General features: G+C 36.8%; 4 protein-coding genes across 12 annotated transcripts in view; 2 read left to right on the forward strand and 2 right to left on the reverse strand.

Annotated features, from left to right (window-relative positions):
• Window positions 1-1,445: 1,445 nt before the first annotated feature.
• Window positions 1,446-46,276, forward strand: slc4a7 (solute carrier family 4 member 7). Of its 8 annotated transcripts, none has more exons than XM_084089314.1 (26): window positions 8,352-8,541; window positions 14,230-14,311; window positions 18,818-18,961; window positions 19,098-19,236; window positions 21,282-21,442; window positions 21,528-21,677; window positions 22,935-23,333; window positions 25,678-25,793; window positions 31,405-31,562; window positions 31,725-31,812; window positions 32,979-33,125; window positions 33,316-33,419; window positions 34,245-34,419; window positions 34,587-34,720; window positions 35,504-35,749; window positions 35,863-35,968; window positions 36,418-36,579; window positions 36,660-36,773; window positions 37,690-37,851; window positions 37,926-38,177; window positions 38,903-38,971; window positions 39,082-39,255; window positions 39,598-39,729; window positions 39,914-40,005; window positions 43,217-43,324; window positions 44,278-46,276. In XM_084089314.1, exons 1-26 carry the CDS (start codon window positions 8,479-8,481, stop codon window positions 44,357-44,359), a joined length of 3,759 nt encoding a protein of 1,252 aa, XP_083945440.1. In that variant the 5' UTR covers window positions 8,352-8,478; the 3' UTR covers window positions 44,360-46,276. The 8 variants fall into 8 exon arrangements, with proteins under 8 accessions (XP_083945444.1, XP_083945439.1, XP_083945442.1 ...); XM_084089319.1 differs by having other exon boundaries at window positions 21,528-21,716; window positions 44,278-46,267; XM_084089318.1 differs by lacking the exons at window positions 8,352-8,541; window positions 22,935-23,333 and adding an exon at window positions 1,446-1,586 and having other exon boundaries at window positions 21,528-21,716.
• A 1,563-nt stretch (window positions 46,277-47,839) lies between these two features.
• On the reverse strand, window positions 47,840-58,664 carry dpy19l1l (dpy-19-like 1, like (H. sapiens)). Its single transcript, XM_084089851.1, has 22 exons — window positions 58,295-58,664; window positions 57,797-57,821; window positions 57,632-57,719; window positions 56,365-56,502; window positions 56,151-56,271; window positions 55,666-55,759; window positions 55,438-55,495; window positions 55,238-55,329; window positions 54,840-54,939; window positions 54,146-54,223; window positions 53,967-54,053; window positions 53,359-53,418; window positions 53,180-53,260; window positions 52,929-53,030; window positions 52,776-52,847; window positions 52,474-52,544; window positions 51,488-51,512; window positions 51,255-51,374; window positions 50,921-51,095; window positions 50,718-50,817; window positions 50,479-50,604; window positions 47,840-49,023 (listed from the first exon to the last, which is right to left on the reverse strand). Exons 1-22 carry the CDS (start codon window positions 58,500-58,502, stop codon window positions 48,852-48,854), a joined length of 2,193 nt encoding a protein of 730 aa, XP_083945977.1. The 5' UTR covers window positions 58,503-58,664; the 3' UTR covers window positions 47,840-48,851.
• A 65,096-nt stretch (window positions 58,665-123,760) lies between these two features.
• On the forward strand, window positions 123,761-133,112 carry tbx20 (T-box transcription factor 20). Of its 2 annotated transcripts, none has more exons than XM_084089022.1 (8): window positions 123,761-124,157; window positions 125,228-125,468; window positions 125,725-125,889; window positions 126,249-126,357; window positions 126,965-127,123; window positions 127,404-127,480; window positions 129,515-129,627; window positions 130,555-133,112. In XM_084089022.1, exons 1-8 carry the CDS (start codon window positions 124,031-124,033, stop codon window positions 130,893-130,895), a joined length of 1,332 nt encoding a protein of 443 aa, XP_083945148.1. In that variant the 5' UTR covers window positions 123,761-124,030; the 3' UTR covers window positions 130,896-133,112. The 2 variants fall into 2 exon arrangements, with proteins under 2 accessions (XP_083945148.1, XP_083945147.1); XM_084089021.1 differs by having other exon boundaries at window positions 123,830-124,157; window positions 127,404-127,479; window positions 129,511-129,627.
• A 4,720-nt stretch (window positions 133,113-137,832) lies between these two features.
• herpud2 (HERPUD family member 2) overlaps window positions 137,833-144,179 on the reverse strand; it is a 7,335-nt gene continuing 988 nt past the window's right edge. The window contains exons 2-9 of the mRNA XM_084089657.1: window positions 143,917-144,179; window positions 143,493-143,570; window positions 142,216-142,317; window positions 141,958-142,097; window positions 141,749-141,874; window positions 140,480-140,803; window positions 140,257-140,359; window positions 137,833-138,454 (exon numbers count right to left, since the gene is read on the reverse strand). The exon at window positions 143,917-144,179 is cut by the window's right edge and continues 109 nt beyond it. Of these exons, the coding sequence (XP_083945783.1) occupies window positions 138,278-138,454; window positions 140,257-140,359; window positions 140,480-140,803; window positions 141,749-141,874; window positions 141,958-142,097; window positions 142,216-142,317; window positions 143,493-143,570; window positions 143,917-144,063 (1,197 nt within the window). The 5' untranslated portion in view covers window positions 144,064-144,179 and the 3' untranslated portion in view covers window positions 137,833-138,277. The remainder of the gene's footprint in view (window positions 138,455-140,256; window positions 140,360-140,479; window positions 140,804-141,748; window positions 141,875-141,957; window positions 142,098-142,215; window positions 142,318-143,492; window positions 143,571-143,916) is intronic.

The raw sequence follows: 144,179 nt of genomic DNA on the forward strand, positions 1-144,179 counted from the left end.
ACAGTACAGGAAACTGCCTTTATTTGTATTATGTTGATCATTATATTTAAATAGTTAAATGCTGGAATAGAAACACAAAATAAAGTCATGTGACATTATGTTTAGAGTCTAATTTAGGCCTCTATCCATCTACTGTAGTCCAGATCAAAGGATAATACATGCGGAGAAGTTATGAACCACAAGGGGGCATCCCTGTACAAAGATAGACATTTTCGAGCAATAACTATTGCAATCTCTGCTTGGTTCCAATTACCTGAAGTAACTGGTTTAAAAAATAAAATAAACATTAATCTAGACAATATCGGTCATAATGTGAAAAAATAAAAATCCTGTTATATAAAAAATGTCTTGTTACTGATTGTCATTAATGCCAAAGTAACACAAATAAAGTCTTTTTCATCTTTTATGACTCAGAATGTTAATTAATTTAATTTTAATAAAAATTTTAAATAAAACAAATTTATGTAATCTTTGCCCCCCGGTATAACTCCATCAATAAAAATAAATAAAATGAAAAAAATGTTTTAATGCAAATGCTTTGTATTGTTTCAGTCCTCATTTGCCACTACACAGCACAGTTTAAATGAACATTTTTGACAAAAAACAAAAGTAACCAGTTACAGCTGTGATGTGCAATATGACGGACCTCCAGTAGGCATTAAAAATGTCTTCAGATGAAGGATCTAAACAAAACTGAAGGATGATACAACAGAAAAATAGCGACAATAAGTACTGTAAAAACTACAATGAATGATACATTTTGGGTCTTGAAACAGTTTGTGTATAACAGATGGGTCATTGGCTTAAAAAAAAGTTTGTGAAATCCTGAGTTAGAACTCCTAAAATTTAAATGTATTTAAATATAATTTAAAAAATATAATAAATATGTTCCTTACAATAGGCTACATGTTATTTGTCATCCAATCTATTGTTGTAAAACAACTCAGTCAAGCAGGGGGACAACTACCAATGAAATTTAAATTATGATTTCATTAGCATTATGCAATAATGTTTACATTTTTTTATTATAAACTCACTATGGTTTGGCTGGGAGTCAGGGTGGGGGTCAAGGGTCTGTAAAGGTTTACCCCTGCTGTACAACCAATCCCTACTCATGCTGTTGAGAGGTTGGATAGTTTTACCAAGACATTCCTTTTTGTTTTCCCATTAGGCCTAATAATAACACCATAATACTTCTTTCAAATCATCATGCTCATCCTCACCGCGAGTTCTTTCTCTTCCCTAATGGATTTATTTGTAGACCACCCAATAGCCAATAAATCCCTCCCCTTCTCATTAATATTCATATTCCAGCGTCGTTCCGACGATGTTATTGGCTAAGAAAAAAGCCGGTCGTGTGAGAGTGAACGGATGAAACAACCTGTCAATCTCAACAAGGGCGGGATCTGCCAAGCCCCGATATATGTAAAAATACCATTCACACGCTCTCAGTGGCTGTGACACGAGAGAAGGGGCATTTCGAAATATCATATTCAAATCAGTCTCCGGCGAGGGACGGAAGAAGTGTACAGTTTGAACAAATGGAGGAAGATAGCAATGAACAGATGAAACCACTCTTAACCACAGTAAGCATAAAGTTATTTGTTGTTGTCTCTTTAGAGTTGAGAGTTTGGATGCCTAGAGCGTTTCTGAGCGCGTTTCTTTCAAAGAAAGAAAAGGGTCGTGGATGAGGGTAATGGATGGTGGGGTTGGTTTAAAGCATCACTTTCTCTTGGTTGTTAACGACCCATGATCATCCGTATTGTCTTAGTGGACGTGAAAGGTGTTTGTTTTGAGATTGTATTGGTGTGGAAATGTACTCTCATTGTTTTGGGGTGATCACGCTGCTGCCAGGAAGTGTCGTTCAGATCATTGCGTCACAATAACGGTGAGACGAGCGCTTTAGACTGTGAATATTTCTCTCTCTCTCTCTCTCTCTCTCTCTCTCTCTCTCTCTCTCTCTCAGATAAAAATAATTTAAAGTATTTATAAACATACATAAACACATACACGTTATAGCTTTTGTTGTGTTTTATTTTCTTCCTTCAAAAGAATGTCCTCGTCTTTTTGTGCTACATTTTGAAAATACTGTATAGCAACATACAAGCAGTAATGAGTGTTTATTCTCTCTCATATACATTTATTTTTTAGCTGAGTATGATCTGCTGTTTAAAGAACAGAAAATTTCCTCTGGTTGTATGTCACTGTCACATTTCCCTTTTATAGTGATGTACTATTCCAGAACAAAAAGTCATAATCACATAATCCTTTCAGAATATGAACACTTAAGATTGAAGTCCACTCATTTTTATCACTTGTTATGTTTGTCAAGATAGGACTATTATAAAATGTCAACCTAGTTAACATGAATTTGTATAGTAAACAATTGATAACTCTCTCTCTCTCTCTCCTTCTGCTGTTACTGCTTACATGAATGAGTAAGTGTGTGCACTTCTCCTCCTCCCCCCCCTCTCAAATTGAAATTCAAAATGTGCTTTATTGACATGACAATTGTTACAATGTATTGCCAAAGCATTTCTAATGTTTACAGTGAATCTAGAACAGGCATAAGACATACATGTACAAATACATACATTAAAAAGAATAGTAAATTGAACAATTCCTAATTCCTCAAAAGCTTAATTTCCATGTAGTCATAATGACTTTAGTATATTTCCTTCGCTTAACAAATTATTTGTCATCAATGGATAAAATACTAACAGCCTAGATACACTTTCAATTCATGTGTATATTTAAATAAGGTCAGTACTACATCACTTATTTAAAGTAACAGTAACAACTATTAAGTAAAGAAACAGTATGAATATTGCTCACTTAATATAGTTAAAGGGATACTACACCTAAAAATTCAAATTAGCCCATGATTTACTCACCCTCAAATCATCCTAGGTGTATATAACATTCTTCTTTCAGATTTAGACGAATACAATCGGAGTTATATTAAAAAATATCCTGGCTCTTCCAAGCTTTATAATGGTAGTGAATGGCTGTTTCTGTTTTGAAGTCCATAAAAGTGCATCTATCCATCATAAAAGTTCGCTTAATAAAGGCCTTCTGAAGCAAAGCGATGCGTTTGTGTAAGAAAAATATCCATATTTAAAACTTTACAAACTGTAGCCTGATTGCTAACTTCCGCTAACTGTCGTTCAAGCGCTCATACGAGACTGGCGTTCCAGCGTGTGTCGTAGGACGCTCTGGTGAGAATATGCGTGACCGGTGTTTTGCTCTAACCTCTGCGCTTGCCACTGTAATTTATGCTACGCCTGCGTCATACGCTGGAACGCCAGTCTCTCGTGAACGCGCGCGTACGATAGTTAGCGGAAGTTGGAGATGACGGTTTGTAAAATTTTAAATATGGATATTTTTCTTACTCAAACGCTTCGCTTTATTAACCGCCCGGAGCCGTGTGGAGCACTTTTATCATGAAAAGATGCACTTTTATGGACTTCAAAACAGAAACAGCCATTCACTGCCATTATAAAGCTTGGAAGAGCCAGGAATTGTTTTCAATATAACTCTGATTGTATTCGTCTGAAAGAAGAATCTCATATACACCTAGAATAACTTGAAGATGAGTAAACCATGGGCTAATTTTAATTTTTTGGTGAACTATCCCTTTAAGTGTAAGTATATTAGCTCATATAAGTAAATACATACAATGCTTGTAAATTAAGCAGTGACATAAGCAGTGGCACTAAATTGCAGTAAGCAGTGGCTGAGAGTTTATTTGAATTGACATTTAAATGGGCAGTGTGAATATTGTTACATTTTGTTTTATCTTTTCAAAGTGTGTAAAGCATAACATAAGGGCTTATGTTTTCATATAAACAGTAACCAGTGGGCCCTCGCTACACTGATTTTTTTTATTTACAGTTTTACTCTGTCTCAGTCTCTGACTTGCTACCATCATTCTCATGTGTTTTCCCCTCAATTGTCAGTCTCATGTTGGTGCAGGTATGTTGTCTGTATTATGTAATGATGATTAAGGGTTCAAATAACAAATCTGAGTTTGACTGGAATCCAGATAAGGAAATGCTTCTACGTTATCGCGTAAGTATGTATGTTGTTTAGATGTCGTTAAACAAAGTTAGCATTCTATTTATCGGAACGTTTTGGAAGTTCCTGTTATGTAACAAAGAGCCTTGTTTTAATTTCCTCCTGTTGCTTAGTTCACTACTACTCATCACTCAGGTGTCTTCAGGACAATGATGCTCCTCTTCCGTGACTCTATCGGGAAGATTTCATGGTTCGTTGAGTTTGTGGTAATGTTACCGCACTGGTTCAGAATGGAAGATTAGACAGGAAGTTTGTCATTGTTCTCTGGCTGGAGGATCAGCAGCTCACGGGGCAGCTGGGACCCCTCAGACAATGCTGTTGAAAAAGCCACAGAGGGCACAGCCGTAAGCTCAGCAGGTTTAGAGTATCTGGGGACTGTAGGATGAGGCTCTGTGACCTGTCAGTGTACAGTAGTCAACACGAGCAACAATGTTAACTTAGCTAATTCACAAGTCTTTCTGGTTCCATTTGTTTACATATGTTGAGAGTGATATCTCAGAATTAATCAGACGTAATGTTGGTACAGTACAATGGTCTACATGTGCGTTAGGCCTAGAGAGACTCTGGAAACATTTTATTTTGAGGGAGAATCTGTAACAGAATACTGAAGTTTTTAATTTTGGATCACAAATATTTATTAAATGACAAAAATATTTCATAAATGAGCGCAGAATGGGTGAGATTTTTCATATAGATTCTCTATAGAATCTCTAATCACAGTCAGCATTTCTTTAGAAGTGGGTTTTGTTGTTTCACATTTTTGTGCCGTAAAAGATTTTGTTAATCTTAGATGAGGGTTTGAGAGTGTTCAGCAGTGCAAAGTCTGTTTGCCAGTGCCTAGTATTAGTTTAGTCCAGTTTATGTTTTTCAAAGCGTATATGAGAAAAGTATGGTAAAACTTTACAATAAGGTTCAATTTGTTAACATTAGTTAACTATATTAGTTAACATGAACAATGAAAAGTACTTCTAAAGCATTTGTTAATATTAGTAGGCTAAATGTTAATTTCTACAATTACTAATACATCATTGAAATCAAAAGTTGTCTTTGTTAATATTATTAACTAATATTAACAAAGATTAATAAATAATACTGTAACAAATGTATTGCTCATTGTTAATTTATGTATAAACTAATGGAACCTTATTGTAAAGTGTTATCAAAATTAATAATTGTATATGTTACTTCAGTAGTTTATTCACAAATCGCTGCAATAGATTTAAAATGCTTAGTTTGATGTAACGGGCCAGACCACAACCAAATAAAGAAAACATGTCCCTGTCCCCATGCAAAGCTCACTGGTATACACCTGAAATATCACAAATGTACAAATCACAATAAAATGTATATCACAACAGCTTGCGATAACTGAATGATTTTAATACAATACCACTGTGTCTACATTGGACGAAAGCGACACAACGCAACGAAAGACAATAGAATTTGCCAGAATTTGTGATTATAATGGCTGTGTCCGAAAGCTTATAAATGCTGCTTTCGGAGGATGCATTACAAGCTATGAAGGCTTCAAGGCACGTCAGAATCTAATGTTAGCTTCACTTCCTGTCTCCTGAGATACCTTCATCTGATCGATTTTTGAAGGTATCATAGATGTATCCTTCACTGCCTTTGATATCCCACAATCCTGTGTGTTCCATTCTGTGGCAGTTGAGCTAAAAAATAAAGATGGCATCTGAAAGTCACGTTTGGTTGTCAGTTTGTGTGCAAAAGTAAGTTTTTGACAAACATTTTCCACTTTTGATCTAATTTCTACTTTCTAGTGATAAAATTACTATTGTAGTAATTATGGTGCGTTTAAGTCATCTCGTATAGATCGTATTTACGAGTTGAACGCACTTGAACGCCACCACAATGTCGTAAATACCAGTAGGGAGCTCGGGATTTTCTCTAAGCTCCGATCTTTACGAGTTGGGGGCGTGTCAGTGATAAACATGGCGGAATACACGGTATTTAGCTTTGATATTGTCAGGCTTTTCTATTAACAGCTCAGTTAGCTAATCGCCAACACAGAATATGATAGTATTATAATATAACAATGCAACATGTAACGATGTGTTGGCAGTGGCTTCATAAATTAATTAAAAACATAAAAATACAAAGTACACCTGATGCACATTTCTTTGTTCTTCATTTTCTAGAACAAGAGTTTAAGAACCATACTGTATTTTTGTGTAATTAATTAAGAGAAAGTACTCCGCCATTTTGCTCCGACGAAAGTGACTTGAACGCACATGCCGTTATAAGCACGACTTCCCACCTCGTACGTACGAACTTCCCAGGAGGACTTGAACGCACCATTAAATATTCACTTAGTTATAACCAAAGCTCTCTCTATTTTGTTATAGATCATTAAACTATTACATTGCTACAGAAGTCTGTCTGAAATCAGTTTCGTGAGGTACATTCGTGCACAAACGCTGCCTGTGAAGTCATTGCCTGACAGGGCAGCGAGGCAACAAGTCAGCTGTCTAAGCTTTTGAACGCAGCCAATCAGTGATGCTGTCTACGCTCGACAAATCCCTGACAGTAAACCGATGCCTCGTTCTATTTCTGACATACTCCAAGCACTCGCGCTACTTCTGAAATGAAGGACGGATGGATTTGGAATATTCGCTTTGTAGACAGTGTGGTGTAGACAGCCTCAAGTTGTTGCGGCGCAGAGAAAGATCCCAAATTCAGTTCTCTTCCTCAGCTTATATGGCCGAATATGTCAAAATGCCCGCCTTGGCTAGTATTCACGTAAACACTGTCAGTTATGTCTTAAATGAACGTAAACAGATGGAAAATAAATTGGATGCGTTTCCAAAGGATCCGTGCATCGGGTCTTGTGACAGCAGCCTAATAATCCTGCCGCATGTCATTTAATGTTAATCAAACCAGAAAAGACGAAGAGAAAATCACTCACTGCTCTTGACTGAATAACTTTTGTAACTTTAATAATCAGTGTATATTTATTTAATACATACTGTGAAGGCTAAGCAGTGCTTTATTTTTACATTCGATCATTTAATTTCTGTTGTAGTTCTTGCTTGAATGCTACTGTTAAATAAACCTAATGTAGGCCTACCTAAAAAAAAAAAAAAAAAAATCAAATGTGGGGATGTAATTGATTAACTTTTGCAAATACTCAGCACATCAGTATACAATATTTGCTTATTAATCAGTGAATTCTTGAAGCATGCACTTATATGATTTGTCTGAAAGAAAATTCTTAGAAACTAATGTAACAGTGGTTCCTCCTAGAATAGAATGGGCCTTTATTTTATTATTCTTCAATTAATTCCCCAATCATTCATTCAGACTGCACAGCTTTAATTACAGGCATTAACAGCTTCACTGGCTGAATGGCACGACTTCCCACAAAGGTTACTCTGTTGTCAGGGGCAACACGTATGCATTCTTCCTCTTCATGAGCGTAGTATCAGTGTGCGCATACCAGTGGCTTAGTAGCATTGCGTCTGTGTGATAGCAACATTTGTTCTCTTTAACACATTTGATATCACAACTTTTACTAGACTTTTCTCTGACACCTTTATATTGCAGGAACTCTTTGGTCCAACTGTACATTTGTGGGTTAACTAAAAACTCTCCCTTTACTTGTATATCATCATAGTCATCATAGGTTCTCACAAAATGTTAACTAATAACTGATTTATAGAATGTAAAGAAATTATAGAAATGAAGTCTCTGTGCTATGATTTATGATTCTTATAATAATCAAAAAGGTGTGGACGCGGTAAATAAGAGATTGATTGTGCTTCACAGGATTATATTGATTATATTGTAATCATATAATAGCCTATATTGCTTTGTGCCCTTTAACACCTCAGGGCAATGGCATTCTGTCCTTGCTTCCCAGCGCTCAGGCCATGTATAGCTCCAGTGCTCGTGGAAAAACACATGCACGCTCACAACAACACACCCTCACACACTGAAACGGCTCTCGGATATAAATATCGCCGCTTGTTTAGGTCTTTGCAACCAGGAGTGAGACCCGTCCGACGTCAGCATAAGAACTGTGCACTGGCAGAGTCTTGCAGGATTCTCTCCTACTTCTGCTTCCTAGTCAGAGTGACAGATCTTGGTAGAAGCAGACTGCCATTTTTTAGGAAGTGCGTGGAGACTTCCTCTTCCACAGATCGTGATTGTAGCTTGTCATTCCTTTTTGCTTTTAAGTAGCCTAAACATTTTAAAACTTCAGGTTGATCTTTTGATCTCTGGTTTTAACATTTATTTAGGGGACCATATTTATGAGCTACATGAATGATCAGTATCTCCGGACCTGATCGTCTGCATCATTGAAGCTTTTGTGGTCTTAAGTGCAGTTTGATTTTCTCCAAGTGACAAAGTTTTAAAGTTCCTCCCCAGGGTCTGTGAAAAATGCAGGACTTCTGGGGAGATGTTGTGAATTTGAGGACCACCAGAGGAGCTACGATATTCTCGGTATGTTTTTCTTTGACTCACTGTATCTGACCTAATGCAGTTTTTTTTGGAGCTTGGCATATAACTCAGATTCTGCGTAGCTCATCAAATATGCTTTGGCTTAGTGCTTGCTCTGTGGGTTCTGTTTCAAAATATTGCCTTGAGAACACAGCATAGTGTGTTTAGTAGAGCTGCACGATTAATTGTTAAAAGATCGCAATCTCATTCCTTAATGACAATTCGCCTGTCTATTAAACATCTAATCTGCGTCGGCACTGCCGATGAGCTAGAGACAGCAGTTGTCAAACCGCTTCACAAACAGTCTTCGCCCACAGTATCGTTATTTCTGTTACAAAGAAGGTTTATAAAAAAAGTTTATAATTCAAATACAAACACTGAAGTCTTCGGAAGCAATCAAAATAGAGAATTGAATCATTCATTCTGGAGATTTGTTCAAAACAATTCTGATTCATCAAGTAATGAAAACAAGTGAAGTCTTGATGAGTGAGTCATTAGCCGCTTTCCGACCGGTGGAACCTTTTCACAGTTCCTAACTATTGGCTAAAGTACCCGTATGTTCCTGCGGTGCGAACACGCCGACTAGGAACGACTTTAGTTCTAGGAACTCCATTTGGAGGAACTAATTTAGCTCCTACTTCAGAGTAGGCCAGTAGGGTCTAAAACAGCACTATAGGAACTACCCGTGACGTTAGTGTACGCTGATGACCGAACGCACGCAAAACACCAGAACCTGCCATTTTTAAAACAGCTATATGTAAACACACAGATTATAGCCTATATATTTACTCCAGAAACTAGATACAAACATGGAAAACAGTGATAGATGGGTCTCTAAACCTTTATGCTGAAGAGAAAATCCAACACAACTTTGAGGGGACCAAGCCAAACATGATTATGTTTATCTGCCCAGCTAGCAACACTGGACATCAACCACACGACATAGGCTAATAACTTTTTTTTCATATACTGTCTACTTTCTATAACAATTCTATCTAATAACATGTTAGACAGATCGCTAACTAATGAACACAGAGAATGCGAGCATTGTTTGCACTGGCGTTCTCAGCGCCGTCAAAATAAAGGTCCGTCGCTCCGTCAGAATAAAAGTCACCGTGCTTGCGTCACTCCCTTACCCCTCCTACCAGTTCCTATGGCCACTTGGCCAGTGCGAACGCAAACAGCAAAACTGAGTTTGGGGGAGAGTAGTTCATAGAACTGTTTAGAAGTGGAAAGTTCCTATAACTAAGTTCCCGTAACTACTTGGTCGGAAAGCGGCTATTGAATCATTCACTCAAGCCGCTATTTTAAAACAGTTCATTCAGATTCATTAAACAGTTAAAAATAGACAGCAGCAATTAACATTTTGTCAGAACCTATATTAAATTACATGTTATTTTGTTTAGTTGTCTGTTCAGAATCGTGGGAGGATCATGATCTCTATTTAAAAAAAAACGTGATTCTCAATTTATCCAAAATCGTGTTTAGTTTGACATTTAATTTACATGAGATTGAAATTTGGTGGCATTCTGATGAAAAAGGGCAAAGTGTGTCACTGGTCTCAAGACACCTTGCCTATCACGTGTTGTTATGGTAAATTCGTTTTGCCCTTTGGGATGATATCTGATGCCATGGCACTCAGGAATGCTTGGCTCGGTCCGTGCTGAGACAGAGCCACCTTGGGTTTTTTATACAAGGGTCTGTACTGGAATGTACAGGAAGAAAACACGCATATCACAGCATAATATAGTCTAGCAAATGTTGAGACACTTTGATTCCAGTAATATCAATGTGTATCCCCATGATTGTGTCAGAAATGTGTTTTGTGTGTGTATAAACCACGTTCTTCAGGCTAAAATCTATGAATACTGCGCATTTGTACCAATCCAATGTCACAGTTTTGGGGTCTAAACGCTCTATCCCTTGCCAAATGCATACAACAAACAGTGCTAATATAATCTTGTCCCTGCTATAATTTCAATAAATTTACAAGTCACATCAGGCATCAATAATTATAAATGTAGAGGTGAGATGATTGTTTAGACTACTTCAATTCAGAAAACACTGAATATCCATTTTTTTATGTGTACATTAGGGATGTGATGGTGAGGATATTTTCTCACCGGTAAATCGGCGTGTGACAACACCGGTAATAGTAATACCGGTATCACTGGCGGGGGGATTTTTAAATCGCTAATTTAAAGGCAAAAGTAAAATGCGTGCATCCACACGTGTCCACGGGCACAGAGCGATCAGAACAGAGTGAGCGTTTTTCCATAGGAATGAACTGAAAACGCTCACTCCGTTCTTCTCGCTCTGCGCCCGTGGACATTTTAGTTTCACTTTCAAATTAGCTATCCTGGAAATCCAGACCTAAATCTGAAAGATTAATGGTCTGACATCGACTAATGAAAATCGGCCAGCTCGAGGGGCGGCACCAAGCATGCACTGCACGCAATTGGATAACACTACGACCAATCACAACAAGCCTCATACGCTTGGCTACCAGCGGAGCTAACTGGTAGATTAGACTCTTGCCGTATCCGGTCGGCAAAACAGCAAAAATGCCCTTCTTGCAAAGGAACGATTCGAGCGGCGTCTTCTGTTCCTCTTTTAGATAAAAAGCCAAGTCTAACTCGTTCATTGTAGCGGCCAAAGCCGTTTCAAACAACTGGTGTTCATCCATAGACATCTTGCAATGTTTACTAATGACTTCGACGTCACAGCTCTGTCGTCATCTGTTTAGCTCGCCTCTGGCCCGCCTATATCAGATAACCCGATGTGATTGGTGCAGCTCGGATACAAGGGCATATTTAATGAGCATCATTACTCGACACCAGAGTAAACTCGCTGAGCAAATTCAACTTGTGCTCTCGCGAGAACTGGATTTCCAGGGTACAAATTAGCACCAATTCGGGGCAGATTGCTTGAATGGTGAGTTCATTAGCCTATTATTCTTAATGAAAAACACAACAACAAAACTTACTCACTTAAATAGATGCTTTTACATTTCACTTTGACACCAAATATTCCGCAATCTGACTCTTTGCTGCGACTCTTGTTCGGCTCACGATTTACTAAGCAGACACGTTCAGTTTAATAGTGTCTGTTGTCTAACTGAACTAAATGATTTTATATAATTTTTACATTTTTTTAAAATCAAATTATGGGTAGCCGTGCCGCGGTGGTCAAGTGATGTAACCGTATTGCTTCTATCGTAGCAAGCCTAGTGTACATTATTGAATGTACTAACCCTAGACCTTTTTCTGAGAACTGTTCTGCTGATAGGTATTTTAACCTCATTGATGATTCAGGACATGTGGCAGCCCTGGCACTATTGTATCACACTGTCTCATGTCTCAAGCTTTCTCACATTGGGATGGCCAATGTATTATGCAATTGTTGGTTGGTTATGGCAGAATTTATTTTTACATTGTGCTCTTTTGAATGAGCTCAGAAAAATTTGCCCTGAAATAGTTTCGTGGTAAGAATAGCTGTGAATTTGATCTGACCATAGTTACATCATCCTTGTCATGCAGCTGCCCAGAGGACGTAGTTGTGTCTATTGTTTATTTTAAAGTTCTAATATGCAGGTTGATTAGTAAGGTTGATTTCATTTATTCTTAGATTTTAGTTTATATATGTTTAATGTATTTTATGTATGTGTGTATGTATGTATATGTATGTATGTATATATACTAATCAACCTGCATATTAGAACTTTCAAATAAACAATATTATATTTATAACATTATAATATTATATAATATATAATATAATATTATATTTATATATTAAATATATATTTAAGTGATGTCACAGAAAAGGAAGAGGTTACTTTGTTTTCTCACAGATCTATGCAGCGTTCTGTCTGGAGACTTGGCAAGTGCAGCAGCAATGGTTGGGAATTGTGGGAATTGGGGGTATTATCTGGGGAATTGAAAAAAATATGCAGTAGAGGGACTCATGCATAGTCCTGAGAATACCCTGGGTCGCATCTGGAAAAATGTCACATAATCACCATCTCCAACACACCAGCTCCTTCTACAGCGACCACCAAAATGTTCTCATAGTCATGCAGGGATCTCTTGGGAAATTCTGGACAATGTCTAGTGTGCACTCTTGTGTCCCCCAAGCATACTTTAGGATCCTTTCTAGGCTGCAAGTGGAACATTTTTCTCATTTTACAATTGTGCCTGTAAATTGCGGCTTTGTCCTGATAATAGAGAAAATGGAGTTAACTTGGTTTGGGCCCAATTTAAGCTCATTGTCTTTGTAAAAAAGTGAGTGGGCAGCATGTAACAATTCTAGCCACTCATTTACATGGTCACCAAATGTGACTCAACCTTTTAAACCAATGTGGTTGGAAAATATTGTGCAGTAGACGTATTATAGCCTGGAAGTGGACATGTGCAGCATGCATTTAAAGAAGTTTAGTCTAAGCCCGGACTTAGACAAATTGATACTTAGTTGAAGCGCCTGTGTCCTAGTCCCTCATGATGGAGCATCGATAAGCAAGGGTGGAGAAACCATTATCATTTTTTGGGACATATCCCCATCACTTTTTAGGAGACAATAATTATTTTTCAAAGACTAATGCCTTAATGTGTTCCCACCACTTTTCAGATCTTCCCTGCTTCCCTGCACAAAAGACAGGTGCCATCTGACAGCAGCTGTTAGTTGATAATATGGTCTTAAAGCACGTCTTATTTTAGAGACGTGTTATTATGGCCACAGGTTAAAACTTTTTTTTTTTTTTTACTTTCTGATGAAATTGTTAGTGGTGACTGATGCCAATACATCATATTTTGATATTTAAGTGTTCATTTACTGATGAGTAGAACAATTTTTGATACAATACGAACATGATCATGAATAATTGAATAAACTATATAATATAAATATGTATATATTTATATATCTATATCTATCTATATCTATCTATATCTATCATCTATATATATATATATATATATATATATATATATATATATATATATATATATATATATATAAAATATATATGTGTGTGTGTGTGTGTGTATATATGTGTGTATATATATATATATATATATATATATATATATATATATATATATATATATATATATATATATAATATATGTATATATATATATATATATATATATATATATATATATATATAATATATGTATATGTGTGTATGTATGTGTATAGAAATAAAAATATTTAATGTATTTGGCTACAATTTATGTCGTTAGCTAAAAAATGTGGGATGAGTTACATGACAAAGTTTAATATTTTAGGTAAGGAGTTTTTTCCGATCCCAAAATCTTAGTATGAGCAATATTAATTGTGATAGTTGCTTTAGTCACTATTTATCTTAATATTTCTGTGGACATGCCGTGCGTATTTCAGTTTTTAGTTACTATGTTCTTTTTGACTGAGGTAGCAGTGCTGTCCACATGCTTTGGTTCATGTGACACAAAATGAACTCTAGTTGTTTATTTTGTGACCTATTTCCTTCAGTTTTGTGCCAAGGAGAGCATTGCCAAAAACATAGTCTTCAGCCCAATTACGTTATAAACTCTTAACTATTGCACAATTCTCAGTTACAATAACTGGAATGGCTGCCCTACGTGTTGCCATGGATTGATTGTTGACTCTGTTGTTACACACATTCATCCACCTTTATCTCTCTCTATTCAGGGCAATGATGAGGAAGCTGTTGTTGATCAGGGAAAAACCAGCTCTACCATCCACACAAACTTTGAAAAAGAGGAGCTTGAAAGTAAGTCACTCCCTCCTTTCACATAACCCCCTCCTTTATTTTCTCCTCAAAATCATATGCTTTGTTTATCCTCAAGCATACCATCTGGTCTTTTGGCACATGGAGGTCTACAGTGAATAATATCTGTGGTTCTTTCACATGTGTTACTTTTGGGAGTGTTTTAAAGCACAATGATTAAAACCATCAACACCCCTCAACCTCATTTCACTCTTTGGCTGAGTTCAATGAGGTTTTTGACCTTAAATGTGTCTTAAACCGCCCCCCTTCCCCTCTGAAGGCTTTCTCATGGGCCATCGGCATGTTTCCAGGTGATCTGATCCTGCTATCAGCCTTCTGCCTGTGTTCTGGAAGCTTGTACATGTTGGAAAGGAGGCACTAGGTGTTTGATAACAGCACTTTGTCAGATCGTGAGTAAGGCAAGGAATGTCTAGAACCCTCAGGAACTCAGTCTTAAAGTGACTCGTACATAGTGTGAGGGAACATATGACCTACATCTGGCTCTTACAATTATGGCATTCATAGTCTGGGAATTGATTCCCTTACTATGACGCCAGTGAATGAAACAAAGCTGTAAGTAGTGGCGGACCGATATGTACTGATATATATGCATTAATAATCCAATTCAAGATTGAAAAACACAATTTGTAATACTGATTATATACATAAACAGACCAATTTAATGTTGACAAATGTTTTCTTTGTTATCGTTAAATTTGATTATTTATGTATTATTATTATTTATATGTTTAGGTATTAAATTAAATGTTAGGTATTATTTATGTATTTATGCATTTACATTACAGTTCAAAAGTTTGGGTTTGTAAGATTTTTTCATATTTTTGAAAGAAGTCTCTTATGCTCGCCAAAGCTGCATTTCTTTGACTAAAATACAGTAAAAACAGTCATATTTTGAAATATTAATTTTAAATAAATCGTTTCTATTTTAATACATTTTAACATATAATTTATTCCTTTTAAAAGTAGCATGTATAGGCTGTGCTGTGCTGGCCTCCCGCTCACTTTAATAGCATTACGATGGATTAGACAATTGCTCAAGATGTAATTAATTAAACTGGGCCTGCTCGGGTCATGCATTTGTGTCCTCCAGCATTAACTGCACTCTGTATTTCTTATGTAAAACACCATCTTGCACTGAACATTCCTGTTTGTTCTCTTTCACTTTCTTGTTGAAAGCTAATGTGGTTTTTAAGGGAAGTAACAGGAAATCCTTTGCATATTATTCAGTGTAATGATTTTAAAAAGCATAGTTCTTGCATTTCTTATGTAGCAGATTTTAAGTTCTTTAGCACAATGTTTAATCTGCTCTTTTCCATACAGTGAAAGTAAATGGTGACCTCAGCTGTCAGCAAGATTTTCAAACCAATATTTTATAAATATTTTCAATATTTCTATTAAATGATTCTCTACACAAAGCTATTATGCGGCTGCAGAAAAGTTAGAATATAGTGCATAAATCATATAACTACTTTCATTGTCGTTTTTGGCGCTTGATAACTACAGTTCCCATTTACATCCATTGTATGGAAAAGAGCATAAGCATTCTGCCTAACACGAGGATGAGTAAATGAATACAGACTCTTTTTTTTTATTTTTTATATTGCTTTAATTTATAGACCTCAGGCAGGATTCTTTTGTTATCTTTGTTCGTGCCGTTCTGCCAGACACATGTAATGATGTAATCGTAACAGACGTAGGTCAATGATTCATGTCATTTTGGTGCCAATTTTAGCTCTTCAGCTTCATGCTCTTTGATATCTTTATCATTTTCTGTGCTTTCCCTGCCGACTGAGTGCCTTGGCTGATTATTGTAATTAGTAAGGACCAGGATGGGTTTTCACCAGAGGTGGACGAAGTACACAACTTCCTTACTTGAGTAAAAGTATAGATACTACTGGTCAAATATTACTCTGTTACAAGTAAAAGTTGTAAAGACCTATTTTTACTTAAGTAAAAGTACAGAAGTACTCGTTTTTAAAAATACTTAAGTATCAAAAGTAAAAAGTAAATGTCAATGCATTGTTTTATTATTGTTGCATTGTTGTATGTAATACTTAAAGTACCGTATGCCTCTGAATCTACGCCTGCCTACCTACCATCATCTCAATATCAAATTTATTTCTAGAACACAGTTCCAGTAGTGGGATTGAATGTGAGATTGAATAAGTGCACTCAATAACGTCCACAATGGTTTCGGACACGCAAATGGCTGTTCCCTCAAATACTGCCCTATTTAAAGTTTTTTGGCTTTTAGTATGAATATGTTAACCTTACTGTTATCTATAAGCTAGTGTGCTCCAAAAAAGTGACAAAAGTCGCATTTAGAAGACCAAACCCAACGTTGAAAATGAAAATCAGGTTTATGTCAGAATCCAATGTCAGTTTGACGTTGATCTCCAACGTTGAACAGACGTTGTATTGTGGCTGAAAATGAAAATCGGGTTGACGTCAGAAACCAACATCAGTCGGGTTCTGACGTCAACCCGACTTTTATTTTCAATCAATATCCAACGTCAATCTGACGTCGGGTTCTGATGTCAATCAGATGCAGGGTTCTGACGTCAACCCGACTTTCATTTCCAACCAAAATGCAACCCCTGCAACCAAAATCATGCCCTGACTGATGTTACTTTCTACTCAAGGACCTTGACAGAATTGTAGTGGAGTAAAAAGTACGTTATTTGTCTTTCAAATGTAGTGAAGTTAAAGTAAAAAGTTTCCAGAAAAAATAATACTCAAGTAAAGTACAGATACTCAAAAAGTGTACTTAAGTACAGTACTCAAGTAAATGTACTTTGTTACTGTCCACCTCTGGTTTTCACAGGCGTGCAGCTCTGCACAGGGCTGTTGTTTTGTAGCTGATGTTTAGGGGAGTGTCGAGATAATGTGGGAGGAAGGTTTAGTATTGGTCGTCCCACCTCCACCCCCCTTTCCATATTACTTGCCGTTGAATGTGTTGCTTTGTATCCACACCGTTATTTTCTTCTCCATCTAAATAGGGCACTGGTTTGCATGTAATCTGACTAAAACCATCTAATTGCCATTAGAGGCTTAATTTAGATTTAATGATGTGCTTTGGAGACCTTTGACCCAGTGTGTATGGAAGTCAGTGACTCTGTTTACTTCAAGTTGGGGAGTGCATGCTTTGAAGGATTGATGCACATGAGATAAGTGATTTGCAGTGCCTCTATGTGTCTGAAAAATTTGCAAGATGTTTTCATGAGCTGTTGTGGCTGACAAAGTGTGTAATCGAGTTTCAGCCTCCCATGCATTCTCCGTGTAGACAAGCGTGTGAAACTGGTGTAGACACAGCAGGCGTTTGCACAGACCACACATGTTCACACACCCTGACACTATGAGCGCTCTCTGCACAAAACCGGGCTGAATGAAGTTAGGTTCAAATTTCTTGGGGGTTTTTTTCCTTTTCTTTTTGACATCATTCTTGTGACGCATGCAGCTTCTGCTTCCCAGAAATCTTCCTTCAACACAAAAACTCAAGGATGGGTGGCAGACTTAACTTTTAAGCTTTCCTTAAAGCACGCCAGAGACAGTTAAGATGTTATTTATGTCTTTTTTTTTAAAGCACACCGGGTTTCTTGCACAGTTTGTTCACAGTGTCATATTTAGTTTAGGAGGGTTGCTCTGCAGAAGTTTGGGATATTTGTACTGGAACATCGGAGCATTTGTCTCATTTTATTCAAGGGGTTTGGTTTTAAAAATACCGGCCTCCATGATGCTAGAGTTTTCTTGGTGGATATACAGGTACCATATTGATTATCCACCGATATAAGAGTTTTTTTCTCTGTATTGAATGATATGGGATAATGTGAATGTTTATTCTGGGCATATATATTTGGGCATAACTAACTCCACAAACAAACCAAACCCTAACTGTAAATTAATATTACTCAGTACTTATTTGAGTAAGTATAATGTAACTATGTCACCTTAAAATAACATGCAATCAAAGTTTAGGTTTTGAGAACAATTATAATTTAATAACACTTTTAAATGTAATATTTAACAAATCTCAAAATGAATATTCAGTTTTCATACTGTATATTAGACTATTGTGATGCTTAAATTTGCTTGTCGCATTTCAAATTCTATATCGAAGTTTTAGGGTTTTATTTTTAAGGTTTTTTTTAGACAACTTGCTATGTCTTTACACACACCAGTAAGTGCTAATATAAACCTGTGCTTATTATTAGTGGATGGAGTCCATGTGTTTTGGGTAGATCTTGTGCATCATTGTGCATTTGTTTGCAGTTTGTCGGGAACATTTTTGTTTTTGCGCATTTAAATGTGGTTCAGGAAGGGCTTACTTCTGAGATAAGCAATTCAGACAATGAATAATTCAGCTTGTGTGTCTGGAACATTGTTTGTACGTTGTATTTGGTGTCTTCTTTTTCTTGTCCTTTTACGGACTTTAAAAGGGACTCCTCACATGCAGTACAGGACAGGTGGATAAAGTCTTTCTCTTTATAGGTCACAGGGCAGTTTATGTGGGTGTACATGTACCTTTAGGAAGACAAAGCAGACGTAGACATCGGCATCGTGGTCATAAGCACCATCGGAAAAGGAAGGACAGAGGGTCTGAGCGAGAGGACGGGAGAGAATCACCAACGTACGGTAAGAATAACAGTCTAGAATGTCTCAGTGCAGCTAGTTTAAATGAAGGAATGGTAATAATTTCCTGTTTATTCCTGTGTATTTTGTCTAAGTATCTTGACTCATTGGCATTGGTCTCTCTTACTCATGGCTGCAGACACTCCCTCACAGAGGGTCCAGTTTATCCTTGGCACTGAGGATGATGATGAGGAGCACATTCCTCATGACCTCTTCACTGAGCTCGACGAGCTGTCCTTCCGTGACGGAAATGCTTACGAGTGGAAAGAGACAGCCAGGTGAGGACACAAAATGAAGACTGAGAGTGCATGTGTGTATTGGGTGTTCTTGTGTGTACTGGTTTATTGTAAACTACTATAATACATACACATATATATATGTATGTATGTATATATATGTGTATGTATATATATATATATATATATATATATATATATATATATATATATATATATATATATATTGGCCAAAATGATTAATTAGCTGATAATTATGGCGATTTAACACTGACTAAATTAAATAAATAAATATATAACGTAGGGCTGTTTTCGACTAAGGATTTTCATAGTCGAATCTGATTCGTTAGATTTTGCCGTAGTCGACTGATAGTCAAACCTTTTTTTTTTTCTTTTTTTTTTTTTAGATAGCAGCTAGATTTTTTCCATTTCAAACAAAAGAGCTAAAAAAAGAAAGAAAAGAAAAACATGGTGTGTAACAAATACCTTTTATTCATTTAAAGCCAGATGAACAAAACATATCACATATATCATAACATTTCATAAACATGAGGAGCAATATGAGAGAGAAATTTGGTGATCGTTGTTTAGGTACATTAAACCACGTAAAGCTTTTTCACGCCCATGAGAACCGTGTGGAGTCAACTCACAGCCGCTCCGCTGCCCTGCTGAAAATGTGAAGCAGAAACGCTTAATATCAGATAACGTCCATAATAATTGGATTCTGGGTTCGATTTTTTTGACCATTTTCAGTGGTTATGAGGAGCAATATGAGAGGGAAATTTGGTAATCATTGTTTAGGTACATTAAACCACGTAAAGCTTTTTTCACGTTAGGACTTAGCCTATATATAAAGCCCATGAGAACCGTATGGAGTCAACCCACAGCCGCTCTGCAGCCCTGCTGAAAATGTGAAGCAGATTTTTGAATACATTTTTATTTATTTACATTAGTAAGCTACAGGACATCGTCTTTCAAAACATGACCTGCGCGAAAGCGGAAAATATTTTTTTGTACCCAGCCCTTCTGAAAATGCGAATGCGTCTCTGTCCCCAGCACATTTCAAACCAAACTGATGCCCATGTATTCGACTATGAGGTTCATAGTCGAATCAGACCTCTCCGAATCGAATCGTCGAATCCTCGACTATTAGAAGTCAGCCCTAATATAAAGTTATTAAATGCATCATGAAATGTAAGCATAAATAAATAAGGCATGAAATACACTTTTAGACTAATTTATTGATTTTATTTGATTGAACATTTAATTATGAATTGTTATTTTGTGATTATTTGATTTGTTTTATATTGTCTGCTTCATTTTATTTCAATGTGTATTTCATTTCGTAATTCATTAAGTTTTCAATTTTACGGTGTATTTCAGGTGGTTTCATCATGTTTCATCAAAATTATGTATTTCATGCCTTATTTATTTGTTTCTAAAAATTTTTTTATTTGTTTATTGCAGCATATAATTTCATTATATATTTATTTAATTTAGTCACTACATCATAAAGGGCCATTTTGAAATTATTTGCATTGGCTGATTAACAGAACAAAAGTGTACCAGTTCCAAAATGTTCTCAATGGATAATGTGCTTCTTTTTTTCTTTTTTTTGAAGCAAATTGGGTATGAATATGATATAAAACACATGTAACTTTTGTAAAACACATGTAACATTTTTAATCCTTATTATATTAACCAGTTGCCACTCTTTTCTCTAGACATGGACTTCAGCTTTGGTCTTAAAAATATAATGGTATCATTGGCCCCAAAAAGTATTTGGACACGTTTTAAAATGTCGGAAAGTCATTGTATTTAATAACCAACTATCAAACCAAGTGGCATATATTCTGCTAACAACATAAAGCTAGACCTTTTATCAGAGCATTTTTCGTTTCCATTTTCACAAAGACTTTAGAAGGACTTAAAAAGATAGTTTTGTATGATGTCATTTCCTCTCAAGTTCACCACAGATGTACTGTAGTTCATCACATAAACTATGGACAACCTGAACATTTGTCCACCAGAATGTGTCAAAATACTTGTCTTAATACATGGTCAACATCAAATCCTATTTGTTGCAGGTGGTTGAAGTTTGAGGAGGATGTAGAGGATGGAGGAGATCGCTGGAGTAAGCCTTATGTCGCCACACTTTCCCTGCACAGCCTGTTTGAGTTACGGAGCTGCATTCTCAATGGCACTGTCATGCTGGACATGAGAGCAAACACCATTGAGGAGATAGCAGGTAACATTTGGCTGTTAGATAAACCCTTATATCTCAGCATGAACACAATGAACGTCTAAAAAAATGAAGGTCTCTCTGCTCCCAGACATGGTATTGGACAACATGGTGGCGTCCGAGCAGCTGGATGAGAGTTTGAGGGAGAAGGTGCGTGAAGCCATGATGAAGAGGCATCACCACCAGAATGAGAAGAAGCTCAGCAATCGCATCCCGCTCGTACGCTCCTTCGCCGACATAGGCAAGAAACATTCAGACCCGCATTTGCTTGAGAGGAATGGTGAGACCTTTTGCTGTGCTTGACTTTCTTTCTAATATTAATTAGATTCTCTTAAATCCACTGCTTATTGATCTTTTGTTCCCACTCAAAAACAAGAAATTAAGGAAAGTAGGGGTGCATAGGGTCCTTGTGCCTGTGGCCAGCTGTTGTTAAAGACGTCCGGCTGGGAGTGTATGTGACTAGATGTTCCGTTTCTTCGGTGCTAAAAGCATTGGATTTGAATGTGAAGTGCATGGTGCATTTCACTGACTGATTTCAGGTCATCATTGTGTGCTGTGTTGGTTGCATTTCCTGTCTTTACTCACACTAAAAACTTTATATCAATGAAGAGCTCAAGTTTGGGGTCGGTAGGATTTTTTAAAATATATTTTAAAATAAGAATTCTCATGCTCCACCATGGCTGCATTTCTTTCAATAAACAATATAGTAAAAACAGTAATATTACGAAATATTCTTCATTTTTTATTATGAAAAATGCTTTTACTTTTTAACAATTTAAATTAAAATATTAATTTCTTAATATAATTTTTTAAAATGTTACTGACCCCAAACTTTTGAACAGTAGCTTACATACAAATGGTGATTAATATACGTTGAGCAGAACTCCAAAAATCTATTTTTAAATCATCATTTGGATTCAGTCATTCAGACAGACCTACTGAACTGAAAGTGCTGCATGTTTGTTTCACGGCACATTTGGAACTAGCTTCAAACCCAGCTCACAGTTTTTAGTTTTTTTTAAAGAAAATAATATTTTGCTCCTTTTTTTGCTTCATAACTTGTATAGCAAAATATTATATTGATTAAATATAGTATTGGTATTAGTTGAGAGTGTTGCATTACAAAAATGGTCTCTGTTCTGAAATGCTACTTGAGTGCTGCTTCTGTGAAACAGGCCTAGCTCTGATTCTCAGAGTTGAATGTGGGTTCTGTGATAGCAAACTACAAGCTAGCCTGATTTATTAAAATGTTGACGATCAGCGTGTGATGGTCATGTGATGGTTCTGGGTGTTGAATCGTGACTGATTTGCACTTTCCGTTCTTGCCGCCATCTCACGTCCTCACTTCACTCTAACCTTCCCAACTCCCTCATCTCAACATTTTTGCTTTTAATTTATTCATCAATGTTATTTTATTCCGTCCGCAGTCTGTTTACTTTGTTTTCCTCTCTTCATACTTTTCCTCATCCTTTTTGACCTCCTGCACTGGTCCCATCAGGGGAGGGTCTCTCTGCCTCCCGTCTGTCCCTCCTTAGACGTACCTACTCCACCTCCACTCCCCCCAGCTCGCGCCGTCCCTCCAGAGACTCCCGCAGTTCCCGTTCCTCCATCATTTTCAACCTGCTTCTGCCCAGCGCCAACTCCACCCCTTCTGCCACCCCTCAAAACACCCCCCCTACCGCCCACCGCGCTTCATCATCTCTCCGCTCCCCAGGACCCTCTCAGCAGGGGCCTGAGCTGCTGGTGGCTCGGGGAGAGAGAGAGGACATTCCAGAGGTCGTGGTGTTCCCGCCCGAGGAGGAGGAGGAACCGCAGTCACTGTCTCTCGCCACTCAGGATGAGAAGGTGGTTCATGACCCGAACAGGCTGGCACAGCAATTGTCCCTACCGCAGTCAGGCAAATATCCAGCCCATCAGCATGATGTGTCTCCTGCATGATACACTTGCTCAGCCTCACACTCTTTTTAGATTTGTCATGAGTGTTTGAGTCCAGAAAACTAATTACATTAAATACGAAATGAATGTGCTACACTGTGTCCTAAGTAGCAATGTGCAGTTTGAGTATTCTGTTTTTCGATTATGGCACATACACTACTGTTAAAAACGTTTTTATTTATTTTATTTTATTCAGTAAGATTTTTTTAAAAGAAATTAATACTTGTATTCAGCATGGCTGCATTATATTGATCAAATGTTTTTTTATTTTTATCTTTCTATTCATTAAAGAATACTGAAAAAAGTATCATGCTTGCAGCTTTGCACAAAAATATTAAGCAGCACAACTGTTTTCAACATTGATGATGATGATAATAATAATAAGAAATGTTTCTTGAGCAGCAAATCGGCATATTAGAATGATTTCTGAAGGATCATGTGACAGTAACAATGATTCAGCTTTGCCATCTCTTAAATTATATTTTAAACCATAATAAAAAACAGTTATTTTAAATTGTAATATTTCACAATATTACTGTTGATTCTTCTCATTTGATCAAATAAATGCAGACTTTGTGAGCTTAAGAGACACAAATCTTACTGACCCCAAACTTTTGAAAAGTTAAAATATATATATAAAAATTAATGTATAATATAAAATGAATAATGTAAATGTAAACCTGAAATCTCTCACCAACATCTCGCTAAATTCAAACTTCAGCAGGAAAGTGTACGTGTGCGTGTGTGTGTGTGTTTATACATTAATAAAGCTTGCATTTTAACCATAAAATATATTATTATATAAATATATTAACATAAAATATTTAAAATCTATATTTTCATTAATTATAAACCCAAATCTGCAGTCATACATTAAAATCAATTGTATTAGTCAGTAAAAACAATCTGATTATGTAATACACGCTACTTTCAACACAATACCTCCAACACTCTCTCACATTCTCTCCTGTCTCTTTCTGACCTGTCTCAGTCCCACTTTTCCCTCTCTCACCCTAAGTATTTGAATGTCTTCTTGTGTCACACCGTGTCCCCACAGGTTTTTCTTGAGTTTCACCATGTCCAGTCAATCAGATATTTTAAAAAGTGCTTGACTACCCATATGAGACATTTAAACTTGGTACCCTGTTTTATCTTTCCCTGAGAATGCAGATTTGTATACAGAACATCCAGTAGCAGCATCTGCAATGCTCATGTGTTCTCTTTGATGTTTTATATAGTTTTTTTTTTTAGACCAGACTTTTCTGGTGTATGAAGTACAGTGGTCTCAAAAAGTGTTTATATTTGCACCTCTGACATATTTATTTTTTATTATTAATACCACTGTCTGGGTTTGTTAAAAGTCTTCCACAATCGATGAGGGCACAGGGTTCTGTTCTAGCTATTGGAGCATATGCACACAAGAAACCAGATCAATAAAACGAATCACCACAAATTAAGAAAACTATAAAGGGTGGTAGTACCTCACAGTTGCTAATAAATGATGTCATGCTGAGGAGCAGAGAGCTTCCCGTGACACTTTAGGTCATTGGCCTCTTGGAATACACTTCAAGTGTAAACTGAGCCTGTTGAAATGGGAGTGGGTGATGTCATGGAGTTGCTCCATGTTGTACATTGCTGCATTCATGTTGGCAGAATGTGCAGCTCGCGTGCTCGCAAACCTCTGTTCTGAGTGCCTGACCAGGCCCTAGCAAGGAGGCAGTGACATTAAACAATTGCAGTGGCTGATTTCCATTCCATGTGTTTACAGGGAAGACCATAGAAGGAGGGTAATTTTGCTCCCTTTATTTTTAAGTTAGCATGACGTCAAGCGGAAGGCTCAGATAGCAGGAGAGTTTGTTTCCATGAAATGTCACCCCAGGCCTACAGTTTTACTGTGCCTCTTTATGGATATTGGGAGATGTTTTCGATCGTTGTGTGAAGCTAAAATTCTCACAGAAGCCAGGAACAGTTCATGGTGACCTCATTTAATGATTTAGCCTTAATGCTCTCCTCAAATGAACTCATCCTGTCATTCCATAAAAAAGGTTTGATTTCTATCCAACAAAATCTGTGGGTTGGAAAATCTGAATGATCACTTTCTAAATGTTTAAAATTCAACCTTACAGCATAGCATCCACGAGCGTACACACTGCTGTGTGATGTTATTCAGAAAGCATGTGACTTGCTCTGCATGTCCACACACTAGACCACACAATAAGTGTGCAGTTAACCTTTCCTGCATATTAAAGCTCAACACACATATAACACTGTCCTCCACCTCTTTCCTTTTTTTTTCATCCCAACAGGTCTCCTTGCATCCCCCCAGTCGGCCCCGGGGAACCTGGAGAACAGTAAGCCCAGTGAAAGCCGTATGAATGGCGGTGGTGGCAGCCGGGAAAACAGCACTGTGGACTTTAGCAAGGTGAGCTTCCTCTGCAACACATCCTGTTGTAAATGTTGTGGATAGGCATCACTTAAAGGAATAGTTCAACAATGACATTTGTGTCATTTATTTTCTCATCATTTTTCTCTCTTGGCTTTGGAACATAATAGAAGGTCTTGGACAGGAACGTTCATGCTATTTTCCATGCTACTAAAGTGCACAGTGACCAGGGGCTGCCAAGCTCCCCAAAAAAACAACAACCTAAAAACACAGTATTTATATTACACTACCAAAAATAATTTTCAAATGATCATGAGACCTACATTATTTCTAGTTCATCTACCTATTGTCATTTAACTCTTATAAAAGAAACTTGACTGTGGCATGTATAATTTCTTAATCCCAGTGATTCATAGTAAGCCCGTTTGTGAAATAACTGTTGGATAAGAAGGATTGTTTTACTTGTTTTAATATTTAAAAGCACTGTGAATAATGCTTTGTATAATTTGAAGCACTTTTGGACTTTCAACTCTTTCCCCACCATTGACGGAATTTTCGGACTTTCCGTTTTTCACTGTTATATGGTAGGGCGCGCTATTATACATATTGCGTATATGTACACGTATACGTTGATTATCCTGATCAAAACACAAGCGAAAAAGAAACTGAAACAAGCAATATTATGTAATCTTATGCATATGTAAAATAACGTGATCACCAACATTTAAGAGCATATAAATCAAAACTGCCTAATGTTACTGAATGAAATGTCGACCCAGGATGAGGTATCGGACTGTACAAGCATTAGGGGTGTTGTTGGTCTAGATCTACTCCATCAATGTTTTGATCATCGTTCTGAATCCGATCTGGTTGTAGTATTTGACTAGCCTGGTAAAAGATTAATGGTCTGGCGTCGACTAATGAAAATCGCCCAGCTCGAGGGGCGGCACCAAGCATGCATTTGAAAATGTCACTACACGCAATTGGATAACACTACGACCAATCACAACAATAAACCCCATACGCTTAGCTACCAGCGGAGCTAACTGGTAGATTAGACTCTTGCCGTATCCGGTCGGCAAAACAGCAAAAACATCCTTCTTGCAAAGGAACGATTCGAGCGGCGTCTTCTGTTCCTCTTTTAGATAAAAAGCCAAGTCTAACTCGTTCATTGTAGCGGCCAAAGCCGTTTCAAACAACTGGTGTTCATCCATAGACATCTTGCAATGTTTACTAATGACTTCGACGTCACAGCTCTGTCGTCATCTCTTTAGCTCGCCTCTGGCCCGCCTATATCAGATAACCCGATGTGATTGGTGCAGCTCAGATCGAGGGGCATATTTAATGAGCATCATTACTCGACACCAGAGTAAACTCGCTGAGCAAATTCAACTTGTGCTCTCGCGAGAACTCTGGATTACCAGGGTAGTATTTGACAGTTGTACTATAAAATTGTTATTATTTTTTATTAAATACTCTATTTTTTTATTTAAAATACAATCGTTTTATTACAGTTGTAATAATATATTTATTTTGTTTATTTTTATTTTTTAATATTTTATTAATTTTAATTAATAATAAAATAATTGTATTATTTTAATAATAATTGAATCGCAATATATTTTGCAACCCTACAAACAAGCACAGCAAACCTGGAGCTCTTAAAAACGCATTTTAAATCACAATTTAAATAGCTTTTTTTATCAGAGAATTTTTTCAGCCCTAGGTTTTTTGTTATCAGTCTCAGAGAATGTATATCAGATATAGGCCATTATCTTTTTTATCTGAATCCAAAATTCCAGGGATTGTTTTCGGCCAGGGATTGTTTTCACCACCAACACTTTTGTTCAAATGTCACAATGTAATTCAGGCTTTTCACGGAGGTTGTAAGTGAAGGATGGAGGTACAATTTGTTTGGACAATGGTGCAAAAAAGATTTTTGAAGTGGACCCCAGGGCAAAATTTTGATAGCATTTTTTTAAATGCATCAGATTACCTGTTTAATTAATGGAAGGGGATAGTTCTGAACATAAGTCTCATGGCAAGATGGCAGGTATATTCAGAACACTGAACACTCTCCATGTCTGTCTGGTTGGTATCAGGACAGCCAATCCTCTTTTCACTGTAGTTGCAGCTCTCTGGGAAGGGGCAGCAAAAGGCCTACAGTAAGTCTCTCATCATTATAACTGTCTTCCAGTGTGTCGTCATCGAGTGCTTCATGAGGTTGTGTTTGTGGCTCTGATCTTCTGTGATGTGTTCTTGAGTGGTTAACCATGTTTTGATTACTGTATTGTGTGTCGTGATAAGTGATGTTTGAAGTGTCTTGCGAAAAGGAACAATGTTTCTGTTTTAATGTTGCAGTACTTCACAATGGAAAATGCCTTAATATGGTCATTTTATTAGCAATATTCTTGTGGGATGTTAACACAGGTTAGTTTTGGGGTGAGTCCAAAATAGCGGTCAACTGATGTGTGTGTGTTTTTATTTAATTCTTTATATGATATTATTGTAAAGTGTTACCATAATATTATATGTTTTAATTTGTTAACATTAGTTAATGCATTAGGTATAAGGCAGTGAAAAACTATTGTTAACTGTTCATTGTTAATTTATATTCTTTTTTCGTAATACATAGATTAATGCATGCTGTAAAACCTAGAATAATAAGTGCTGTAAAAGTATTTATTTTATGATACCGAATGCATTTGCTAATGTTAAGAATTTAAAGCTTATTTTAAAGTGTCTTTAGTATTCTGTTATGTTGCAAATGAGTTGATACTTATTTTACTACATATTTATTTACTACATATATATATTTTTTTAAATGTTCATTATCATTGAGACTATTGATGCTGTATTGTATTGCAGCTATTGTTGCCAGTAAGGGTGGCAAAGAGAGGCTCTACTTGAAGTTGCTGTTGAAACATAGTGAAGTATTGGTTTAAACAAATTCTCACGGTCATAGTTTCATTATGACAGCTTTGTTTCAAAATAACACAGAAACCCTAGACTGAAATGCTATTGAAACCTGTTTTTTAACGAATGTTCACCTGTCTTGGAAGAAGTTAGACAATGTTTTTTGGGTGTTAAAAGTACCTGGGTTGTTCAATAACTTATTTTCATTCTGCAATTGATCCTCAACTTCAGATGATGTCCTATTTTGTTAGGAGTTAGGTGACATCTTCCCATGTATACTGATCCTGGTTAGAAAAACGTGACTCGCTAAGAGAAAAAACATTTCTCCAGACTGAACTGGTCTACATTCTGCTGTCCTGTGGATTGTGAAATATCACTTTTCTCTCACATGTCAGTGGTTTGGTATAGTAGCTGGTTGTGTAATTGTTGCTTTTGTTCATTGTCAATGGTTCATCATAGAATTGTTTCTCAAGATTTATTTTTGTGCGTTTCATAGTGTATGTGAAGTGTCATTGATAATAACCATGTTAAACTGGCTTAGCCAGAGTTTGGCAGAAATTTAGTTCCTGAAGTCTTGAAACCTTTTAATTACTGCATGATTACCGGAAATAAAGAACCACATCACTAGACTAAACTAGTTTGATTTCCGGGTCTGGTTTTTGTAATACTGTGGAATGTGGTTTAAAAGCCCAAAGTATACTTTAGTTTCCGCGTACATTGCGCGTGATGCAAATTATGTCACCAGAATAGTACATATGTACTGTACGTGCAGATTGCACATGTGCATTGAATTTGTTTTGCACTAATCAGTTGTTCCATAAGTTGGCAACACTGACCCGGGCCATTTTTCACAGTAGAAAACTAAATGAAAGAGACGGAACAACAAAACAATACCAGAGACTGCAACAACAATAGACGCCCAGATTGACAAGCGATTGTGTGAGGGTGTTATGAGATAGCCGCAAAATACAAAGACATTTGTATTGGTTATAACTTCTGGAGAAAAATAGCAGAGACACTGGACAAATATGAAACATTCTTGAGTGCATGTGTCAACTGCCTGCGTAGTAATGCATTCAAAATGTAAAAATATACAATCTACTTGACTTTACTGCAAAAATATGCATTCTTGCAGTTCAGGAGGTCATGCCGTGACGTATCGATCTTTTACTGGTCACACGTCTTCATGTGATATGAATTCGCATCAATTTGCAAGCAAGTTTTCCAAAATTGAACTTTGAAATGCTGTGAAATGCAAAATTTTCCATTGAATATGGTCTTATTATTGGGAGATATGACGGTTTGTGGCTCTACCATTAGAGAAAGTGTAACGGCTAACTTGGATCATGTGTGCCTTCATAACCAATCATATTACATCCTTGACGTCTTTGAATTTTGTTCAGAGTTGTGCGACAGTCGATCACTGTTTGTGAATACCACAGAAATAAATGAGAAGTGCCGTGTACTAAATCATACCTGTTGCGCAATTGTCTGCTCTTATAAAACAGCTTTTTTGCTGTAAACTCTAAAAATAGACCAATACAAAATTAACGTTTAAGACCAGACATGTTGAAGATTAGCAAATGGGCCGTCGATTCATTAAATGATAAACTGTTTTCCCACAAAAGCAGTTTATTCAGCGCAGTAAAGCCTCTTCTCCATTGACATCCATTAAAAAAAATGGATCGAATTCAAAAATTCACATCACGTGAGGTTGTGTGACCAGTAGAATATTAATACGTCACGGCATGACCAATTTGCTGAATTAAAAGAAGATTTTTTGCAGTAAAGCTGTAGATTGTTTATTTTTACATTTTGAATGTATTACTATTTGTTATATTTTGAATTCATGTTTGTAAAAGAGATGCTGCAGAGCACGACGTCATACCACGACCGTTGCAGTGTTCAAGGAATTTTGCATGCTCAAAGTCTAGTGTGACCGCGGCTTTAACAGGCGTTACACTTTTTTTGCTAACCTTGCAGGCTTGCCTTCAAGTGGCTTTGTTTTCGCATGAGCATGCGTTTCAGGTCTGACGCATTCGCATGCGTATGAATGGAAGTCAGTTGAACAAAATATGTAGTGTGACGGCATCCCTGTATACTTTGGGCTTTATGCTGCCTTCACATGCTTTCATAAAATTTCCTACTTCCCTCTTCTGAAGTTGTGATTATGAGCTTGTTGCGTTCAAGTGCTTTGTTGTTGGAAAGAACGGGAATCATAGAGGAGACCAGGTTTATTTTTGCCTGTTTAATGGGAAAATCGTATTACAGCCAAATTATATATTTAGCATCTCATTCATTGACAAACATATACATATTCTAATAGGCTGTTTTCACTGTGTATAAAACATACAATGAGCTTCAAATGATTATTCATATATGTAAAAATGCACTAGTTTAACGACAAGACAAGGCGATGTAGAATACCAGTCACAGCAGAAATCATTCTCCCCTCGGCCATGTTTAAAGTTTATGGCACGGCCAGCTCGGGGAATTGGGCATCAAAATTATCCCCAAGATTCTCAGTGGTAAATACGATTTGGGAGGTCGTTCATGTGCAATTTTTAACTAGGAAACTCGTAATTACGATAATCCCGATAGCATCTGAAGGCAGCATTACTCCAACTGCACACTCCCAGCAAACCAATACTCCATTCTTGAGGTTCATGAAGAAACACACAAACGTCTAAGGTCAGCATTATGTACCTGATCTTTACATTTTTGTGCTCTTAAGGTGGACATGAATTTCATGAAGAAAATTCCTCCAGGCGCTGAGGCTTCGAATGTTTTGGTGGGGGAAGTTGATTTCCTTGAGCGTCCAATCATTGCCTTCATCCGTCTCTCACCTGCTGTTCTTCTCACTGGACTGACCGAAGTTCCTGTTCCAACAAGGTAGCGCTCAAGCACCCATGAAAACATAACTTGCATTTACATAAATGCACACAAATAACACCCCAGGGAGACTTCAGTAGGTTTCTTCTTATGGTATGTATGTGAAGCCTTTTATGTAGTCTTTTCTTGCAGTTTTATTTATTTCCTCAACTTTATTTACAGGTTTCTCTTCTTGCTGTTGGGACCTTTCGGTAAAGGGGGCCAATACCATGAGATTGGCAGGTCTATAGCTACTTTAATGACAGATGAGGTGAGGCTTTTCCCTTGAACAATGCTGTATGTCTTAGTCTGTGTTCCTGTAGCTCAAACAGTAGAGCATGTCCCTAGCAACGTCAAGGTAATGGGTTCAATTCACAGAGAATTCATGACCTGAAAAAAATGTATACCTTGATTACAATGCAAGTCACCTTGATTAAAAGCATCTGTAAAATGCATAAATGTAAATATAATTTTATTTGAATGAATACAGTGCTGTGAGAGATAAAGTACACCCCATTCAATAATAAGTTGTATTGTTTTAAGTTTATAGGGCATGTCTAATTTTTTACAACCTTTGCATCTTGCAAATTAGGATTATGTTGTAATTACCGTAACGATTCTGAACTACAAAGCCTTCACGTGCTGCCCACAAGTATATGGCTCCGACCTTAGCTGAACAATTGATGACAAGTTACACTACAGTTCAGCATATTGGACAGACTTTTGAACCTCACAGCCTCGATTTCATTCATGTCAGATTAAATATGGCATCTACCCTGACAAAGGTCCATAAAGATCAGGATAAGCTAACCCTGCTTTAAGCCTTCAGTAGCATTTTATTTGTGTTCAGAAAAACCTCTGTTCAGAGTAAGTAAAAAAAAAAAAACTTTTATTCAGCAAGGATGCATTAAATTGGTCAAAAGTGACCGTAAAGACATAGTTACAAAAGATTTCTATTTCAGATAAACTATGGTTCTTTTAACTTTTTATACATCAAATAATTGATCATGCTTTCCTCAAAAATATTAAACAGCACCACTGTTTTCAACATTGACAATAATAAGAAATGCTTCTTGAGCACCAGAACAGCATATTCGAATGATTTCTAAAGGATCGTGTGTCACTGAATACTGGAGTAATGATGCTGAAAATTCAGCTTTGCCATCACAACAATACATTACACTTTAGAATATGTGTGAAAAGTGACATTTCACAATACTGTTTTTACTATACTTTTGATCAAATTATTGAAGCGTTGGTGAGCTAAAGAGACTTTCAAAAAACATTAAACCCCAAACTTTTGATCTGTAGATCTGTATGAGATGATTTTGAATTATGCTCAGACTGTCTTTACTCATAATCACAAATTTAAGATTGCAGCAGTTCCATTTACGTCTGCATAATTGCATGCTCTTGCCTTCTCTAACACCATGACAGATCTTTCATGATGTAGCGTACAAAGCCAAAGACAGGAATGACCTTCTGTCTGGCATAGATGAGTTCTTGGACCAGGTGACAGTGCTGCCTCCAGGAGAATGGGACCCCACGATACGAATCGAGCCGCCTAAGAGCGTCCCGTCTCAGGTAATCATCGCCTGAGAGATATGGAGTTGGGGCTGTTGTAGAGTAATGGTTATGGCTCAGAGGTGGTAACCAGAAGGTTGTTGGTTTAATCTCAGCAAGAAGCCAGCCATGAGCCACAGGGTTAACAGGGTGATGTTGTTGCTCTTTTTTTAGCCTCTTTCATTTTGTTGTTTCATTTTCATGGCTGCAGGAGAAGAGAAAGATGCCTTCCATGCCTAATGGCTCTGCTCCACTATCAGAGATAATCAATGAAGAGGAACACCACACTGGACCTGAACTCAAGAGGACAGGACGGTCAGAGCTAGTACAACCTCCATCACTTATATACTGCACACTCTTTTACACACATCACCCATATTATAAGTTGGTCACTTTTAGTATGTTTTTGGATTCATATGAGGCTTAACCTATATATCAAAAAGGAGAGATTCTGTTATGTATGGCTGATGGGTTTATATAAATGACGTACTTAGATGTGTTGTGCTCTTACATTAAGCCATTAAGGCATCTGGACTTTAAGGACATGCGAATGAATGCTTGTCAAAGCTGAACCCTGCTGATCACAGTGTTAGAGAGAGAGAGAGAGAGAGAGGGTAATGTTGGATTTACTTAAGTCTCTTTTGATGAAGGAGGACCTTATTATAAACGCATTAAGTGGAGGGGGGTAAAAATGTTTTTATGGTGCAAATTATCTAAGCCTTTCATGTCGGAGGTATTGAATAAAGGCAGTAGATTTAACAGTGGCGCCCCTCTGATGTGCAGCTTAAGTGGCCGGCCGGAGACGGTTGTGTAAGAGTGCCGTTCATTAAGATGTGTTTTAAGAGCCCCAAAGCGCTCTGAAAATACAGCACACCCAAACAGCCATTAGAACAAAATGAGAAATAATATAATTTTCAAATGCATTTCCTAATTTTATTTCCTTTAATGTAGTGACTCCACTGTCATTACCAACAGTAATGCTTATTTTCTATTTTATTATAATGAAGTGTGTATGTTTACTTTTAAATAACAACACTATTATTATTGTTGTTTGTTGACATCTTCAAATTATTATTTATTTTACTCACTGCTTTTGTAAATATGACCTGGTTGAATTTTTTTGTCATTCAATTGTCACAGGGTATTCGGGGGTCTGGTGCTAGATGTGAGGCGGAAAGCTCCGTTTTACTGGAGAGATGTGAAGGACGCTATCAGCCTGCAGTGTTTGGCTTCCATCCTTTTCCTCTATTGCGCCTGCATGTCCCCCGTCATCACCTTCGGAGGCCTTCTGGGTGAAGCCACCAAAAACAACATAGTGAGTCAGACTTGTAGACTTGGAAAGATCAATGGAGGATTAAAGCTCTGAGAGTAGCCCTTTCCTGTGCCTTAAATATTTAATTTCTACTTCCACAGAATGCTGTTTTCTTTGCTTGAAACTCTCCCACAGTTTGATGACAATCCTTTTGTCTGCGTTTGTTTTAGAGTGCCATTGAGTCTCTGTTTGGAGCTTCACTGACCGGTGTGGCCTTCTCTCTGTTTTCTGGTCAGCCTCTCACTATCCTGGGCAGCACTGGGCCAGTTCTAGTTTTTGAGAAAATTCTTTTTAAGTTCTGCAGGTGAGAGAGACTCACTTTCAATAGAGTGTCACTCCTTTCTCCTTATTCTGTACCTCAGGCATTATTCTCAAATGATTGACTGTTTATATTTATGTATGCATGTATGTATGCATGTATGTGTCTGTGTGTGTTTATTTATTTATTTTATGTTTGTTTATAAGATATAGATTTTTATTGCAGTATTACATTCTATTAATTCAGTTCAAACGGTTCATCTTAATGAATCAATTCAGTTTATATCGCTGACAAACTCGTGATTTAATGAAATTTCAGCACTCGGATGTTTATATGAAATATCAGCACTAACCGTTTGTACAAATGATTGGCTTGTAACAAACTATTGTATAAAAAAGTTTTAAATTAAGTGTGACTTGTCACAGTGCAGTCATTGCTTGGCATTTCATCAACTATCCATTAAAAAAGTTTTAGTAAAGAGTAAATACTACTCAGTCTGTTCAGATGTCAGAGATTGTTTTCTCTTAGGATAGGCTGATTTTTAAACCATACATACCATGGCGCCATCTACTGGTGCAGAAAAGAGTTGGCGCGGCGCTCTGGAGATACAAAACACATTTAAGTTCAGCATAGCCTCATTTTAATCCTACTTGTTTAATCCTACTATTTGAAGTGTTTAAATATGCGTAATTTGTTTGGCTTGGTTCTATATTGAAGTGAAGAAAAACACATTGAATAATCCAGACAGTAGAAGATATTTATATTTCTTCATTTAGCAGATGCCTTTACAAAGAGCAACATATAACATGTCTATTTGTCTCTCTACAGTGACTACAATCTGTCGTACCTCCCTCTGCGCACTAGCATTGGCCTGTGGACGGCCTTCTTGTGCCTTGTGCTGGTTGCCACAGACGCCAGCTCTCTGGTGTGCTATATAACAAGATTCACAGAGGAAGCCTTCGCTGCTCTCATCTGCATCATTTTCATCTATGAGGCCTTGGAGAAACTCTTCCAACTGGGGGATATGTACCCTATCAACATGCATGACAATTTGGACAACCTCACATTTTACACGTAAGGAAGTATTTAACTTGGTGTATAAATAAACCATATATTCAGAGGCTAGAAAATAAACTTAAAAATAAACTTGGCCCGTTAATTCTAATTATTTCATATTTTTCCCTCAGATGTCAGTGTTCACCTCCAGCCAATACCACAGAGGAGATGGTACAGGCATGGAATCAGTCAGGGTTTACTCCTGAGACCATTAACTGGAGTGAGCTTAATGTGAAAGTAAGCATTTCATATTTTCAGACTACTCTTGAAGTGTCTTTTAACATGAAATACTATTAACGGCATTTACACATTTATTTAACATTTTAATTTTTTCATTGTTTTCTGTCCAATTTCAAAAGACATCAGAAAAGGTGTCCAGTTGCCAGATTCTCGTTTATTAGTAAATGATGACTAAACTACTTCTTAACAGCATATTTATTTCTAAATCAGATCTATATGGAACCTTTAATAAAAGTAAAATAATTTTCATTTTTTGTTCAATAGAATTTCTTGATCATCGAAGCTTGACCTTTTTGAAATATCACCTAAAAAGGAAACACTATATGCATTAATATTTCATTTAATAAAAAACAATTAATTTTTAAAAGCATTTGTATCCGTATCTAAATAAATAACATCTTTAATTATTATTTGTTGTAATTGTCATTTTCTCCCTCTCTTTAAAGGATTGCAAGGTACTCCATGGCGAGTTTGTGGGTCCTGCTTGTGGATATAAAGGCCCGTACATCCCTGATGTATTGTTCTGGTCAGTCATTCTCTTCTTCACCACTTTCTTCCTGTCATCCTTCCTCAAGCAGTTCAAGACCAAGCGATATTTCCCCACTAAGGTCAGTAGAGTCATTCCTCCACCTGACCATGTGCTGATACAGTGTCATTTACCCTAACATTTAGTTTCCATCCTCTACAGGTTCGCTCTTCCATCAGTGACTTTGCAGTTTTTCTAACCATCATGATTATGGCCTTGGTTGATTACTTGGTGGGCATCCCCTCTCCTAAACTACATGTCCCAGATAGATTTGAGGTACTATGAATGGTATTTTCTATTATTTTTTATTTTTTTGTTCATCGTAATCTGATGAGTCGTTAAACTCAATGCAAGAAAACATGTTTGGCTGGTTTTAGGGTTTTTGGACTTTTGACCTTTGTTTCCACTCCCCCAAATTTGCTCCATGTTTATTTTACTAAGAAAAGTTGGAATCAATATTTCTCAGAGAAGTTACTTGCTTTATATCTCCAAAAAAGAGTTGCAATGAGTGTATCATCATCTGAATGGTCAAATTTGTTGTAAGCAGCCCAAAACAAACAGAAAACACACTTAGCAGGGTGTAGTTGACTCTAAAACCACCCCAGCTGTTTCTGTTGTCTGTTATCATGCTGGGCTTTGACTATTGATTTAACCTCTCTTGTCCTGTTTTTCTATAAAGCCTGCCAAGACCAAATACATTAACATTGCCATATTCAATAACATGCTAAAACTTACTATTCTGAGAGTTATCATGATTTCCACAAAAAATAATAACCAGCTGTTAATCAGTTTTCAACATTGATAAAGAAGTTTCCTGAGCACCAATATAAAAAATAATAAAATAAAAGCACTTAAAACTAAAATCAATCATTTTAAATGTTACAAGTGAATTTAGGCATCACAACATGATGTACTGTATGAAAAACTAAAATTCATTTAGATATCTGAAAAAGATTTAACTCTGTTTTTAAATTATTAGTGCTTTTAAAAATTGACTATTTGAGCATTAAATCACGACAAAGGTGATCTAGATGTAAAAATATGAGAAAGGAGCATGTACACTAATAAATAACCAATAAATAAAACCGTTTCTAATGTAGGCTGATAGCCGAAATGGCACAACAATTGTGCACCCCTAATAAATCACATTTTGTGTTTATCATAAAAAGAGTGTTTTTTTTCTGTCCCGTAGCCCACCTCTAAGAATCGGGGCTGGCTGATCTCACCTCTGGGTGATAACCCCACATGGACGTTGATAGCAGCAGCCATCCCTGCCCTCCTGTGCACCATCCTCATCTTCATGGATCAGCAGATCACCGCTGTCATCATCAACCGTAAAGAACACAAGCTCAAGGTCAGTTGAACACCTAATCCAGCCTATCAGAGCACTGCAGCGGTGCTGGTGCTCATGGTTCTGTTCTGCTGCAGAAAGGCTGTGGGTATCATCTTGACCTTTTGGTGGTGGCCATGATGCTCGGCGTGTGTTCTGTGATGGGCTTGCCCTGGTTCGTCGCTGCCACTGTCCTCTCCATCTCTCACGTCAACAGCCTGAAGGTGGAGTCGGAGTGTTCGGCCCCTGGAGAGCAGCCCAAGTTCCTGGGCATCCGTGAGCAGAGGGTTACTGGGCTCATGATCTTTGTGCTTATGGGTCTCTCTGTCTTTATGACATCTATTCTAAAGGTACGCTTAGTTTATAGTGCAGAATTTTTTTTTATGAAATGTATGCAAGTCTACTGTATCATATTTGATGCATAAAAATGTAAGGCCTCTAAATTATCAACATGATCAAAACTTTGCTGAAAAACCTGTTGTACACAATCTACTACATGCCTTCTGTCGTCTGATTGATAGCTTTTAGTATAATTCTAAAAAGGTCCTCCTTCAGGTCATAGTACATTTGTCCTTTTGCTGTGAAATCTTTAATATTTCAAGATGAACACTTGCTGAACTGAAGCAATTTAGGTTTACTTGATTAATATCCATACATCACTTTTTGGAAAAATCATGTTAAAATATATTAAGTTTTATGCAAGTTGTCTGCTACAGTATACTGTTATAAAGATCTCAATGATTTACATTATAAGCTGTCAGAATTTCATCTTACTTTTTGGCCATATAAATATCAGCAACTGCAACAAATTGCTTATTTTTGCACAGTTTGGGCCTCTAAATAAAATTGAGGTGTTATTTTCCACGTTCTCCTAAATCATACTGTATGAGCCTTAAAAACCTGATATATCGAATATGATACTCTATAAAAACATATGGTATTTGCATATTTTAAATATTTATTTGTTTTAATATTTTGTTTAAATTTTCATTTAAACAAAAAATCTGACTATTATTTATGTCAGGCTTTACAGGGTTAATGGTATTTTTTCCCTTTTTTTCTAATTTCTTTATAGTTTATACCAATGCCTGTGTTGTATGGAGTGTTCCTCTACATGGGTGTGTCCTCACTCAAAGGCATACAGGTTAGTGCACTTTTCTATTCACAATACAGGATTGATTCTTTTTCATAAAGGCAGCTCAATCTAAGACTGATGAATTTGTGGTCATGTTGTTTGTATTCATTGCGCTGCAGTTCTTTGACCGTATTAAGCTGTTTGGGATGCCTGCAAAGCACCAGCCTGACCTGATCTACCTGAGATACGTGCCGCTGTGGAAGGTTCACATATTCACAATAGTTCAGCTCACCTGCCTGGTGCTGCTGTGGGTCATCAAAGCGACTGCTGCCGCGGTGGTCTTCCCTATGATGGTAAATATATAATCTCACCCACTCATAGGTACCCTTTACACCTGGCATTAACATGCAATTAGGCTAAAAAAGATCAAATACACAAAAGGCATTTACACTTTAATTCCAATGCATCTCAGATTTGATTGGATCATGCTTTTCCACACAAAATTTAAAAAAGCTCATAAGTAAAAAAATGTCAGAGTGTCAGCCCAAAATTGGATTCGGTCTCTGCATGCTCGTAGATTGCATTTTGAAATGGTGAAAAAATGATTTTTTTTTGTTAATCTTCATTCAGATTGCACTGCTCATCATCCATTGTTGGCATTTTTTTTACTCAGTTCTTGTATTCATCTTCTGTAGGTTCTTGCTCTGGTATTTGTGCGGAAGCTTCTAGATTTCTGCTTTACGAAGAGGGAGCTTAGCTGGTTGGATGACCTAATGCCAGAAAGCAAGAAGAAAAAGGAAGATGACAAAAAGAAAAAAGCAAAAGAGGTATTTGATCAGTACTTTGACTGAAAATTTAAAGATGGCTCTCCTGTACCTCTTCATATGCATTTAACATCAATGTGATGCTTTGTTTTACTTCTGATGATAAGCAGGTTCAGAATATTTCTGAAGCTCCATCTTAATAGATTTTTTTACTAAGCACCTTTCTTGTCTAAATGTGTCTGCCCAGGAAGCACAGCGCATGATGGAGGCAGGAAGAATAGAGATCCCCTTTGATGGTAGTGGTCACCTGGGAATCCCCGTGAAGGCCCTTAAAGTCAGGTTGGTGACGGTTCATAAGTCACATACTTAAAAATTTCACGGGATCTCTTTTATACTGCAGCATTATAAGGCATTTCTTTGTATGGGTTTCTCTTAAGCTGGTTAAATTTAATCTGTGTTGGCCTCATTCAGTAAGTTTTGACCTGTTTCTTTTGAGACAGATCTGACAGTGTAGCCTCCGGCGCCTCATATGAGGAACACACGAGCGGAGTGGTTGGTCTTTTGCTTATACGCAGGCCTGTTTGTGTTCTGGTTCCTGCATACTCCCTCTTTACAGGGGCAAATTCCAATCTGCGTTTTTGCACCCTTGAAAGGCACTTTGGGAAGGGGGCGCCATTGGAAGGGGTGTTACAAACTGAATCCCTTCATGTAGGGCCCTTCCACAAGTCTGTTAGCGAAGGGAACATTCGAAGGTCACCTAAAGGAAGTATGGTCATGTGACCCAGGGTGACGAATCCTCATGATCCTCAAGTGGGAGAGTTTGAGTTAACATGTATAAACAGAGTTATTCAAGCTGTTTTGTGTGATGTATTACACACATTTTTGTCAATTTTAAGTTTAAATAAGTTTCATAGGTAAGAAATGTGTTTAATAGTAGATGCGTTAGGTAAATGTGACTACATGCAGGGCCCGAAGAAGAGAAGTGCCCTGTTCCCTCCAAAGTCCCCACTTCAAAGGCTCTCCCTTCCGGAGTGTGTAGGGCATAGGATGCTTTCTTCCGATTGGAATTTGCCCCAGTTCACAATGTTAATCATCACTTATATTTGATTAACACAGAGTATTTTGCACATCACCGTGTGAGTGCATGGTTACGAGTCTAAATCTTCTTCTGACAGCTTTGCATTGGTTAACAGTGGTGGGAAACTACACACAAACCTCATTCAACTCATCCTTTAACAATGCAGAACAGCTTCAGATGATGATTGTTGCTTATGATTTACCTTGAATGCTCAGTAATCGACATTCCATGTGTAAACCAGTGCTTAATAATATCTAAACAAATTAGGCAGGCCACTGACGGGCTCATTGACAGACCACTGTTTGACTTTGACCAATACACTTGTTAGACTTCACTAACAGGTTTCAAGAGCATTTTACTCCATGTCGGAAGGGTTAACTCTATTTAAATAATTATTAGAGGCATTCAAATTAGAGCAGAGACTTTCATTAAACATTCAAATGACAGTTGAAGTCAAGTTATGTAAATTTACTCTCAAGGCCAAAGTAATCCACATTGTTACACATGGCTCTCTAGATTTCTTGATACTGACTGGCCAATTGTGCAATTATGTGGTAAGATATTTTATGATTAATCATTATTAAAATTATATTCATATGAAATTTGTGTTCAAAGTTAAACCAGAGGTTTCCTCCACGATGATTAAACACAATTTAGACATACTGTACACTACCATTCAAATGTTTGGGTTCAGTAAGATTTTTTTTTTTTTTTTTTTAAAGAAATTAATACTTTTTTTTTGCAAGTATCAAAAGTGACAAATCTGTTGTAACATTATGGCTGCGTCCGAAAACTTAGGCAGCTGACTTGTTGAAACTGATTTCGGACAGACTTCTGAGGCAGCGTAACGGTTTAATAGGATTGTGGGATATCAAAGGCAGTGAAGGATACATCTATGCTGCCTTCAAAAGGTATCTCAGGAGACAGGAAGTGAAGCTAACATTGAATTCTGACGTGCCTTGAAGCCTTCATAGCTTGGAATGCATCCTCCGAAAGCAGCATTTATAAGATTTTGGACGCAGCATATAAATGGCTTTACTATTTCAAATAAATGCTGTTCTTTTGAATTTTCTATTCATCAAAGAATCCTAAAATGTATCATGGTTTCCACAACAATATTAAGCAGCACAACTGTTTCCAACATTAATAATAATAAGAAATGTTTCTTGAGCAGCAAATCAGCATATTAGTATGATTTCTGAGTAATGATGCTAAAAATTCAGCTTTTCCGTCACAGGAATAAATTACATTTAAAAATATATTCAAATAGTAAAACAGTAATTTTGTGAAATATTGCAATTTAAAATAACGGTTTTCTGCGTTTTTGATAAATAAATGTACACTTGGTGAGAATAAGATACTTCTTTCTAATAAAAACTTACTGACAACAAATTTTTAAATGGTAGTGTAGTTTGGTATTATTAAACCACTAGTTGCACTTTAGGTTGCCCTGTGAATGTGATTTTGCTTTCAAAGTCCAAAAAACTTTGAAAGTGTGTTTTTGTTTTGTTTGTTTTTTTAAGTAGTAGTTTGGGAAGGTTGTCCATTTTGTCTCAGATCTGCTTAGTTTCCTTTTCATAGTTACTTTATCTAATCTAGATGCAATAGACGGGCCTTACAGAAGAAAAACAATTCCAAGAGGTTGATGTTTAGTTTTTAGCAAGGGAGCAAATAAATCTTTGTAATTCTGCTGGTAGAGATGACTAAAATGACATATTGCTTATGAACAGGGGTGCACATCATATTTTTTAACACTTAACGTACATTTAAGACTTAATTTAACTCATTTAACTGTGCTTGCAAGGATACTCGACAAAATGGGCATTTTGGCATAATTGTCTGTTTTTGTCTGTTCAAGCGCTGTCTGAAGCGGCTTTCTGTGGGCACGAGTGTGTGTCACACAGACAGGAGATTCACAGACGCGTGTTCCAGTAATTAAATGGTGAATGGTTTTAAAGCATTTGCTTAAATTAGAGCATGATCATATATTGTAATGTTAGCCAAAGGATGATGAAAAAACGGATACTGCGTTAATTGCGTAAAATATTTTTGTTAAACTGAAAAAAATGTATCGTGTGCGTTAGCGCATTAATTTTGACAGCACTAATAATTAATGAACACGCTTGTTATCATCATGATTGTCAGAGATGGAGAAAAGTCCTACTCCATTAAGTAAACCCTAAAAATGTTGGTACTCAAAAGTGCTTCCCTCCACGTTTTCTGCTATGCATCTGCTCACCAGTTATGTGCACCCCTGCTTATGAACATCATTACGACACCATTCAATGCTCACCTCTGAAATGACATGAAGGGTCTGTGCTGGGAGGGTTTGTCTTTTGTACATCTGATGTTTTGTTTCATGCTTTATTAATCAAATGGCCATCAAGCACAGTGCTGGTGAACCGAAAGAGATAAGAGTGTGATGAAGTGTGTCCGACCAGCCGTAAGTGCTCTGATGTGTCTTCTCTGCAGCATTGACCCCTCTGTGGTTAACATATCTGATGAGATGGCCAAAACTGCTGTGTGGAAAGCTGTTGCCATGAGCTCTGACAGTGCCAAAGTATTGAAACATAGTGCCAGGTAGCCTTTCCTAACCTCTGACCTCATCCCTGTTTTAAACACTTCTCACTTCACAATACTCTGCTTCCTCTCATTGCTTCAGTGCACAGCCTGTTTCCTTGTCTAGATGTAAATGCTGTAGACCTGTACATTTTAAACAGTAAAGGCCTGTTCATCAATTTTTCATTTTAATGCATATCATTGCATTTGATTCAGTGCAAATACTTAGGTAATGATGGGTTTATAAATAATGTAAGTATTTTTTGTTAAGGAATAAAAAAATACATTTTGCCTCATTTGTAAAAAGAAAAATGTTTATACAAAAAAATAATATTTATATATATATGTTTATAAAAGTTATTAAGCCTTATTAGTTGTCAAGCCTTATTTTGATATTTTTTCCAATAATTTTTAAATAAACAAAGAAATGTTGTTATATTTGTATTCAATTAGATGTATAATTTATTTCTATATATATATATATATATATATATATATATATATATATATATATATATATATATATATATATACATATACACACACATACAAATGTATAATAATATATTGTTTACTGCAATTCTGAATATATATATATATATATATATATATATATATATATATATACATACATACATACATACATACATACATACATACATACATACATACATACATACATACATACATATATATATTTCACACACACATACAACTTTAGACTTTTATACGTTTCGATTAGACGCATTTGTTTTCATGTGACCAGGCCTTTATCTATTGTTTAAAAAGTATGCGTATGTGAAAAGTTTGTGTGCTGGATATGCTTTTGCACATTTCTGATGTATGACATAATTTTTGTGCTTCATCTAATGTGAGACTGTATGTTGCTAGTATGGTGGTGTGATAACATTTAGGAAAATTGTGCTGGGCGACTTTTATTGCAAATGTTCCTTCATCTTTTCTCTCTGTTACAGTGAAGAGAAGACGGCTTGCATTAAGATCAATGTGGAAGACGAGCAGGGGGATAAATGTGTGGATGAAGAGACGTCAATATGAGAGAGCTCACTGCGGACACCCTGCAGGGCCCTTCCCAGAGTCCTCTAGTTTGGAACAGTGTTGCTCTGTTCTGTGAGCCCTACCAACCTGTCTAAGCCAAGCCAAAGTTAGACGTGCCCGATAGAAGGGCTGAGAAATGAGTTCCAGGTATATTTATCTAAGTTTCTATTTTTAACCACACCAACAAACCCTTTTTTATTTTGTACAATTTGTTTTTAATATGAATAAAGCACCAATTTTTCAGACAGGTTATGTTATGAAGAACCCAGGCCTCTTTGGTTTCATATTTGATTTTGATTTTATTATTTAATTTTTCTCAAGATAGATATAAAGACAAAGTCTTTTAGAATTAGTTTTACACTCAAAAATCCTGTTTTTCATGGTACCGCGGTTTTCAAGTCATCGCTTTAAGATGATTTTCTTTTCAGCACATTAAAATGCTGTTTGTTGCAGAGTGCTGCTATTTAAAAGAAACAAACGCACATATGAGAAAATGTCTCATTGAGACCAAAGGTAGTGACATTCAGCTGCATGACTGACCTTCCAAACTGTTTTTGGAAGAAAAAAAAAAAAACGTGAAAAGCGAACACTTTAAAATGTCACACGAAGGACATAATAAACCTGAATGCAAAGTAAATTATTATTATTGTACTTTAATTGTAAAAATGTCATTCCCACTGACGGTCTGACAGAATGCTTGATGATTTATGTACACATACTATATTAAAACGGAACAGTTGATAGCACAGAATAAGAATAAACTAAACGAACGATTATATTCATTCTTGCGGTCACTCTGAAAATGAATAGCAGGTCAGGACGATTAAAACTAGATTGTGTTATAGAGCCAAGCAATATCAGTTTTGCCCCCATTTTTTTTCATGTTTACATTGTTTCTTTTTTAGTGTTATGAAATAGAATTTTGTATTGTTAGTACTTTTGATTTGTACAATGTGTTAATCAACTAATTTATTAACGGTCATTTAATGGTCAAGTATGCGTAGGCGATGGGGCAGAAGGACTGCTGCAGTGTTGTTGGCCTGTCATTTCTTTCCTCTTCTGTTAGTGCTGTTAATGTGCACTTTAGGTAGGCTTGCCATCACCACAACAACTTACTTAATCTAGAGCAGTCTCAGGAAACTTCTTTTTTGCACTCTTTCCCCACACTACTTCAAATCCTCAGTGTTTCAAGATCGCATGTCCTCCTTAAGCTTTTTATTTGATGAGAAATGTCTTTTAATTTGAACACTGGACAAAAAAAGTGCAGCCTCTGCCCCCCCCCCCCCCCCCCCCCCCCCCCAACTCATTTTTAAAAGCTACAGATGTTGAAGACCCTTTTTTGCAATATTTATGATACTCCAACAGAGCAATTGCCATTTATTTTATGTTGTTTTTATGTATTCTTTCAAGTTGCCAAGTGTAGTTGATTTGAAATGAGTAGTTTACTTGCAGTACTGAACTAGCTTACTGTCCACATGCTTACACAGCACTTCATAAATCCCACAATGAAAATGAAATACCTCTGACTACTACATGTGAAGGCTCTCTATGATTGTTTTTAAATCAGTAGGTTGTACACTTTTATTCTTGCAGTAATAAGTTACTTGCTAAATTTGATCAGTTAATGTGGGAGTAATATTGAATATCTGGAAGATTATGTTGTCATACACCATTAGTATCTTACTGTATAAGCCTCACAGTAGGACTCTGAACAAGTATTGCTGCCGTGGTGTTCTGAGCTTCTGTCTGCACAATGTATAATGTACTATTTCAGTTCAGACTGATATTTCCCTTGTGAACTGGCCAAATCAAGATTTAAATAGGAGATACATTGCATTTGTACAATATACAAACAACGGGAGAGAGTTGTCTTTTGTAATGAAGTTGTTTATTAAAGCAATAACTGTTTCTGTTGTCTTTAATCTACTGTGTGTTCATTATTTTTTCTATATTTCCCTGAATAGTCTTAATGATACTCTTACACGATGTAACTTACTAAAAAAAAAGTTATTCAAATGGGAGTGAAAAAAACTCTTTAATCTTTCAAACTATCTGTTTTATAATTTCATAAAACTATAATGATTTATAAGCTATTTCAGAGCTATCCCCACTGCACAATGTGACGTCGGAGTGACATCTTTTCTATGTAATTTTTGGACGTCCAATTTCGGCACACTGAAGGGGTTGTTTTGTAACGCCAGGCATCGTCTTTTTCCGACGTCTACTGCACGTCTAATGTTGATGTCCATGGGACCTCCGTGTAAGGGTTATTTATAGTCCAAATGTGGTCGTTTGAGGACGTCTTTTCAACATCAAATTTAGACTAATTTTAGACGTTTTTATACAACTTCTATGACTGTAGTCCCATGTTTCAAAAGGTTGGAGAACATGTTTTCTCTACCATGTATTTACATTAAGGCATTTGGCAGACGCTTTTATCCAAAGTGACTTGCATTGCATTACACATTTACATTCCTATCAGTTCTTGCTTTCCCTGGGAATCGAACCCCCATGATCTTGGCGTTGCAAGCGCCAATGCTCTACTGTTTGAGCTACAGCATTACACCTTTGTATGCGTCTCCAGTTATCACCTGCTGCTGAGACAATCAAATGGAGTTTTTGAAAAATGATCTTAAATAATTATAAATAATCTGTATTCATATGTATTAATCATGTTAACAACGTTGATATTTGTAAATACATTTTTTTTACATATTAATCGTAAAATTCCTGCACCTGTCATAGACGTCCAAATGACGCCCAAAAAAATTACCCAGTTCAAATGTCAAATGTTTAACGTCAATATTATGACATCCAAGTTGGGTCATGGTTGGATGTCAAAATAGCGGACCTAGTTTGGACGTCGAATAAATGTCCAGAATTGGTCATGGACTGACGGACCCAATATAGACATGATTAGCACGTCTATCTGATGTCCAATGTTTAGTGGGTCAGGACGGATTTCGCAGGAAATTGCATTAATACCTGTTTCGTCGGTTCGTCACATCATATCCATACACGGAGAAAAGAAGTTCCGGCTGTGGGTAGCATGAAGCCAAAAGTTTGCCACAGCGAACGAGAAAAAATTACCAAAACCCTCATGAATCTCCGGTTAATTATATATATATACAAACACACACACACACACATATATATATATATATATATATATATGCCTCAAACCATTTTCATGTGTGCAGATTGGAGCAGAGCCGAAGCAAAACCCAAACAGTGATCTTCCACAAGAAATACGTAGTTTTATTTTCAGTTAAGTAGTGTAGCTTTAAAGACCCCTTTTCATATAAGTTTAATAAAATGTAAGACTTTGCCAAATATATGTCTGCTCTTGATAGCAATTTACAAACAAAAAGAACTGTGGACTGCTTCACCAGCTGAATTAACTGGCCACATTGTCCAATCCAGTTGATTAAAACAAATACTTAATGCCTTAATATTTACACAAACAACAAAGACCCAATGAATGATTAAAATAACAAAACATTTAATTAGTGAAATACAAAATGTCTAGTACCTCACATTAGATTTAAAAAAAACACAAGAACATGAATTCTTTGACAGTTCACATGCACATCAAATGAAATGTAAAGGACACTTGAATTACAACAGAAAATATGCTATAAATTGATACCTTTAATAACTCCATGGCAGTGATTACAGTCCCTCAGCTTGATTTTAAAGGACTATTATTATTCTGTGACATCAAAAAAGACAATCGAGACAAAAACTGTTGCCATTTCCTGACAATTGCATTTCACTGGCAGATGGGAAATGAGAATTCTGAACACTGGTAAACCTCAGTACAGAGAGAGAAAATGAGACTCACATGATCCAAATGAAAATTCAGCTGAGCTTGACAACATTTTTAAACCATGAGATAAAAATACTATTTCAGAAGATAACTTCTCTAATAACACTGACCAAAGAGTAACAAGCATTTTATCTACAACAGATGACAAATAAAACTGAGTTGGTAGACTTAAAAAAAATAAAACTATAGATTATCATAATCCTCCCTTAAACTATATATATTTTTTTGTAAAATATATATATATAAATGTAAAATTTTCAAACTTTCCACAAAAAGGGTTTTACGAAACTTCACAGGTTAAAAATCCTAAAAGGAGTAAAATAAAAAGTGAAATGATTTAGGTCAAGTGAAACAATATTCTGGACCATATGCAACCAGCAGCACCATGGATGGCAAAAATCACAGACATCCAGACAAAATAAATACATTTCAACAAGCATGAGCACAGATGGTTATGGGCAGATTTAATACTGATGGACTCTCGGCGGTGAATCACCTGATTCACCAGTTTAAACATTTCACACAGTTGATCAAAACAAAACGGACACCAAAGTGGCAGAAGCAGGTCTCAAAAACAGATCTGACTTTTACAAAAATAATCATTGCTGTGTATATACACACGTATCAAAGACACAAAACAGTACCGTTGAGGGAAATCTGCTGTTATCTCATATCTCTCACTGTTTTGGGAACTCGAAGGACTTTGTAAATGTTGTTGTGAAAGACGGTGGAGAAGTGAGGACGAGAATCCCTCGACATTAGAGTGCAAAGTGGCACTTTTCCTGCATTTTGGCTGTCCTCCACATCCCAGATCTCAGGCATGCTGCAGCCGGGCCTGGAGATGAAGAAAAAACACGTGTGAGATACAAGAAATTATGGAAGCTTGATTATGCCATGAAAAAAAAAAAGGTAAAGATAATTCTCCTCACAAATGCGAGTTTATATATCAAAATTTTGACAGAGAAACAAGTTGCGACTTCCGACTTCGTTTTTCAGAGTTGCGACTTCCGACTTCGTTTTTTCAGAGTTGCGACTTCGTTTTTTTCGGAGTTGCGACTTCCGACTTTTTCGGAGTTGCGACTTCCGACTTCGTTTTTTCGGAGTTGCGACTTCCGACTTCGTTTTTTCGGAGTTGCGACTTCCGACTTCGTTTTTTCAGACTTCATCACAATTATTTATTTATTTTTATTCCCTGTCGGAAATATACGGAGCCCCACACATGACATGCGGACAAAAATGTATAATTACTTTCCACAACTTAATTGGTTCTCTTGTTTTAGTAAATTGTAGCCACTTTGCATTAATTTGTTCCCTTGTTTTGATTAAACTAAAACAAGGGAACAAATTACACTGGTACATAGTACCATTTGTCCTAAACATGACACAAGCTTATATTAAGGGATTCAAAATAACTGGTACAAGTTTAAAGCAGCTTGCCCTGTCAGAAGCTCTGACTACTGTTGCTGACTGACAGATAAATACTTGCGCTGTTTAATGCGTTTGAGATGTGGTGCTTTCCTCAGTGCTTAACTTACATTTCACAGGTATATTCTCCATCTGTAAATGTTAGAAAGTCAAACAAATATGTCCATTTCACTGTCAGGAGAGGACGAGCCTTCTGCAAGTGACTCTCTGCTAAAATTCAAGCTTCCGTGAATGAGCGCCAAACAGACGGAGCACAATAGAATAGTAGTGCAATAATTCTGACTAAAATACACATATTGCTAAAATATTTGTTGTTGGAAACAATAAATGTGCCATGTGTGGAATTTTAAACCTTCAAGTATATTTTTATGAAAATGACCATTATAATGGGGTAATCAAATGCAGGCTAATATAATTAGTTTGTGCTTTTGTTTTTATTTTCATTTTTAGTTTAACCTTTAGTCAATTTAAAAACAAAAGCATTATTTTTGTTTTTAGATTGTAATGTTACAATGTTAGAATGTAATGTGATTTTAACCACCTTTTTGCACATAATATATTGCATAGCCTACATTGCATTCACTATATTTGTTTCCATATCCTTCAATATCAACATTGTTTGTAGGATATCATTGAGTAGGATGTGAAATAATTTTTTTAATAAATACAGATTTTCTTTATCCAAATAGAAAAATGTAGAAAGTACCGAGATATATATCGTATATACAGAGATATGATTTTTTTGGCCATATCGCCCAGCCCTACGATATACATATACATCTTTTTTCCCACATGTGTGGGGCTCCGTAGAAACAAGCTTCCATAAGAAATGATCAAACTCAGTGGTAGTAATTGAAAGTATTACTTGGAGCGTCTGGTGCACCATGAGTCCTCTAAGATGAAATAGTCCACCTGCAGCTTTAATAAGTTTCGCTTTACTTCCTCAGCTGGCTTTCGGCTGTACATGGAGTACACCATCTTTGTTCTTTCTCTGAATAATGACAAGATGAAATCAAACACTTTACACAGAACAATCTCATAAGAATATAATAATTGGACAAGTACTTAAATAGAGAGACAAAATGTATGTTAAATCATGTCTACCTCAATCCTGCATCTTCATAGTGTGGGTGATTCACTATGGCTCTGCCTGTGGACAGTTTCACACTTGCCATGGTGGGCATAGCACCAGCAAACACAGCATCTACAGGAACATTGCATGGATGCAGGAGTCAGAAATTGTTCATTAAATGAGTGGTTTCATTTTGCACAGTTAAAAGTGAATCCAAAAGACAGGAGTTTCTCACTAGGGCTTGTGTTGTCCTTGATCCACTCCAGGAGCTCTTCTTGAGGGAAGTTACTGAATTCTCCTATGATGCCCCATTGATTCTGCAGGTTGGCGAATCCTTGAACTGCCATGATGGACAATATTCCCACGACTGTCATCTGAAGTTTAAACTTCTCTCCTACCCAGCCAAACAGCTGCAGATGAAGAGCCAAAGAAACCAAAACATTAGTGAGTCCAACAGCATCTTAGATTTTAAGGCTTTTGCTCAAATCAGCTTTGTTGCATTCTGAATATTTTGGAGTGCGTTGGTGAAGAAAAGAACGTTTCTAATAGAGCGTGAATGGTTGGGTCACCTGTCTGGAGCAGATTAAACAGGACATGATGCACATGTGAGGAGTGAGGAAGAGCTTCAGTCTCATGATGAGCACAGCCAGCACTGCAAACGCCACCAGCTGCAGACTGTGGTACACCAGCTAGAAAAACAATGGACACAACCATGACAAGAGAAATACAGATTCTGGATATCAACTAGTACTCCATGAGTCACTATATTTTTTGTATATCATTTTGGTAAAAGCTCTCTTACCACTCCTTTCGCCAACACCTGGGCCCTGCAAGAGAGAGAAAAAAAAATATTGAAGGGCAAAGTCCAATGTAAAACAAAAACGTTTGAAATAAATTAATTTTATTTTTATTTTTTTAAGGTGAGGTGACAGTAAAGACATTTATAATGCTACAAAAGATTTCTATTTCAAATAAATGCTGTTCTTTATAACTTGCTATTCATCAAATAATCCTAATAAACTGTATCAAAATTTCCACAAAAATATGAAGCAGCACAACTGTTTTTAACATTATTAATAAAAATAAATATTTGTTGAACATCAAATCAGTCTATTATGTAATGATGCAGAACATTCAGCTTTGCCATAACAGAAATAAATTATATCTTAAAACAGAAAACAGTTGCTGTAAACTGCAGTATTTCACAATATTACTGTTTTGTTTTTATCAGATTAATGCAGCATTGGTGAGCAGCATAAATAACTTTTTTTCAAAACATTTGCATGTTTAAATTATTACTATTCAGGATCTCTGTGTGGAGCTCACTGGCTGTTGTCAGACTCCGTGTGCATACAAAGATCTCACTGGATTACAATAATTAATTGCAAAAGGAATGTTTGGAAATGTAAACTGATATTTCCTATTGACACACTACAGCAAAAGATATAAATAACTGGCGTAAAACCATTTTTTTGGTGAAGATACTAACGTGTCTTAACAATATATATATATATATATATATATATATATATATATATATATATATATATATAATGTATGTATGTATGTATGTATATGTATATATGTATATGTATATATGAATATATGTATATATATATATATATATATATATATATATATATATATATATATAATTTCTTTCCCCCTTTTCTATCACATTTCCCCCCATTTTTTCTGTTCACCATTTATGTCCAAAACAATCATGCCAATAAAGTACTGTAGAATGCATAGAATACTAGAATAGAATACAAAACATAGAATACTTACTGCTCTGTTTCATCATCCTCTGACTTTTCTGCCTTCTCATTTTTGAGGAAAATGAGAACATCCTGCACAGTCTGTCCTCAGGAAGCAAAAAGAGGAAGCATATGAAGGGAGTATTAGTACATAAATAACTATGTACGTTCCCCTCTATAAAAGGCTAAACTCTAAACTAACTGATAAACTCAAGATAACTGACGGAAAACCATAAACTTAGAAGAATATTGGGGCAAACAGATAAAAGCAGGGCACACATAACAAAACTTAGGAGAGGGAAACCACCCATTATCTAAGAGAAAACAACTCACCCTTCCAGCAATAAAACCCACTATCAGCATGTTAACTGGAAGCAGCATGGTTTTGATGTAACGGATGACAGTCTGAAAACACAGGAAATGAGCTTGTGAAAAAAAGCTTTAAGGGACTGCAAGAAAATAGATTGTCCTGATCACGTCGCCCACCTCTACTTCAATGAAGTCAAACTCAGCTGCACACGTGTACATCATCGTGTCAAAGTCTTTGTAGCTTGTGAACTTGGATTTGATAAGACTGCTGATGTGGGCCTATTAAAAAAAAAAAGAAAAAGAAGAATTTTTTTAAAAAGTCAAAAGCCCTGAGAACTGTTTAAAGAACCCCTCAGGCTAAAGCTAACTGATGTTCACAGCAAGAGAAAACAGCATATGGTTCACAGCACTGCTCTCATTTGACTCACATCATCTGATGCCCCAAAGATCACAGAGAGCATGAATTTCAGGATGACAGTGGAGACCACCCATGCAAGACACTGCATGACCTAACAAAAACAACACAATTGTTTTTGGTTAGTCAATTTTTTTCGTTAGTCAGGCACATTTTTATTGATGCATCAGCATACACTGGATGTGCTCTTACCCATGTGAAGATTCCAGGTTTGAACGTACCAATCAAACGGTCCCTCAGTGCAATAACCCCCTGAAACGAAAGAAGACCAACCAGTAAAGCTGATGTTTCTTTCATAAACTGTAAAAAAAATATGGACGTAGTGTCCGTGACGTCACCCGTAGGTTTCTAAAGAGCATTTTTGAAGTCTAAAGTGGGCCAAAATGAGCTACATAGACCACTTTTTGCACCAGGCTGTTTTACAATCTCTTTATGAACTTTTTGAAGTGGTAGTTGTGTAGCTGTCAATGGAGGGACAGAAATCGCTCAGATTTCATATAAAAGATCTTTATTTGTGTTCCGAAGATGAGCGAAAGTCTTGTGGGTTTGGAACGACATGAGGGTGAGTAAATGACAGAATTTTCATTTTCATTTTTGGGTGAAACTAACCCTTTAATCATGGGTATTTATTGAGTCAGGCTATGGCACTATTTGCCTAGCATGTTCTCTGGAGGACAACATACATATCAGCAATCATTTCACAATCATATCAGCTGCTGGTGTCCTTAGAAACCATCTATCCAGAGCAAGTAGCAAATGGATGTGAATACAGTAATGAGACCTCACACTGTCCAATTTACCCAGATAGAAACCAGTGAAGAGGCGTAGAAGGACGTCAGCAGCATCGAGTTCCCGAACATTAGCAGAAAACAGATGGCCAAGGAGATCTGTAAGGAGCAGTCAGTTCATCAGTGAATCAGAAAGACAACATGAGCAATATTGTGGCTCCATCAATTAAGTCTAGATTACTTTACATTACCATGTGTGTCACTAAGATGGACTGCATTTTCGTCGGACTCAGATATCCCAGGATATATGAAGCAAAAAGGGATGCAACCTGTGAAACACACAAACATTCTTGTCATAGCATCCTTTGCTATCTTGCTGCAAAACAATTTTCTCATAAAGGTTTAAATTTAAAACGCGATATTCCTGAGGCATGCAATCATGTTAGACTTACCTACAGTCAGTTTTCTTCAGACAAAAATATGATTACAAATTAGTCTGACTCTGGAAGTGAACTGTATACATTTCTTTTTAGGACATACACTCCTGTTCAAAAAGTTGGGATGAGGAAGGTATTTCTTTTGAAAGAAAGAAATGAATACTTTTATTCAGCAAGAATGCATTAAATTGATCAAATGTAAAAACATTTATAATGTTACTAAAAAGCTTGCTAAAAAAATGTTTGATCAGCCTAAAAACATAAAAAAGCATACCAACCCCAAACCTTTGAAAGGTAGTGTATGTCTATTATTTCAGGGACACTTTTATCCAGTGTAAAAGTCAAATGTAATTGTGTTCAATTTCAGCGGGACATTCAAGGATGAAAGGTTGCAGAAACTAAATGTTACATTTGGCTGCTTGCCTGTACTCCCTTCAAATATCAACATTCAGACACTAAGCATTTAGTTTGGCATGCTTACGATCTAGTCATTTCTTCAATCACTTACCTGGGTAAGTAAGACAAATTGAGCAAACTGCCACGGCAGCATGAAGAAAACATTGGAGATTCCCAGAGCCATCATGGTATGCTTGCTTGGGTTCCTTGTCCTTCCAAAAATCGAAAAATTTCCAATAAGAATAGATCTTAATTGTTTAGAATAATTCAAATCTGTCCTTATAATGATGAATAAAGTACACATCAACACAAACGCAGCATTAAATTACATGGGATTTAAGTAAAAGTAGATGGGTTAGAGGAAAAACACACAAAGATTGCTTAAATGTCTTAGGTGACTATACAAAATCTACAAGATCTTAAGCCATCTCAAAGTACAAATATAAAGAGTGAACGTGAGCATGAAAGATTTAATATGAAGTAGGAATACATAGGAATAAAGCAAGTTACCGGAGGATGCATGTGAGCAGAAGCATCTGCAGAACCAGGAAGGGGTAAGAGAAGCTCTCTCTCAGAGGTGGCGTCCACATGACCCGAGTACTCTGGGATTCAAGGGTTCAACACAGAGATGAAAGCTCTAAATACTGTACTAGGAGACTGTAGTGAAATAAAACACTATCCACACATGCTTAAGAAAACATCAGCTTTACCTCTCCATGGTTAAAGAAGAAACACAGAACTGTAACAGTGCCACCCAGTCGACTGCCACTATAACAGCCAAAATAGAAAGTGCATGTTTTTAGTTTTTGAAACAACACAGTTAGGATCAACCATATGGAATCAAAACGGAACTTCTTAAAGATCCACTTTCTTCTGAATCGATTGAAGGACTCTCCTCTGACTGAGGTGTTTAATCTGGGTCATCTAGGCTCTATTACCTTAGATATGTTCCATAAATAAAGAACAGACTCATCATCGCCCCATTTAACAGGAACACAAAGGTGACATAGAAGTATGCAGGGTCTCCCAGACCTGTGGAAAAGCCACTCAAGTAAGTAAAATATCTGCAAAATGAAGAACACAGTCAGTCACACATTCAATGAAATGGCACCTTCTGCCTTCACTTTTTCTTGCACATCCAAAAACACTTTAAAAATAAACCTCTTTGTGATGAGTGTGAAAAATTAGGAAGTGAAAAATTAGCAAGTGCAAAAATAGGCTTAAGACATTTCTAAAGCGTGCATTTTAATTGTAACTACAAACAAGGAAACTTTCCAAGGACAGTAAGACAAATTAGAAGGTGGTTGTAATAATAAATAAAGTTATCCCCATTTCATAGTGTTATTTACAATGTACTCTACTTCAAAAGCTCAAATATTTAACAACAAGTAGATGTTTAGGTCAAACAAGGCTTCTCAAATACCTTCACAACTCTCCACTGGGTCCAGACCCTCCCCTCTGTTGATGGTCCAACACATCTTGGTAGGGAACCCAAAGAAATCCATTGTGCTGGTGTATGCTCTGTACCAGCTGGCTAAGAGCACCTGCAGTACAAGAGAAAGTTCATTTCAAAGCTCAAGCAAAAACTGTGGCATGAAGACATTTCACTGACATTCAGAAGATGGCAATCATCTTACCTCAGGGTACAAGTTGAACCTCTTTAGAGTGTTTATCACCAGAGGGTATTCAGTGAGCCGGTCATTCATGATCATGTAAAGACCATCCATGAAGGAAGTAGCCTCAATGATGGTCTTGAAATATGAGTAATACAGTCCCTATAAAGGTGAAAAGTGTAACGTATACACACACACTGAGGTTGAACAATGAAACTGAAACACTGGCCAGTATAGCGTTGGGGGTTTCATGCCTATATATGCGAAGCCTGGTGGCCAACCTTTGCTGATATTACACATTGGTCCATGTCTCTGTGGCTCAACTGTGACCGGGACAGCAAGTCTTTGTGGTGTATCGAGAGCTATGGTTTCCAGGGTAATGTCAGCATACCTCCATGAAGGACGAACTACATCCAACAGGAGTAACTACTGTTGACGCAAGAGGAAGCTGTCTGAAAGGGATGTCCAGGTACTAACCCAGATTGTATCCAAATAACATAAAACCACAGCTGCCCAGCTCACTGCAGAATTAAACGCACAAATCGACTCTCCTGTTTCTACGAAAACGGTTTGTCTGGAGCTCCAACAGAGTCAATATTCATGGTCGGGCTGCTATAACCAAACCTTTGATCACTCGTGCCAATGCCAAATGTCGGATTCAGTGGTGTCAACAGTGCAATTCTTGGGCTATGGACAATGTGAAACATGTATTGTTCTCTGATGAGTCCACCTTCACTGTCTTTCCCACATAAATGGGAGTAATGGTGTGGAGAAGCCCTAAATAGGCTTAACACCCGGACTGTTACTGCCAAGATTGAAGCACAGCAGTGGATCAGTGTGTGATGCTTTGGGCTGCAATATCATGGCATTCTCTACTGAGCTTAACGGGCGCGTCACTGCCAAGGACTACTGAACCATTCTAAAGGACCGTGTGCACCTAACAGTTCAAATATTGTACCCTGAAGGGGGTGCCGGGCATCAGCATGATAATGCACCAATACACAAAGCAAGACTTGTGAAAGAATGGTTTGATGAACATGATAGTGAAGTTTTAATGTCACAGTCACCAGATACTTTGGGGCATTTTGGAGGAGGAATGGCTCAAAATCCCTCTGGCCACTGTACAGGATTTGTATCTGTAATTTCCAAGATGAACTGATGCTGTAACCCAAGCCCATACTAATAAATTATTATGGTCTGCCAGGTGTTTCAGATTCATTGTCAAACCAGTGTATATAAAACATATATACATGAACACACACATATGTGAATTCAAGAAAGAAGTAATAACCATCTCCGTTCGAAAAGCCATCTCCTTTTCCAAGGACGACATGTGTGAAAAGTGTCTGTCATTTTCAAATAGACGTGAGAGATGATACCTGAGAGATATAGAGGACAATTTATTTAGTCTTCAGAGGACATTTATCATCAGTTTTAAAAGTCTAAAGCTACTTACCAGTGTAAAAATCCCGCAATAACAGCTGTGGAGAGAAATATATGAGGTTAGGCGACTTTGCCCAGGTCAGACAGACCGCTACGTGGCCACATTCATTGGAGGACTCTTATCTGACCAACCAAACTCTAGTCTCTAGTAGATGACGTGTAGAAATTGCCTAGTTTAATACAGATTCATTATTTGAATCAATTAACATTTTGTGTTAAAACTCTGGGTGGTTGTCATGAACAAATCTTAGGAATTGTCAGTAACGTTACATGTGTGGTCATCATTGGCTAATAACTGAAGTGAAATTAAATTTGATTGGATGCCAAGTACAGTTAACATGTGAGCATTCACAAATAACCCAGGTTTTAAACTGGTAATTTAGTGTAGTTTAAGAATAAAAGCTCTATACAACTTTGTTGTTTACCAGCCGAGCTGCTTGATCCTGAGAACATGCTAGATGCTAATCTGAATAACCGTTAGCTACCTAGCGGCTAAGAAACAAAGCCTTACCGAGAACCAGCACAGTTATTCCTCTAGCAAAAGCAGATGGGCTCAACCCCAATTTGTTTCTAATGAACCCAGCAAAAAGTCCGTTTTTAGTCTGGTAAGCCGAGCCTTTCCCATCTTTCCCACGCCTGCTTTTCCCCGAGGCGGACTGACTCCTGTCCTTCTCGCTGCTCTGGTCCTTGACATTTGGTTTTCTCGTTTTAGCTACCATATTTTCATATTTATGTCCGTAATAGAGGAACAACAGGAGCGTAGATACGCGATACAATCAGTCGTTTCACTCTTCCAAACGCCTCGCATTTGTGTCTCTGCACAGTTTGAGAGCTCTGGGACTTCAGTGATCTGTTGAATGAAGCGGGCATCGCCCCCGTCTGGACGCAGCGCTCATCTGTCAGCGTCACTTACCATGGCAACGCGATTAATGACCTGTGGGCTCTGGGTAGCCATGATGATGGTAAAGAATCTCGGCAACCAGCGTCAAACCAGTCGGTAACCATCACGAAGACGCATTTAAATAAATTGCATATATACTGGTAGCAGATAACATAGCCTTTAAATTACATGTAGCCTAGGGGCGCGGTTTTCATTCTTGTGCGACTGCGAGTCCTCATCAATCATAAAATTTAAAAGGCAGACATATTTTTTTTTTTCGTGTATTAAGACCCCATTTGTAAGCTACTGTGTATAAATATGTGTAAAATAGTATTTGGAAAATATTTAGTTTCTATTACATTGCATTATTAACCGTTTTACTCATACTGTGCCGTTATATGTATTATTAATGTATTTAATTGATTGATCTATTTATAGCCTACGTCATTTCATTCATTCATTCATTCATTCATTCATTCATCCATTTATTAATTTAATTTAATTCGTGTGAAAACCCCTGGATCAGGGAATCATAAGGAATCTAACGTTCATTCATTACAGTTCATTGACACTTCCACTAATAAATCTTTTAGTATTTTTGAAAAATATATATTTCGGAAATATTCTTGTTAAATTAATTGACTTCAGCAGTCCGTTGCCAAATTATAGGCCTAATATCATTTGAGGAGACAGAAGATGGACTGAATAAATAATCAGAATAAAATTAAAAACTGATTAGATAGATTATAAATTTGATTAGATAAAAAAGATAGATAGATAGATAGATAGATAGATAGATAGATAGATAGATAGATAGATAGATAGATAGATAGATAGATAGATAGATTACTAAAAAGAACCGGCTCATAAGAGTCATTTGCTCATGTGCTCTGATGAAATCAACCGCTTGATGTCGCTGTGATGCAGCAAATCGATACAGAGGCACCAAAAAGTATGGGACAATTAAAACCCCATACATTTCAAATGTATGAATGCTGTTGCATTGCATAACCACACAATGATTTAGAAGAAAATAGCACAAATAATTTCACAAAAAAAGTTGGGATTTGAATAATCAAACAACAGATATATGTAGGCCTAAAGGCTGTAGGCTTAAGCCTTGCATGTGAAACAGGGCAGTAGAGTCTTCAGACATTCATTTATAGTTTGGCTCCAGTTATTGCATTTGTAAAAATGGCTTAGAATAGTAGGTATGTAGGCTATGTTTAGTTCTAAATGTGTAGAATCATTTGTTTACATTGGTTTAATATTGTATTTATGCTAGCAATAAAAGTCATACATTTTTAAGTGTGGCTTATGTGTCCAAAAACTTTTTGTGAAACATTTATGTGAGTTCACAGTATAACCTTTTGATGGTACTGAGTAAAAGTTCTTGAAGTGGGCAAGGAGCTGATGGAACTAAAGCAACAGGAAACTGTTTAGTTTGGAATATGCTGAGAATTATGGCTGGACTCCTTTTTGATGGTGACATCACAAACGTTTCTCTTCCTTTTGACCTTAGGATCAGAAAAAGCTTACTTTCACTGGAAAACATGCATGAGAACCTAATCTTACTTTCACTGGAAAACATGCATGAGAACCTAATGGATACAGTGACTTATACAGTTTGTCTGGTTCCCATAGAAAGAAATAACGCTGTTTTAATTCCTTGTAATAAATTATTATAACATATTATTCATGATTTAGGGAAATAATAACGCTGTTTTAATTCCTTGTAATAAATTATTATAACATATTATTCATGATTTAGGGGATTTACTTTTAAATTTTAACATATTTAGACACAAGTTTAGCATGTGCTGTATGATGATGCGTCAGTCAATGTGTTATTATAGGAAATAAATAGAAACATTCGCTAGTTTAGTTGTTATAAAACAAAATGTAAAATTATTCAAAGAGGTACATTTTTACAGAATGTATAAATTACTTTTGATATAATTTGTATTGTTATTTATATATTTTTAAAGTGTCATTAATATACAATACTAAATCAAGTATTCGATTTAAAATTGAATTTTGACAATTTAGTTGAATAATTGAATAACCAATGATAGACAAAGCAGAATCGCAGAAAAAGAGATTCATCTGAAAGTTAAAAATCATTATGTGACATATTTAATTTCCAATATTTTAATTGAAGAAATGTCATAATAGCATCACTATGAATGCAAATTTAATTTCACTTAAATAACCTATATATTTTAATGAAAGTGAAGATGTCTAAAATGTACATAAAATTCATGGAAATACTGAATAACAACCCCATTAATCAAACCCCATTCATTTTAATAACATATACATATGATAACACAAGTAACACGTTCATCAAAAGTGCTGAGAGATTTTGTGTCATCCATGGCCAGGAGAAAAAATTAAGGTGGGGAGATTTACCCTACAACGTGTGTATGTATATTATTAATAACAAAAGATTATTTTTGCAATTATTAATGAATCATTAATGAATTATAAATTAATTTCCCGTTGACAGTCAACGCAAATAGCAATTTTGAAATATTTAGCTTATATTCTTCATTACAAATTCTTGGCTTGAGTTGTTTACCTGGTTTAGCTTTTTATCTCACATAACGCTAGATGATGATGATGATAATTTTGAGCCATAATCCCATAATATATGCATGAGCTGGTACAGACAAGTCCTGCAACATCCATTATCTAGAAACGGTGTCCGTACAACGCCGGTCTCAGGTGCCAAGCGATTGTTTTCTGCCGTTGTACTGATCTCACCATGGCCTTTCATTGCCTCTGAGTGAATCACTGGTGCTAGACATAACCTAAATACAATAACGAGACACGGTGCCCATCTTGAAAGTTATGGTTAGGGGTGCCACTGAAAATGTCTGTGGTGTTAGCACAGCTTGTGGCCACACTGAAGGAATTTGTTTTTTCAGCAAACATAGCTGAGATCTGGCCCGTTCGGAGGGTGAGAGCGTAGGTTCTGCTGTTAGCTGATGACACCTCCTGTCCAGGCGCTCGGCTTGCCAGGACACTTGGCCCATCATGAAAGCCAACAAGCAGATGCAGCTGCGTCATCATTTAAGGCATGGTGGGTGGGAGGATGTTTATTCACATTTTTTTTGGTCCTGTTTGAGTTATGCACTTAGACTGAAAAGTAATGCATACCTAAGTGCATTTAAAAAAAAAAAATATAACACTATATAATTTCCTTTTAATTCTAAATAAAATATACATTTTATATAAACTAACATTCTGCATTTGTTGCCCTAAAGAGGTGATGACACCACATTTGAGTTCAATCTGATGGTAAAATGTAGTATTATCAGAAGGACGTTCAGAAAGCCACCCACTGAACACATGCAAGAGCGGCCTGGCTGGCTGAAGTGTGAATCAGGGATCATTGTTTATGTAAAGGGTTTTCTGTGCCCTTAAGGTTCCCCAAAACTCAAATATCTCACAGATGGGCTAAAGGCGTGCCAGTATAATCATGGGACAGTGAAAATTGGCATTGAGCTCTTTTTCTCTCTCCCTCAATCTCTCTCGCTGCACTAAGTTTGTAAGTATATATGCGAGTGTCAAAACAGTTTAATGCATGAGTTCAATCAAATTCGAGTAATAAAAACTAGGAAATAACATAACAGCATAAGATACTTCTTTCAAAAACATTTTCTAAACTTTTGACTGCTACTATATACATATTTAATAAAAAATATATTTAATCACCCCCCCCCCCCCCCCAAAAAAAAATATATGTATAATATTCTCTCTCTCTCTCTCTCTGTCTGTCTCTCTCTCGCTCTCTCTATATATATATAATTCAAAAGTGACAAGTATATCTTGAACTTACTTTGTATCAAGGAATCCTAAAAAAAAAAAAAAATGGATCATGATTTCCACAAAAAAAGCAAATAAATGCAGCCTTGGTGCACATAAGAGACTTCTTCTTCCTTCAAAAAAAAAAAAAAAAACTTTTACAAACTTTTTTGTTTATTTAGATTTAGATTTTTTTTATGTTTGCACACTTTGGGGGACTATTCAGAGTAGTATTTGTGAAATGATTTTGCAGTTGGCTATTCTCTCTAACATCTCAGTGGTTTGAGCGCAGTGTGTGGTGCAGTGAGGTAATTGCGTTGCAGCTACTGACTTGCCCGTCTGTGTGACATGTTTATTACTGGCAAGAAACACATGCTGTCAATGATCACTTATTCTTAGGGCTTCAGTTATCTCAACATTACGCCCCATTAGTATTCTCTGGAAACCAATTCAATTAGAGCCCTCCTGGGTCCCACAGATGCCATTTATCTCAGAGAACAGAGCATCAATCACTGTGAGAGTTTATCAGCTGTCTGAGCAAAGCACAAGAAAAGTGTGTCTGTCTAATTCCCTTTGCGACATGCTTTGTGTATTATTATTCAATTGATTATTAAACTATGATCTTCAAAATGCATTCTTTTGTGAATAAATCTTGATAGAATTATCATTTTTATGTGAACTATTCCTTTAAGGTTTCTATGTGCTCTTGTCTCTCCAGGCACACCTGCTCACACTGACTGCAGACCTTGCTTTAATCCCAATACAGCGCTTTCAGGATTACAGATGCTCCGTCCTCTCAGTGTGTTCCAGTCACCTGATGCCTCTCCAAGGTGATCACACACACACATGTTGATATCAGTCTCTGCTCCCTGTCTTAGGTACACACACACAGTCTCTTTGAGAGGATTTGGACATTTTTAACTTGTTCTTATAGGTGTGGTGTGTGTATTCTTTGTTTAAATGCTAAAATATTCATATCATTTCTTAGTAAAAAGAGATCATACATAAATAATATATATATATATATAATAAATAAAACATTCATAGGTTGATTTATACAGAACATAAAAAGAGGATATTATGAGAAATGTTTACGTTTTCTTGTCTATACAATAAAGGTCAATTCAATTTAATTTAGTTTTTTATTTAATAAAATTATCCATAAAGGCAATATATAAAACACTAAAACACTAACTAATATATAATTACTATAACATTTATTTTGACAAATGTGACCCTGGACCACAAAACCAGTCACATGGGTCAATTTTTTTAAATTGAGATTTATACATCACCTGCAAGCTGAATAAATAAGCTTTAACTGATGTATGGTTTGTTAGGAGAGGACAATATTTGGTCGAGATACAATTATTTGAACATCTGGAATCTGAGGGTGCAAAAAAATCGAAACATTGCGAAAATCGCCTTTAAAGTTGTCCATTTATGTTCGCGATTGTGCTGCATTCACTCACAAAAATAAATGTTTTATATATTTACGCTAGGCAATGTACAAAATATCTTCATGGAACATGATCTTTACTTAATATCCTCATGATTTTTGGCATAAAAGAAAAATGGATAATTTTGACCCATTCAATGTATTGTTGGCTATTGCCACAAATATACCCGTGCGACTTATGACTGGTTTTGTGATCCAGGGTCACAAATAATCTATAACTGTTTCAGATAGTCTATCATTTTTAATAATCTAAAAACATGTAGGGTCCAGTGTTGTTTTGACTTTCGTCTTATGAATAAAATCATTTGAGACATTCTAAATGTTTTCTTTTGTGTTTCACAGAAGAACATACTTCAGGTTTGCAATGACATAATGGGGAATAGATGATGCCCGAATTTAAAACATTTTGGGTGAATATCCCATTATCTTACATTAACTAATCTTTACCCAAATGGCTACAATCTGTGGCGCATACATGCATCAAAACTTCTGCTAAGTTAATGTATTGTGGCGATAAAAACAGGCCCCTTTCAGTCGAGCATTTAATCAGAGTTGTATCAAAAGCACTTTGCGGGAAAGATGTGGTTGGGGGTTTGCGAGAGGACATGATTGGCTTAGTCCAGTGCAGAAAGATTGTTTCCTTTGGCCCCGTTCAGTGATTTCCTGCCCTGTGATCATCTCTTCCATATGATTAGACCGATGTGCAGAACATGCCGTCATGTGATGGACTTATGCCACAGGCCGTCAGTGGGTGTGAGCATAAAGAGAAATGAACTGCAACAGGCTTTGCAAAGAGACAGGGTAATTACTGGGAGAGAGCAGTAAAAACCCAACATAATTTACCAGAAGATATTAACATTGGGCCTGATGCCGCAAAAGCAAAGATATTTCTGTCAGCAGCCTACGACAATATTATTTGTTGAAATAGCACAGAACCTCCTCCCCTACACGCACAGAAACACATATGGCACCACAGCTGAGACACACTGGGTCCATAATGCAATTACTCCGACAAGATGTCTTTTCATTCAAACCCAACACAATACACAGAAGCTTTGCTACAAAGTTGCAGCTGCTCCTCTTTAGGTAATACAAGCGCAGAGAACAAACTGTTAAGTAGTCGGGTGGTGCGGACACCGCGAGCAAACAGGTTGAGGGAGGATTTCGGATTGAAATCAATCATTGGTCTGACACCGCCAGTGGCCTCCTTGCATTTTTTTTGCCTGCTGCGCATAGCAGCTAATTATGCGAAATATTTTTCCACTAAGCCTCTTACTCAAAGATATACCTGATCGTCTATAGATAGAAATGTGGAAAGCCAATTACTTTAATTAAAGTGGAGGGCCTGGGATGATCTAGAACCCCTTGGTGTGTGACGGCTTCAGAATGCTTTACACACTAGAAGAGACTCCCTGTCACTTGTCAACACCCAAATGTTTTAATCTTTCCTTCCTCGGTGCGTATTAAAAGATTATGAGCTTTCTGCATGGCCGGCCGGCACACAGTCCCCTGTTTTGCAGCTTTCTAAAGGTCCGGCACATGTGGAGGCCCAGGCGGGGCGGGGGGCAAGGGTCTTCAGTTCGACTTCAGATGGCCAGATGAGGAGAGAACTTGGAGAATCACACAGAAATTGTTATACTCACAAAAAAATCGAAATTATATTTTGAAGGCTGTATAGAGGCTGTTATAGGCCATTATGATCATTTGTATTGTGCCGTTATTATTTATAGCAAATAAACCAATTTCACCCCAATTTTTTTGTTTGTCCTATTATTTTTTATAATGATTCTCATTACCATAATATAGTAATGTATTTGAGGGGTTATTGAACTATTATATTATTGTTTTAAACAAATCAGCATAAAGGCAATGTATCAAACACTAAAACAATGTGTAACATAATCCACATACGTGTAATAACATATAAACAAATAAAATATATATTTTATCTTGCAGAAAAAGCACATAGTTGTCATGAAAATAATGTCACAAGGCTAAAAAAAGTTAAATTATCTGAAAATATAATTTTCTTTAAAAACACAACAAATAATAATAATGAAATTTTATTAGACCCCCCCCCCATTCTCTTTTTTTTTTGTTAGTCCTATTATTTTTAATGATTCAACAGTGCCACAATACAAGTCATTTCTATTATAATTTTTATATTATTATTAAAAGGCAATATATCAAACACTAACATAACGTATAAATACGTCCCAATTTTATAAAAAAATTATACTATTTATTTTAACAATAATCTATAACTGTTTTAGATAATCAATAATTTTTAATTTCTCTATAATTTTTTAATAATGTATATTATTTTGATTGTTGTAATCTTTTAAATCTTAAATAAAGTTTGAGAATCCAAGTCATAAAAGCAAGAAAAATCAAGTTACATTGGTAACACTTTACCATAAGGTCTCATTCGTTAATGTTAGTTAATGTAACATGAACTAACAATAAGCAATACATTTGCTACAGTTTTTATTAATCTTTGTTAATGTTAGTTAATAAAAATACAGCTGTTCATTGTTTGTTCATGTTAGCTCACAGTGCATTTACTCATGTTAACAAATACAACATTTGATTTCCATAGTACATATTGAAATTAACATAAACTGAGATTAATAAATACTGTAGAAGTATCGTTCATTCTCAGTTCATGTTAACTAAAGTAATGAAACCTTGTGCTAAAAATATTAGTGCTAGCATGTGTTTGTGAGTCTCAGGATAAATTTGTCTATGAAAACTTTGCCCCGGATTCCATCCTGACACTAGCCTCGCTTGTTGGAGCCCATTGAAAAAAAGAAAAGTGAGAAAGTGAGAGCACAGGTTTGTATTAACACCCCTTACAGGTAGAGAGCAGAGGCGTAATAGGCTCTTTCAGCACCTAAGCGAGCCGGCGTGCTGCAGTAATCTTTCAGCAACTTGGCTCCCCGCTAACAGGCCTTCTCTGAGAGCGCCTTTCAATTAGCAGTTTATTATTGCAGAGGCCCCACAGCACCGGGCGCTGATAGCCACATGCCAATACTGCTACTGACACTTCAGGGGTAAGCGCTTTCACCGTGGGGGCGGGGGGGTGGGTGGGGAGAGGGGAGAGGGGGGACTGACACCTCTCACTTACACCGTCACCGGCATCTGAAACAACTACAGCTGATAGATAGCGCTACCGAAGTCACACCTTCGTCTTTTCATTCTCGGTCTCTAACTTGCAGAAATACACCTATCTTTTGATTGCATTTAAATGGCTCGACATCGCAACCGACAAAACACTGCACTTCCCTGTCCTCTCTCTGAAACACTTTCACACAAACACGCGTGCACGTGCGCGGCACCGTCCCTCTCCGTCCGAACCCCGGGCTTCTATCTGCCAATGCGCTTGTAGAGATATTGTTAGCATTCCATTTGCCATTTACATTTTCTCTGCTTGACATAATTGAAGAATGGATGCTCTTATGAAAATTAAACTCGCGGTCCTCCCGGGTTACTGTAACCCTGTTAAAATGTAATGAGATTCTTTATGCGTCTTCTCGTGATTTTTTATTAAATAGAATATCAGTATGACTAATTCCCCGAGCCTAAATGCAGACTGGGACACAGCATTATTGATAGGCCAGTGCGTAAGTGGTCTCCCATCCCCAGCCTCTAATGGTCTAATAATGCATTATACCAGTATCAGTGGGCCTGTGGCTTGCAGTGCTTATTGTCGTTATTGAAAACACCTGGCCGGACCATTCATCAAGGTTAAATCAAGAGGGCCCATTTGTTCATTAGCCTGTCACTAAACATCTTTATTTAGTTTTGCCGTCCGAGGCAGATCGCCGGCCCTGGAATTCTGAGCAGAGGAGTCCCGAAGAACGAGGAGCGATGCTAAACGGTGTCATTCCGGACGAATGATAAAGAGAAACAGATTATAGCTGTTCCCGGAACACTGGCTATTTCCCTGTGTATGAATTCACCGCACTCATTTATCTGGCCGCCCTGTTTATATGGGAGGGTGAAAAATATGGGAGGCCTGTCTCGTTCTTCTTCTTCTTTTTTTTGTTGTTTACCCACACTAACATGCAAGAAACAGTCTGAGAAAAAAAAAAGCGATGCTCATTTCCCTCCAAATATTGACACGTGTAATTAATAGAATTGATAATTATCAGACGTTAATTAATTCTCCAAAATAAATGAGCAAGTCCTCTGAAGCCTATTATGAAATTACTGGCAATGACAACTGAGGTCATTAGTATTAATTATCTTGCCCACAAAGAGGATAGAAGGCAACCATATGAGCGTTTAAGAGCAAATTATATCTCCCTTTAAGCCATTTATTACGAATAAAATCAATAAGGTAATTTTTTATCGTCTCCACTATTCGCAAATGTTAATTTGGAAATGTAAGGCTTCATGTAAGTTAAACTGCACTTTGTATTTATTTCTCTTAAATGTAGTTCTTTTTTATATCATATTCTCGTGTGTATATATGTGTGTGTGTGTGTGTGTAAATATTAGTAAATATGAACATTTTACATTTTATTCTCTTCAGCTATATGCATAAATACAGATATATATTTGGCACATTTATTTTGGGAGAATAATACTTTTCCATAAACTTAATATAACCAATTCTTTTTATGTGATCAAATAATATCTTTCATATTTTATTAAGAAGATTGTCATTGCAATAAAACTTATTGCAATATTACAGTGAAATATTTTCATTGCAATGACAATATAGCCTGTATATAATGATATATATACAGTATATATATAGAAGGTAAGTTTTCAAAACAGCAAGCCTAACTGGTTGTTGGTGACAGAATAAGATCTATTGTATATTTCTGACAGTTTGACATATGAGGCTAAAACTGCTGCGGTTCGATATACTGTACACTATTCAGTGTGTTTGATTGTCAATATGCAACAGTCAACAACAGTCACTTCCCACTTCCAGGTTCACAGAAACCTGAACAATGGCATCATAAAACGGCAGCATTTCACAGAGACTGTAAATGTCATGAGCAATAAGGAAAAAATAATACACACACACACACCTTGGCTATATTAGGCGGAAACCCCGACACGTTAGGCAATGGAGGGTCACCGCGTTGACGAACACATGCGCTGGTCCGAACCCAGATGCCAGGGAGGGACGCTGTGTGAACCCAGTTCACAGAACCATATATCTCTCATGACCGTGGCACACGGGCGTCCACCAGCCTCAGCCGTCTGTCAGTGTCCCGGGTCACACAGACCAAAGACAAACAAACACACGCAGCTGGACCTGCACCTTTCTCAGAAACACACACACACAAAATCACAATCTTCACCCACATAAACCTCTGGACACATTTGGACATGGTGTTTTGTGGGCCATTGTGTGTGTGTTTTTGCACAACTGCTGATTCTAAATCTTGCAGAGACACATACATGTTCGGTAAAAAAGGAAAAATGGTGTGCAGCCAAAAGCTGCAGGGGTGCAGGACAAAAGTATATGTTACGAGATAAATGGCTAATATAAATAGTCATGAACATTAGTGAGCAGAATCACTAGCAAATGCACTGTTTGGGTTTCTGTGGTGTTTATATTGCAGTGAAATGCCAGTAACTCTGGGTGGAGACTGTTCTCATGGACAAGGGAAAAGAAAACGGAAAGAGAGGTTGAGCGCAAAATCAAGTTGGCAATTGCTGACTGTGGTTCATATCTCAGTTATATATCCCTTAAGAAGACATTTTATATAGATGGATGTTATTGAGGGTCATTTGCTGTTCTTCAGTATCTTCTTCAGTATCTTTTATAGTATATTTGAATGAATATGAATAGATTTGTACTTTAAGTTAAGGTTGTCGTTCAGAAATATGCTCTGGTCAAAATCACTAAATTAATTGATAAGGAAATTAAAAAGATGGCAACAAAATGAAAATATATTAAAAAAAACTGAACAGGATTTCAGGAATGGAAATTTCAGGATGGAAATAAAGTGCTTTCATGTTTTTAAATGCGAAATTACTAATGATTTCTGTGTTCTTTCAAACATGAGGGAATTGTTTTAAAGTAAAACTGATACAAAAACAGCTACAACAAAAAGGTTATAGTTTTCACTGTTATTTATACTGTTGCTTCCCACAAAAAATATCACTTCCTGGAGAATAAAGTCAGTATGGAACTGGCTTTTGTTAGTAACAGAATTGAAAATGACATTAAAAACATAAAAAATCTATGGATTCAGTACAATATTCTAATTACATCACTTTCTTTCTTTTTTTTGGAATCAATTAAGGAAAACCTAAAGAAAAACCTGGATTATTTCTTGATAAAATGACAATTTCCCATTCTAGATATTAGTGTAGTGCAGCAACCGGGAACATCGCAAGATCCTCAAACCAAAGTAGTGAAATTATTTAATGACCACTGGAACTAATATGAACTGAGTTTAATATTTCATCCAATATATTAAGATACATATGAATAAATGTACTTAATCACTGCAGGAAGCCATTTCCATACATTTTACTTTACCATATGTTTTACCAAGACCAGACCAACAAAAATAATGACCATAACGCCATAATAAAGGAAGACACATGTCTCACGTTTGAGTGGCTGTACGGTGTTTCCGAGAAAAAATGGGCATGTTTCTCACTCGAATATTCAAGTCTAATAGACTTGATTGTCTGTCAAAAGAGGGAGAAAATGTTGTGGTGTGGATTCACTTAGTAAAAAGGAGAAAATTATTCTTCATTCCTTTTAACAATTTGGCATGCGCTTGATGCAGGGAGAAAATTATTTTCAATTGTCTGCATCACTCAAGAAGCCCGAGGAGCTATGAATGGCCAAAAGTGATTTGATTAGGTTGAGCCTAATGACTTGAATCCATCTTCACATTTATCCTCTCTATTTAAACGGAGACAATGTTCCTTGTCAGCAAATTTTTACAACTGAATGGCTGTCTCCTGTTTTTCTGGCGATGACAATGAGGTTTTTTGCAGGCCTGTATGTTGCAGCGAACAGTAGCAACCTCAGCCATCATCATCTGTAGCACCACTCTCTCTCTCTCCATCTCATGGTCAGCCTCTCTCTCTCTCTCTTGCTCGCTCAGGGTCAGGCCGAGGGCCTGGGAGGGTGGGAGAGCTTTCCCTCAGGACTGTTTATTTTAATTTGCGGAGTTGCCGGGGACAACGAACAGTGGTTAGTTGTATTCCTTGGCAGCTCGTTTTAAACAGCCTACTTGTCTGATGTCATGACAGGATTAGGGGTAAGCGTGCGAGTAACGCGTTGATGACGCATTCGTAATTGAACAGATCATAATCGGGTCCATATTGATCAACACCTACATATGGGAAAAGACATGGTGTGATCTAATCAGCAATAGATAAGTCTGTCAGATATAATTAATTTAGAGAATTTATCAAGATGAGATGAAGTCTGCAAAAAAACTAATGCAAAGGGAAAAGCTCAAATGTTTGAATGTTTGAACTAAAATGTTTGTAATAGAGGTCAACAGTCGGGTTCAGGAAGTAAAAACTGCCTTCAATTTCTCCATAAGGAAATTGATTTTGAACAATAACTTATAAACCTTTAAAGATAGATCTATTGTGAGCGACGAGGATGTTAATCTGTGGTATTTGCTTCTGCTATAACCATCAGCCCACATTGTTTAAGCTTATTGTTTTAAATAATCGTGTTTAACAGTGGAATTCCTGTTGAAAAACTACATTACCCATGGTGGTGTACAGAAAATTACACCAATCAGAGAGTTGAAAATAGCTCTTTAGCTCCACCCACTCCCATGAAGCACTGCAAATTGAGTCGATATCCCTCATAATACTGAAACGTTTGTATATATATATGCTTATTTTGCAATAAACTTAAAATATATAGTTTTTATACATATAATCAACATTTGTAAATAAGTAGTTTTATATTTCTCCATTGTTTTTTATTTGATTATGCTGTTCGCAATGCAATTGTAGTAGCCTACACAGTCTTGTACCTTTGTCCGATTTTTAAAAACTTTTTTGTTGTGATTCACCTCATAGCTTGGTTCATGGTTGATAAATCTTTAACAAAGACTTAAAAAAAAAAAAAAAATCCCGGGAAAAATGAAGGAAAAAAATACTTCTGGAACCAACGCCGCTGAAAAAGGGGACGGGTGCTAATGCACTCTATTATGGACAATTACTGAATAATTTATGACTCAAAAAGAGTAATAAAAGAAAGTAAATTAATCAAATAAGTTTAAACAAACAAAAAAATTAATTTTAAGAAAGTTAGATTTATTATTGGCAATCATTTTTGTCTGCTGAAATCAGTTGGGAAACACTAATAAATATAGCCTAATTAAATAAGTAAATTAATTTAAATAAATAAATGTGAATAAACAATCAAACTAAAAAAAGACATATTTCTGAGAAGTTTTTATAACTATGTTAGATTTTATGTTGGCATTAGTTTCTATTTACTGAAATCTATCAAAAACACTAATAAACAGCCCAATAAAAGCAAAAATTAAAATGCCTAAATTTGAAAAACAAATGAATTAATAAATAAATATTTTTTCATGACCTGTTTCATGTTTATGTTTAAATTTGAAAAACAAACAAATAAATTAAAACATATTTTTAAGTTTCTATGTTATGTTGGCATTATTTCCAGCTGAAATCATTCAGAAACACCAATAAATATACCCTAATAAAATAAAAATAAAAAATTAAGTAAATAAATAGTTTTAAGTTAGATTTTCTTAGACCAAGCTATATTTTATGTTGGCGATATTTTATCAATCAATTTAAAACACCAATAAATATAGCCCTACTAGAAATACACTCTAAAGAGACCATAGACCATAGTTACATAGAGCTTTGCCCTGTGTCTCACTTGTCACACCAGCTCAGTGTTTTAGCATTTAAGATGGAGGCAAAGATGCCAGCTGACATCCAACTCATGCATTAAATCTAATAATGAAGTCTTGTTTTAAAGAAGGAGAGAGGCAGCACGCCGGTAGCTTTTATTAAATGATGCCATTGGAGGAGTCTGATTCGGGAATAACCGAAGAGGACACCAGAGAGCCTGTGAGACTGAGTGAAACTGGTGTTTCAGAAAGAGGAACCGAGAGGAGAGGAGACAGGTGGCGTTTACGCCGCTACTACCGCAATCACAGGAGCATCTGTCGGAGGGATATTGCTCCTGGCGCAAGGGGAAAAAAAGAGAAACATTTCACCGCTTGCAGAGTAGAAAGTCTGTTGGTGAGGGGGACCCTAATTACATTACCCTAGAAAACTTTTACTTATGGCTAATGGAATTCGTTTAAAATTGAACCATGGGAGCATAAGTACATTTGCATTGATCCAGATATGTATAGAGCCAAAGTCAGTCTATCTATTTTGTGAGGGAATTAAAGCGGGTAAGCCCATAGAGCCAGACTGTATAATCCTATGTTAGGAGATCAATACGAGCTGGCCCGCTCATAGGCCTTTTTTATTTGCTAAAACGTGTGTATGCGCGGGTGAGCGTTTGTCCGGTGTATATTTTGCCAGCGAATTCTTCTGTGTGTGGGAATTGGCCATCTCCCATGCTTACCTGCTTGTTGGGTGGCGGCCCGGCTCTTTCGTGGCTCTTTGGGGTTTTGCGCGCCTGTTAACGCCATACAAATAAGCAGCGCTGCCCTCCGTTTATTTAGTCTGACACTTGTGACATCCATCGTCTATAAAAGCCCCTGTGACGGCCGGCCCTTAAGAGGAAAATGTAGGATTGCAGGATACCATCAGTCAGTTAAATTAAAAAAAGCACAGTTTTAAAAAATAAAATAAAAACGTTTCCATAGAAATTAAGAAACATCTAAAATATTGCTGAATGAATATTTTAAAAATAACTAAATATTAATAACTTTTTTTAAAGTGTGCCACATTATCCAACACTGTCTGTACTCGTATTAGTCTGCACATTATGCCACTGCTAATTTGCATAAATGTAAACTCAACAAAGCACTTGTAGCATTTCCAATTGCTACAATTGCTCACGTTGTGAGAAATCGCCAACTCTCAGTTGCTGTATTTCCATCCCAGGTTGAGAATTTAACTTGTGTGCAAAATTGGAATATCGCATAAAACATTTGCGAACAAAGCACCGTTTCCATGACATGTGTTCAAGAGAACAAAATCATCACTTCCTGGGAAATCGGTGCAAAATATCTGTAATAAAAATGGAAGTTGTTGCATTCAGGGAAGCCACTGTGGTTCTTTTTGCATACATTATAAATGACTTGTGCCTCTGCAGAGCGTGCAGACAAACGCAATAAACACTTTCATGTTATCTTGTGTTCGGATGCCTGGTGTTTGGGAACGCCATCAAGACGCTTCATTTCAGAATGACCAAACCAACATTTAATGCCGAGCAATGAGATTGATCCGCTAGTTAGTCCAGTTATCCAATCACATCCACTGTTGAGGAGAAGTCACATGAGATTTATTTTTGCGCATCCAGGAATTTATTTGATAAATGTATTTCCATCATAGTTCATGCGCATTTCTTCTTATCAAATTAAATTTAATGATCTGCCTTAATTGAGCGTGTATGTTTTTTTTTATTTAGGTGCATTTTGCTGTTTCCATCCAGTGTTTCTTACCACATCCCAAAATTTACATAAAAATAGGTGGATTGAAACATAGCTATTAAAAATAACTGATGTCTGGATGCTATGTCATTGCAAATCACTGTAAGTATGCACAGATGGAATTCAATAAGATTAAAATGCAAACTGGCATAGCTTAATGAATTTTAAAATGTAACACATCCAACCGCACCACAACTTCACACCTTGCCAGGGTCATCCACTACTATTCATTTTCCAACTTTCACAAGCTTTTCACTAGACTCAGTGGCATTAGCGATGGATAAAACCACAATGACATTCACTGTGGCTGGCAGAAGGTAAATCTGATGACTAAGAAACCCAACTATGAGATTAGTCTCGAGCTCTCCTTCCCTAAGTGCTACTCACTACAAATGGGACCCTAAGAAGATAATAACCTTACAATTGCTTTTATAGGGATTGAGTTATTCTATTACAAGGCTATGGAAGAATATCACCTTTATCCTTATGACTGCAGCATCACAGCTATCCTCCAGTTGTCCGGAATGGGTCGGTGATGTTGGTGAATGCCATGGGAATCTGGATGATAAATAAGGATAAATATTACGAATCTTAAATAAAAGTCAACATGACATCAAAATTAAGCTGTTGTGAAACAGAGGAAGAATTTTCTGCAGCATAATATAAACAGTAAAGTTTAATCACACCTACTGGTGACCTGTGAACCAATTTTGTGTAACTTAACCATTGACTTTCAGGTCTCTGTTATTATGAAATCACAATATGTTATAATGTTGAAATCAGATATCTCCTTCATCCTTTACCTATAAACTCTGACCCCAGAGAGGCTCCTATATATTTTCCCAATCTCATAAAAGGGTCAGGTGTGGAATAATCTCCCTATTCACACCCATAATTACAGCACTGTTGCCCTCATACAGTTTAGTGAAGCCCCATGTGGTGAGTGTTGCCACCAAAGACCCTAATAGTATTTCATAGAATCAGCAAAGTGGTCAGTAAAAGTGAAAAGGGTCTAATGGCTGATATCCTTCCAATGGCACTCCTCTTAACACATAATCCCTTTTGTCATCATCTAATGGAATAAAAGTGGCAGGGCCTTTCCCAAACTCCCCCTCTCAGTTTGAAAAACATTACTCTGCAAGGACCAATGTGAACACTTCCCATACACTTACATTGAAAGAAGGACCCGAGCCAAAAATAGGGAGAAAAAAGTGAATTAGGCCAGAAACCAACCACCAAGCATCGCAACACTAAACTATCCAGAGCACCTTAGCAGAATAAATAAATAATAAAGTTTTTTTGTTGTTGTAGATACGTCAGAGAGTGTATTCTAAAATGAACCTGTTAAAATAAATATGCAGTCATTATAAAGTATAGTATATAGTATGAGCACGACCATTGTGCATTCACGACATTGAGAGATGTGCATTCAAATGACTTGGTTTCCATCATGGTCTGATTCTTGGTCTATGGCCCTGTTTACACCTGGTATTAAGATGTGTTTTGGTCGCTCGGATCAGAAGTGGATGACGCTTAATACAGCTGTAAACGGGGTCTAAAACGTTTTGAGCTTGTCCACTTTCGATCACTTTCAGATATTGTCGAAAGCGCATTTGACCGGATTGCTTTCGTAGTGTAGACGCTCATGTGATCGAATGTGTTCGAACAGCCACAAAAGAACACGCACTCACAGTGTTCGGGTTGGTCTTGCGGCTGTTAGAGCAGAAAAACGAAAGCTGTTCTCCGTATATTTTTTCGTCGATTTCTCCAGGCGTGTTCATATGTAAATTGCACAAGCTTATTTTGTCCATTAGATCGAAAGATCTGGAAAAACCCATACATTTACCCGCCTATAGACCCTCCTCTCGAAGAAATCAGGACAGAAGTGGTTGAAAATGGACAAAAGAGATGGATTAAAACACCAGGTGTAAACGGGTATGTGTCTCCCTTGTCTACTTGTCATCCGATCGACCAAAATGCATCTAAATACCAGGTGTAAACAAGGCCTATGAAGGGGGATTAATGGAGGCCTTATTGAACGATTTGACTTGACACCTCTCAGTCCTGCGGGTCCTGCTCAGGCATTAGTCATATCTGAATACAGTTAGCCTTAATGCTACTAATCCTTTTAGTGGCTCATCAATAGCTTTCAGTTGTGAGATGCTAAAATCTAAGTTGTTAAAAGTCCCTGGGACAAGACTTTAGGAGCACCAATCTGGGGTAAATTACCCAGCCAAAAAAAACAAAAAAAACACAGCAGAACAAATAAACAGCAGGCTGGAAATGAGCTGTCATGAGCAGAAATAATTTTCTGGCATGGTGACTGACATCTCCTCGACCACCCGGGAAAATCCACATCCACGGTTTTCATGCTTATTTCGGCCCGAGGTTTAGGCCGTCCTCACAATGCCAGGATGCTGAGCTGTTTCGAGAGAAAACAGAGCATGAATCATCATGTACGGGGGTTTGGGCCGTGCATGAGGGTGGCGGGACAAACTGGTGTCCCGAGATGTGCTATTTAAAGCCTGCCACCACCAGGCAAAGGAAGAAGCGGTTGTATTTCATTTCAAATGATGTCTTGTTCAGGAAGAGCGTGAGGAAATTAGTCTGGCAGGAAGCCACGGGGGTCCGAGCTCGACTCCCTTTCACACAGTAATGGCTACCGGGCAGTGAGCAGACCTGAGAGAATGATATCCCATCAGTGATAGTGTGTTCGAAGGAGTCAAGAACCTTCATTTACCTCAGAACAACACATTTAACACACAAAATGTTCACACAAAATGAAAACTCATCATTTCCTAACACTAATTTTCTTCCGTGGAACACAAAATGAGAATTTTCACGTTGCTCAATTATGAATAAGACAAAAAATTAGTCCATATGACTCCATATGGCACTATGTGACCCTGAATCACAAAACCAGTCACAAGTTGCACGGGTATATTTGTGGCAATAGCCAACAATTCATGGTATGGGTCAAAATTATCCATTTTTCTTTTATGCCAAAAATCATTAGGATATTAAGTAAAGATCATGTTCCATGAAGATATTTTGTAAATTTCCTTCCGTAAATATATAAAACATTTTATTTTTGTGAGTATTTTTGCACCCTCAGATTCCAGATTTTCAATAGTTGTATCTCGGCAAATATTGTTATATCCTAACAAACCATACATCAATGGAAAGCTTATTTATTCAGCTTTCAGATGATGTATAAATCTCAATTTAAAAAAAATGTACCCATGACTGGTTTTGTGGTCCAGGGTCACATATTACTAGTCGATTAATCTACATATGAAAACCATTTGACATCTACAGCAGGGATGTCCAATCCCACTCCTGGAGTGTCCTACAGAATTAATCTCCAACCCCACTTAAACAAACCTGAGCCAGCGAATCAAGGTCTTAATAGGCATATACAGTACTAGAAACTTATGAGCAGGTGTGTTGAGGTAAGTGGAAGCTAAACTCTGCAGGACAGTGTTTGGACAAAAGCATCGTAAGCCTTAAGTGATCATAGAACAATTGCCAACAACGGTCTCTACGATCAACTTAGGCTTGCGATGCTTTTGGGAAACTCAGCCCTGGTCTGTATAGACAGAAAAATACAATATTGAAAATGACATTGCTTTAATGCTTAAATTTATCAAACTCGGGTTTATGTTGCTACAGCAAATATCGCAGCGTCTGTAAGTGGGGATTACTCTAGCTAGCTTTCAGTAACTTGCAGCTTATCAAAAAGAGCACTTTTCTGCCAGCTACTTTAAGAACACTTATAACAAAGAGGGCAGACCTGGAGAATTTCAGGCAAGTTCACACAAACAGACACCCTGAAACACACACGCACTACTGCCTCCATCTCTCTGCCTCCTCTGTTTTGTTAAATAAACAAGGTTTTCTTATCATAAATGAGTATTTACTGCATGACTGGAGATAGATGCACATCCAAAAGTACATGTATACATAACTGCACACTGTTATAACAGTATTCTGTTTAAAAGATTGGGGTCTGTAAGATTTTTAAAAAGAAATCTCTTTTGCTCACCAAGGCTGCATTTATTTGATAAATATATAGTAAAACAGTAATATTTTGAAATATTATTACAATTTAAAATAACTTTTTTCCATTACGGTTTAAAATGATTAAATGATAAAAAATGATTCCTGTGATGCAAAGCTGAATTTTCAGCATCATTACAGTGTCACTGTATATGTATCATGTATCATTACAGTGTCACAATATGCTGATTTGGTACTCAAGAAACATTTCTTCTTATTATTAGCAATGTTTAAAATAGCTGTGCTGCTTAATATTTTTTGTGGAAACCATTTTTTTCCACCAGGATTCTTTGATGAATAGAAAGATCAAAAGAACAACATTGATTCGAGTATTCATTTCTTTATAAAAAAAAATTCTGACCCCACAATATTGAATAGTAGGGTAAAAATGTAATTGGATTAGATAATAAAATATTGAAACAGGTGGCATCAGCTTTTCTGGGACATCTGAAACCCCATAAAGTGGCTTGACAAAAGCAGTTTTCCTTCCTGTGTTGATGTGTTTCCTTTTGAAGCAGGAAGTTTTGGTGGGACTTATGAAAGGGTTTGTGGCTTTTTAAAATAGCCAGAAGGCTGTAATTTCTGTCACAGCCATAAACCATTACTTGATATCACTAGTCAGTGGCAATGGAAGGTGGTGTTAGGAGGAGGGACATTCTCCACAGAGAGAGAAAGAGAATTTGACTGGACAGAAATAAAAAATACAATACACTTGCATACATACACCGTGAGTGCAGGATGAGCCTTTTTTGGTGCTTTTTCCAGGGAAAAAGAAAGACTTTTAAAATGCTTCCATTTTTAGAATGTAGATTAAGAACGTGTCTCTATAGATGTATGCATTCTGTGTCATTACATTTCCTCAACTCTTGTTTTATATTCTAGCTTCAGAGTAAATCAATTAACATTTTCACTTTGTTAGTAATTCCCTTAACATCAAGCAGGTACTGGTCGCACCACGTCCACCGGCCCTTTAAGACTAACAGTCACGTCTCCTTCACTTTAGTCTCCTGATCTCTTCTCGCCTCCCCAATTACAGCACTAATTTCCCTAATGGAGCATTAATGGACAAACAGGCTGCTGAAGCGACGAGGGAATAAAGCTCACTGCTCAGCACAAAGCGAGCGAACACAACACAAGCCTATTAGATTTCACAAACAATGGCACTGCGATGCCTTTCCCCGAGAGACAAACATCTCCCAAGTAGCAGTCACGGCTACTTAGCATGCGGGACAGGAAAGCCAGGGCTTGTTTGCATGTCACGGTGTGACCTTGCCATGAGCGGCAGCTATTGATTGTGTTCTCCACGTGCTCGCTGTCGTGGTGATTATCTGTGTTGATTTTCAGACGGCTGGTATCCAATGCCTTCTAGTGCTTTAAGGACCAACGAGTCGACTTGTGCAGTGTATTAGGAAAATTAACTTCATTGCCAGGTTACCATTGCAGGCTCTCATATCCAGACAGCCATGAGTGAGTGGTTTTTTTTGTTTTTTGTTTTTTAAGATATGTGGTCTCTTGAGCTGATATGATGGCACGTGATGAGCTTTGAAGCTGTGCCTACTAAAACGGGAATGCTGAAAGATGAGTAGCTAGTGTAAGATCTGTACAGTGCTTAGATATTGGCATTGAAGAAGGGAGGGTGTCAGGAAAGACAGAACTAAAAGATCAACACTGTGGCGCCAAGACCCTCTTCTTATCCTAGTCATTCGCTCACAAGCAAACACACACACACACACAGCACTTTTTTCTCGCACCAATAACAGTCAGACACTGGACACAGACATCATCACATTGATTGGAACAGAGGTTGATAATTAGCAAACACTCATTTGAGTGGAGTGAGGCATATAGTTTAATAACACAAACCACAAAGATGGTGAAACTCAACAACCACATGTTTAAAGACAGTTAACACTATAAAATCTCACTTGTTTTATTTAAGCCCACAGTTTATTGACCCAACTCACACACACACACACACACACACACACGGTTTATGGGGACTTTCCATAGACATAATGATTTGTACTGTACAAACGGTATATTCAAAATTCCCTAATCCTAAACATGCCCATCACAGAAAACATTCTGCATTTTTACATTTTCCAAAAAAACATAATTTAGTATGATTTAGACGCTGTTTTCCTCATGGGGAATAAAAATGTCCCACAAGAAAAAAAATGTCTGGTATTACTATGTTTAATTCTATCTATCTATCTATCTATACAATACAATACAATATATAAATATATATAATAGGATAGTTTATGGTCTTTGTTTTTTTAACACCTGCAATAACATGTCCTACAAGTGAAGTCAGAAATATCATATTTACCAGTGGCCAGTGGGAAACTTTAAAACTCAATGATATCCAAACTTAAAGTCTAATATAAGTTTAATTTTGAAGTAGTGTAAAGCTAATGACTCACTCTTCACTGCTTTATGCAACTGAATGAATTATGTGTTAGATACCATGCATAAATAAATCATATACTGTAGTGTAGAAGTGATGTATTTACTTATGCTTACCCACTGATGCAACACTGTTTGGCATCGTACAGTATTGATTTGTTGTTATTTGACCGTCCATTCCAGAAGTAGGAGGCTCTAGGTGCACTTTAAAGCAGCTAAATTAATAAAAGAGGAATAAGAAAAAAAATTTGATTCAGTAAAAGTACACCTATTCACTTTTAATAGTACCCAGGTAAAGTACAATTCCCCCATAAATTACATAAATAAAGTAAGTAATAAAGTAAAGTACTTTATATCCCTGCTGGAGTGACATATCTGGAAAGCATGAACTGTGGGAGGGAGGAAGGGGTGACGGACAAGTTCAACAGAAAGAAAAGAAAGCAAGTCAAAGGAGCAGAGAAATGCAGCCGCTCTAATCTGAAGTCTGGCTCCACAAACAGTTCGGGTGAGAAGCTCCAGAGGTCAGCTGGACCTGGGATCCAAATCCACCTTCTCCGCTCCCAGATGACTCACACTGGAAGGCCTTCTCTGGTGACATCATCTATAGCGGAAGAGGAGAATGAGAGTTAGTACGCAAATGACTCAGTATGAGAAAATAATCTACAGCCCTGATTTAGGGCACTGCAACCAGTCGTGGTCATCCACATATACTAGTTCTCATGGGAAGAGTTAGGTGTAATGCATTACAAGTAACTCATGCTTACGTCATCCAGGGTTTTTCAACTTTTCACAGGCCGAGGACCCTTGCAAGGGTGCAAAATACACCTCAAGCCAGATATAGCGCTACTGTTCTGGAAGAAAGAGAACATCAGCTGATGGTCAGAATATGAACCCTGACCCTGCTCGCATACTCGAACTACATGCTTCTCTCTGGCTCTGCTGCGCTGGGGTGAATTTAAAGGGGCCTGATAAGAACTGGAGCCAAAGAGTTGTAAAGCCGACTGTCTGTTTGCATTCCTCACATGTCTCAGTGCCTCCTACCATGCTTGAACACTCACGCTACAACTTACACATGCAACAGTCATACTGATCGACAGGGACATAAATCTTCCATTTTAAGTCGTAGATTCTTGCTCGTAACTTAAGAAGTGGCGACAGCTGAATATAAACGGAAATATTAGCATCATCGATAAATTATGCTGGTTATGAAAATGGTCAGATTTAGCCATTCACCGATTTTAGTCCAAATTGTATCATTCTTGCTGATTTATCGCAATTTTGTTCTGAGGCAATCCAATATGTTTTAATAACTACCCAACAGTTTATTCAAGTATCCTTTTTTTTTTTAAGAGAATTTTTTTTTTTATATAAAAAAGTATTTTTTATACTTCTGCCTCATTTAGTTGTATTGGACTTTAGGCCTTTAGACTGCATAAATCAGAGGTTGGCAACCCAAACGCGCCATCTTTTTGCCATGGAAAAAGTTAATCATTGGCGCATAAGTGATACGATTGAGAAATTATTACTGGTAAATGTATTCAATTTTATTTCGTTATTTTAGAAATCCCTCATATGCCTATTTACTTCTTGCTGCATTGCAGCCTGTTTTATTCATTTATTAGCTGTATGGTTGCCAAACAATAATGAATCTTACAAACTACTTGTAATCTACATATCTCTGATTAAAGTAAACTAAAATGAAAATTCTGTCACAGTACAGTAAGATTTTTTAATTAATCAAAATTGAATTGATCAAATGTGACAGTAAAGACATTTATAATGTTACAAAATGTTTCTATTTTAAATAAATGCTGTTCTTTTGAGTTTTCTATTCATAAAAGAATCCTTAAAGTATGTGTCATGGTTTCAGCACAATTGTTTTTAACACTGATAATAAAAATCAGTGAGCTTTCTTGAGCACCAAATCAGTATATTAATGATTTCTGAAGGATCATGTGATATTGAAGACTGGAGTAATGATGCTGGAAAAAAAAATCACAGGAATAAATTACATGTTAAAATATATTACAATAGAAAACAGTTATGTTAAATTGTAATCATATTTCACAATATTACTGCTATTAACTGTATTTTTGATTAAATAAATGCAGCCTTGGTGAACATAAGAGACTTGACCTCATGTCGCCCCGAACCTGAACTGATTTTCTTTATTCTGTGAAATATGACATTTAAAGAATATTTGAGCTGTTTTTGTCTACATTATGAAAGTCAAATGGAACCCAAAAAGGTCAAGTTCATAAAAGGACATAAAGAAATAAATCCATGCAAGTTTAGCTAAGTGTTCTGAAGTGACAATCACTGAAGTGACAACTATATCTTTAACAAATAAAAGTGTAAGATAAATAACCTCTGGCATAGCCGTAGTAGAAAAAGCAGCAGGAGAATATTTACAGTATGGGCCGTTTGTGCACTCTAGTGAAACTCTTCTCAAACCTAGACATATTTCTGAATCTCAAAGTTCTAAAGCATTTTAGATATGTATGTAAAAATGCAATAACATCCACTCAAATAGAAGAGAATCAGTCTTGAATGCAAAATTGAGAAGGTCAGATCCTGTATGGCCTATTATTCATTTTCTCTTTGGGGCTTGTTCAGATTCAGTCAGCTCTGTATGCTAGTTCATGAACTACAGCCCTCGTGCCAGGCTGGAGAAAAAATACCCAAGTTGACATGAAAATAACCTCCCAGTAAAATACTACATCCGATTTCCCAGAGTATGAATGAAAAGGTTGCTGCTTTTACAAGCTACTTAATGATTGTGAGTGTTGCCTTAAACCTTTTGGCAACACTGTTTTGCTAAGGAACAGAAAATTCCCTGTGTCAATAACCTTGTTAGAGCTCTCTTTTGTTCTGAACTTGACAGTTCATCAACAAGTTTGCCAGGAGCAAAATTTGCTATCCCTCAATGGGAAAAGAGTAGGCTGCTTTCCTCTGTCAGGATGATAACTGAAAATATATTTTTTTAACCTTTAAAATAATAATTCACCCAAAATTTTGAAGATTTCAAGCTTCAAAAAAGGACGGCAGACCACTATAAAAGTATCATACATGCAAAAAAAGGTTAATTTGACTCATACACGATTTTCCAAGATTTCTTAAGTCATTAGATAGCTTTGTGTGAGGAACAGACACAATTTATGTTATTCTTCACTGATACCCCTTGAAATGAGCTGTTGCACAGCAACTAGTTTGAGTCAGTTGAACTCAAGAAGATTAATAAACAAATCACTCAGAGTGGTCAATCAATTTATTGAAATGATTCTGACTCAAAAGAACGATTCTTTACATTGCTACTACTACTCTGAAATATTGCACGGAGTTCAAGCCGAGGGCAGATGTCAAGATTTTCAGTGAATAATGATTTCATTTCAGTCATGACAACTCTCTGGATAGTTTATAACACACTTTATCAATGTAAATGGTTTCATACGTTTTATAGGCTTTTATTGGCAAACACATACAATATATGCAATTAGTCAATACTTACATTTTTGACCCTTCTTCTTCATAACCTCTACATTTCAGTCTGGCATGCTGGATATCAGCTTCTGGGCCAAATCCTGACTGATGGTGATCTATTCTTGCCCTATTTGTGCCTGCAGTTGATCACAATTTGTGGACTTGTTCACTTACCTTTTGAGGATTGACCACAGGTTCTCTATGGGATTAAGAAAAATTCAATGTAATTATCTCTGAGCCACTTCATTATCACTCATGCCTTGTGATATGGTGCTCCATCATGCTGGAAAATGCACAGATCACCACCAAATTGCTCCTGGGTTGTTGGGAGAAGTTGCTCTTGCAGGAAGTTTTGATCCCATTCTTTATTCATGGCAGTGTTTTTGAGCAGAATTTTGAGAGATCCCACACATGGATGGTCTCAGGATGCTTCACTGTTGGCACAACACAGGACTCATGGAAGCGTTCACCTTTCCTTCTGAAGAAAATAATTTTCCAGATGTCCCAAACAGTCGGAAGGGGGCTTCATCAGAGAAAATAACTTTGCACCAGTCTTCTGCCGTCTAATCCTTGTACTCCCTGCAGAATTTCAGTCCGTCCCTTATGTTTTTCTTAGAGAGAAGTGGCTTCTTTGCTGCCAGGCCATTGTCTCACTGTGTGTGCAGATGCACTCATCTTCAAAACCACCTGCTGTTACTGAGCAAGATCTGCACTGGTGGTGACATGATTCTGCAGAGACTCCTCACGAGGAGACCGGCCTGGTGCTTGATAGATGCTCTGGGACGTCCTGAAGCCTTCTTTACTGCAATTGAACCTCTTTCCTTGAAGTTCTTGATGATTAAGTAAATGGTTCTTTTGAGGTGCAATATTCACAGCAATTTCCTTGCATGTAAGGCCATTTTGATGCAAAGTGATGACGGCTGCACCTCTTTCTTTGGAAGTAACCCATTACTAACACAAGAACACAATGATTGGAAGCACTTATTTCTTGCTTTTTATAGCAATGATTACTGATTACTTAATGATAGTGCTCATTAACACCTTCCCATGTGCTTGATGATATGATTAGTGAAATTATGTTAGCTGGTCATTTTGTGCCAAAAAAATTGTGAAATTTCATTTTTTTGTGTTTTTTTTTTTTTTTTTAGCCAGTTAAGCTTTTTGCAATTATTTTAAATCATCTCATCACTCTGCACAATAATCTAAAACAATGTGAATCAACACCACAATGACTGAAGTAGCGAACTTAGCAAAACACAAAATGTATGTCACTGCCAACACTTTTGACCATAGCTGATCGGATTTATATTTGTTTTGCGGGAACACATTTATGTGGCCGAGAGTTAATTTGAACAGTTTTAACAAATCAGATAGCTGCGCCCGATCTGTAAAAATGCATGAAGTGACCAGGTGCAAACAGGCCCAGTCATCAGGACCTGTACACTGTAAACATTATTTTCATGACTTGTTATCACAACTTTAATTCTTTTGTCAAATCAACTTAGATAATTAATGTGGTTCGGATAACATAATATTTTGAATTTCTATTTATTAAACAATCTCATTCATTGTATTAACTCATTTTTTTTATTTCAATGAACTAACTTACTTTTTTAAGTTAAACCAACAATACTTTTTTACAGTGTATGAAATGACATGAGGTTTAGTAAATAATGACAGATTTCTCTCTATCTCTCTCTCTCTCTTTGTGAATTATTCCTAAGAAATTATTCTCCAATTAGAGGAAGTCTTACCCAAAGTGATAAAATGTTTGAGCAAATAAGACATAAAATTGCCCCCCCACAAAACTCTTTAAACTCTTAACTGTCAAATAACACAAATGAAAGCTACTGAGTAATTACAGCATTTAGCTTTCCACACTGCCCTGAGGACTTTGGAATCTGTGTTTTGACAGGAATACATTTTTGTCAATACAGCACACCTCTGAAACCACAAAAAAACCACACCTCTGAAACCACAAGTTGCTTTTAACAGATATGTCCAATCATAAGTGTTAATTGATGGATTTAAGCAGCCCATTTATTTTATTTCTTATGGTTACAATAGATGAACTTGTGCTTTCACATTCATCTTTGTCATACAGGAAGATAAGATTAGACTTCAAATGTTCTTAATATGAATCACATTTCATCTGTGCCTTAAGGGTCACGTTCACTTTCAGTGAGAACATAAGCTACCCATGATTCCGGCTGTCATCGTTGCCATTGATGTATGGAATTATGCCATTTACATAGATAGGAACAGAGTAATGACAGCTGAAGCTTTGGGAGGATTTGGAGACAACGATGGAGCACACTTTGCACTTTCTCACACAAAAGCACAGTTTAAATTTCCTCTTCTCGCTAAGGCCCCCAGGACTGGGCAAAGAACCTTGACTTTTGAGATCATTCATATGGACACTCTGGTCTCATAATTGTGAGCAAAATTCATACTGAAAAATAACACCTCAGGTTGTGAGAAGTATCAGATCTTTGTGTTTAAGCCAAAAACCAAATGTTACCTGTGCGTAAAGCTCAGGTGATTTAAGGCTGACGCCCGGAGATTATGTGAAATTATGGAAAGAGTGTGTTGCATGAGGAGAGGTAATTATGTCTGATAGCCATCAGAGAGGGGGGCGACCACAGGTCTCCTCTGTTAATCTCGGACCAGTTGTGGCCAATTAAAATCCCACCCGGCAGCCAAGACTGATGGAGCTGTGGAGGGGGGCATTATCTACTACTTTCATCTGATTAAAATGGCACAGAGAAAAGCCGCTAATGGTTCAGATGCGATTCACAGAGGGGAGATAGAGGATATGCATCACGTACACACTCATTACGTCAAACTGCACCTGCTGAGAATGTCCACTTAGTATTTAAAAAGTCTTTAATTTGATGTTTCTGTCAACTTCAAATGCAATTGATTTAATTAATGTACACTACCACAAAAATATTAAGCAGAACTGTTTTCAACATTGATAATAATATGAAATGTTTCTTGAGCAGCAAATCATCATATTAGAACACTGTAAAAAAAAAGAAAAGTTGACTTAACTTAAAATTATAAGGCAACTTGCTGCACAGATTTTTTTTAGTTGACTCAACTAAAACATCTCTATAAGTGAGTTGACTCAACTATAACATCTCCAGTTGAGTAAACTCTATTAGTTGAGTCAACTCAAAAAATCTGTGCAGCAAGTTGCCTTATAATTTTAAGTTAAGTCAACTTTTCTTTTTTTACAGTGAATGATTTCTGAAGGATCATGTGACACTGAAGACTGGAGTAATGATTATGGAAATTCAGCTTTGTCATCACAGGAATAAATTGCATTTAAAAATAGAAAACAGGTATTTCAATAATATTTCACAATAATACTGTTTTTACTGTATTTTTTTTAAACACTGATATGCAGTTATAAGGGTGTTTTGGATGGTTACCAGGGAGTTGCTATGCAGTTATTTAGATGTTCTGAGGGGATTATAACACATTGCTATGTGGCTGTTAGGGTGATATGTGTGGTTGCCAGATTTGCTAAGTAATTGTTAGGGTGTTTTGGGTGCTAAGGTGTTCAGTCTTTAAGGTGTTCTGAGTGGTTTTTAGAACATTGATATGAGGCTGTTAGGGTGTTCTAGATGGTTGCCAGGGTGTTGCTATGTGGTTGCTCGGGTGTTCTGGGTGGTTGCTTTGGCAATGCTATGTGGTTGCTAAGTCAAATATATTCTAGTAAATATTCTGCTCAGATCCTTCCTTCAATGTAACTCTATGAGTTTTTTTTCCCTCTGTTATAAGTCTGATTGCGAAAAGTAATATCATCATCATTGATGCCATTATTGATGTCCGCAGCACAAACAGTGCAGGTTGAGATACAAGCCAAAGTTTAATGCTTAGGGGTTTGTTCAAATCCATAACCATAAGTATATGAGCAGTAGTAATAGTTGCTTGCCTGAGACAATGTTCTCTCTAAAGACATCACACATTTCAGAAGAACATTAATGGTGACAGTAACTGTGCTAATATAAAGACGCGTCATGAAAAAGAGTTGACTCCTGTCCATTAGCAGCTTCATGAGAATCAGTCAGAATCACAAACTGTAACGCACTAATCCTAGCCAAATCCCAAGCATACTTGAGGGGCACTAGACTGCTGATTCATGGGCTAATGGGTAAAATGAGGGTGAGGGTACATTCCAGTGGAAGGACGGCCATTGCTCTTGGTCATGGCCTTCTCCAATCACCACCCTTTGGTGGAGTGATGCATGGGATCTATGCACGAGATAAGTTAGGGGTTAAAAGGCCTATTATGTCCTGTAATGCCTTTTGCTCACGCCATGGCCTCCAGAGGAATGAACTAATGCTAAATCACAAAGATCTATGTGGGAAAAACTTTCAAGCGGACTCATACTCGCGTTCATTCACACACAGAGAAATAAACACCTGACTCACAGAGAGGTTAAGGTGCTTGTGTGAGAACTTGGACGTCACAGGTTAACAAACACGCCGTAAAGCAACAAGGTGGAGACAGGCTCCTCGTCGAGTGCACTTTTTAACTCCCCCCAAAAACGAACCGAGAGGAGGTTTACACCTTCTGGTACAAGGGACGTGTTTACACTACACTAAAGCCTCCGCATATTTATTACCAGCAGCACGATCCCAGGTACTTAAGGGTCTGCGGACGGAGGGAGATCGGGAGAGAAAACAGAGCCGCCACTCTGTTCTCACCGCTAATCCTCAGGCATCCCGCTCTGCTATCGAATAAGAGGGTCTGGATCGCGATGAGAATATATATACACACCCGAAGAACATAGCTAAATTCGAAATATTATACAATCATACCACTCTTACTATTTCTGCAATGTAGATACTAGAGGTGTAACGGTACACGGAAGCCACGGTTCGGTACGTACCTCGGTTTTGGGGTCACAGTTCGATAGGAGTTCGGTACAGGAAAAAGCAGCAAATCCCCGATGCAGGTTTCTTTTCATTAAATTGCAAATTACAGTTTATTCCACCTAGCGGCATGTTAGTCCCCTAGTTGGTACAGTACAGCCTCCTTTAGTGTATTAAGCACTAAGCAGTGAACAGAATGCACACTTGCATAGGTAATATTTTTTGTAGGGCTGATAAAAACAAACAAAAGGTATCTGGTCACAATCAGCTACAAAACTGAAAAGTGTGTTATAAATGAAAAAAAATAAACGAATGAAAAATTAAACCTGTGCAGAGATTAGTTTTTGCACTCCTGTAGTCTTTTTCTGCCTAACTCCGGGGATTGGCACATCTGGATGATGTCATTTTTTTTTTATATCATTCTGACCCCACCCCACCGATTCCTCATTGCTTAAAATTACAAATTAAGGAATTGTTGATTTGTTACTCTAATTTAAAGATTGACCAATGCTGTGCAACTGTAAAATGCAACTGTTAAACAGGATGATGCTTTTTGCCGTCCCAGTTTCCTTTCTGTGAAGTTTGTGGAGCATGTCACAAAAATTAATCGAAACTCAGCATATAGGCTTCTTGCAAGCTCTTGCGTGCCATATTAACTTGTTTTGCTTCTTCTTCTGCTTTTTCTTGTTGAGGCGGTTAGCAAAAAGCATTGCATTACCGTTCGCACGCCCCCTTCTGGATTGGTGTGTGGATCGCCTGTGACTGACTGTATTTGTCTTCTGACTGTATACACCGAAGCATGACATCCGTACCGTGACGGTTCGGGACGAATACATGTACCGTTATACCCCTAGTAGATACGGTAGTATGTTAGTATGCTATTTCAAACACTGCATGTGTGCGGAATATCAACACTTTTACTATTGCGATAATATACACAAGTTTGTAATATGCATCATTTCCAAAAGGCTATGCGATGAATTAAACATGTAACATAATGATGGGGTCATGTGACAAACCATGCAGTATGCATTGGTGTCGGGGCACGGAGGTTTCCAGAATGATTTTCATGAAGACAAACAGCCCCCTCTCGCCTCACACGCCTCTTCTAAGTATGCTGAGGAGAGCGGGAGATGGAGTTAAATGGAGAGAGAGATTGAAAGCGAGGGATGAAGATAAGTGGGACAGGATTAAGTTGTCTTGAGTCTGTCTGACGGTCTACATGGCAGAATGGCAGCTGCTGAAGTGTTTATCAACAGGAGTCCTGCTCCGACGCTCTGTTTGTTTTCAGCTGTTTGCAGACAGCTCAGCAGTTCACACGCAGAGAAGATCAGGAGGGCGCGAGCTGCGTGATACAGTTATATTGTCACTGATGGTGATATACACATGCTCATATCTGCTGTTATGTGATGTACTGTAGCTGTAGGTACACTTTCAAGCCCCCATGAAATCAAAATTGACAAAAAAGACAAAATCGCATTTAGAATATATGAGCAGTCTCTCACTTCTGCCAATATGGATCAACGATTTTGATGACATCACTCTGCACTTCAGCTTGTCGTCAGATTTTCTGTCCAATCAAATGCTCTGTAGAATCTACAGCGTCCCGCCCCCTAGACGCTGAAGCTGAGGCTGAAATCAGTCACTTGTTCACACAATTACTATTTTCTATATGGTGAATGGCACATAGTGCACTATATAGGGGATAGGGAACGATCCAGACAGTGTAAATATGCTTTCCATTGGGGTGAATGAAGTCTGGTTTCGCGTTAGTGTCACGCGAACCGCAGCAGCGCACACACAGTCTGCTCCGGTCCAGAGACACGATAGCAGAGCGGATCTTATGCGTGAGTCGGCGCAGACCACAAAACATATCAGAGCCATTTGAATTCTACACAAAATGCTATATTCTAAAGCGATATGGAGACTAGGAGGAGAAACATTTAGAAAGACTCAGCCCTGCGAGTAGAAGAGATAACACAGGTGCCAAACACCAACATAAATTACACAATTTTCATACTACAAATCCTCAGCATGATTATGATCACTGTTTTGCTTTAGTAACAGTTTCATATTAAATTTTAAATGGTTAGACTAATCTATTAGACTGTGACAGTCATAAGCTGTCAAATGCGGCTTTACCGAGCTCAACAGCTCTGGCTGAGCTGTGATACTATTGGCTATTTTAAAAAAAGAGGAGGAGCTGCTCGATATGTCCCGCCCAACAGTCAACAGTCAACGTGCAATCAAAACGAACCATATTTCTGGTGGGGGGGTAGGATACATTTAATCCCAAATACATAAAATCAACTCCTGTCCAACATTTTTTAACTAGGAAACATCACATAACATCAAATACAGATATATATATATATATATATATATATATATATATATATTTTTTTTTTTTTTTACTTTTTAAATGTGCTTGTTCCTATTTCTTTCTAAACAACGGATGAGACAGTGGTTTTATACTCCGTAACACTAATCACAACACACAAAAGCAAAAGGTGAGTTACCAATGACATTGTAAAACCCGGATTCCCAAACTTTTGACCTAAAACAATTACTTACTAAGTAACCAAAGGAACTGTCATTAACAAATAACTTATTAATAAAAGTAATTGTTAATATTTCAATAATTTAATAATAAATGTGCATGTTTATGGTTCTCTGATGTCGTTTAATGGTCACATGACATAAAGGTTAACAAATAAAATATATTTTTTAAGTGTCCTATTTTGATTTCTTTCATTTTAAATTATATTAATTATATTATTAATAATTCATACATTTTTTTAATTTAAAAATTCATTTTTTAGCTTTTTGTTTACCCCAGGGGATTGAGAAATGTATAATTTTTTGTGTCAATTATTAATTTCTTCCACAGCTGGTCATTTGGACATGGCAACCCTAATGTAGAATAAAACAGCTTCATCTTTATTTTATGCACATGTGCATCATTGTACAACGTACAGTTTTTGTCAAAAGTAAAGCTCGTAAAGCTTTTAATTACTTACATTGAGACGCAAGTCCACATTTGAAGCTGTCAGGCAGCAGACTGAAGTCTCTTATCTATGGTGGCCCTTGCCGTGGTCTGGGTTTCTGGTCCTGTGGTCAGCATGGACAGTGTCCATACAGTGGCATCGGCCCTGCTGGGATAAGAATGGCAGCGGTGAGGTGAGGGATGAGGAAGGTGACAGGATCCTGTGTGAACTGGCTGATAGAGGAAGCTATTCCTGCCCATTCCCACGGACAGGCCCAAAAAACACACACATGGGTGTCAAGAACCCCGGCAACACTGCTGACAATGCAGAAAGTGACAAGCGTGTTTGCTGCCACCTCTCTGAAGAGGCACAGCAAGGCCCTCACGTGTGCGTTTACGTGTACATGCTCGAACAGACATACACACACGCACCACGAGCAGTGCTGATGCTGTGGTCTCCAATGACTGTTCTATGTAACCTCTCAAACTAATTTAATTGAGGTGCTGATGGCCTTTTCTGCACACTTTGATCATAAAATCTGTAAGGAAACAGAACAACGCACTGACAGGAAGACAGTCACCATGCGGCCGGTCGATTGCGTGTGTTTGTGTTTTGAGAGGTTGTTGATTCTAAGCATCAGCACTTTGAACTCATTTAAACTTTTGGGGTCGGTAAGATTTTTAAAAATGTTTTTGAAAAGTGTCTTATGCTCACCAAGGCTGCATTTATTTAATAAAAATACAGTAAAAGAGTGATATTATGAAATATTACACTCTAAGGACACAGTATATGTTAATATGAAGGAATTTCCATATTGATTTTTCACAGGTGTTTTACCCACATTTTGAATTACACATTGCATTGTGTTGTACTTTTTATGGTTAAAGGAAATGTCTGTAAACTTATCGGATAAACAATTACGAGAACCTTTACTACCGCTTTTTTTCTTACAAATGTATTACAATTTAAATGAACTGTTTTCTATGTTAATATATTTTAAAATGTAATTTATTCCTGTGATGGCAAAGCTGATCTTCCAGCATCATTACTCCAGTCTTCAGTGTCACATGATCCTTCAGAAATCATTCTAATATGCTGGTTTGCTGCTCAAAAACATTTCTTATTATTATCAATGTTTAAAGCAGTTGTTCTGCTTAATATTTTTGTGGAAACCATGATACATTTTTTCAAGACTCGCAGGTATGACGTCAGAACCCAGAACACTTATACGCCGCTGGTATAGGGTTTATTAATGGGGATTTTTGATGTTTGTGGTAACCATAATTTTACTATACTTATAACACACCCATAGCGAAAACATGAATTTTGAAGCAGTTGTTCATTTTTGAAAGCGTACGTTTTTAATAAGTAACTAGATAAGACAGCTTGGGCTGTGAGTGTGTGCAGTTTAGGTTGTAGAACAAAATGTCAAAGTATCGTCAAGTTATGTTTACAACAGACTTTATTTTTCTTGTAAATTGAAAAACCACATAGGAAAATCTCGAAGGAACCAGCGGTGAATTAGACTTCCGGGTTCTGACGTCAAACCTTCACCACTCTATAACATTAGAAATGTCTTTGCTGAATTAAAAGTATTAATTCCATTTTTTCCTTTTTAAATCACACTGACCTCAAACCTTTGAATACTAGTATATTGTTTTGCACTGTTTAAAACTGATCTCATCTGGTTTTTAATACACAAAAGCTTCTATTCTAATGCATGATTTCTGCTCCAGTTGATGCTCTTTTCTATTTTCAGTTCTGCTATTTGCAGCAGAAAAACAAGGAGTGACATATGCTTTGTCTGGCATTGAACTCGTGGTACTAGAGAATGGATGCGCTGGCAGTGCGGGAATGAGCTAAGTGATGTTTCACTCTTTGCCCTGCCTTTTTGCTTTCGCTCCCAGTGTCAGCCGTGGATGGCGTCCTCTCATTCAGCCAGTCTGTGGACAGATCCTCAGCCTGCAGACAAAACATTGTCACCCATCAAAATTGACTGCAGCGGCCATGCCTCTGCAGCAGACCGGCGGATCGGTCCCTCTTTGGCTCGGCTCAAACCCCCAGCTCCGCTGACAGCTCCTGCTTTTGTCCATCACTCAGACCGCCACAAGCCACCCCTGCACGCAGGCCAAAGCGCAAACAAGAGGACAAAAAGAGAAAGGATGACACAGATATAAAAGCCCTCCCCTTGGCTTTCTTTAATCCAATTAGAGGGCTGTAAATTTGATTGGGGCCCTGAGAGTGTGCCTTCAGCTGTCCGTCATTAGCGAGTGGTGAGAGGGGGCTCATACCTCATAGCAGAGGTAAAGACTGAGATCTGAGTACAAGGAGACACGCATGTGAAAATGGAACCGCAAAGGACATGTTTGGATATTGCACAGTGTAAGGAAAGAATCTGTATAAAGATGGAAAAGATGCTAGGACATTGTGAAAAGTTGAATAAAGAGTTTAGGGCCATTTCATTTAACCATAAAACACAATGCAATGCGTAATTAAAAAATATGGGAACATGGCGTAATTCAAAAACAATTCCTTCATATTAACATAATCTATATCCTTATTTTGACGAACTTTTTAACAGAGATGCAAAGGTGCTGAAAAATACGAGAATATGTGATATATAAATATAAAATATGAAGCATGCACGTTAATAACTCAGTCACTTATAAAACAGACAGAACTAAATATAAAATGGGGGGGGGGGGTGCAAAGCAAAAGAACAACAACAACAACAACAAAAAACAAGCAAAGAAAAAAAGCAAAAAAAGCAAAATAAATCAAAGCAAAAAAAACCCCCAAAAAACTAAGCAAAGCAAACCAAAATCTGGGATCTTTTTAAAATACTCTATGTCTGTTTTTACAAAATAAAAATTCTTGTTTGTGTGGTAAATAATAGCAAATTATATCGTTTATAGTCAATAAAATTAAAACTATTAATAAATAAACAAATAACATCTGTAAATTCATCAGCTGTAAAACCGTATCAATTCATTATTAATAACAAATAACAAAGAAAAGCAAAGAAAAAAAGCAAAGCAAAGTAAAAAACAAAAAAACAAAAAACAAAACAAAGTAAATCAAAACAAAGCAAAGCAAAAAAGACAAAACAAAGACAAATAAAACAAAGACAAATAAAACAAAGACAAATAAAGCAAAGAAAAAAAAGCAAAGTAAAAAAAAAAAATCTGGGTTCTTTATAATTTACTGCCTGAAAACATTAAAAATATTACAAAATCAAAAGTCTTGTTTGTGTGGGCAATAATAGAAACTATTAATAAATAAACAAATAACATCTGTAAATTCATCAGTTGTAAAACCGTATCAATTAATTACTACAATTAGTCGTAAACCAAGCTATTTAAATAGCTGCATTGAATTGAATGCAACAATACATCATTTTTGTGGATATTTTTAGTGTTGACAACTCGGACAACATAATGCATGCAAGTTATTGTAATTTTGCTTTGTGTATTGGTTACAAAATCCCTTTACTATGGTAAAAATAACTGTAACACAAGGCCTTCATTAGACTTGCATCACTGAATTCGGCTGATTCTCTGAACTAAAATGTAAACATTATCAGAAACAATACAAAGACAGAGGAAACAACTTTGAAAACATAAGATCTGCCATAGACGAGTATAATACTGAGGTCATTTCAGCTATCTTGTTAGTAAATCAAGAAGAATTGATCAACATTCAACGTAATTTCTCCTTTGTCACACGAACACATGTGTCTCAGAGAGGCTTTGTTGGAGCTGGTGGATTATGGGGGTGGCGCTGGACAGAACCTTGGACGCTGCGGTAACCAAGTTTACTTGCCGCACATACAACGGGACAGCAGGGCCCTTTCTTTAGGTCATTGTGTAATTATTGTGTCAGAGCTGCATTAGTCTGATGGCTGTCACAGGCCTGTCCTCAAGCTCTTAGGGTCAGACTAATGGATGTAGTTACAGTGGTCGGTAAACAAATTGACTGTGGAATCCATACAGGAAAATAAAAAGAGAAAAAGAGAGAGAGAGAACGAATGAGCAGACAAGAGTTAGACAATAGAGAGAATGACAGGAGGATGAAAAAAGGAAAAAGGCTAAAGAAGAATAAGCAGGAGGGAAGATGAAACAAGAAAAGACTAAAATCAATAGAAGTCTGCGGGATCAATAAGAGCTACATTTTCATCTGTAACAGGATTGACTCTCTGCGACCTTATATAACTATTCCCAGTGCATATGTTGAATAGAGGGAGTCCTGCCCTGGGGACGTGACTGACAAGTCTCAATTGTTCAACTACAGTTTGACAGGAATCGTAAAAAACGAATGATAAAAACAACGGATTAGCAGAGCTGTGCAATTTATGAAACTAAATTGTCCTGGTATGTTTATTATTTTTATCATATATTCACCGTAAAGTTGGGAATACATGCAATCCAATAATCGCCCTTATCTATATGTTAAACAAAAACAAACAAAAAACTGCGGTATCATATTTCAGACGCTAGTGACTAAATGTGTTTCTTTAACTCATTTTTTTTTTTTGTGAACAACTTGCTGTAACTACACAAATTTAAAGGGTATAGTTCACCAAAACATGACAATTTAATAATTATTTACTCGCCCTTATGTCGTTCCAAACCTGTATTTTTATTTCCTTCTGTGGAACATGAAAGAAAATATTCTGAAGAAAATTGGCAACCAAACAGTTTCTCTCCCCATTGATGTCCATTTTATTTTTGTCCATACACTGGTAGTCAATGGGAAGCGAAACTGCCAACATTCTTCAAAATATTTTCTTTTATGTTCTGCAGAACACAAAAATCCATACAGGTTTGAAACAACATGAGAGTGAGTAAATTATGACAGAATTTTTTATTTTTTGGGTGGACTATCCCTTTAAGCTACATGAGTTTAATTCACTAAAAATAACCTGTTCATAAGAGTAATTTGTTTTAGAATCAGATTTGATTTGCTGTGCTGTAATTATTTGATTCACTAAAAAAGAACTCACAAGATTTATTTGTGCAGTAAACCAGGGTTGAGAGGTCTGCATGACAAAAATAGCAATGGCCAAGCTAAAATAGCCCAAAAGTAGCCAAATGAACATATCTGCTGTGGTGGAACAATCAAAATATGCCGCTCCCTAAAATTCATAATACATTTTTATGCAAATTGGAAACCTGTCACCTTCCACAGTCACTGGTAGAAAATATATATAAATAATATATTATATATAATATACATAAAATATTTCAATTCAAGCATTGCAGTCAAATGTAATTTTGCAATATGTCAAACCTTTAACCCACGAAGGGGGAAATCAAACCGTGCCAACAGTTTAAAAGTCGCCAAACTTGGCAACCCTGCAGGAAACAGACTATAGACTGGTTGCTTTTAAACCAGCCAACAGACCAACAAACCAGATGCTAAGCCATCTTAAACCAGCAGGGTGGAAAATCACGTTAAAATACTTGATAAACACACTTGTGAGTTATGACAGCATCAAACTGAATACTAATATCAATATCTATCACCACAGTTATGAACTATATAGTGATTATTATCATTACTAAATGTAATTACTTGGGTACTGGTATTTTTTATCATCTTGTGCCATCTTTTTTTTTACAAAAGTTAAATCAAGTGGTCTGTCTCACGCTATAGATTCAGTAGAGATGTTGCAGTGCTGTTTCCTCATCATGGAAGAATACAAGCATGAGAACCGCTCACAGACACAAACATTCAAAAATGGAAAGAATTCTGAATAAGAACTGGTACTTGGTTCCCAATTGAATAAAATGCATATATGGGACCAAATGGCACAAGAGTATTTGTGGCATAATTAATATCTGGAGTGTACTGTACTCTACTCACAGATACACTCTCAGTCTTATCTTTTATTGGCTGGCTGCTCCTGATGAGAACCAATGAGCTGAGGCAGGCCTGCCCGACTGTCCTATAGCAGATAAGTCTATCGCCACAGTCTGGGAAAGCAAGCCTGTTTCCACTTTCTCTGTCTCCTGTGCTTTTCTTTCTCCTCTAGGCCTCTTTCTTCTTCGGTGTAGGGTATTTGTGGGGACAGAGAGGCTGGACAGGGATTAGAGTCTGCAACGCTCGTACATTCATCATCGCCCTCATGCTCTTTTGATCTCGCTGCTGAGAGACAGTGAGGGAAGATGTTCAGAGTCAGGAAGGTTTCCGCTAATTAAAGAGACATGTAAAGAGAGGTCGTTTTTAATGCGCTACTTTGTCTGACATGACCTGCTGGTTTATGAAAATCTGCAGATGACATGACATGCATAACATACAGTACGTACAATGTTAAGGGCTCAACAATAAGGGTTTTTTTTTCCTGCTAGTTCAGATTTCTACTTGCTTTGTCAACATTTTCATTGCCCCCAAAACCAAAAATACATTTTATATTTTAATTTTATAAAGATACATTTTTAATTTGTATGTATTTAAATTTATAAGTTTTGTCGTGGAAATTCTTTCTAGACTTTAAACAATAATTGGAAGACAGTCGGAGATCTCAAAAGTTTAACAAGTATAAGTTTATTTCTTGCAAGAAAGGCAGTTCACACAACAGGCAGAGTCTGAAATGAGAAGCGCACTGACTTCCCTTACATTCATACTTGTAAATAATTAAATAATCTTAAAACTATTAATTGCATTTTTAAAATACTTACTATAGACAATCCAGGGCTCAATGGTATGGATTTTTTTTCAGCTACATTTCTTCTTGTACTGTCAAGAATAGCCCAAAATCATATTAAATTTATATCTTTAAATATACATTTATACTTGTGAATTTTTATGTACTTTTTCATCAAATTATGTTTTCCCTGAAATTATGCATTTTATATTAAACATTATTCTGAAAACTAAAAGACAACATATATTCATAAACACTTTTGCTGTATGCTGTAGACAAGTAACGAATCAAATATACAAAAAAACAGCAGACGTGATTGTGCTGAAAAGACAATAACATAATATAAAATATTTAGCGAAGAGCAATTTCAGTGCATTTTGTGTCTGGCTGAACTGGATTGTGGGTGGTTAGTGAATGAGACACGTTTTTTTTTGTACTGAAATACTATGCATTAAAGAAGTCCAAACGTTTAGTGAATTCACCCTTTAGTGTTACCATGTCAGAGATCGGTCAAGAGCAGACACAAGTCTCATCCAATCAGTCAGTGACCCCAGACCCCCAAACCCCAGCCAGTGGAATCTGGAGTCAGGAGCCAAAGTTAATCCCTGGCTCTCATCAGGATCTCTAAATTTGAGCTGGGCAGAGGTACCATGGTTTTGTCTCTCTCTCTCTCTCCACTCACTGACATATGACAGAGCAGTAAAGAGCATCCTCAGCACTCATCTCCATAGCCCTAAATCACCCTAAACCTAAACAAGACATTCCGAACTCAAAGCCTTTTCACCACAGTAGCACCACAGAGCAGAGGGAAATCATCACGTCGGCTTTTATACATCATTCCCCCTGACACCGATGCATTCTTCTACTGTCAATGACTGAATCACTGTCAACATTCGTATGTTGCTTAGAACAGGATTTTTTAAACTTTTTGATGCCAAGGACCCATAAATATGACAATCACCTTGCAAGAGATCCCCCTTCCTAAAATATACAAATGTTTATTGTGGGTGAGACAAACATTAAGTGCAATGTAGACAACTAAATTAAAGGGGCTATATGTAAGAACTATCATGTACTGTATAAATCGCTTTTTAATTGTCAATGTGCGAACAGTTTGTGACAAAACTTACAAGACCTTCCCTGATTTCCGAAAGCCTGCATGTAGACTGATTTTTATGTGAAGGACTCGGGACGTTTATGCACACTCCCTAGAGTCGCCCCTCCTGAAATGAATGCTTATACAATGTTCAGGATAATGCCGAAAGAGCCATTCTGTGCTGTACTTGATGTATTCTAGTCAGAATTAATCTATAGTCTTAATTATACTTTATAATCAAACTATCATAACAGTGTAATTTTAATTACCTAATCTGTCCACATGATGCCGGTGAATTGCAGAGCTTGTGTAAACATAGGCCTAGCCACATAGTTACGATCAAATGCTTTCTTAACTTCTGTTTTCTCACTACTGTCATTTTTTGTTTTGCGTTTATTACGTTTTTGAGGAAAGCTAAATTCATCAGCATCTGGATGTTCGTTAAAAGTATCTTCACCATGAGTATACCAGGGCCTTGACTCACATTCAGTCTCCTGTACGAGCATGAGCAGTAAGTTGCTGGCTGCAGTTCACGTAACGGCTTCTAAATTCTACATTTAGTCCCTTAAAGGAACACTCCACCGTTTTTTGTAATAGGGCTTATTCACCTTCTTTCCTACATTTAGATAGGTGGGCAAATGCATTTTTGTCTCCGTGCATGCATTGTTTTAGTTTGACAGGGTCGGCGCTAGCTTAGCTTAGCATAATGAATGGAATCCTTTGTTGCCAGCTAGCGTGTCCTGAGTAAAAGTGATATAAAAAATAAATAAAAAACACCTAATTACTTCTTGTGGCCTGCGTATTCACAACGAGTACAAATAGTGATGCAGATTAACACTAGGCGACTTCCTAGGCAGATTTTGACTTATATATTAAGGACTATATTAGGGGGAAGCACAGGCGAAGCACTGCTACTTGGGCGTGATATCTCTGCGCCCAAGTAGCAGTGCTTCGCCTATGCTTCCCCCTAATATAGTCCCAAGTCAATATCTGCCTAGGAAATCGCCTAGTGTTAATCTGCATCACTATTTGTACGTGTTGTGAATACGCAGGCCACAAGAAGTAATTAGGTGTTTTTTTTTGTTTTTTTTATATCACTTTTACTCAGGACATGCTAGCTGGCAACAAAGGATTCCATTCATTATGCTAAGCTAAGCTAGCGCCGACCCTGTCAAACTAAAACAATGCATGCACTGAGACAAAAATGCATTTGCCCACCTATCTAAATGTAGGAAAGAAGGTGAATAAGCCCTATTTCAAAAAACGGTGGAGTGTTCCTTTAAAAATGTATTTTACAAAATCAAATGTCTTTTAAATTGTCTTTTAACTAAAGCAAATAATTAAAATATTATCTGGAAAATATTAAATTTTTGTTACCTTTTTATTTATATTTTTTACAAAACTATATACAGACTTTATTTAATGTTAAAAACTAGTGCGGTCAGTAGAACAATTAATTTCCTGATTTCCAACCAAACTTCAAAAAGCATAATAAATAAGAAATAATATGAAACTTGGTTAAGGTGAATGATTAAAAACTTTGTCAACATCCATACGTTCTTTAGAATTAAACTTTTTGATACCAAAAATGTACCCCTTCCTAAAATATAGAAACATTTATTCTGTGTGAGACAAGTGCAGGAAAGACACCTAAATTTAATAAATGTTTTTACAAGTAAATAACTTTCTGTTATATTGTCATTTCACTAAAGTAAATTATTAAAATATTATCCGGAAAATACTTATTTTTTAGTAACAACTTACCTGCTACACCCCACCACCTGTCTGATTCATTTTTTTTTCACAATTCCTTTTAATAATGCATAGCTGTTTCCTTCACTGGCCAAAACTGTTATCTCTCCTCTTAACTGTTAGCAATTAGTGAGTGGATAATGGGTCCACGGCCACACCAGACACTCCTGGTCCTCATACACACCAAAGCCTGGTTCTGTCAATGACGCACAATCAGCAATATGAGTTTCTGCGGCTGCGGTGCAGGTCGGGTGAGCAGGTGCAGCTGTCAGGGAGACTTCTGGAAGAACTGGGTCTGTTTCTTTATTTTGGACAGAAAGGGTGTCATGGCCCTAAGGGCTTCACTGTCCAATATCACAATCAACAGTTAAAGCCAGGTCTGTTTTTAATGAAGATGTTAAAGGAGACTATTATAGGGTATTATAGGGTATTTCCCTGCTGAAAAGATCAGCAAATGCTCCTTGTATTAACAAACGCTCAGTATATCACAGCAAGTTGATCTTTTTGTGTTTAAATTAAACCCATGTGCTGGAATAAGCTGGTCTTTTCGGGAGGGTTGCTCTAAAGCAGCGGTTTTCAAACCCACTAAACATTTGAGAGAAATAAATGACAAAATGTTGACGGACAATAAGATTCCACTAAAGCAATTTATTAATTTAAGCATAGTTAACAAACAATTATGAAATGTTAAATTTGGGCCACATCCATCCATCCATCTCTCTCTTCCATCCGTCTGTCTTTTTGTCAGTCAGTCTGTCTGCCTGTCTATTACAAAAGAATATCAGACATAACATTGATCATTAACGGTGCACAAAAGCTGACAGAACACATATTTCCTATCTGGAGTAGCAGACTAATTTGGTGAATGGGAGCACTCGAAACCCCTTTCACTAAGATGTGAGGAGATAAAGAGAAATTTGACTGACTTGACCGAAGACAGAGTATGATGAATGTGAGACACTGAAGCTGAGACGAAACAAAGTGAATGACCTTCACGCAGCCTCATGAAATCCAGCTTTGAGAAACTGCCACCATCATACAGCGTTGGCTGAAGCAGTGGCATTTGTTTTTTCCAACACTGGAAGTGAGAAAAATGGCTAAAATATAAATTTCCCACACTTTGTTTACCCTGAAACATAGTTAAGCCAAACAACTCCGTCACCGGACAGATCATAGCCTAAGACAGGAGCTTGAAAACTTTTGATAATACACGCACAAATATGATGATAAAATAAAAATGATAAACTAAAATGATAAATACACTACTGTTCAAAAGTTTGTGGTCAGTAAGATTTGTTTAAGTTTTTGAAAAGTCTCTTATGCTTATGCATTTATTTGATCAAATAAAACATATTGTGAAATATTAATAAGATTTAAAGGAACCATTCTCTATTTTAATATAGTTTTAAATGTAATTTATTTCTGTGATCAAAGCTGAATTTTCAGTATCATTACTCCAGTCTTCAGTGTCACATCCTGATCCTTCAGAAATCATTTTTAATAGCTGATTTGCTGCTCAAGAAACATTTGTTATCATTGTTTTGTTGAAAACAGTTCAGCTTCTTAATATTTTTGTGGAAACTGTGATTTTTTTTATTTTTTTTTAGGATTCTTTGATTTTTAACTTTAACTTAACTTTGACTTAAAACATCTTTAATAGTGTATATGTAAGTTTAGTGAGCCTTCCCTGAGTTCATTCCCTGTAAAATAATGTGCAAATTTAAAGAGAAGGCTTGATCTTAATTTGTCTTGCCAATCACAAACGTGTAACATTTGCATAAATATGCAAAAAGAATGCACGACTAATAAAGGGAGCATATGATGAATAAATTGATAACTGATATAAACTTTAGAGTCTTTCATACAACAGTAAAATATCCTTTCACAACATGACTTTTATGATACATCACAAACCTTTTGCGTCTTTTTTTGGTATTTTTGCCACTTTTAACAGACAGAACACAGAGGACACCGGAAATGATTTGGGTAGAGACCGCAATGCAGACTATATTCAAACCTACATCTTCTAAATGATCACTATGGATTAAACATTTCTGGAGGGAGCACATGCTCTAACCACTGCGCTCGCCCTGTTTTCTGATCGATTTCTTTCTGAATCTGACCTAAATGGTGCCCACACTGGCCAGGTTGTGAGAGCCTGATGAAGGAAAGTTTCCTTCTATCAGTTCTGCTGTTTCCCTCTCCAGCCTGCCTGTCTCCCTCTTATCAGAGCAGACCTCCCCCTGCCGGCTCCTATCAAACCCTGCTGCAGCCATTCTCTAACCGTCTACCACTCCGCATTCTCTCTCTCTCTCTGGAATATCTCTCTCTCTTTTGTCTGCTGCCCCACTATAGTTCAGCATAACACTGCGGTAAAGCTCTCGTCCTCTCTTTGGCTTTTCATAGCCTCTCTTGGGATTGGCTCGGTGTCCGTGCCGCACTATCGGAGTGTGAGGGAGCGCTGTGGCTCTGCACAGTGTCTCAGAGCTGCAAGTGTGCGCACATACACACATATACTATACCGCTTAAAAGTTGCATTTTGTTTCTTTCTTTTTTTCTGGAAGAAATGTATACTTTTACAACTGTTGTTACAACTATATATGTAACAAAATATTTCTATTTCAAATAAATTTGAAAAAATGTAACATGGTTTCCACCAAAATATTAAGCAGCACAACTGTTTTTAACATTGATATTAAATCTGCATATTTTAATGATTTCTGAAGGATCATGTGACACCGGTTGGACACCAAAGACTGGAGTAATGATGCTGAAAATTCAAAGGAATAAATTACATTTTTAAAATATATTATAATAGAAAAGTTATTTTAAATTGTAATAATATTTCACAGTGTTACTGTTTTTACTGTATTTTTGATCAAATAAATGCAGCCACAGAAGACTTTAAATCTACAGTTTAAAATAAGTTCTCATTATAGATTTATTACTCAAGCTAACATGATCAATGAGCTATTTGGTTAAAAATACAGTAATATTGAGAAATATTATTACAATTTAAAAGGACTGTTTTATACACTGAAAAAAATGGCCTTTTGATTTTACTAATTTTTTTAAGGCAAGTGGTTACACAAAATCTTTAGAATTTACACCTTCATTTTAAATATATTTTTAGTTAAACTTAATGTTTTTTTTGTTTTTGTTATTTCAGTTCAAAAATATTATTCCAACATATTCAAGTCTGTGATTTTGAGTAAATAGAAAATACCTGTTTGGTTATGTTGTACAATTAAAAGACAGCACAAGTATAGGAAGGTATTTGTTACTATAGCATTATGATTGCTCATTGATCGCTCATTGAACAAAGCAACATGCATCTTTGTACATGCAGTTATCCACAACCTAACCATAAGCTCACAATGGTAACATAAAAACTTCCACCATAGAAACTGGAAGTTTAAATGTCAAACATAAATAATAAACTTTCAAATAAACAGGTCTTTCCATTCACTCAAAAACACATAAACATTAAAGCATGTTGGGAACTAAAAATCCCCTGCCCAGCTTCAGTTAATGCAACAAAAATCATTCATGTAATCCCAACACAAATGGATTAAGTAAACATCAATTTTAAATATATGTAAGTGGATTGAACACTATGAAATTAAGTTAGGACTAAATGTATAGCAATTGTGTTTCTTTAGCTCATTTTAAATAAGCCATTTGAACAAACAACAAAAATCTTTTTTTCCCAGTGTATTTGAATACATTTGAATCTATTCCTGCGATAACAAAGCTGAATTTTCAGCATCATTACTCCAGTCTTCAGTGTCACACGATCCTTCAGAAATCATTCTAATATGCTGATTTGGTGCTCTAAAAACATCTATTATTATTTTATTATTCTTATCAATGTCTTATCAATTGAACAGCTTAATATTTTTGTAGAAAATATTTGTGAGCAATATATATTTTAACGCATTTATTAATCTTTGTTAATGTTAGTTAGTAAAATATAATTTTGGTTTGATTGTTCATGTTAGTTCACAGTGCATTAACTGTTAGCAAATACAACTTTTGATTTTAATAATGTATAAATAAATGTTGAAATGAACATCAACTAAGACTAATAAACAATAAATATAAATATATTGAACATATTTAGTTCAACTTTAACATTGTTAGTTCAACTTTAAAAATATATTGAACATTGTTAGTTCATGTTAACTAATGTATTTTAACCAAGTAGTGAAAGTGTTGTCAAATATTTTTACCAACACCAAAATTTTGAACGGTAGTGTTTGCTCAAATACGAACCAACACTTATACATATTCTCATACTAACAAAGAGAGACATGAAACTCGTTTTAAAACCCCACATATCTACAAACAAAGGCGGTAGCATTAGTTAACACATACATGTTTCATCCACATAAACAAAAGCAGGAGACTTTATCAGAGCTCTGTAACCAATCCAAAGCAATCTCACTTCTTGTCACTGAACAGACAAAACTGTTTTGGTCACCCTGACAGAATTGTATGGTCTTCCAAGGATACCTTCGTAGTGACGAGATCCTTTTGAATTTCACCCAGTCTGGTCTGATATTTGCTTACACACACATAACACACAAACGTCCCTTTGACCACCCACATTCCCTCCCCGAAACGAGCTCGGCCAGCAGATGAAGAGCTGCCATGCTTCGCCTCAGTCAGCGTTGAGCTGTCATCTTCCTGCGTTACGTCACGTCGTGAGTGTGGGAGCTCGGTTCTGCTCTGCACTTCAAATGTGTGAGAAACAAACTGATGTACAAGTCTGTGGACCACCCTGCTTCTGTTCAGATAGCGCCAAGATGGGATAGCAAACCTAAAGCGGAGACTAATCTGTTGTATATTTGTAGCTCATCATTGATAGGGACACCGCTTTTAACCCCCATAATAATATTTTAGTCACATGCAAAATCATGTTGCACCATATCATCCATCCAGCACTGTACTGTAGTTGTGGGATACTATAAAAACAGTATCTACCTTTCAATAGTTTGAGGTCAGAAAGATTTTCAAAGAAATTAATATTTTTATTCAGCAAGGATGCATTAAATTGATCAATTGACAGTAAAGACTTTTATAATGTTACAAAATGATTTTATTTGAAATAAATACTGTTCTTTTGAACTTTCTATTAATCAAAGATTCATGGGAAAATGTATCACGGTTTCCACAAAAATATTAAGCAGCACAACTGTTTTCAAAATTACAAAATCAGCAAATTAGAATGATTTCTGAGGGATCATTAAGACTAGAGTAATGACTGCTGGAGGTGTAGTGTAAACTTTTCATTTGATATTATATCTACTGTATTGTGACACTATCAAAACGGCACCATCAGCAAATGTGGCTTTTTTGGGGTCCAGGGACGCCCAGAGGGCCACATGTCGGTACTCAGGGGTCTGTGGATAATTTCAGAAAAAAAATACCATTAAAAGAGCTAAAAAATAAATAAATCAGAATTAAACTTAAAATGTTTCTCTTCATTTTTGTACAAATAACACTGCCAGATATATTGATTACTAAAATTATGTAATTTATCCAACAGCATGCTCTCTATCATATCTTGTTTAGTATTTTCACACATGCTATAATGCATCTGCATAAATTCAAATATATTTACATTTAGGGAGGGAGTCCCGCAAAAGAAGATCATCATATTTGGGCTCCTCGGCATTGAAAAGTTTGAAAACCGCTATAGAGATATCATATGGCATACAATAAATACGGCATGCCAGCAACACAGAATATATCATCATAAACTAGTTAAAGTTTACTATATTACAGAATTGTTTAAATGGTGTTTTGTTCTGCAAGCTGTTTAAAGAGACAGTTCACTCAAAAATTTAAAGTTCTGTCACGTGATTCCACAAGTTTGACTTATTTTCTTCTCTGAAAAGTTGTTAAAAAATAGTTTATAAAAAAGTCAAAGGGTCCAATGTTGTTTGGACCCAAACGTTCTTAAAAATATCATCTTTTGTTCTCCCGAAAAGAAAGTCCTGCAGGCTTGGAACAACTAAATGACAACCTTTTCATTTTTAGATGAACTATCCCTTTAATTATCAACAAGACTGACCATTTGCCATTCTGCACAACTAATCAAATCCATAGAATGTTGGGAAATTGCAGATTATTCCCAGCGGTGCTGACAATGGCTCCATCCTTATCCCCTCCTTCCTCTTCCTCACTGTGCAGTCCTTCGCCCTGTCTATCTGCCTGGGCCAAGGAAGAGCGTGTCACCCAGTCACTCAGGGGGCTCAGATAGGCCTGGCTCCCTGCTAGGCCTGGGACGCTGCTTATCAGCCAAGCCTGGCTCCATTTGAGGGGGAGTGGGCAGACAGCGTCTCCACACCAGGCCTGAGCGCCCCCACCCAAAATCACAAAAAATACTGATAACACAAAGCAGGGAGTGTGAGAGCGAGCAGTTCCCATTTCGTAGTGTCCGCTTATAGTTTCCATATTATTAAGCAGCACAACATATTAGAATGATTTCTGTTGGATCATGTGACACTGAAAACTGGAGTAATGATGTTGAAAATTCAGCTTTTCCATCACAGGAATAAATTACATTTTACAATATATTAGAATAGAAAACAGTTATTTTAAATAAAAGTTATTTAAATAACAATAATATTTAACAACATTACTGTTTTCGCTATATTTATTTGATCAAAAATGCAGCCTTGGTGAACATAAGAGACTTCTTTTGAAAAGCATTAAGATAATCTTACCGAGACCAAACTTCTGAATGGTATATTGCATCATCAATACTACACAATGCTAGTATTTAAGTTATAGTTGTTGCATAATATCTATATGGCATGTGACATCGGCAACAAAAAAAGCAGTAACACAAAGCATCTGCTTATAGATAACATCATTTTAAGAATGTTTCAGAAATCATCGCAATATGTATCCGGTCGTTCTGAAGCCAAATCAATGAACCAAGTGCAGAATCCATCTTATATGACAGAGCTTCAGAAAAAGGAAAGTTTAACTAAAGGAAATGGGATTGCGAGTAAATGGGTTAACCAACCATTACAAAGTATTCCCGTATTCTCCTATTAAAACACGGGTGAAGCCATTTCAGTGTTGTCATTTCTCCGTTATACCTTCGGGCCATTCAGCAAGCTCTAACTTTATGGTGGTGCTTTTCATAAAATTAGCATCGCGTAATGTATTTCCTGTCTGACTCATGACTAGAGAGAAAAGAGGGAGTTTATTAGCCAATAATGTTGCGGCGCTGCAGAATGTCACTGTGTGCTGTCAGGCCTGATTTCATTACCTTACAGGATAAGAAATGCACTGTGATATTGAGGAGAAAGTCCATCATTCGTGGAGGGCATTGACAGGCAGGGAGGAGAGCCAAGGAGCCTCGGCATCTCCTGGGGGCCATTTCCTCCTGTAATCTGTGGGACCCAGGCTGTTAGAGCATCCTTCCACTGGTTCTCTGTCTCTGATCCTGTGGCGCTATCATCTGCTGACCCCATGTATCTCGCACACATACAGAGACGCAGCCGGTCAGCTCATGTCTTATCGGCTCGGCCTGACGGCATCTTTAGAAGCTAACTGTCTACAAATATAGTGATTGCAGGAATTGTCAGCACCAGCCTTGTGGTCTGATATCATTTGGGCACTCACTTAGGAACCGTTTAGAAGCACAGCTCCAGCATTTTATCTATACCTCTGTTGGGCAAGCCAATGTAACAGGAGAAGACGTTACATATCAAGATATAGCCTAAGCCAGTAACAGGCCAATGTTAATCTTGTCAGTAACAGTTCAATATTCTAAAATCATAGCCACAACTATTCAAAGGTTTGGGGTCGGTAGGCGTTTTTAATAATTTTATTAATAAGTATTTTATGTTCACCAAATAACTGCTCTCTATTCAAATAGGCTATATATTTTAAAATGTAATTTATTCTTGTGATGGCAAAGCTGAACTTTCAGCATCATTACTCCAATTTCAGTGTCACATGATCCTTCAGAAATGCAGATTTGCTGCTCAAGAAACATTTCTTATTATTATCATCATTGTTAAAACCAATTGTGCTCCTTAATATTTTTTTGTGGAAACCATGACAGTTTTTTTTTTAATTCTTCATGTGACAGAAATCTTTTATAAAAACATTATAAGTGTCTTTAGTCTCACTTTTGTTTCAGCTTATACCGCGGGGCTGTTGAATGCTTGAATCTTATTGGTGTGCAATTATTTTCAGGGAAACGCACGGCTAAAGTAGTTCCAGGCAGGTCTTTACCGCATTACAGTTCGGTCCGCCAAATTTGTTTCAAAGGTCCTTACAACCTTCAATGGCAAAATAACCAAAACCCAAAATGACACATATATATATATATATATATATATATATAGAGAGAGAGAGAGAGAGAGAGAGAGAGAGAGAGAGAGAGAGAGAGAGAGAGAGAGAGAGAGAGAGAGAGAGAGAGAGAGAGAGAATATTGAAAGGAAGATTCTGAATTAATTTAAACATGGTAAAATGTGTGAAATGGAACTGATAGTAGCCAAAATATCTAGTATCAAACACAAGACTTTGGAGATATGTAGCACTGTGTTCTCCGGGTGCAAATTTCTGTTTTAACTATTTTCATGTGGTCAGTTGTTATGCTCTGGTGAGGGAGGTGGTAATTGGGGGTTTTCTGAAGGGTTAAGGAGAGCAGGATTAACCCCTTGACAGACTGCAAGCTTCCAGCCCTCCTCCCTCTGCCTGACCTCAACACATGTACACTGGGTCTAAAGTTCAAGGTTCTGAGAAAAGAGTTCAAATCCAGTCTGATAATACTTTCAGTCCAGAGACACCAATGCTGTGGTATAAAAGAACCCATAGGTTAAGGTCTTAGAGACATATATCTGTACGTTCATCCTCAGACCTGGAAAGATAAGGAGAACCCTCACACGATGACTCCAAGGAGGTCTGATGGGAAGCAGATGAAGGTTAGAAAAACCACAGTGATTTCAGAACATCATACATCCTTCAGACTTCATCACAAATTTGATTATAACATACTGAATTCACGACAAAAACTTGATGACAGACACTGGCACAGAAACCCAGCAAAGACCACAAGAACCAGACAAGTCGTCTGCACAGACCTATGACCAGCTTCGTCTCCATATTGGTGTGATGAATCCGATCTTCAAAGCAAAAGGAACTGGAAGAATATTTGGTTTGGAATATTTGGAAACCACAATCTGGTTTCTGACTTGTGATGCAGCCTGACTCATAATATCCCTGTGTTTGTTGTTCATTGGCCAGAGGAGAATTTGCCCCAAGACTGAGTCTGGTTTCTCCAAAGGTTTTCTTTCCTCCATTCTGTCACCTGATGGAGTTTGGGTTCCTTGCCACTGTCGCCTCTTGCTTGCTTAGTTGGGGACACTTAATATTCAACAATATTATTGATTTGACTGCACTGACATTATTTGATAAGAACTGAACTGAGCTGGACGATGACATCACTGTTTTTCTGCAGAACTTTCTTATAGATTAAATGAACTAATTTAATAATTGATGATCTTTACAACAGTACTGAATCAACACTGAACTGACTTCAGCTGAACAATGACAATTTTTTTGGCTGTACAGCTGAAATGAACTTGAATCATTTTCCTTTTATCACTGTAAATCTGTATTGCATAAAGTGTTATTTAAATAAATGTGACTTGACTTGAAGGTGAATTGGGTGGTTGCTAAGGCATTGCTATGGATTTCTGATTGGTTGCCTACTCAAAAGTAAAAATTATGACATAATTTACCTAACCTCGTGTCATTGCAAACCTGTACAACTTTCTTTCTTATAAGAAACATTATATTATTGATTATTTTGTCTCAATTTTATGCATACATTGAAAGTCAATGGGGTCCAGTAATGTTTTGTAGAAATACATACAGGTTTAAAACAGTGTTCTTATTGTTAACTAACTCTAAAACTATAACATCGTTTTTATTAATTAAAACAAAGCGGACAAAATATAAATAGACTAACTAGCATAAAACAAGTTTAAGATGAAGTACTGATTTATTTTTTTTTCAATAAAATTTTAATTAAAATTAAAATGAAAAATTGGTATACAAATAAAAGCCCATTCAAAATATTAAAAGTATATAAAAATGACAGTGGTTTCAAATGACATGAAAGTGAGTGAACTTCCCCTTTAACAATAACCTACAGGTACAATTCACTGTGTCTAATGGTTCTTTGTTATGTTCCATCCTCATCATGTGAGGTCCTAATCCCATTCACTTGACATCATGCTATTTAAAGATACAAGCACAAGTTGTAAAAATACAACTCAAATAGACCTTAACGCAATTAAGTGTTCCTTATTCTAGTCTTATTCTATTCATATTTTGTCAGAGAGCAACAGGACGAGCAAAGGAGACATCTAGCAGTTTGTAATGGTGTGAATGTCCCTGTCTGTGTTTACTTCACGCCTTTCATGGAGTGCTAATGCAACCGGAGTATTTGAGCGCTAAATGAGCCACACTCGGGACGTCTGGGAAGCAGTGACACTCTCAGCCCCATGTGCCTGACAAACAACGGTGGTAATGGACGCAGCCCAGGGGGGCGGGGGGGAGATTTAGTTATGACCCCTTGCCACGACAGATGAAGGCCGTCTGCACGTTAACCAATTTCAGAGAGATTTTCTGCTCCAGTGGAGGCACGAGGAAGCCCTCCTGTACCTCGGCCTCACCTCCCCTCCTCCCTGTCTTCACATCCCCCTTGGCACCCTCTCTCCCACCACTTGTCTTATCCTTGAAGTTTTTGGTTCTGTCCCTCCTCACAAAAAACTCAATCATTGACTAATCAGAAAGATTTCCCCTCCAGAGAGAGTGCCCAGCATGGGGCATTTCAGGGGGAAATGGGCTCAACGCCACACTCCCCCACACCTTTCTAGCAGTATTTTAATTGAGCGTATATTTAAACTAAAGAGAACATTTCATCATGGTAACAGAAGCTTGACCTCAGATGTTAGTCATGGAGTGATGAATACCAGTGCATTGTCTGTTTCACACCTTCACCCTTGGTCTCACCCATACACTTGACAGACTACAAAGGAACTGAGGTTACGCTAACTGAAATCTACCAAAATTTAAAAACGCATTGAATTTTTTTTAAACAAATTTTAAATGCTTCGTTATTTTGACAGAAAAAGGACCAGATGTTATGCTAACTGAAATGTATCAAAATCTAAAATTTCTCATTTTAAAACCGTTGTCATTTTGACAGACTACAGAAGAACTGAGGTTACGCTAACTGAAATGTACCAAAATGTAAAAATCACACTGAAAATTTCAAATTTTAAAAACAAATATAAAATTCTTTGTCATTTTGACAGACAAAAGATCTGAGGTTATACTAACTGAAATGTCCCAGAATTGAAAGATCACATTTAAAATTAAAAATGTTAAAAAATAATTTTAAATGCTTTGACATTTTGACAGATTACAAAGGAACTGAGGTTACGCCAACTAACACTGTACCAACATTTTTAGAATATATATTAGAAATGTCATATTAAAAATAAACCAAGTATTATAATATTTCACTGAAGGATAAAAATAAAACATAACAGAAAGTATTATAATTTGTAGAAATGAGTATTTATAGTGCAACATCTGCCCCTGAACACCCTGAACAGAGTAGGAGGAATTCACAAGCTGTGCTAATACCTTCAAAAGCCTGAAAGTTTTTTTTTTTTTGTCCCTTCAACACTCACATTGTGCTGTATTTGACCCTGTAAAGTGTATTAGGGCAAATCTCTGAGAAAATCTCTGCTAAATACTTAAGAAAAGGCTTCTGCATGAGACTGCCAATGGTTAGATTCTAGAGGTAACAACACAGGGAAACAATGGGCCTTTATTGGAATCTCACTGAACTACAGTTTCTCAAATGTTATGTTAGTGTCATGACTAATTCCACTTGTGTAATGCGTATGGTGGATACACTATGTAGCGGCTAAATCCGACAGCCTGCAAAATCCTACATAAATCAAGACTGAGCTCGATTAAACCTCACAGTTCTTAAATTAATACAGTTCATGTGTGAGAAAGTGTGTGAAATCCGCACACATAAACAGAGCCAGATAAATATTTTCACTCTTTCTAAATTCTTTCTGTTTTTGTCCTTTTTAAACAAGTCACTTTCCTTAGTTCACCCCAAAATGAAAATTGTGTCATCCTTTACTCACCTTCATGCTGTTGCAAACATATATTTCATCTGTGAAAAACAAAAGGAGATGTTTTGGAGATGTAAATTTCAGTCTGTTCAAAACACAAGAAAACATATGGGCTACTTTTATGGGTTGTTTTTGGGGCAAACAGTCTGGGGCCAGTTACATAAACTTAAGGCACCCACAAACTACAAGATCTAGGACTCTAGTTGTTTGTGAATGGAATCTGTTAGTGTGTGGTGTGCTGTCCTGGTCACAACGTAGCACAAAATTGTTAATTCTATGATATCGTCATGTTTGTGGTCTCTCACATTTTGAAAATCTGATAAGATTTTAAAATCATTTGGTGTTAAGACTGTGCTTAAGAACTAGTTTGACCAACAAGCAATTCAATCTAGGGGAAGGGTGCAACTGACTTTTTATGTAACTGACTTTAAAGGGATAGTTCACCCAAAAATTAAAATGATCCCATAATTTACTCACACTCAGGCCATCCTATAGGTGTATATGACTATCATCTCTCAGACGAACACAATCTGAGTTATATTAAAAAATACCCTGGCTCTTTCAAGCTTGTGAATGGTACCCCAGATTTTGAAGGCCAAAAAGGCGCATCCATCCATCATAAAAGTAATCCATACGGCTCCAGGGGGGTTAATAATAAAGGCCTTCTAAAACGATGCGATGCATTTTTGTAAGAAAAATATTTATAACTTTATAAACTATAATCACTGGCTTCTGGTAACGGCCATACGCGAGTCTAGTTCCAGCAGAAGAGTGAACTCAGACTCAATGCATGATGTATTGATGAATGTGGAAGCACAGAGAATAGAGCAAAACAAAACACCGGTCACAAATTAGAAGTCTAAAACGAGAATTTTTACAGAGAAATGTTGGATGATTTCGATATCTGAGAAGAGGAGTTTGAGTTTGTTGCCCAGACCTATTTGTTTGAAGCGTGAGAGGCATCTACTCTCATCTAAGCTTTAGCTATTCTACACCCCATGTCATACGTAGGGTCAGAGGTCACTCTTCCGCCGGAACTAGACTCGCATACGGCCGTGACCACACACTGATTTGGTGCTCAAGAAACATTTCCTATTATTATCAACGTTAATAATTAACATGCTGTTTTTTGGGTGGTAAATCGTGATCATTTTTTTTTTCAGGATTCATTGATGAATAGAAAGTTCAAAATACAGCATCATTTTTTGTAACAATTTATAAGTCTAGAATCCTGAAGCAGTGCAACCTGGAGAGCGTTCCTGAACCACAGCAGAAGGCTGTGAGTGACAGGAGCGAAAGGCCCAGGAGAGACGCTTAAACAGAGCAAAGGTAAAGTCAGAAAATGATCACCATGGCTCCTGTTGTACCTAACAAATACTCCTCCTTGCTCTCCATCTTCAGAATGAGTTATCATATTGAGAAGGGCACATTTGAGAAAAATAATGCTCAGACTAATTCTGCCTCTAATCTGTTCTTTTTTTAAAAACATTCAAAGGATTATTCTACTGAAAATGAAAATACTGTGATGATTTACTCACCCACATATCATTCCAAATCTGTACCACTGACTGATTTCTGTGGAATAATGCAAAACACATTTTGAAGAACATTAGTGACCACAGCCTTTCAAGATCCAAAAGAACAAAGAAAGCACCATAAACTCTTCTGAAGCCATGCAATAGCTTTGTGTGAGGAAAAACAAATTTAAGTTATAATTCACTGAAAAGCTTCCACTCCACCATCTCATTTGCATATGAAAACTGATAGGTGATAGTTTTTTTTTTTTAAGATTTATTTTTACCGTTTTTTGCCTTTATTATGACAGGACAGTAAGTTGACAGGAAGCGAAGTTAGAGAGAGAGGGGGACGGGACCGGGAAAGGTCCACGGGCCGGGACTCGAACCTGGGCGTGCTGCCCACGAGGCTTTTGTGATATTGTTAACTAAAACTAAAACTATTAAAGACATTTTTGTTATTTGAAAAAAAGCTGAAATAAAATAAAACATAAGTATTAGATGAACAACTTAAACTAAACAAATTATAAATCTTATCATGGTAACTTACTGAAATAAATGTATATTTGAAGCATTAAAATTACTAACTGGAAATAAAAATAAAATAAAAATAAATAAAACCTACTGTAAATGGCAATATAAAAAAACTGAAAATACAAAAAAAAGCTAATTCAAAATATTTATAAAAATTATAACAGTACATAAATAACACTAAAATAACACTGCATAGTGACAATGAAGAATCAATGGTGTTCGGCATCATTAACATCAAATGCATGTGGCATATTGAAATATGCAAATAAGATTTCAGAACTATGGTTGGCGGAAAGATTTTTTAGTCAATAATAACGTTGGTCTGTTAATGCATTTCAAAAACTCATAACAATGGGAATATAGCACATATCAAACATTCAATATTATTCACTTTGTGTTCCACATGGGGAAAAAAGAATATTCATTTTTGAGTAAACTAACCCTTTAAATACAGTTTGCACACTTATCCAGTAGACAGTGGTAAAATGTTCTTGGGTTTGTGCTAGTGAAAATCTGTGGAAGTTAAGAGAAAAGATCAAAAGCAGAGGTCAAAGTAAAGAAAGGACACCAAGTCAACGCCCAGAGTTTAGAGCGTCGAGTACGATTACCACTTTAGTCCTTTTTAGAAATGTGATCACCGCTGGAGAGACACAAGGGGGATGGGATTGAAGCGGCCGAGTAGAAACACAATTAAAGTGCTCCTTAAAGAGATGTTTGTAGGCTGCGGTCCCTCTGCAGTTTGCAGCGTTGTATTACCGGAGACCTGCTAGTCTTGATGGCTTTTATCACCGCACGCTCGCCGCTAAAACCTCAACGGCATCGGTGTGATGCTGCAAAAAGGCTTTCAGCATCACAGACATCCTCTCTCTGTCACACCCTTTCCCCCGTGGGATGGGCCGCTCATATTCTTCCTTTGCAAGTGTGTTAAACCACATTAGTACAGTTTTTAACCACCAGGCTTCTCTATTATTCATGGCTGTGGCAAAGTCAAACATTCCCATTTAAAGATTTTACACTTGTTTGACCAGGAGAATGTCCGATAGTCATGTACGGACAGGAGAGCATCTCAGAGAAAATGAGCGGAGGGGAGGGGAAGGACAGACGCCGTCTCCTTTTTTTCTGCCGCTTCCTATTGCCAATGCGAGAGAGGGAGGAAAAGAGATAAAGAGAGCTGAAAGACAGAGGCAGTGAGAGAGATCCAATCACATCTCTGATGGGGACCTTTGAAGGTTGTGAGGAGCACATGCTGACCGGTGTGACCATGGAGAGACTGGGCTGCCCATGCCAACGCTTTTATCACACTCTCGCAAACACACAAACACTCTCCGGAAGGACACTGACGTGGGCAGATATAGGATGGTTCACTCCGGCATGTGATAACTACACTGAAGGGTTAGTTCACCCATAAGTGAAAATTCTGTCATCATTTACAGTACTCACCCTCATGTCGTTCCAGACCAGTAAGACTTTTGTACATCTTCGAAACACAAATGAAGATATTTTAAATGAAATCAGAGATTTCTGTCACGCAACTACCATTTGACGCTTTAAAAAGTTCATAAAGAGATCGAAAAAATTTCAATCTATATGAATTGAGCAGTTTAGTCCAAATTTTCTGAAGAGACACAATCGCTTTATATGATAAACAGATTGAATTTAGGCTTTTATTCACATATAAACATTGATCAGTGAACCTAAACAGAGGTTCAACCTCAAACAGAGAATGAGCCTCATTGGAAGCAAAAAATTGCATCTGTTCATCATATAAAGCAGTGGTTCTCAAACATTTTCGGTAATTCCCCACTTTGGACAAGGGGGAATTTCCAAGCCCCACCTGCCTCAACATACTAAAGAAATAAAATGTTAAAATTTATTGAATTAACAAGTATTATCAGTATAGTAACAAGTTATATCTAAATACAAACTATCTACATAAAATAACAGCAAGTTCAAAAATACACAGTGCAGCTGTGTCATAATTTACATGAAATTCAAAAATAGAGAAAATAAAAGTGCAGCTGTGTCAAAATTTTTATCAAGTTCAAAAATAGAAAAGCAATAAAAGTGCCACTTTGCAATCTGTTAAAAAATAAAAGAAGATAAATCCATTTGGCGAGACAGGTCTATTTATCCCTGCATTAGTGGCTGCAATGAGCCTGTTTTGCATTGCACAATTTATTTATTGCCCACACTAGAGCGAAACACCCATCGGCGCGAAACATAGATATAGCTACACATATATCTATGGGCGCGAAATTTTGTTCTGCTAATATTAATATGCCTTTATAGTCACACAAACACACACACACGCGCGCGCGCGCGCAGTCACTCTCTAGTGCACGATTCCGGGAGATTGGATCTCATTTGCGGGCGTCAAGGAGCTTCTATCAATATGTGGGAGACTCCTGGAACTTCCTGGACAGCTGGGATGTCTGGATAAAGATATAAAGGCATAAAAAGAAAAATTTCCTCCCATTTGGCGCGCCCCACCTGTCACGTCTCTATTCCCCACCAGTGGGGCGCGCCCCACGATTCCTGCTCGATTCCTGCTCGATTCCTATGGATTAGTTGTACGATCTCTTTATGAATTATTTGAAGCGACAAAGTGGTAGTTGAGTAGACTGTCAATGGAGGGACAGAAATCGAATATGAAATTTAATTTTCATATCAAGTTTTTAATGTTGTTTATATGTCTATGTGGTGTTTTTAATTGCTTTAAGACAAACCATGTGCAAATTCATAAGTCAACACCATTGCTGAGTATTTTCTCTTTAAAACAGCAGAGTCTCAAATTGCTGGTGTTTCTTATATCACAAATTACCTTGTAACCAATCACGTCAATATGTGGGCGGGTTTTAGCATATCATTAACTATGCTGCGAAGCTATACATTTAGCAATATAGCAGGGGAATTATGTGATGTAGCCTACTGTATATTACGATGTTATGATGAACTATATGCCTTTCTCCACTGATGTTCTGAATTGTTCAAAGCATTTCTGATGATTGTTAGAAGGCAGACTGAGATGGTGAACGGGAACATGGTTTGTGTAACATTCGCAACACATTATTAGCGGTTTTATAACGTAGTCAACCAAAATAAAACAGTAAAGTTGGCCGAGTGGATCTCTGAGCTGGTGTGAGTGAGTGGAGGCGGGGCTAAATTAATAGATAAATATGGAATAAAATGATTGACTACAGGGGGACTTTGTGTTTCGAAGATAAATGAAAGTCTCACGGTGCTGGAAAGACTTGAGGGTAAGTAATTGATCACAGATTTTATTATTTTTTGTTAAACTAACCCTTTAGGTTAGTGCATGGCAGTGATTCTGACACTTTTTTAGGTGGAAGACACTTTTATACTAAAACAATTAAACTGTAATTTTTTTGTTTGAATATATTTTATAATGTAATTTATTCCTGTGATGCAAAACTGAATTTTCAGCATCATTACTCCAGTCTTCAGCGACACATGATCCATCAGAAATCATTCTAATATGCTGATTTGGTGCTTAAGAAACATTTCTTATTATTATCAATGGTGAAAACAGTTTTTGTGCAAACAGTGATAAAACATTTTTTTTTCAGGATTCTTTGAAAAATAGAAAGTACGAACGAAGGGCTCTAGAAATAGAAATCTTTTGTAAAATTTTATAAGTAAATACTATCCATTTGATCAATTATTTTATTAATATATAATATTTCTTTAATTGTTTATTTTGTGTGTATAAAATAAATTAAAAAATGGACAAATTAAACATAGGCCTATATTTACAAAATAAGCATTTATTATTATAGATTAATCAGTTCAGTTACAACTTTAATTTAACCTTTTTTTATATAAATGAGCCAATAACCTTGCCAATCACTGTAGACAATGAGAACCACTGTATTATGGTAATTGCGAAAGATGAATAATGTTTTAGAAAATTAAATTAAAATAAAATCAAAATTTCTGAATCAAAATTATTTGGGACATTAGAGTCATCCTCTAATAAATGATTTAGCTTTGATTTAAATAAACATAACAATGACCACAGTAGAAAGTAAGGTTGGTGTAAACTGAAGACAACTAGTGTTAAAGGTGACCCTCAAGAAGTCAAAGCCACATCCATCAGTGTTATTGGCACCCTGTTTACTTGCGCCGTTGCACCAGCGTTAACCAAACTATGAGCAGCACTCTGACAAGTTCTCACTCACTCACACAAGACTAATGACTTGAAGCTATTTTCACTCTTACTTGGGGCCGCCTTCCCCCTCTGATGGGCCCTGCACAAGCTGGAAGCACAGAGGGGTCTGAGGTGATGAGAAGGCAAGAGGTCAGACTCAAACTTCCTGGGTTGATTTATCGCTGCTTGAGCAAAGACACCTCATTCGCTTTCAGTTCTTAATGAGCCTAATCTGAGATACGTCCAACACCCTCTCCGCATTACCCCTCCTTCTCCTCCGAACACTTATCCTCTACAGTCCGTGCTCCCTGCACACACACCGCCTGATCCCAAGCCTGTCCCCAACAGGCTCCGGTCTCGGCCCAGGTCAGGGCAAAAAAAGGGTAGAGGGAAGGGGCGGTTTAGACGGCGGGGTGGAGGAGTGCAGCGAGCCGGCGCTGCATTTGAACTTAACCTCTATGTGCCCCAAGACGGACGTGGCAATTAGCACTAGAGCTCAGCATCAAAAAGAACAGCGCAGCGTGAAGCTTGTCTAATTAGTCATATGAACGGAGGCACTGGCTCGGCCTATGCATGCCTGTCAGCCCGGGTCTAGCTTGGGAAGGGCATGCCTTGGAAGCAAAGGGGGAACTGGAAAAGCTTCTCTACTTTTCTTAGAACTAGCCTGATGCAACACGACTTATTTTGCTGCCCTAGAATTTTAAGGTCATTACTAACCATGGCAACTTAGTACAGCTGACCGAATGTTTTACTTTTCCTGTTGAGGCCTCTGAATGAAGGATGATTGTTGTATTTCACGCCTCTGGATTAATCCACTATATAATTAATCCACTTAATATAGGCCTAACAGGAATTTTAATGGTGACAATATAATTCACACTTCATGAGATAATTATACATAAAAAGACAATGTGCATAAACATAACTTATTTTGTTGATGTCTATTTTTTTGGATATAAAGCAATACTCTAAACACCAACAAAATGAACACCGAATCTGAAATAATCTGACAGCTCAAAAAGTAAAGTGATTTAACAACTGTCCAAAAATGATTTCAATATTGTACCTGGAAATAAAAATTAATTTAAAAATGAGTCACCAGCATATAAGAATATACAGTAGCCTATGTGTGTATATATATATATATATAGCTCAAACATGGATCTTAGTCTGGGTTTAGGCTTAAGCCTTTTCTGTGAAACCGGACAATAATACAGGGAAACATAACTCTGTCACACTCATCCAACAAAACAAACAGCCATAAAGTTTTTTGGGCCAATATGATTTGGCCTTTACATTGGCTAAATGGGATGAAATGAATGCACCTATATGGATTCCGTTTAGATTGGACTCCATAATAACCTAAATATCAACATATTCATAACAACATTGTTTACCACAGACAGCACATTAGTTTTAGGCCTATTCCAAAGTAATTGTAAAGTTTGACTCACCACCGTTATATGATCCCCGTCTGATGTACAGAAATGATTAAAACAGTCGTTTGTTAATTAACTGCAGACCATGATACAGCAATCCTCGAAATGTATCCGTCAGGTGTTTTCCTGTTTGTTACGTCCTTAGGCTACTATTTTTTGCCAGTATGGAATACTAGGCTACGTGCTTAAACAGTGTTGCCAGATCTCACAAGAAAACAACCAAACTGGTTCGATAAAGTCATAAGAGAGTTGCAATATAGGCCTATATATAAAAAACAAAGCATACAAAGTTGCATAAAACATAAATTAAACACTGCTAAACTGTAAATTACAAACCAATGCACACACACACACACACTCAAAAAGATTATTAAAATTCAAGAGGGGAAAACTACATCCATTAATAATGGTATAACATATTGTAATTGGTGATATTTGGCAACTACATTGGTCACTTTCTGCCAAGCGCTAGCAAAGCCGTGACTGTAAGGCCAAAGTCGCTGATAACATGCGGACATGGCAACACTGCACCTGACGGGCACGTTTCGGGGGTTTGCTGTATCTTTAAAAGTAGCCTTTGGTCGGCTGGCACATCGGCCCCTAAAGTGTGAATAATATTCAGTAAGAAGTTACGCTAAGTGGGAAAGCTTTTAGCACATTATCCGCTGGCAATTGCAGAGTAATCTAATTTTTCCAGCCAAGGTCCCTTATAATATATCTGCAGCATTGGATTTGCATTTGAGTGTCGCCTTAATGGGTTTAAACGCTGTAGATCTGGGGCTCTTGCGTCTCTCCAGAGAGAGTGACATTGAGGATGAGGTGATTCCTCAAGCGGAAAAAACACAAGAGTCAGCGCTTTTACGATATATATTTTGTTTACAGACCACAAAAGCACGTATCAATGGTGAATTAACAGGAAATAATCAAAAACGGATAGGCTACCTTTATTGTGTTATTCATATAGGCCTACTATATAAATAAATTCAACATGAATATTTAAATAAGTGCAAAAGTCTCATCATCACGCTAAATTGAACTGGTTAGGCATAACCCGACAGACAAGAGCTTTATTTGTGGAAAACGTGTTAGTTTAAATCTGTAATGATTTCACCAAGCTTGATCGGCATAAGCTTGTTTGACTTGACAAAGGGCCTGTGTCTCAAATTTGGCATCAAGGGAGAGCAGTGGCTTGAGGTGGCGTCTAGACAGGATTTATTCTTATCAAAAGTTCAAAAGGATAACGCAGACAAAAAAAAAAAAAAAAAAAACAGAGAAACGTAGCCTAACTGTAGTTCTACTAATCAGATAAAGGATAAATTAGTGAATACAGAAAATATAACAACAACAATAATAATATACTAGGCTATATACTATTTTACTCTTGTTTGACTGTTTTCTTGTCAAATTAATTTATCAATTACAAGCAGTATAAATGGAGAGTTTCAAATTCTTACAATAGGCCTAATTTTTTACTTTACAGAAAAATAATTTAACATTTTAAAACAGTCTGGATTTAAAATAAATAAAATAAGTTCAATTGTGATAGGTGATAAAACATGTCTTCTTAAGAAGGTCTGTAAATTTCCTCACAAAATGTGGACATTTAGGTTTTCAATAGCTAATACATAACCAGCCTTGTGTAGACAGATGTGACTTGTAAAACTGATGAAGTTTATTTAGCATTTTGACGGCTCTCTCAGGTCTGACCATGATGAGACCCTTTTATTGAAATCATAATCATAGCGCCCAGAAGGCGAAATCGCAATGATGAACTCATGAATATGAATAACGTCATTTATGACGTTGAATGGTAACCTTGAGGCATCCAGTCACAAAAGGTCATAAATATTCATAACAAGCCACGCCTTCACAATAAAGTATTCGTTATGATTCGCCAGCTCACTGACGCCCTCTCACTAACGTCACTCTTTCAGCAAATCAGAAAGACATACGCCACGTGAATAAATTCATATTCATGAACTGAGCCTTCATCGTAGTAGGATTTGTAAATAAACTCACATTGGAGAGTGTTGAAGAGCCAATGATCTAAAAGCAGCACAACGATTGGTCGTGTCTGTGTAGGACGGAGGGGCTAGTGAAATTAAGGAGACTGCAAGTGTCCCAACACTTACAATGAAAACCTTGCTTGTGCAAGAGAACTAGAAGGTGACTGGAGCAGGACACACACAATGTCCCAGTCGCTTTGGAAGTAACAGCCTGTTGCAATCTTCTCAATCCTGACTGAAATATCATCTTGCGATTTAAAGTAACTTCGGGGCTTCATCTGGACATTTGTGCTGTTGAGAATAGTTTTGAGCACCCGCATCATGGAGTACACCTCTTCCCCAAAACCGCAGCTCTCTTCCAGGGCGAACGCTTTCTCCATAGCCGCACTCATGTCAAGTGGGAAATCGAAGGACAAGGAGTCGGAGGAAAATACCATCAAGCCGCTGGGTAAGATCTGACTCTTTAACGAGTGAAAGTTTTCATGGCGAGTGTTTCGTGTTTTGTTTTGCACGTGAGGCGCACGGTAACATCAGTGTCAAACTAGAGCAGTATTTATATAAAGGCAAACATCCAACATCATAGGCTATGTACATCGGTCGAATAAATACTTACATAAATAAATTACATAAGTATTTACATAGGCTTTCAGTGTTCTTGCGGTCATAAAATTGTAAATATTGTAAATGGGTAAATTGGTGACCTGTCAATATGAGGAGGAGTAATTCTGTTCCTCTTTTTTTTTCTTTTTTTTTTAAGAAAAAAAGATACAGGCTAAAAGAAAACATGAAATTAAAAAAGTTTTTGTAGGCTATCTGACTAAGGGTTTTGTATGATTTCCTGGAAAATCAATAGATTTAAATTTGTAGGTGAACCATAAACCATCTCATACGCCTTCCAGTTTTTATTTTATTTTTTACATTTACACATTACAATTAAAAAAAGAACGATGTCTTAATTGACCTATCGCTAAATATAAGATTCAAAAACATGAATATCGGTGTGTTTAATGCCCACTGCACTATAATATTTTTGGTGCTTCTGTAGGTTTGTAAAAGGCCTATTACATTTCAGAGAAATTAATGAAAAATTATAGTAGCCTAGCCTATATATATATATATATATATATATATATATATATATATATATATATATATATATATATTAGTAAATCCATGCATAAACAAAAAAGCAAATAAAATTATCCCACAGTATTTGTATTTATACTGGGTCCTTATATTGTTTATTTTTGTTGTTTTATAAAGAATATAGCGATGTTAAGTGTTTCTACATGCAATTATTTTTACATTTCATATCGTAGGCTATATTCTAACTATGCAATATTAAAGCAAATAATGCAAACGTTATTATGCCTAATTTCCTGTAGTCTAGCTATATGGTTATTTAATATTTTATTAGAACCTGTAGGCTACAGTCCCAGACTTTAATATATTTTGTAACACCAACTGCAATACATTTTTTGCACATATATTTCATAATGTTTGGTCTTTTAATCCTAGAACAATTCGTGGAAAAGTCGTCGTGCCACCCAAACCTCGGCGACCTGCCCTCGCTGGAAACCCACGGGGACTTCAGCGGCACCGGCACCGGAGCTCCGTTATGTACCGAGCCGCTCATCCCGACGACCCCCGCCGTGCCCAGCGAGGAGATGGCCAAGATCTCCTGCAGCCTCGAGACTAAAGAACTGTGGGACAAATTCCACGACCTCGGCACGGAAATGATTATCACAAAATCTGGAAGGTAAAATTGCTGATATGATTTGACTTTTTTTAGACGAATTTAGCCTATTAGATTAATTGAATTATTTGCTTTTTAGGTTATTATTTTTAAAGGCTATTATTCTTATTTAAAAACGTATTTCTGTTGTCAGAATACAAAATATGCTTCTTCAGTTCATTTTTTGCATGTCTGTTTCACATAGGCCTACTTGAACCAGCTTATTCTTTAAAAAAATTATGTTTACTCACGTAAATGCCACTTTATGTTGCTTCAACAGGCGAATGTTTCCGACAATTCGCGTGTCATTTTCCGGAGTGGATCCGGACGCCAAATATATCGTTCTTATGGACATCGTTCCAGTGGACAATAAAAGATATCGATATGCCTACCACAGATCCTCATGGCTTGTGGCGGGAAAGGCAGATCCACCGTTACCTGCTAGGTAGGAAGCTTTTTATATTACGTCTACGCGTTGTTTTGCTGTTTTTATTTTATTTTATTAATTTATTATTAGTTGCTTTCTAATTATTAAATTGTGAACGGCCGCTGTAAAAGGGAATAAATCATAACGAATCAGATGTTTTTATGTTAATGGTCTAATTCGCTTCGAATGTGTAGCCTACGGATAATTCTAACAAATTAAAATTTCGCACATTCTGTGTCTATTTTTACGTAAAAGGCGTTTGTTTTTAGATATGAATTCAAATGCAAATCGAATTTTGCGAAATGTAGGCCTAATATAGGCTAAGGATGATGAATATATAAATAAACAAACGATGTTTTTCTGTTATTATTTTACAGGTTGTACGTGCATCCAGATTCGCCGTTTACAGGAGAACAGCTATTGAAACAGATGGTTTCCTTCGAAAAAGTGAAGCTTACAAATAACGAACTGGACCAACACGGACATGTAAGTCAAAAACTTGGAAATAATCAGTGTGCAATTACGGCTTTACATTTTATTCTGTGTTGCCTAATGAAATAAATAAGAATAGTGCATATAGGAATGTAAAGTGAACAGAAGAGATTTTGCCTGTTATGTCCAATTCTCTCATTTGTGTTTTTAAATAATATGATTCAATATATGATGTACAGATTTGCTAGTCAAAACATTCGTTTTTCAATAAGCTGATATACAATACAACACAACATTTTGATATACAACACAGCATATGTTAGACTGATGATGCATAATAGTGTTTTATATCAATATATAAAAATGTTTAATGAATTAATATAATAATTTTTAATATATAATAATTATAATGTATAATTATTTAAATGCTTAATACACTCCAAGGGTTTGGGAAAGATGATATTATTGGTTTTATATGTATTTATATCACAAACTCTGATTACACATTTCTTTACCTTATAAACACGCAGTTCTTGCACAATTCTTGCTTATTAAACTGTTCTTGGTCTTTTTATGAAATACACTCTATTATATAATATACAATCAGGTATAGCCTAAATATAGCAAATCACAAATTTTTTTTCTCACGTTCCTTTAACAGATCATCCTAAACTCCATGCACAAGTACCAACCCCGGGTTCATATCATCAAGAAGAAAGATCACACAGCGTCACTTCTTAACCTAAAGTCTGAGGAGTTTCGTACATTCGTCTTCACTGAAACAGTTTTCACTGCAGTCACTGCTTACCAGAACCAGCTGGTGAGTACAAATCAACCAGTTTACAGATTTCCTAGTAAGGCACTAGAAAAGCTAGATGTATGTTTTTTATATACCCATTAGCTCTTTTTATTCTGCTGTAAATTATAGTCCTACATATTTTTTGGCAGCAGTTTAAAATTGATTCACTTTTAGCAGAACAATTTACTGGAAGACATCAGTCATCCCATCCGGCCTTATGTTTAATTTAATGCTTATGGCATCATGTGGGAGAGGAAAAGATCTGCTGGATTAATTTAGTTGTTTCCGATTTTCGCTACAGATAACCAAACTGAAGATTGACAGCAACCCTTTTGCCAAAGGCTTCAGAGACTCGTCCAGACTCACGGATATGGAGAGGTATGAGGAATTCTGCTGTTGGTCGTGTGTTGATTTCTGACCTGTGTTCAGTGCAGTGAGTGATTGCAGAAGGAGGAGCAGCTGCTCTGGGGAGTGAAGCGCACGCTCGCGCGTGTGTGTGGTGGGGGGAACGTTCAGCGAAACTCATTAACAAGTGCACAAGTGGCTTTTCATTAGACTCTCATTAGACCTAGACATGTGTGGGCGGGTTGGTTCAATGAAGGGAAGAGAAAATAAGCAAAAAAAAAAGTTAACTTAAAAGTTTGGCTCATGTGGTAAAATTTATAAATGAATCAATAATAAAATAAATTTGATTCAAGTCAAAAATATTGTTTAACATCAGAATCATATCTATTTATTTATTTACATTTTTATAATAATTCACTTTTAGCCCACCAGTGAATATTATATGATATATTTTCATTATATCTAAAAAAAAAAAAAAATGCGCTAGAAAAGTCACTCATTTGTCACAGTATCACTCATTTTCTGATCTAAGATTCACAAGCAAAAACAATACAATGACCCACGTGCTAGAAATTACACATTTATCAATGTGCTCTCAAATTACACCAGCAAAAACAAATATTAGGTTTATATCAGATTGAGCTATAGCATCTAAAAGTAATAGTTGTAGGTTGCCCCTTTTTATTGTATATTTATTTTTATAGATACACTTTTTTTGCCCACTAGTAAAAAAAATATATTTTAATTAAGTCAATATTAACATATATATAAATACTACGAGAAAATGCACAAGAAAAATGGTCAGTATCGCTGACTTTTCTAACCCAAGATTCACGAGCAACGCAATTGAATGACCCAGAAATAATTTGATAAAGCTAGAAATGCTGGAAATGACCGATTTTGGCAATGTGCTCTCAAATTAGCATTCCAGTTAAACATTTGCCAGCAAGTTCCATTTCAGACCCCAACGCAAGAACAAGCGAAAGTCAATGACTGCCAAAAATACCACACAAAAATGCATCCTTCTCTCTCTCTCTCTCTCTCTCTCTCTCTCTCTCTCTCTCTCTCTCTCTCTCTCTCTCTCTCTCTCTCTTTCTCTCTCTCTTTCTCCGTCTCTCTATTTCTTTTTCTCTTTGGAAGGGCTGTGAATTAGATCTGATCAATTGATCTTCAGGGAGCTGCAGAAATCGCATTAGTCTGGAGTCGGGCACTGCACTAAAACACAGCGTAATTCAATTGGGCCCTGTGACTGATTGAAAACAGCCACCCAAGTTGTAGGGCTGCGAGGCCCCTCTCCTCGGGAGCGCATCGCAGATAAAAACACACATATTTGTATTGCGCTGCTGACAGATATTGCACTTTCCTAACCTAATTGGGAGGCTAATGTGGACGCATGGCTCTTGTGATGCAGACCATCTCAGCCTGTCTGAGGAGTCTAATCTAACAGGAGCTAATGCACTTACTGCAAGGCTAGCAGACACACTTCTCTCTGTGTGTTAACATATTTTTATGTGCATGTTGTTCAAGCTAGTTTGAACTGATGCAGTGAATGCGGGAACCTGCAGAGAGATAAATTGGATGCGTTATTTGTACCAATAAATTAGCATATTCACACCATAATGCATGGTTTCAAAAGTTATAATGGTAAATAAAAGTTTGCTCGCTTTGTTTGTTGCTGCCGCATGGAGTGTGATAACCCACTCTGATTTTTTTTTTTTTTAAGCTCAAATACTTTATCGTAGAGAGCATATACCTACCTGGCATCAATTTACACACCCTTATCATGTTGTTCCAAACCTGTATGACTTTCTTTCTTCTGTACATACAATGAAAGTCAATGGGGTCCAATGTTGAACAAAAACAGTTAAAACTTTCTTTAAAATGTGCTCAGTTGTGTTCATTTTTGTATGAACGATCCCTTTAAATGAGAAGATATTTTGTGATGCTTTGGAAAATAATGTTTTAGTTTATTAAAATGTAATATATTTAGGCCATTTAACCACATCACATAAGCGGTTGTGAATATAGAGATATATTTTGGGCTGTTGTCTTTTGGTTTTGCTGTAGGGAAAGTGTTGAGAGTTTGATCCACAAGCACTCTTACGCCCGGTCGCCCATTCGGACTTACGCTGGTGATGAGGACACATTGGGGGAAGATGGACACTCAGCACACAGTAGAAGTAAGAAAATCTTCCTGTAACAGTCCTGTACACTGTAAATATATCCTGCTAAATGTACTTAACTATGGATGCCATAAATTCACTGTAAAAAATAAGGTGACAATGTTTCCTGTATTACAGGATGTCATATTGGTGCTAACTTATAACCGTATATTTCATCAAGCGTTATAATGTTAATACCAAATTACCAAAATCGGCTTCGTACCTTAAAATGTAGTGATAACTATAAAAATACAGGTAAAATAGAACATGAGTTCATCGTATAGACGGTGCACTCACACAAAAACAAAGCACCATCAGGCAAACACACATGACACTAAAATAAAGCAATGAAATAAACATTAACTAAATAATATAAAATGTAACACAAAACACCCTAGTATTTTACTGATAACAAAATTATAAAATGTAATCATGTGTAATGCCACAGTTTCAATACCGTAAATTATATGGCAATTCATAGTTTTTACTTCCATTTACCATAAAAAGTAAATTACATATAATACAATGGTATACCATTAACATTTTTTTCACCGTATATGGTACACTCTTAAAAATGAAGGTTCTGTATTGGCATTGATGATTCCATGAAGAACCTTTAACATCCATAGAACCTTTCCATTCCACAAAAGGTTCATTATAGTGGAAAAACTTTCTTTAGAGGTTTAAAATATTCTTCACACTATAGATAAAATGGTTATTTTAGGAACTGTTCACTGAAAGGTTCTCTGGGGAACCAAAACAGGTTCGTCTGGGGTATCGTTGCAAAAACGCCCTTTTGGAACCCTTATTTTAAAGAGTGTAAACTATCAGTTAACCAATTAAAAGGTTTTTACTGCTGCAAAAATGAAAAAAATGTATATTAAGCCCTAAATATGCTCATTTTATGGTACATCATTTTATACATTGAATTCTTTCCTTGTGTAGATTCGGCGTTCACTGCATCAGACAACCTCTCTCTCAGCTCCTGGGTCACCACCACATCTGGTTTCTCAGGCTTTCAGCACCCTCAGTCTCTGTCTGCCATCGGAACCAGCACGGCGTCCCTGGCCAGTCCTCTTCCTCACCACATCCAGGGTTCTCTACCCCCTTACAGTCGCCTGGGCATGCCTCTCACCCCGTCCGCCCTGGCTGGCTCCATGCAGGGCAGCGGGCCTACCTTCCCCTCCTTCCACATGCCACGCTACCACCACTATTTCCAGCAAGGGCCCTACGCCGCCATCCAGGGACTGCGGCATTCTTCCACAGTCATGACACCGTTCGTATGATTCCCGCCCCTTCAGCCTGATAAGATTTCCCTATCGCCAGCATGCGAAGACATACGGCAACCCTTACACACGCAAAACACACGCATACACGAAAGGAAGAACCACATGTAAATAACATTGACTGACAGGGCATTACCAAACGACCCGGACGTGCTGCTTCCTGCAGCTACGCTGGAGAAAAAGTGAACGAATGAGCCCGACGGACACGGATTCTTAGAACTTCGAGGTTTTAGCGTTGATAAGAGTCTTCATCTGCAGACGTGTTTATGCTACCTGTAACGATTCATCTCACGCCTTTATCGCCCCTCCGAGCCAAATGAGGGAGAACGCAACTCGCTGAATGTTACACTGGACAACTGCTGTTTCTCATTCCACATGATCCATCACCTCTTAATGATATGATATGATATCTGTGGAGCTGCCAACCACTCAGCCCTCCTGTTCAAATGGTCGGCACCAGAGGGCGCTGTGCTTTCTGAAAACAGCAATACTGGATGGAAACATTATATATGTGGACTCAAAAATGTTGGACAGGTTGGTTTTATCTCTCTGGCCAGATAAGTATCTTCTTTAAAAACTTAAAGGCATTTAATTGTATTTCATATTTAAGTTGCTATTCTGTTCTCAGCAAGAAAAACTATAAATGAACATAATTCTGTTAAAATGAGGGTGAACTGCAACTGATATGAAGCAGCGGACACTGTGAGGCGACGAGTCGCAACCAAGAAATCCATAGGAAAATGCACATATTTCTGTTTTGGAACTGGCTGATAGAAGAGCGAATGCTGATCTTTAGCCACTCAAGGCTGCTTGCCGACAGCCAGCTTGCAGGAAGTCTACACCTGTAAATAATGGGCTAATTTTTAAATAATAGGCTCGTCTTCTCCAGGGGAATGAGGGAAATTGGGTGATTTGTGGCTGGAGTGGTCCTATTTGTACAGTCACATCGACGACAATTCATCAACATCCTGTAACCAAATCACTGAGAAACAGCACTAGCCGTAATAGCCAGATGAAGAGGAACTGGTGTGTGTGTGTGTGTGTGTGTGTGTGTGTGAGGAAGTTAATGATGATGGCACTGTCTTTTATTTATCCTTCAAATTTGACCAAATCAGGACAGATGAGCATAAATACACAACCATCCAAACAGAGCCACACAATGCAAATAATGAGTGAAATGTTGTGCATTTTAGGGTTCAGGGTGTTTTATTCAAATTCAATGTGAAATTCAAGGTAAAGCACCATTTTCAAGCCCTTTGATTTGTTATGAACAGACTGTACAAACAGTTACGTAGTTGCAATATATTAGCAAATGTTTTCTCTTTATTTCATTTTTTTGTTTGTTTGTGTGTATTTTTAAGTCAGATGTAACCTACTCATAAGGAGACGTCTGACAATTTTTTGTTTTGGTGCCTTTTTTAAGTGCAATATATTTATTTCAGCTATGAAAAGATATGGCTAATGTAATATTTGAAGCAATGATAGATGTTATTTGTAAACAAAAAGAAATATATATCACCCCAAAAATAATGTTGTGAGAGTGATTTTTACGTTTGCATTTTTGTTATGCTGCCTTTGCAATCATTGTATAAGCAATTGTAATATACCACGTTGAAATTAATCTACATTTTAGGTTTACACTATGAAATTAGCATAGAATTGATTTATAGTACATTTAAAAAACGGAGGAAAAAATTTACAATTTAACCTGTGCGTAATCTATAATAATGTAAAATGACATCTTATTGAAAGCTGATTTATTTTTTATGTGACTGAAATGTGAGGAAAATTAATTTAAGCATCAATTTATTTAATAAAAACAGCCAAAACTATCCATTTATTTACTTTCTTTTTATTAAATATACTTAGTTTTAATAAATTTGACTTTTTTTTTTTTTTTAAATGAACTGATGGACAGCAAACATTAATAGCCTATGTGGAATTATATTTAACACTTTTTATTTAACAATAACAAAACTCATGCAGGTCATAATGATTTTACAGATCTTCATTCTGTTTTATAAACTGTGTTCCACTCAAAGACCTTATATTCTCTTAAAGGGAGCAAATTATGTACAATTTCCTTCATGAACATTTAGAGAACTATCCCTGTATGGATGCATATATTAATTGCTCATTAATTACTCACCCTCATTTCGTTCTAAACCCGAATGACTTTCGTTAATCTTCGGAACACAAATAAAGATCTTTTTGATGAAATATGAGAGATTTCTGTCCCTCCATTGACAGCTATTTAACTACCACTTTGATGCTTCAAAAAGTTCATAAAGAGATCATAAAAGGAACTAATCCATATGAATTGAGGAGTTTCGTCCAAATTTAATCCAAATCCGATCGTTTTATATGATGAACAGATTTAATCTTTTTTTCACACATGAATTTTGATCAGCAAACATAAACAGAAGCTCAACCGAACCTGCTTGACGTGCGAGAATGAACCTCATTGGTTCTTGCTGAAGCTCAAACCACGTGCTGTGTAACATGAGAATGAACCTCATTGGTTCTCGCACGTCAAGCGAAAATGTTTGAGCTTCGTTTACCACAACTAATGAGTGAGTTGATTAATGTTTATGTGTATAAAAGCCTAAATTTAATCCGTTCATCATATAAAGTGATCGAGTCTCTTTAGAAAATGTAGACTAAACTCTTCAGAAAATGTTGACTATTGATTCCTTTTAATGTTAAGTATTTAATATGAAATCTGAATGATTCTGGTAAGTGCATTCTAGGTCAACTACTAAATGTTATTTCCAAAATCACACACAAATAGCATTTTGATTGAAATGAATGGTTTTAAAAACTAACATTAATCCTTTTACTTATTTGGCATTGTAAATTAATTAATGAATGAATTAAAAAAAAAAAATAACACAATTTGTACCAACCAGAAACTAATTTTCTGTCATTTCTGAATCTTTATGGTCTATTCTTTCTAATCTTAAATGGATTTGCAATCTAAATCCCCAACAATTATCTGACGGTTTCTGACTAATCATACACAGATGTGACACCAATTATCATTTATTATTCTGCATGCATTTGTAGCAAAGTTCATTCTGGGAAGAAGGAGGCGGGAACCGGCGAACATTCACAGACTTTAATAATAAAATGAACAAATACAAAACGAAAGTAAAAGACAGCAGCCCCTCACGGACGATTGCTGTCACATAATAAAACAAACAAAACACAGCATAAATCCAGGCCTGTTCCTCTCTCGATCTTCACTGCCGTCGCTCCTCCTTTATTCTTCCGCTCCTCGAGACTAGTCGAGACCGGTGCGTCCGCAGGTGTCGCTCATTATCATTCACACCACCGGCCTCGCGCCGCTCTCTCACGGCCCTCGGCCTCGTCCTGCTCGCCACAGCGTTCTTTGTATGGCAGGAAATGTCTAAGGTATCTCTAGCATAATTCTAAATATAAAGATGTCCTTTCTATCACACAGCCATCATGGACAAACCAACAAATCGATAGCAGGTCGTTAGTCACCGTTTCACCAGGAAGAAAAGGCACTTCTATCCTCTGATAAAAATCACTTACATCCTTTGAAAATAAATAAGCAAATAAATAACATCCAGTGAGAGGGTGATTGGATTAAACAGATAGAGGAATGGCGGTCTGAAGACCGTGAGGTATGGCTAAAGAAATTGGAAGGAACAGTTCACCAGGGAGTCCATTTTAAGGAATAAGAATTTACACAGCAAGGACTGCCAGCTAAATCTAATGTAATTTCATTCAATTTTGCATGTTTCCCCCCACCCCTCCCCTCTATGTTACTTTAATTTACGCAAGACAAAAAGAGCACATTTCAATGATATAGGCAGGAATGGAAAACCGTCTGCTGTCTTTGCAGTGAATTAAGGTTAACCCACATCCCTGTCAATACAGTCCAAGTTGTTTATTGCCTCTATTAAACACTGGTTTAGTAAGAGTTTCACAGATGCCTCACTTAATTTTATTTGAAAAATACATAAATAATTAGATAGTAGATTCAATTTCAAGAGTCAGAGTCAAACAAAACACTTCTTGAATACTTGGAACATTCTTCTTACAGTCAACTATTTCCTATTATCTATCTATCTATCTATCTATCTATCTATCTATCTATCTATCTATCTATCTATCTATCTATCATTACTGCCTTGGATAAATAATGTTAACTGAACACGTTTACCTTTTGTGACAAAATGCCCCAATATTGTCATGATATGGGGTAAAATGTCACAATGGAAACTGCCAACAGCATTTTCAGCTAAATTTAAACAGCACCAATTATGAAAGAGTTCATTTTAACAGAATTTAAGACAATATGTATACACACACAATTACATCGCTTTGGCACATTTTTCAAAACACTCTTAACATTCTCTAAACTGTGTTCAAAAGTCACAGCTGTTTGCTGGATATCAGCACTATATTGCACAACTGTGAAATGTAGTAACTCACACAAAACATTTAATTCATGCCTCAAAATGATTGTGTGAGTAAATTGATGAATGACAAAATAAAAAGTGTTATTCATTTTTTTTCAAAATGTTTAGATGTTTTTTTCACCATGGAAATATGTGTTATAACTGTTTTATTTGTGATCAGATAAATGCAGCTTTTAGTGTAAATAGATATAGGGCACAATTATTTCCTATAAAGACAGCATGAAATCAAAATTGACCCTTTACACTTTCTTAATAAATGTCCCATTTTAATGTGCATAATTCATTATTATACTATGTGAATGTCAGTTTTGTCTAGTTGAATGCTCTTCTTTATCACACTCAGCTTTTTAGATACAGATTTCAACTTAGGTAAAAAATTACTTATTTATGCAGTAGTCCTACATTTATTTTTGCAGAAATGTGTTACATGTAAACTGAATTTTTACAAACTCATTTTACACATTATGTCTCCACCGAACTTATATGTCTTCATGTTGCTCTTCCGCAACAAGCAACTGTGAGTTTTCAGTTTACATGTAACACATTTCTACAAAATGAAATGTACTGTATATTTATATTGCTGTAGCTGCTGCTGTTTAGGGTTGTGCTGTGGGCAAACTCCATAGCCTATATATGCTTCCAAACTTGATTGGCAGATTGGTAAGAATGTAATTCCTATGGCAGGACATTTGCCAATTTAGCAGACATTGCATGTCAGATATTTATGGAATAGGCGTATACATGCATGTCTGACAGATTCTGATAACTGAATGGACCGTTTGCATGTGATGGCTCACACGATGAAAGAATGTTCTGAAGAGTATCTACTCTATCATTTTTGATCAACAACAAGCCATGTGCATTTAGTTATTGTGCAGACTGAAGAAAATTGCACTTACTCTTTTGCACATGTTCCAAAACACATGCAGTTTGCTTAAAGGTATAGCGGAGGATTTTTTTTACTTCCGGGTGGAATGCCTATACTATTGGTCCTCCTAATTGTCAATCATTCTGGTGAATCAATCAAACTTTTCAAAAAGTGGAGAGGGCGGGTCTTATCTAAAATTCGGAAAGATCCTCCGCTATACCTTTAAATCAATAAGAAATTCAAATCTGATGTGAACAAAAAAATATTGTTCAGAGATCTGAGCTTATTGTTTTGAGAAAAAAAAACATAAAGGTTCCCACAGGGGGATTTCACAGTGATGCAGATGGGAGAGCTGTTGTGAATTATACATAATACAGGATATTTTATAATGTGTGTGTATATAATATATGTATACACATGTAACACTCTCAATATTAGCTAATTTTGAGAGTGTTACAACACACACACACACACACACACACACACACACACACACACATTGGCTAACAAATATTGTAATTATAACATTTAAACCTACATTTGAGTTAAAATCTTCCTTTATTATGCACTTGAGTCTTATCTGAACTTATTTCAATGTGACTTTGTTGTGTTTTGTGTGCCCAACAAATAGCCTGTTTATAAAAATATGATGATATTGACATTTTCGTTCGGAGGACAGGATTTGTTTTTTTTTCTAACTAAGACTATTTGCTTCGTGGTGTTTGAAAACCACATACAAAAACCACTTCTATGGAAACACTAAACCTTCTAGTTAGTTACTCAGAAACAACCTCTGTGACAACTAGCCCCCGTCTCCTATTATCGATAGACTTATCAATCACATTTTCATTCCTTTTTTTTGTATTCCTGGAGAAATCCACTTCAATTCAAGTGAAATAATTTCAACAACTGCATTTGTCTAGGTCTATCCAACCAAGGATGGAGTCATGATGAAATCATCGTCTGACAGACAGAGCCCTCCTCAGAGATCTGTTCTCCTGATAAGAGTTGTCCTACCTTGGGAAGAGGGACTATAACCCGATTTGTCCAGTTACTTAGTGGAGTCCGGGTGAAATGAGCCCAATAAATGTCTATGTCATGCATAATTAATTGTGTTGTTACAATGAACCGTACAAAATCCATCTTCATTTGATTAGAGGTTTTCTGAGGGCACTGAAGTGCATGATGGTCTACTTTGTCTCAATCTCACCTCAGTGTCTGGATATGACTGGACGGAAGGGTGGAAAGGCACTGGCTTTCATTTCAAAATGCAAAAATTCAGATATTCATATATACTGTGCGTATATGTGCACCAACTCTTACCAATGCCATCCAAGCGTGCTTACAATAGGATTCACAAACACACACACAAATATATTAAATCCGAGAAATTCTTCCCCGAGTAGAAATAATTGCACCAAATAGCTTGTGAAATACTTTTAATTACAAATTATTGGGCTAAACATAGTGCATATATAACAGGGAAGAAGCATCTTTAAAAATCTATGCATATATGTAGATATATTTACATCTTTATGTAGATGTAGCAGTTTTTTAAATCAGTGGCGCCCACTAGTGGTGCATCAGTTGAGCAGCTGAAGGAAATAAAAACTACGTATTACGATTAGAAACCAAAACCTGATTTTATTCAAAAACACACCTTGTTTCAATGAGATGCATATATTCATATCTGTAAATATTTACTATTTATTTACACACAAGGAAGAGAAAAATAGTTATGCACTAAAGTAACTGCATGATTCACTAAGTCTTATGGTCGTATGAGTTTATCAACCAGCCTTGAGAAGAAAAGTCTTCTGTAACAACATGGCAACACATCCATGAAACCTCACCCGACTTATTGATAAAGGCGGAAAGAGAAGCGTTAGGAAATGGCATGGGGGGGGGAATTGAACACCATTGAAGCAGCATTACAGACTTGCCAGGACATGGCAGACCATGTTGTACTTTGTTTTTTTATTTTATGATTTTATTTCATTTTTAAGTCTATTTTCTTTTCTTTTTTTTTCTACTGTCCACAGACAATGTGGAGAGATCCGAGTTCAGTTGGCAGCGTGTGCAGGTCCCTCAGGGATGAGGGAGGTGAAGAAAGTGCTAATGAACGACCACGCGGCCGACAGGAAGCCCGGCTGATGCGGGCCTGCGTTCATGGGATCTTCAGGACCTTCCTCCCCGCTGTCCCCCTCATCATCCTCCATCCCCTCATCCATCATACGCTCCTACAGAAAAACAAAAAGAAAAGCGATTGGCTATGTTTGTTTATTATGCTTTGGTTCACAAGTAAGTTGTGTATAAGTTTCATAATGAATTAGTGAGAATGATGTGACCATTTTAAAGGGATAGTTCGCCCAAAAATGATATTTAAGCCATGATTTACTCACCCTCAAGCCGTTCGAGATGCATATTTCAATCTTTTTTCAGACGAACACATTTTCAGTTATTTTAGAAAATGTCTTAGATCTTTCAGTGGTTATAATGTGAAGCAATGGGGTCCAGCAGATTCAAGTCGCAAAATGTGCATGCATCCTTCACAAAAATAATCCATCCGGCTCCAGGGGGATAAACAAAGGCCTTCTGAGGGTAATCCGTGCAGTTTTGTCGTAAAAATATACATATTTAAAACTTTATAAACGAAAATAACTGGCTTCCGGTGGCGGTCGGCGCGCGTTCATGGAGATGAATGACGTCGTGACGTAGAGCGAACGTAGAGTTTTGTTTTGCTCTGCTCTCTGGCTGCGCTGTCACGCTCGTTCTACGTCACGACGTTTCCTGCGTTACGTCCTACGTCATATGCCAGCAACCATCTCCATGAACGCGCACCGACCGCCACCGGAAGCCAGTTATTTTCGTTTATAAAGTTTTAAATATTTTACGACAAAACTGCACGGATTACCCTCAGAAGGCCTTCGTTTATCCCCCTGGAGCCGGATGGATTATTTTTGTGAAGGATGCATGCACATTTTGCGACTTGAATCAGCTGGACCCCATTGCTTCACATTATAACCACTGAAAGATCTAAGACATTTTCTAAAATAACTGAAAATGTGTTCGTCTGAAAAAAGATTGACATATGCATCTCGAACGGCTTGAGGGTGAGTAAATCATGGCTTAAATATCATTTTTGGGCGAACTATCCCTTTAAGATTATTGGTATCAGCTGATAATTGTGAAATGGGTCGGTCTTAATATATAATGAGCATTTTCTTTTATATATCTGATTCTATAATATACACTAAAAACACAAAAGTTTGAGGGTTGTTTTCTAAGAAATTAATACTTTTAAGTTATCAGAATGATCAGTTTCCATAAATATATAAAGCAACATAACTTTTTCAACACTGTATAAGAAGAAATGTTAAAATCAACCTATTAGAATAATTTCTGAAGGATCATGTGACACTGAAGACTGGAGTAATGATGCTGTAAATTTAGCTTTGCCATTACAGGAATAAATTACATTTTAAAATATAAACTTTAAAAACATTATTTTAAATTGTAATAATATTTTCACAATACTACTGTATTTACTGTATTTGTTAAAATAAATGCAGCCTTGGTGAACATAAGAGACTTCTTTCAAAAACATAAACATCGTATCATCCCCAAACTTTTGAATGGCAGTGTATGTAGAGTAAATAGTGTAAAATAAATTCTCGTTTGCCAATATAAAATTACATTATTGCATCAGATGTACAAATGCACCACCTGTAAAAGTTTAGACACACCAACCCCATGATCATGATGATTTTCCACACTTTAGAATAATGTAAAATTCATTAAAAATATATAAAATAACACAAATGGAAGTATAGGGATTAAATAGCGAGACCAAAATTAAAAATAAATGTTAACTTTTTTTTAAAGGGAAATCTACAAACCTATTTTAATGTTTTAGGGCAATACATTTTTAAGATCATAGAAAACAAATTCAGTCAAGGCTGTCCAAACTTTTGAGTTCAGTCAGTATATCGGCAACCTTGCGCTCTAGATATCTGCAACAATATTGGCCACTATTACTAACCATCTCTTGCAGTTCCTGATTTTGCTCAGCCTCGTCTTGTGGACCTTCTTCAGCTCTTGGATTCTGCAGTTCTGCTCTAAAGGGAAACCAGCCAGCCTGGTGCCTAGAGTACACAAAAAGAGACAAGCTATAAGACAATGAAGTGCAAATACAATGTTAACCTTCCTAAAAGAACAAGTCAACTACTGCTCATCAGAAAGCTTCTGTTTTGTATGTGACGTACAGATAAACCAGCAGCATGGCACCGATCACCATGACGAAACGACCGAAGGAGGAATAGAAATAGACGATGCTGAGCAGGATGGCGGCACGTGACACGGTGTACATCCAGTCCAGCCAGTCTCGGTTGAGCTCATCGTCGTTCAACATGGCTCCTCCCTGAGCGTTCATCTGGATGTTGGGGTTGGCAGGGCGGTCCTCAGGGGCGGGGTTGGGCCCCATAGGGGCTGCAGGTTCGTTAGGCTGAGCTGGCTGTGTGGCGGGACCAGCGCTGGGGGCGGGAGAGGGGGTCGTGCTGGACACCCGGGAGGCTGCCATGGCTGCTTGACTGAAAGACAGAAGATGGAGAATAAAAGATCAGGAAATAAAATAATGCACAGTGATGAATTGTGCACATTAAAATGAGACATTTATTAAGAAAGTATAAAGGGTCAAGTTGTGCTTTATATCCATTTACACTACCTATCAAAAGCTGAATTACAGTAAAAACTGTAATATTGTGAAATGTTATTATAATTTAAAATAACTTTTCTATTTGAATATATTTTCAAATTAAATGTATTGCTGTGAATGCAAAGCTGAATTTTCAGCAACCATTACTTCAGTCTTTAGTGTCACATGATCCCTCAGAAATTATTGTAATATTCTGATTTGGTGCTCAACTGTTGTCAATTATTATTGGTGCTCAAATATTAATAATGGTTCTTATTATAATCAATGTAAAAAAATAAATAAATTCTGCTTAATATTTTTGTGGAAACAAAAACGTTCAAAAGAACAGCATTTATTTGAAATAATAATAATTTGTAACATTATAAATGCCATTACTGTCACTTTTGATCAATTTAATACGTCTTTGCTGAATAAATTAAACTTTTGAATGGTAGTTTTTCATGGTTTCCACAAAAATATTAGGCAGCAAAAACGTTTTTCTTCATTAATAACAATAATAGTTTCTTGAGCATCAAATAAAATGCATATTAGAATGATTTCTAAAGGATCACGTGACACTCAAGACTGAAGTAATGATGCTGAAAATTCAGCTTTGCATCACAGGAATAAATTATATTTCAAAACATATTCAAATAGAAAACTGTTCTATTAAAATGTAATAATGTTTTTACTGCATTTTGATCAAATAAATGCAGCCTTGGTAAGCATAAGAGACCTCTTTCAAAAACATTTAAAAAATAATCGCTGTCAGAGAGGGCTCAAATACATCTATTCAGGGTCACACCTTGTGTCTGATGACAACTGGGCTGAAGTAACTTACTATTGCACATAATAATGGCGGGCATACATCTGCTGCCACCAAAACATTTGCATCGGCATATACATAGGGTGGGCGGGGAAGCCAGCAGCAGGACCACCTTGCATGGGAAGAGGCATTCCTTCAGGCCTAAGTGGGACAACAAAAGGCCTCAAAACTCAACTCAATTCAACATGTTTTGTCTTGAGCAGTAGTGTTATCTATGTCTTTACCTCTGCATCACACCAGTAGGGGCAGGATTGAGGCCATGTGTTTGCACTGGGTTCCCCCGGTGCCGTAGACCATCAGAGTTGGCTGGGGTTTCAGGACTAGGGGTAGAAGATGAGGAAGATGGACCAGCACTGTCTGACGTCTAGGAATAAGAAGGAATAATGGACATAATAAACAGCGAGAAAAGAAACTGCTCTTCATGGAATGATCCATTTCTTTTTTTTTTAGTCAGTGCATGCACTGTTCTTCTAGGCACTCACTGAAGAGCTGGAATCAGTGGTGCTAATAGGGCTGCTGAAAGTGGGGGATGATGGGGGGCTTCGTGAAGCACACACCAGGTGGACCATGTGGTATTCATCTTGCTGTTGGGGTTGAACAAATCCAGTGATTAGAGCTCTCGTCAAATACTATACAATAATACATTAAGAATAACACAATATGAACAGCACTTTCTGCGTTATATAACCAAAAAAAGTGTTCACTATACAAGTTATTGCATTCGGTTTGTGCCATTTTTAATTATTGGTCGATGTAGAAATGCATCAAATGAATGTCTCTGACTACTGTGTCGTATCTCTCAATGTTTTTGAAATGTAACGGAAGTAGCGACAGATCTTTTATTCTGCATCGTGACATACATCAGAGTGAAACAGATTTTCGGGGAAAAAAGTAGTGCAGGGACTTTTATCTAAATTGTTGATTGGATGGAGGCAGATCTGAATGCATGTGAAGAAAGGGGCAGGTTTTAATTGGACTAAATGACATTGGCATTGTGATTAAAAAATTTTTTGGTTAAAGGAAGGAAACATGCATGGATGAATCATTCACAATACAATCTATAAGATGCATTTAGAAAAAAAAGATAGGGTGAATTTTTCATTTCTTGCCAATTTTAAAACAATTTTTAGTGCTGCCCCCAACTAAAGACTTTTAGTCGACTAGTAGCCTAGTCGTTCATTTAAGCAATTGGTCGACTAATTGCACATTTATATTAATTTAATTACTTAAATATACTGGGGGGGAGGGATACTAAACCACAATGAGCCTTTAATAGGCTATATATAGACGTAACATATACAGCCAATTCTGCACTCAAGTGCACGCATAAAGCTTGCCGTAAAGCACTGGAAAAAGTGTATGTGCCTAATAATAGCTCACATTTATCTAGGTTAACGTTAGAGCGACCGGCCATGTAAAGTTGTTAGTACTTACATGTTTCAAATCATAAGTCATATGGATGATAGGCAAATGTTTGGATTTCCTGCCCTACATACTGTAATTACTACAAAGTCCCGCTGTTAACGATCCAAGATGGTGGGGAATGGCCTAATAACTGTGCCATCAATATCAAGATTATGATGGTGACAAACAAAAGATTTGTGATCTTGAAATAAAACGGCAGCTTCAGAATCTCAACAATCAGAAACACTCACATACTGTTTGACACACTTCTCTTTTCTACAAGAAACTTGGCTTGTATTTGTACACGTCACATTTGATTTGATGTTTAAACAGAGATCAGAGATTAGGAGTGTACCTTTCTTAGCACATCCCTCAACTGCAAGTGATCCTGGAGAAGTCGTCCAGAATAGACAAGTCTCTGGTCCTTGGATGACTGAAAGAGGAAACATTAACATGGACTTTATTATTATTAAGCTTGTCTAAATGCAAGAAAGGCATTGACAGTTTCATAAGAAATACATTCAATGTAATCGGTAATGGCAGCAGTATAAGGAACTAATATGTGAACTGCATGAGGCTCTGAGGCAAAATACCAGTGATGCCACCTGCTCCACAGGAATGTTTGGCATCTAGCTGCCATTTCCTGAAGTCAACGCACAATTTCATAGGCTTCTTCTGTTTTTCTAATAAATGACAACCTTGCCTAAAATGTTAAATTGGTGATTTACAATTAGAAAGCTCTTTAACAGGTAAATAAAAATATAGTAATATAAACTCACCGGCTTGCTAGGATACACTTTGGAGATGTGTTTTTTCAATTTCTCAACTGTCCAATTCAAAAAACAATTGATGGTCTGGTCATCATATTTCTGGTTGGGTGCCTTGATGACAAGAGTAACAGGGCAGTCAACTGTACCCTGGTCCATGTTTCATAATAAAGCAGCTATTGAGCTTTGAAACAGGGATAATCACACAGAACCAGGTGTCCTGTTCAAGGGCAGGGATATTTTCCTTCCTCAAACTTGATTCATGGCTGATACAC

The sequence above is a fragment of the Abramis brama genome (assembly GCF_963993115.1).
Source record: "Abramis brama genome assembly, chromosome: 17".
NCBI classification, from domain to species: domain Eukaryota; kingdom Metazoa; phylum Chordata; class Actinopteri; order Cypriniformes; family Leuciscidae; genus Abramis; species Abramis brama.

Excerpts from the sequence above, each read along its gene's own strand:
- slc4a7 (XM_084089312.1), top strand. The coding sequence starts at position 8,479 with ATGCAGGACTTCTGGGGAGATGTTGTGAATTTGAGGACCACCAGAGGA. Across the intron at positions 36,774-37,689 it reads ATGTCCCAGATAGATTTGAG|CCCACCTCTAAGAATCGGGG; the intron begins GTACTATGAATG and ends TCTGTCCCGTAG. Across the intron at positions 39,730-39,913 it reads AAAAGAAAAAAGCAAAAGAG|GAAGCACAGCGCATGATGGA; the intron begins GTATTTGATCAG and ends GTGTCTGCCCAG.
- dpy19l1l (XM_084089851.1), bottom strand. The coding sequence starts at position 58,502 with ATGGTAGCTAAAACGAGAAAACCAAATGTCAAGGACCAGAGCAGCGAG. Across the intron at positions 57,822-58,294 it reads AATAACTGTGCTGGTTCTCG|CTGTTATTGCGGGATTTTTA; the intron begins GTAAGGCTTTGT and ends TTCTCTCCACAG. Across the intron at positions 56,272-56,364 it reads GGTTCAACTTGTACCCTGAG|GTGCTCTTAGCCAGCTGGTA; the intron begins GTAAGATGATTG and ends CTTGTACTGCAG.
- tbx20 (XM_084089021.1), top strand. The coding sequence starts at position 124,031 with ATGGAGTACACCTCTTCCCCAAAACCGCAGCTCTCTTCCAGGGCGAAC. Across the intron at positions 126,358-126,964 it reads AACTGGACCAACACGGACAT|ATCATCCTAAACTCCATGCA; the intron begins GTAAGTCAAAAA and ends TTCCTTTAACAG. Across the intron at positions 127,480-129,510 it reads CAGACTCACGGATATGGAGA|GTAGGGAAAGTGTTGAGAGT; the intron begins GGTATGAGGAAT and ends TTTGGTTTTGCT.